Here is a 144179-nt window from a genome sequence, read left to right on the forward strand (position 1 = left end):
TGTGTCTTTTGCATCACCTTTGATCCGATTACGAGCGCAGGATACAAGAATATGACCAGGTGTTTCGGGGGATATGCGTGGTTAGGATATTATAGAGCAAGTTATTGTGGGAATGGTTGGGACGCGTATCAAAATGTTGAACAATTCATTGTTTAATTGCTTTCAGTTTAATGAAACAGTCGTTAACATACATCAATTAGTTGTACATCAATAATATGCCATAAAAGTCATGCTATTCCCGTCTTGATATCAAATGCATATACGTCGCTGTAATAGCTTAATTTTCCCACGATATGATGGGGAGGCTCAAGTTTCTGATATGCAGATTCGTCCGAGTTGTAGCCTAGGACTCCAGTTATTCAGATGTTTCACCTACACTGATGATAGGACGAAGGGCGATATTATTTAGGACAAAGTTATAGAGTCGAAGGTAGGGTCAGTATAGTAGGATTGTTACAGTCTGGGTACGAACAAAATCACAAAATATAGAAGATCTGCATGAAATAGGAAAGGGGGAATAAGACACTAGGTGTCCCAGTAGGGTACGCGTAGTAAGGATGTTATAGACACTTCATTATGTGATAAAATTAACTACATCATCATACGTCCCCGTCCACAGGACTCGTCAGTGAACAAGGGTTCAAAAGTGCGAAATCGAGAAGGAAAGAGAGGAATTTCAAGTTTACCTTACCTACTATCACCATTAAAGATGTAAAGGGAAATATGCTTATCTCAATTTCAAAATCATTTTTGTTTGGAGGGGGATTGGGGTTATTAAATATTTAACAGAATATCAAATACGTATGGACATTCTCCGTTCTTCATAATGACGGGACATGCAGGTTACCAGAAGACCTTGGGGACTGTATAATTCATCGGCAGAGCTAATAAGCCAGCAATTTCATTGGAGTTTAGAAATGAAGTGCACATTGATATCATAATTCAGGAATAGATTACGACTTCCCAATAACAATAAAAGGGTGTTTTTCAGTTGTCTCATCCTGACAAATATTTCGCAACATCAATGTGTAATATAATCCATGCAGCGTTTGCATATCTTCTTTTGGCCTATCACAAGGAGACTTAACACGAGCATACCGCAGCCTCCCAAAACACACATACGCACTCACCACACGCATACATGTCGCACGCACGGGAGGCCGTCTTTAAATGACCTTAGCTGTTAATAGGACGTTAAACAAAATAAACCAAACCAAACCAACTTTTACGCACTACACTGAAGGACATGGGCGTTGACCTTTTAAAGTGTGTTTGATCAAGACAAGAGGTTGTGCTGTTGCGTCAAAAATCTATTTGTAAATTTAACAAAACATTCGAAAAATGCATGTTTCATGGCAAGAAGAGTGCTTTAGCAAAAATGTTCAACCGTTGAGTTTGGGGTAAAATATTCATATTTCTGAAAAAGGCCACAAACTCACCAGTTTAACAATTTATCTTAAAACGTCCTTTTTACTGTGATCAGATGTCTTTAAGTATGATATAGGGGCTTTTTTCTTGATTGAAATGCCTCCCTTTATGCCATTTGCGTGTAAAATTATTCACAGCCGCCATTTGCATCTCAAGGTCAAAACAAAATAAGTGTTTATACGTACATAACGTAAAATCCGGTCAAACGAATGCTCTTACACTATGCGAGAGATACTTGTGGATATAACAGCTTAGCTATTTTCAGGTTTGATAATTTTGTGTGACAGAATTATTCCATGCTACATCTTCCCACAAAGTAATTCTACAGAAAAAACTGTTAGGATCTACAGGAAGTATTGGTAATTTTAAGAAACAACGTGTTCAGACAAACATTTTGGTGAATTACATGACTAGTTTTATGCAAGTTTATAGATATTTATTCGTGTCAGAAATTCAACATTATTCTGCTATATAGATGACCCTTAAGACCGCAGAGTTGAGATCAGTATGCTCATCAGAGCAAATCACAACAAAGAAGAAGCCAACTATCGTCGAACAATAGTGTAAAAGTCGTGGAACTAAGAAGCTGGGAAAGAAGCTAGGTAATACACCTATAGCAACCCTGTACATATCCATTTACCGCAACCAGTGTTAATGTGTACATATCCTGCGACTTTCATAATTTGATCACTTCCCAAATCTTTCACAACTTCAGAGCTTTTCAAACGGCTCTAAGATGAGGTACGAGTCTTGTTTGAACCGATTCAGCTTGTTGACGAATAATGTGTTGTAATTGCCAGTTGTAAGAGTTGCTAGATTAGTTTTTCCTGAAATTTTGTATCTTGGATACTTTTAATTTCTTATTGTCGTTATTGAGCGAGTTCTATGTCGCGGGACTTCGGTTTGTCGAGCAGTGTAGTGTGATGAGAATATATCTAAACTCTAAAGGGGCAGTCCTTCGTTCGGACAGCCGAGACGTACAAAATTTCTTCTGATAAATCTATGCCCGAATGAGGATTATATGAGTTTTTGTGCCTATACAAGTAATGAAAGTAACGCCAACATGTACAGAAAAAAATTGACGTTTCGTACACAAATACCATCTGCCTTTGAGGTAAATAGTGATAGTTCTGGTCGAATTGAGATTTTTTATGATATAATACTTGAAGCACTTTGGTTTCCTTCGAGAGTAAAACTGCCGTATTAATCTAAAGATTATAACTTTTACTACTTGGAATTTCCCATTAAGTTTCATTTTGGCGACGCACTGTTTATTCAAACGAAGGGATGTCCCTTTAATGCAATGTCAAAACGTAAAACAAGGGCGTTTAAGGATTGCAAAGAGAGTATAAAAAGTGTAGTGCAAAGTGTACTAGTTTCACTTACCACATGGACCATTTTTCATTATCCGGTCGCTGTTTTCCGAGGCTTAGTTAGGATTAATTATTACTGCGGCCGTTGATATTGAATTGTATCTGGTATTTTTCACTCGATGAAGTGTATCCCGGAGTGTTTAGATGGTAGTTGCTCCCAGGAACGTTTCAATTATTTGTTTTTGCAAATGCTTCAATTGATGAATTTCTTATGTTGCTTATTGTTTCGGCGACTGTTTCATTTGTTGAATTGTCTACGAGTACTACAGTCGTTGAATTGTTTCTCCGACTTTTCACACGTTGAATGTTCCTGTGGCCGTTTTAATTGTTCAATAGTTTAAAATGTTTAAAATTCCTTTGGAAGGCTTTGGGTTCTGTTCCTGGCTGAGACATACCAGTCTTAATAGCCGTCGTTACTCCTGCTTAGCGCTCAGATTTTTTTGGGAGTGGAACGAATGGTTTGCCCAATGTCAGTATAATGTGACCGGGTTGGGTGTCCTGCTGGGTGTCTTCAGCAGTATGTTTCAGTGAGTTAGCACTATAAATCGGCAGAAGTTCCGGACAATCACAAGGAGACTTAACACGAACATACCGCAGCCACCCAAAACACACATACGCATTCACCACACGCATGTATATTGCACGCATGGTGGGAGGCCGTTCTTCAATTACCTCAGCTGTTGTTAGGACGTTAAACAAATAAAACCAAACCAAACCAAAATCTTCGGTAGCAGTCAACTATATATGTATATAAATATATATTGGTCCGTGTGATAGTTTTTGATATTGTTGAAGAGGCTGGCATTGATGTTTGCATTGGCGAGATGCATCTGAACTTCTCTTTTTTACCTTTCTGTTGAGCAGCATTTCATCGGCACTATTTGCCAGTGACAACACAATCATCCCGAAGTAAATATTTTCGTTTTGGGTTTCTTGGAATTCTTTTCTCATAGGTTTTATATTTCAACTTTCAATAAAGGATATCCAGACAAATTTGAACATTACCATATATTTTGTCCGTAGTAGTCCGGAGTTTGTCTACCCAATGGGTATAGCTGTCTCTGACATGACGATAGGACATCTTGGTGTAGCATTTAACCGGCTTCCAAGACAAGAGGTCGGCTCAATTGATGGGAATGCAAGGGCATATGTCATGGACGTGTTCGTCGTTTAAATTGATATCGTTTACATCAATGACATTTCATCTAAAAGAAAATGTACAGATCTACGAGCATTAGTCATCATTGCACCAATATGGCGGCGTTTGCAAGGTAGAGACTGATTTTTACATCATAATATATACACGCCTCCATTAATATTGACGCGGTAAAATACTATTGACAAGTGTCCGACAATTAATCGTCAGAACAAAATCTAAGCTCTTCTGTTACAGAATATAGATCAACAAGTCTTAATATAGCGGAATTTTAATATGCTGTGCCACTGGTTTTACTAGAATATAGGAAACCACGATTATGGTTAAAGGGAGACAACCAAACAATTGTTTATACTTGTCAATATAGAAGATCGGACTGGATACGCCAGGGTCAGAAAAAAACAGAGACATGGCAATATTACATTTATTTTTTTTATTTTCCTTCTCAGTTGTACAGCTTTCCCTTCCAAAGCCCATGACTTGTCATATAATCTATAACATGAACAACAAGTCGTTTGTCAGGACTACTAATATCGTCCAATGCATCAAAATTATAAGCTGAAAAACATTCAAAAGTACATTTCAAAGCATTTTCAGCTAAAATTAAAAGTGTTCTTCACTGTACAAATATTATGTAAAGTCTTTGTACACATTCGAACACACCAACACATTGAGACTGGCCAAGATAATTGCACTAATTTGTGCATTGCAATCTACTGAAGGAAGTCTCCTTCCAGCTGCTCAACGAGATAGCCTATTTCAATTAAATAAGCAGGAAACGTCTTACTCGGTTAAATCATGTACACAATACACAACCAAGCATGGTTTCACACAAACAGGAACAATTGGTAGCTATATTCTGTGTCATAGTAAAATCCATTGAAGGATTAATACAGAATATCCTGGGAACATATTCTGTACAAATACATCTTGAAAATTGATAAAACAGTCACAATTACTGTTGTTGATCTAGTTTTACATCTTCATAGTGCAAACTAAAATAATTCTTGGAGAAAGGTTTCCAGTTCATAATGAAAATATACTTTACAGGAAAGAATGAACAATTTAAAGGAATATATAAATCAAAGCAAATATGTAACCTGAATTTTTCAGACACCACAAAACACAACATACATATAAAAGGTAGTAGGACCTATATTAATGGTTTAACACTGAGGCTAAGTCAATATCTCATGTACTAGTTAATACAAACCGAATATCGAGCACATGCCAAGCATAAGTGAATCGCTCTATCAGGATGATTTTTGCAACATGTTGAAATAAGTACTTATACTTTGCTATGGAGTCATCCATCCAATTTTTTCTTTTCTTCTTTTGGCAAAGTCCAGTTAAAAGAGGAAATCACTCCTTATTACCACTGTTTTGTTTTGGAGATTTTAATTAACAGGTTCAGCAGAGATAAAGTCACTGATAATTTGAATTTTATTTTTCAGCAAACTAAAAGACTGCAGTCCAGGCATATACTGTCCCTATTATTTTTATTCACTTACATCAATGATGGGTATGATAGGGTGATATGCTCACTTATATTTTGTAAGAGGTTGGTCTAGCAACAGTTTGGGAGTAAATAGGGTAAAGAAGTATGTCCAGCAAGACTTATATGGAAAAAAATTCAGTGTAGCATACTGAATAAGGAAAAGAGAACTGATGTAGTTTTACATTGATGTACAATATCCAGAATAGATTTTAAGGCCATAGTCTTGAGTTGCCATTGTTTATGTCAAATTCCACACCATAGGGTAGAATTTTCATACTTGTAGACTTGAATACCAATGATTTTTCCTGGTACACATACTGCCTGTTAGGCACTTTCACTTAAGAAGTGACACCACATAAATGATAATTACATTATGTCCAATTGTCATTCTGACCCAAAACCTAAAAGGGGAGATAATTCAGTCAAATTGAAGACTGAAACATAAAAGTTTTACAATTTCTACAAAAAAAAGCAACATACTCTGGTACTTTGCCTCAAGGTAGATTATTCTAGTACCATATATTAGCCCTTGATTGAGATAAATTGATCTTGAAGGAAAAAGATTCTAGTTAAAAATGACGGTGGGCTGTGTGTCAGAAACATCTACGTTATGATGAAAACAGGCATGTGTTACTGTTATGTCACACACTACTACATAAATGATGACTAAACGATATCAAAGACAAAAAGTTTTGGAAAACCAAATGCTATCTTTTTCATATTTTAAATTTCTATATTTTGTACCAGTGTTATTGTGATTCCGAGAATCTATTGTTTAAAAAAAAAAAAAAACATAATGTGTTTCATAAAATTTGTATGATTAGAAATAAAATCCCTATTATAGATGGGAAGATTTAGTAGCTTCACCATCAATATTGTTCTGCAGCAATTCAAATAATCTTCTGAGCAAAAGAATATAATTTCAAATTCACATCTTTTCAACAATTGGGAAAAAAGCAAGGCGTATATCAAAGTTCCAATGCTTGTTTGGATAACATAGTTACCGCTGTACAAGTTTCAATAGTTTCTTCAGATAACTATAATATTTCAAACAATGACAACTTAAAACACATTCATTCCAAAAAAAGTAGAATTGTACGAATCAGACCATTTTTTTTTCATTTTTTTCCCCACCAGAAACATTCCTGAACAAAAGGCCCAGATAGCCTGCATCGCTCACCTAGATATTTCAGTAATCATGGCAAAGTACTCTCATTTAAGTTATATTACAAATATTTTCCTACTTTTTGAGCTACCTCCCTCAACTATGGTGAACCAAAACCTGTTGTTCTTAAGAAGAAGGATTTTAAAGAATTTGCTATATTTCTCCTATTGGGCCAACCTCTCCAGCCCCAGTGGAGCCACACTCTTCATTTTACAATACTGTATCTCCTTTGCCCAATATTACCAGACTAATTTTAATCAAAACCATTCAGTTGTACAGGACTAATATTGATTTAAAGTATAAACCTCAATTTACCGTATTTGGCCCCACCCCTTTGGCCCATGGAGAGCCACACCCTTCCTTTTATACAACAATGGATCTCCGACCAATAATTAATGCTCCAGACCAATTTTCATCAAATTCATTCAGGTGTTCAGGACAAGTAGCAATTTAAAGAAAATGTTTATGGACGATTGAAGCTGCGCCATGGCAAAAGGCCATTGGTCCTTTGGACCAGGTGAGCTAAAAATACTTCCAGATTGCCCATACACAGGTTACTAATCATCCAAATGGTTTCAGCCTATCCAGAATGAGGTTACTCTGCTGTTTTGTGCTGTAAGAATCTAGACTGGATGGGAAGTTGCTTATGATAACAGGGCTGATGATTGGCAGTTTATGCTGAGAGTAATACTGCACCACACACAAACAAGCACACATTTTGTCGCATAAATAATAAGCAACAAGAAGCAGTCAGACATCAATGCTTGCCTCTTGCCTAGAAAACATTCAATTACCCTTCTAAAAAGGGTACATGAATTACCAGTAGAACTTCGTCTATTCAACAACACTAATTTCACATAATAATTTTGTTTTCTGATCTGGAGAAAGTAACTAAAATGTTGAGTTACATAGCCTTTTAGATCTGCTTCAAGTTACTGCTAAAATTCTCTATGAGCACTCTGTAAAATTGTTCAGATTCTATGGTATGAAACTGATGTCAATGTACTGCAGTGATCCAAGTATCTTTGAAGGAGATATTGCATTTCACATTTGTATCTAGTTTTACAGTTTGTCAAAAAAATATGAAATAAAAATTTCCAAATTTACTAATGCACATTATTTGTTTATGCAAAATACCAAAATAAGAATTTGACTATCCACGGTATATCCAGAACAAAATGAAAAATAACAGGCATAAAATGATGAAACTGTATATGTTCAAAAACACATCTCCATAAAATGCTTAACAATATATGCTCTAAAACTTACTGATGTGTACAGCCAGTGTTAGTTCACACAAAAAAAAAATATTTGCAAATTCTTTAAAAAAAAACCCTCATTTAACAATTTTTATTTACATGATATACAACTGGTTTTTTCAATCAATTTCAAAATATAAAATCATGATTTTTCAAATCAAATTTAGAATCAAATTTTGGCATCTGAATTGTCATACTAAATCAATTGAACTATCATCAGTCGTATGTAACTATTTGATTTTTTAAACAGACCAGCCAGTTTTAAATACCATCAACACAAACAAGTGTGCATGGCAAAGATATGGTATATAATATGTACAGAGGTTTCTACAGCGATCAATAATGACTTTACACAAAGATGGGTGATAATGACAAAACAAGAGTCACATGACCCACAGACGACCAATAAAAAACTGACTGGCCTTGTCTTATCGTTAGCACTTACATGAGACAAGGAAACATCCCTTTTTATGACAGCATCTGAAATAAAAAAGAAAGTCCAGAATACAAATAGGATCATCAAGGTCTAATGAAGACAGTTTTCACCCTGTCTAGGTCTCAAGCTCTTAATCTTGTGCATGTACTTGCCTTATAAATAACAGTAGGTCAGACCATTGCATTTTTTTTGCATTAGTGGTGATTTTTTTGGACTAGTGACTTTCTTAATTTTTGCACTAGTGGTGATATTTATTTGCATTACTGGTGATTTGATGTCAGAATTTGATAATCACAAAGGGACTAGACAAGGCACAAGTCAAACAAAGTTGTCTTTCTTTGTTATCTGTGTTTTTGTTCATACTGACAGGGATGAAGATTGTCACCTGTAGGCAGTTCAATATTTCTAATGACAACTAATCAGAAAAATATGAGATGCTTCTTGTAGTAACACTTCAGTTCAAACTGTATATACTTATAGACCTAGCCTCCACTTGGACTAACAATTTGTTAATGTCTGGGTGCATATGGCAATATCACAGCATGATCACACAAACAATAAATTCATTTTTATACATCAGATATTTCTAACCAATACTATGATATGTAAAATAAGAAAACCTGACTAATTGATGGACCTATCCTGTAAACTCACCTTTACATATACTATTGGCTCTATGTACACGTGTCAACCTTCCTTACTACATGTTGCTGTTTTCACTTGTGGTTCGCGATCGATTTTCAGTAGTAGTAGGTTCGTCTCTCGCCTTGCCTGTTCCAAAAATGCTTGAATTGCGTGGCGCAACCGCTGTACTTGCTACTGGTTCCTTGACAGTCCGAGGAGCCAACTTGAGCCTGGGCCTAGCTGCTGCTGATTCTATCACATCAAATATTCAAAAATGTTCAGAGGCAATCTCGATTTGATCTAACATGCTCACTACAAAACAATGTTATATCTGTACCATCTGAATATTATATTAGTATTGATGTTATCTAAAATTTAAGGTCACATGAATTAAATGATTTATTTCACATGTGAATATTAGTCTACAGCCTGTCAATTTAAAATTAAAGTATAACAAGAGGCCTAGAGGACCTGCATCTCTAACCTAGATATTTCAGTTATAATGGCAAATTACTCTCATTTAAGTTATATTGCACATATTTTCCTACTTTTTAGCTGCTTCTACTAACAATGGTTTAACCAAATGTGCATCAAATCTGTCATAAGGATTTTAAAGATTTTTTCTTTTATTTAATGAAATATTGATGCATGTCAGACAACTCATCGTGTTGAGCCATAAACAGAATCATTTAAATAGATTTTTACATAACTTCAACTGGCCTGGTCAATAAACCGTAAGCTTGTATTTACCTTAAACTTCGTGATACAGTATCTTACTATATTTTTATATGTATCATAAATTTTTAATTAAAGGAAAACTTTAAATTTGAAATATCCTTTTTATAATCCCCAATTTCTCAACAAATGGTTTCTTGAAATGTAAGGATGATGCACATGTGTCTCTTACCTGGAGAAGGTTCCCTCAACTCTGCCTGGCCTCCACTGTTCTGTCTTCTTCTACCGGGGCCATCTTCATAGCGATTGAATCCCCCTCCCCTTGGACGGTCATTGAAACTCCCACGATCACCATGGTGATCACCTTGGTAACCACCACCACCACCACCTCCTCGATAGCCACGGCCACCTCTATCACCATGACCTCCTCGGAAGCCACCTACAAAAACGTTGAAAGGCTACCTATTACAAACTCTTCATTGAAAATGTATAATTATGCAGATATACACTGTACATGCATACAAAATAGGCTTATTACAGATCTGTGTTCATATTATGGTTTAATTAAAAACAATTTAGGCATTTCTTCAGTAACCAATCAATTAACAAAGGGCCAAATGCCCTGAGAAACGTCAGGGTCCGAGGTCATATAATAAGAAATTTAAAATTGGATTTTATAGTCAGTTACATTTGTATCGGATGAAATGTCTTAATCTGGTTATTCCTATTCTATATATATTAAAGAAAACGTGTATAACATATTTATCTGCTGACAACTTTCCAATAGCTGAGTATAGTTCTTTCCCTATTTCTTTAATGCTTGTGGAAGATTATTGATATACTCCTGAATCAGTTAAGCTGCTTGTAAACTTTGAAAAAAATCAACTGAACGACAAATTGGTCTATTAACAGAATATGTTGTACAACCAAAGATAAAATCCAAGATGTACACAGCCTAAGTTTTCTTAATTTTATTTATACTATAAGATGTTAATTAGGCCTAGCAAACATCTGCTTTATGACCCCTAGTAACATATGTTAACCCCGATAGAAAATTGCGGTCGCGTTGTCCGACGAGACATATCTAGTTTTGACATCAACGCCAGTACATCAGTCACGGATCTTAATCATTAGATTCTATTCAAATAAACAAATAATAACCCCATTTAACAAAATCCTCATGAAAAACGGCAATGTAGTTTGTTACAACTTGCCTTCAATTCCTGGTGATATTTCTTGCGTATTCTAGCTAGCGACATACAAATGAATATGAAACTGCGAACGGTCGTTGGTTTAGTTACATTCGACATAACCGGCATTTTGCCGATTAGTGATGAGTCACGTGACAGCTGAAGTTATCTCGTGGAATGCTGGGGTGCATTTGACTATGCAAATAGGGTTGGTTTTAGGCTTATATGAAATGTTTCTGCATATGAACTCAGGATGAACATATGAGTCTAAGACATGTGGATAGTTTCTCTGTGAATGCATGTAAATTTCCACGACGATCAAACTGATAGTTTTACTTTCGTTTTCAAGGCAGGATCGAGACAGAACTACGTACTCCTACGCCAACAAAATTGCATATACTGACGAGGAAATTTTTTATATTTATACTCTAAATTAGTCTAGAACACTAAACATTCATATTTCATTTTAAATAATTGCAGTAAACACGGTCTACATCAGTTAAATCGTGTCAATAATTGCTATCAAAATTGGAACTATATTAGGCTGCGGATGTATATCATTTGTATGACAGAAACCGGAAGTTGTTAGCCGGAAACAAAAGTGTCACTAACAACATTTTCCTACCACGACTATAACAGCAGGTGCCAAAGGCATCCCGACGTTTAATACAAACAATTTAGGCATTTCTTCAGGAACCAATCAATTAAAAACAATTTAGGCATTTTTTCAGTAACCCACTTGAATAAATTCAAATCACAATGGCAATCAAGACTGTCAGTGTTATGTCAGTCTGTATGTACACATCTGACTGAAAACAAATTTAAATCAATTCTATGTTGACTACAGTCATGGTAAGGGCACTAGATGAAGATTAGTTTTGACATCAATAACATTAACAAATGGCTAGGGAAAAATAGAGCATACAACAGTCTATGAGTACATGAGACATAAATCTTTGTGATGATTTAATATTTACACAAATACTTGTGTAAATACAAAAGAAACTTAATTGCTGAGGTTATAACTGGATTAAGAAAAGTTCTAAATAAACAGGTTTCAGTGTAGGTGGAGGTGAGGGAGTTTTCATAAAAGGACCAATTTACCATCATGTCCACCTCCTCCACGTCCTCCGCCTCCTCTACCACCACGGTAACCTCCACGTCTGTCCCCCTGTCGGGACTCCGCCACATCCACTCGTAAATTTTTATCCTCAAATAGCTGCAACAAAAAAGAACACACTCTCAACATTTATTAAAATATATTGCACACATCATTTAGTCTCTTCATCTGCCAAAATTACCAGTAGACTTTCATCCCTTTCATCAAACAATTAAAGTCATCACATAATGTAATTTCTGAATATGTAACTTTAAACGAAAGATTGAATATAAGTAAAAATTATATCAATACAATTGAGAGGGTTGAGTTTGTGTCATAATACATGGTATCTTTATGAAGCAACATGATGCCCGGAACACAGTTTTGGAGATTACTTACAGCAGAATCGTACGTTAATGCTTCTTCCAGTGACTCGATATCATCAAACTCCACATAGGCAAATCCTATAATATAATTTATCAGTATTTAGTAAATGATCAGAGAGACATCCATTATTTACCTTTACTTTTGTCATGTATACTATATCAGGGTTATTTCAGTAAAATATATACATCCTATGGGTACACTTCAGGAAAAAAATTAATACATAAGGATGCTGGGTAAGTTTTGGCTTTTCATATGGTTCTGTTGGAATTTAATCTCTTCATTTGGTGGTTTCTGTTTGACAAACCTGGAATCCTGTTGTGTATATATTATGGTAATAGCCCTTGAAAAATAATGTAATTCTTAATGAAGTTTGTAGCAATTTTATTTCTTACATCTAGTCACACCAGTAATAACGAAAATTTCTTACATCTAGAGTCACACCAGTAATAACGAAAAGTTTTTAATAGAAAACTTACTTTGATTGGTGAAACTTTTGAGTTTTACTTCAAAAACTTTTTGTATTAACTTAAACGGTGATATTTTGGAGGCACTTATTGATATAACCAGGCAATGTTCAGACAATTATAAATAAAACATGGAATTTTAGAATAGGTTTTTGTGTAATATCAAAATTGGTTGAAATTACCTGTATCAGTGTAGGTACACATTACTTTAGTTAAGAAATAATTACACAATAACAATACCTTTAAATTTGTCTGTTTCTTTATCACGGACAAGGCGTACACTTTTGACCTAAAAAGATGAAAAGACAAGCTACACAACATATAAAGCACATATGCATTTGATAGACACCTTAACAAATTATGAAAATGTGGGTGTTCTATTTATATCATTCTATCCAACAAAATGATTCATTTTCATGTTTTGCACTAATTATATAATATTTACATTTTTGAATGCAGTCTCCCATTGCCTCTTTGTTAATCTTGGCTGCATCTATGAGTGGATAGATGCAGTCAAGATCACATGACCTGGTTTTGAGTCAATCACTGAAACACTATTCTTTTTTGAATGGGTGAAAATAATGGATTTATTCAAGAAAAACACAGTTTAACACATGTAAATATAATAATTAAATGCTTGTTAGATTGTGTTTATTGTCACTATAAATGCAATCTGGGTGACAGATAAATCTTACCAGGAACCATTCTATTTGGTATATGTCACCCAGCTGCAGATAACATTTATATTGACAATAAATACAATCTAACAAGCATATAATTGTTAATCATATATAATCAAGTATGCTAATTAATGCAATTCATCATTTTTTTCTTCGACACTTTTGCACATATATGGTTGAAGTAAAACAAGACAGTGACTTTATATATCCAATACCTTTAGGTCTTGAAATATAATTTCAAGATCTCCCTGTACAATGCCAAATGGGAGGTTTCCTACATAGCATGTGTATGGGGGTTCTGTGGGTAAAGGTTTCCTCCCACGCTCACGTCCTCGATCACGTCCTCCACCATAACTGTTTCCCGGCCGGCCACCACTTCTACAACACATATAAAGATCTGTGTTCAACTTAAGTCAATAAAATAGTGTAACAGGGAACCAGGGTAATCATCTACAGCAAGATTTGCTTCCTGTCAGTTTATTCCAAGATCCACACACTTACATTGTTAATATGAAAAAAGGCTTTACTCTCTGACTACTGGTAGCTATATAGTATGAGAAGGAAATCACTTGACATTTAAAGGAAGAATAGTATTATGGTTGTTGTGCAATAATCAATTTTAAGATAAGGCATTTGTGGCTCACTGAATAACTATACTAGGTTGTTTTGATATTATCATTCAACTTTGTAATGCAATTCAATTTTATTAGCACATTTATATAATTACGGTAGTAATTTGATGGCTAAAACTCACAACAAATATAACTATAAGTACACAGATGATGATCTGTTATCACATAGGGTACATATTTTTTTGTATAATACAGTCAAACTTTATGCCAGTTAGCCCATCTTCCCCACTTCCAATGACTGTTTAATGAAGCTGCTGCAGGTCTGAAGTATATAAAGACCTATACTAGTACTAGCTATATAGGAATCTAATTCAATTTAAAACTACAACTGAGTCGAAATTGATTAATGAAGGAGAAAGCGGAAATATCACCCTTACCAATCAAGCTTCATTTATTTTATATATATATATACGGTGACTTTCTAATAAGTGGGTACATATAACCGTACATTTCTTTATTATTTTTTTTTTACAGAGTACACTTAACAGAGCACAGAGTTTTTTCATAAATGGATCTAAAATCCCTATATGAAAATTATTTGTGCTTCAGTAAATTTGTACACTAGAAGCTTAAGCATCAGAGTCAATACTTGACTATACATCACTTCAGGTTTTTGGTTACATTTTTTTTCAACATGGATTAGCACAAGTCTGTACTATATGGAGTCTGCTGGTATAGGGCTATTTATCATTTCAGATAAAATATCCTGTTCAGTTCCAATAACATTTGAACAGCATTGAATAAAATCATCTAGTTTTAATATTGTTCAGTAAAAACCATTTAAAAGAGTTTTGAATGCCAAAAAGTAAATTCAATGAATGCAAGAATTTACTCATTGCAATTACACACTGATCAAGATATTCAATAGGTACGTACTACTGCCAATAGTTTTTTGTCATGCGTCTAAATAATTACATGTAGTTGTATAATATAACATTTTTAAATCTTAAGATTGTGAATTTAACATGTTGTGTGTGTTTGGCAACTATTGATATAAAACTTCGAGATTCTGGAAAGAACAAAGGTGTAAAAATCTGTCTGATAAAAGTAAACATTCACAATACAAACCTCCGAAATCTTATATTATATTATAGGACTACATATAACTGCTAAATATTTTGGCTCTAATTACAGTACACCCCCACTCAATACTAGCTCTACCAGTAAAAACATTAGTTATTTCCCCACAAATGTTATCTAAAAATCAATACACGGAATTTTGGTTTTATTATATGAATAAAGAGTCAGATATTCCAGCATTCAGTATAATTTACTATTGAACTACATATATCGAATTAAACTTTTAACTTAACCAAGTTAAATTGTGTTCACTGTATGTTCTGCGGTGGCGAGAGGGAGACATTTGTGTTTAAGACTGTATAACTACGATATTGAAAACCCCTGCTATCTGGAACAGTTCAACTTAAGAAACATCACCGAATTATCACGGTGACGTTAGCACATAAAAAACACGTACGTGCAGTGCATCACTGCATGCCATGTGATAAACATCTGCTAACAAACATAGGGCCCGTGAAAATAGTTCGATTGCATCTACGGTTCACCAAGTCCGATCGAATTTGACTTTTGTGCATGCATCAATGAATTTATCGTAACATTAAATGTCAACCTTTGATTGTAGTCATTATCAAATCCTCGATTTCCACCATAGTTTGAATAATTTTCACCACCATAATCAGCCATGTTGCATGTCGGAAAAAGTAAGACGGATGTCTGGTTTCTGACATGCGCAGATTGACGCATCGATATCACCCAAGGGTAAACCAACGTCAAATGTTATGAAGTGTGAAGAGCAGGAAGACACACCTAATAAAGCTTTGAATGGTCAAAATTAGTGACTTTGGGGTTCAAATAAACCACTTTTATAACAAGCAAACACGTTGTGTACTTTGCTATAAATAGAAGTAAAATATAACTATATGGAAGGCCAAGAAATAAGGTATGAAGACTTTAAGGCAAAACTTAATTATACCGGAAGTCACAGTCAAGTCAAATGAGTCCGTCTCTAGGGAGCATGAATCCAGAGACCTATAATAAAAATTTAGTATATAGGTCTCTGATGAATCAGAAATACTACGCTAATTAAGTACTGTAACGCTAATTAAGTAAGTATAACACACATTATAGGAACTATTACCATGCATAACATATCATGTTTGCTTGTTTGTTGTTTATTTGCTGGGTTTAATTCATTAATTGGCCCGTGAACAGCCAGGGTCATTTTGATTCAGGGTTTCCGGTAGTAGTTGGTGGCTACCTCACGGAAAAACATATGAGAGGCCCATCGCATGTCATCCAGAGCAATGAGGGTAAAGTGTCCTGCCCATGGGCACGAACACGACAGCACAGACTGGTCCGTTTCTCAGCTTCCCGAGAAACAGACCAAATCCTTGCAATCTGATTAAGAACATTCAGAGAAGGCACGGTATGTTTACAGCCAGCATAGAAGTAGAGAGCCAGACTGCGTCACCAGCATGATATCATCTCTGAACTGGGAACCTCTAGCCGTTCAAATAACTAAAGCCAGAGTACTCATGCTCTATAAGATTATACATAGGCCTAATCATGTGGCTATTGATCCAACACCATACATGACATAAAGTGATAGGAGAACAAGAGGCGCACACGAACTAAATCAAATCTCTCCAAACAAAAATCATTATAAATTATCTTTCTTTCCCCGAACTTTCATCGATCGGAGCTCTTTACCAGACCCTCTAGCGCAGGATCCAGACCTGAACTGCCCTGGCTAGCTTAGTGTCACCTCCCGAGGGACAATTGTGCTCTGACCTTTGAGTCTTTCCCTAATCCTGGAAGAAGAACAAACCAACGCGGTACAGGAATAGTCGAACCACGCACCTCAGGATCTTCTCCTGAGGTTACGTAACTGGCCGCGGTGCTCTAACCGACTGAGCTATTGCGGCCTCTATGAAATCACACCACGTTTTGTCTGGGCAAAGACTTCCTAATATGTAACATAATCTTCAACCTGTTACAGGGCAGAAGTTGACATAATCGTCACTCATACTGTTTATGTAATGGCTGGCACGTCCCTGATAACGAATAATGTATTTTGTTTAAAATTAATCAAAATTAATATTTGAGTCCAACATCAGGGAGTTAAAAGAACATAATTACATATATATGCTCTATTTATCCATGAATTTGGACTGAAATATTATTTTCATTCACTGATTGATAGAAACGAGCTCCTCACATGTGTTCCGCTATAGTCACGTACACAGTCTACTGTTGTGCGATGTTTACAGCGTGCCGACTGGCTGTCCGGTTGTAAACTACGTAACAATTCTTTTTGGAGTAGGGGGACATTATACTCTTTTTATCTTTTATCTACATTTTGTTTATTGTTATTGACAGTAAAATACCTTTTCATTAATCTTATTGATTAATCTCTCCATTTAAGACAACCATGTCTTATTTTTGTAAGTTTCGTACAAGACGGAGGGGGAAAACCCACCTAAGTATTCACTGAATATAGTTAAATTAATGCTGGTTTGAAGAAGAAACTAATTATTTAGAGAAAGTGACGAAGTAACGCAGGTTGCTACTGATTGAAATAAGAGCGTGTTACGATGTAAATTAAACTTATGAATGATTATGCATTAAAATATATAGTTCAGTAGAGTATAAAAGTACCAATTATCAGAAATGTATCCAGAATTACAGTATTTGAATGGCCTGTTGAATGTTCCTGAAAATGTTTGGATTTTTGGATTGGGTGCCGTAGATCGTGAGTTCGAGGCCCGGTCAGGGCACGAGTCAAAAAGTTGTCTTCCTTCGTCATTTGTGTTTCTAAGCTATATATATATATATATACAGTTTCATACTTCAGGACCGTTTTCGTTTTTGCGGTCCAAGCGGTTAGATTGTTTTCAGACGAGCCTTGACAAAGACTTCCACGGCCTGTATCAATATTTGCAGGTCCGTCAAGATATATGTTTGAAATATTTCATTTAAAAACTGACGAACCGGTTTGTCAGCATTAACGAACAGGCCCTATAATGCCCTATTAATTTTGTAGTCCGGATATTCTGACCTTTTATCCACACACATGGGCTTGACACAAATTCTTATCCCAAGGATCGTATCATTTAAGTATATGACCGAAAACTATAAACACTGGGTTTTTAAAGGATGGGCTGGGATAGACCATAAATATCAACGTGATGGCAGGTTAAAAGAATAGGAAAGTGCGCCAAATTTATACTGCCACTCAATCAAAACGACTCATCATTAATGTTAAGGACTGAGCATTCCATGCTGTGATATACATTCGGAACTTCTAAATTGGTTAATAGCATCAGAGAGGTAGCTAACGGAATCAAGATCGGTTGAGCGTTTGTCGATTAGGCAGGAACCTTTGAAGCTGCAATTTAACACTGTCGAATATACACGTGCTGAAACTCAGCAGTCAAAATGGATGGAAAAGATGCAGATTTAATGAAATATTTCTGGCGATTAGCAGAGCCGGATGAAAATTGCACAGTGAAAAATACAAGACTGCTATTGAAAAAGTTGGAGGCCTCGCAAAAGGATTATGTAAGTGTCAACTCGGTGGCCAACTATCCGTGTGGTGCCTCATCAGCGGATCATTCACTGAACGTTAACTGTTATGCATTGTAATTATAACATGTCGCACAACTGGTAGTGTTAATGTTGAAACTGTTTCAAGTTTGAAGCAATATACGTAAAAGAGAATGACAGACATTCACTTACGCTGATCTTGGATAGTTGGTACATGTGTACGTCAAACTGCACCCGAATCGCCCTTGTTGACCAACAACCCAGGTTCGATGGGTAACTTGTATCTGTCTTTTAGAGAGAGAACAAATACCTTGAACTACAATCAACAATTTATTAATGATGACATAAATATTTACAACATGAAATTACAGACAGAAACAGATAACAGCATAGGCTCAGCAGTATGATAAACACCCAGATTTATGATTTGAATTTTGTCTATTATATATCCTGCATTAATCTTGGAAGGTATCATTTTAATTAACATGGCAGTACAGACAGCGAAGGTCAGTGTCACCTCAACACGTCGTTACTATGCAAGGGCTCACACAACTAAATATTTTACTCCATTACTGATGACTCCATCCCTTCATTTGCTCGTTTGGAGTTCAAATGATGTGAAATTTCTATATATTTATATCAAATTAAAGTTTGAAGTTTTTTTTCTATCTGATAAATGTTGTTATTGTATCGGTTTAATAGTAAATATGAGCACTCAGGTACTCAAAAGACAGTAACCTTGACATTAACCGTGCACCATTTTACGCCTCAAATCTATGTAATTCTATTTTCAGTACGAGTGTATATTTTTCATTTTCCAAATCTCAAAACCCTACTATTTATTCTCGTATATAGAAAGTATACCCATTTCATATGTTATTTATTCAAGAAAACCGCTACAAACCCAAGAAGCAGATTTTCCTCAGGGACTTCCTTCTGGTGAAACACCATCTGATTTGCTGATTTAGTTGTGTGAGTCCTAGTACGGAATTAGTGAGTAAGGGAAAAGCGTTTGACATGCACTTTCGACTAGTTTTTTGGTCGCTTTTGAATCCTTTAGTCAAAATTATCAAATGCAGAAGTCCGAACACAGACAAATTAAATTTGCTAATATTTGTAGTTGGGAAACCCAGGTAATGGAACCGATATCCCTTGCGGGAATGTTGGACCAAGGTTAGACTCTATTTCATCTGGTCCTGACACCAGACTTGACACTCTGACAGATAGATGTCTAGTGTGAGACCAGAGTGCATGCACTTCTAAATGAAAATGTGGAATTGACTAACATCACACCATTTGGTGTCACTAACATTTTGGTGCAGACCAAATAAATCAGGCATGATAGGACACCTACCTTACATATACATATATGGATAAATGAGAATATTTATTTAATAATTCTCCTATTATAGTCTCATATCAATGTTCTGTTCCTATCTGAATTTCCTTTGTCTTTTACCCCAAAATCACTAGATATTAGACATTTTCACACATAATTGTCTGGTTTAGGACATAATAATTTTTGTCAAAAGTCTAAATTTGGTGCTAAGTCCAGAGAAATATTGGTTAATATTTGATGAGCAGATGTTCTTTTTCAAAAATTTATTCCAAAATAAGAAAATTACAAGAAAGAATAGTTTTGAGGAAGGCTATAATTTGTGAATGATATACCTGTGTCAGGATGATGTGTGATCTCATTCAAGATGATGACTGAGGGTGCCAAACTTGGCTTAATGTTGACATTGTCACCAGACGCATTGAGTTAATCAATTCACTAATGTGGTGTGTCCAAGAAACTTGAGAATGTGACATTATCATTAGCTCACCGGTTACGAGTAACAGTGAGCTAATGCTGTACCCTCGGCGTCAGCGTCCCACGTCACCCCACTTTTAAGTTTTTGGAAAGCTGTAAGTTTACACCTCACAACCTTCTAATTTTGTTTTTAAGTTCATTAGAGGTCTAGGAGTGATGTTTTGACAAAATCATGTTGAAAAAATTGTGATTTTTGTGATTTTTTCACATTTTACCATTTTTTGGACTTGGCACCAAAACCTGCTTTAAAAATTTTGAGGCAAGCATGTTTTTGGAAAGCTTGCAAGTCCACACCCTTCTAATTTGGTTTGATACATCCATTAGAGGTCTAGGAGCGATAATATGTGACGTACAATTTCAAAATGACATGCTTATACATACATAATTTAAAAAATGAGTGCATAGTGTGATTGCTGCCTCTGGTGAGCTTCGCTATCATTGATTGCACTTGTTTTATACTACTTCCACGATTCTATCTGACTGATCTCATGTGTTGTTTTATCTCAATGGGGCCCTTTTTTTAATTGAATATTTGGTACACAATAAAAGTAAAAACATTATTGACATACTGTTTTACAGGATTCAGTGGGAAAGGATTTGAAATACACATTGAGAAGACTTATAAAGGGTGTTTCCTCCAACCGAAAGTGTGCACGCCAGGGATTCTCCGTGGCTCTGTGTCAGGTAATATGGAAGACCAACTGAGTTTCAAAAACGTCTTAAAACAGCCTATAGTCATAAAGCATTTGTTAAAACCATAACATGATTTAATGTATTGATATAAAGCTATATGACCTGGCAATCAGAGGAATATATATACATCCATCAGATAGAATAACTAGGGCACGTCCGCATTGTGAGGTATACATAACATTATAAACAAGGAAAATCAGTATTGTCCAAAAGAGAAGTTCTACAATATATATCCACATGGTGTATGTAGCTGCTATGAAAGTTGATGCCTATAACCTTGTAAATGTACATCAGTCTGTGTTTGATATCATGATGATTGAATTTCGATTTACAATTTATCAAATAAAAAATTCTATGATATTACATTAAAATTAACTTTTAAGACCAGCTAGTACATCATATCTTTTTTTATTTCTGTTAATCTTATGAAACTGTGTTTTACTGCAGCTCAGGGGTGTAAACAAAAAAATCCACTTACCCAAATTAAATGCAATTTCTACTTGCTACACACATATGTGTTTCAATAAAAAAGTCCAAATGAAAAGTTATTTATTGAGTATTTCATCATTTGATATTAACTAAGTTAAAAATATTTACAATCCAAATTGCAAATCAATTGCAGTAATGTTTTCTATTATTTTCTGTTTCTTTCTTATTTTTTGTTAATTCTTGAATTCTGGGTCTGGATTTCACTCCGAACACAAATCATACTTCCCATATTGATCAGATCATTTTACAGATATAAAGTATTCTTTCCTTTGTCTAATAAGAACATTTAGTCAAGTATTACAATAAGTAAGCTCTAAGATTATTTCATGCTTCAGCTTCAGCTTCTATTATTTTTATCAGCTTAAGAGTCTTAAAAGTGTTTGCGAAGTGAAGGTCTCAGATTGCCACCGGAGATCTACATATACTTTTCTTATTTTGAAAATTTGATTTACTAGCACAAAAAATAAAGATATTTCAAGTTTTCAACTATGCTTGTTGATTTTAGTAATATTTCAACATACTACCACACTAATCATTCTGGTAAATTTCCTAATCACACATAAATCAGGAAATCAAACATGAAAATCATGTTAAAGATAGCAATATTTACTTACCCCTGGAGAGTATACAGATACCTATTACTCAAATTTTGGTTGCCCGTATGTTGGGCAAAAGGATTTTTACACTGGTTTTAGGATTGATTTTAATCGACACTGAACTCTGAAGTACATGTACTGGTAGTGATAATATATTACTGTGGTAGAATGTTTTAGTTTGTAAAGAAAGCCTGAAGATGGAATGATTTTATAATGATAATTATGGCTATTATCTATGATTAAAGAATTAATGATAAATTCCACTTTATGACTGTTATCTGTGTGGTTGTTGTTCTACAGATCTTGCGGAAGTTTACTGTAATCAGTACCGAGAAGGTACTAGCTTTAGTAACTAAACACCTTCAACTGTCAAAGAAGGATGGCAAAGCTGTAAGTAAACCACAGCATATCTACAGTACCTAATGTTTGGTTAACAATAACATACATGTAAATGCTTATCCAGTATGGCAGTAGAGTAACAGTACAAGGGGAATAACTCTTTTGTGGTGAATTCAGTAATTTTATTAGTATTGTATGTTCATTAATATAATTGGTGTGGTCATTAATTATTGTTTGGATATTAATAAGGATGCCTTTTTTGCAAACATTCAAAGTCTTAAAAAGAAATTTGAATAAATATCTCCATTTTCATAGTAATATGATCATCATTTTGTTTTCAGGAAACTGGGAGTATCTTGCTTGGTAGAACAATGGTGTACCTGGCTCTTATACAGTCAGGGAGACTTGCTCAGGTAAATTTATACTTTGTAGCTGATGAACTAAAATGGGGTTTGTACAGAGGTCTTATGTGTTTTTGTCTTGATTTGAATGTGAAATTCATTCTTAAAATTCAGCTCATCCATTAAATAATTTTTGTACAGTAGATACCAGATAGTATTACATAAGAATATAATATGAAATGTTTATTGTATATAAGCCTTGGTAAAGAACCACACAAATAAATGCAACAAATTTAGTTGAAATGCATACACTACAAAAGGTTATTTTATTTTTGCTTGGCAAGCTTAGCGAAGGAAACTACAAAAGGCTATTTTATTTTAGCTTGGCAAGCTTAGCGAAGGAAACTACAAAAGGCTATTTTATTTTAGCTTGGCAAGCTTAGTGAAGGAAACTGGTGTTTTCAAAAGCTTGCAAACAATCACTGTTTGTTTTAATACAAAGATAAGCATATTTCCTTATGTTAAAATCATACTGATGAATCTAGTCCTGAAAACTCAAAATAATTTGAAACCACAAAAGAAAATAATCACAAATATGTCTTTGTGACCTGTGTTAAAACAAGCCAGCATGTGTATTTCAATTAGATGTTTATAACACAATGAATTTTGCTTTGAAGGATTCTACAGAATGCATTAAGACAGTAGTTAGTAATCTACAGGACATGAAGAGAAAGCGCTCCTATCTCCAACAGATCAGTATTGGTGGAATTGCCCATCTCATACCCCAGGTACATTATTCTCAGTGCTGTTAGTTCTTATGGAAAATTACCATAATTACCCTGTAATAAACCCAGAAGGCCAACACATAAACATCTGTTCTAAGGATTGGCCATATTGGAGGAGACTAGAATAGCATCAGGGATCATTTTGGAGGGGGCCATTGGCCCACAATTTTTCTGAATGACCCACATGATTCAGAAAAATCCTTTAGGTTTCTATACATGGCCCATAAATTGTATTACAGATAGTTTTTTTTTTGAAAATGACCCATCAATTTGGTAACCAAAAATAATCAGTGAGCATTGGTTACTATTTTCACTGCATTGCAATAGACATGGGTGGGCTTATTACCAGACAATGCTTCATACATTTGATACATATTGTATTGTTATAAAGAATTCTATGAAATTCCTCAGGATAAATTAAATTAATGAATTAAAAACTGTGTTATTTCAATCAATGAATTGTTTGAGGGAAAAGGTTGATAAGCTGAACAACCTCTGGTGACAGACATCATGATATCTGTTTAAATGTAGAATTAATTCACAGTGATATAAAATTTCCTGCAGATTGATACGGAGAAGTTCCAGGAAGGAGTGCTGCCATGTATACAGAAAGAGCTGATGCTTGGCTGGGATAAGTGTACTCCAGATGCCTTACTGCTCTTACTAGTGTGTCACAAACATCACAAGGTAGATACTCAACAGTCCTTGTTACAAGTCACTCCACATTTCTGTGTTAGATGGATAAGTATTGTCAGATACCCACTGTAAAATCATCTGTAGGTATCCGACGAAGGATAAGCATTGTCGGATACCCATGGTACAATCAATCGTAAGTATCCGACGATGAAGGATAAGCATTGTCGGATACCCATGGTACAATCAACCGTAGGTATCCGATGATGAAGGATAAGCATTGTCGATACCCATGGTACAATCAACCGTAGGTATCCGATGATGAAGGATAAGCATTGTCGATACCCATGGTACAATCATCCGTAGGTATCCGATGATGAAGGATAAGCATTGTCGGATACCCATGGTACAATCATCCATAGGTATCTGACGGTAAAGGATAAGCATTGTCGGATACCCATGGTACAATCCTTCATAGGTATCCATCGTAGAACTATTAGAAAATTGTACATTTTAGTTTCAGTTGAGAGTGAAATAGGATGCTTTAAGTAGGGAAATCTAAGCAAAATGTATAGATATATCCAACTAGCATATAAATAGATGGATCAGAAAGAAGGCGAGTTGGATTTAATACAACCAGTACATGTCTAGAGTAAAATTTGATGCAGTGAACAACACATCTTTTCTTAATAAATATGACAACTAAGATTTGAATCCTGAATCTGAGGGGGTATCCTGGGAATGTGTCTAAGATACCGTACAGACCTGTAAATCACATAAGATAAGTGTTTGTGTAATGGACTGTTTGTGTGGACAGATCGATAATTTAGGTACTAGCATGAGGCGACCATGAGAACAGGAAAATGTATAGCAAACACAATTATGCTTATTCTTTTTTTCAGAGTTTGATTGGAAAAACATTTCTGAAAGAGCATTGGAGTCGACCCAAAATAATCACAGAAAAAAACTTTGATAACATATGGCAGGTTGTGTTAGTAAGTATGATAAGACACGTTCAATTATTGGTTATGGTCTTACAAGGTAACTGCAATCTATTTTAATTTCATCTTTCATTGTAATTCAGATTTGAGCTGTTGCCATCCTTGTCTTTTTCTGTTATCAATTGTTTTTTGCCCAACATTAAAGTTAATTTAGACTCGGAGTCTAATGAATTGTTATTTTGGTGTCAACTTGAAATTCAATACTGATGAATGATATTCCATGTTAACAAACAATTTCAAGCTAAACTTAAGATTTTACTTAACTGTTCAAGTCAAGCTAAATCTTAGTAAGAATCATTACAATAGTATTATAGTGTTACTATAAATAAAGTAGAAAGTTATTAGATAATGGGATGATTTCTTTCACAGAAATCCTCTGAGACCTACCCTGTGATACATCCAGTGACCTCAGAGGTCCTAGAGCATTTTGTGAAGTCTGATGTGTCCGTAGCAGACTTCTGGTCTTGCAGTGTCAGTAAGTGTCTCCAGGTGAAAACCTCACATTGTACATCTGTTTATTACATGTTAATCACATGTTAATCACATGACAGGGCTGTGTTTCTTTTTAATATGCTCATGTGATTAAATCAATGAATGAGGTCACATGATTGTCTCCAATATGAAAAAGGTGGTGTCCAAGTCAAAATTTGTATGTTTGTTGGATACAGATTACATGAATTCGAGGTTTTGTTATCAATAGAATTATACCACCGTGTCAAGGTAATATGAACTTTATTAAACCAAACTGTGTATGTCTCAACGAATAATCAAAAGCTTTCATATTTGGTCTGGCTTGTTCTGGTAACTTTGAATTATATTCTAGAAGCTTTATGTAATTATCTTGTTTTATATTCCCAGATATGCTATTCTGTAGTAACCACACACGTTCTACTAACCTGGGACTCCATATCCTTGGCCAGATAATTCCACACATAAAAACACCAGGGGAGGTAAGTACTGCCAAAAAGTACGGGTAAATTACCATGTCAGGGAAGGTAAGTACTGCCATAAGTTGGGGGTAAATTACCATGTCAGGGGAGGTAAGTACTGCCATAAGTTGGGGGTACATTACTATGTCAGGGGAGGTAAGTACTGCCACAAGTTGGGGGTAAATTACCATGTCAGGGGAGGTAAGTACTGCCATAAGTTGGGGGTAAATTACCATGTCAGGGGAGGTAAGTACTGCCACAAGTTGGGGGTACATTACTATGTCAGGGGAGGTAAGTACTGCCACAAGTTGGGGGTAAATTACCATGTCAGGGGAGGTAAGTACTGCCATAAGTTGGGGGTAAATTACTATGTCAGGGGAGGTAACTACTGTCATAAGTTGGGGGTAAATTACTATGTCAGGGGAGGTAATACTGACAAGTTGGGGGTATATTACTAAGTCAGGGGAGGTAATACTGACAAGTTGGGGGTACATTACTATGTCAGGGGAGGTAACTACTGCCATAAGTTGGGGGTAAATTACTATGTCAGGGGAGGTAAGTACTGCCACAAGTTGGGGGTAAATTACCATGTCAGGGGAGGTAAGTACTGCCATAAGTTGGGGGTACATTACTATGTCAGGGGAGGTAAGTACTGCCACAAGTTGGGGGTAAATTACCATGTCAGGTGAGGTAAGTACTGCCATAAGTTGGGGGTAAATTACCATGTCAGGGGAGGTAAGTACTGCCACAAGTTGGGGGTACATTACTATGTCAGGGGAGGTAAGTACTGCCACAAGTTGGGGGTAAATTACCATGTCAGGGGAGGTAAGTACTGCCATAAGTTGGGGGTAAATTACTATGTTAGGGGAGGTAACTACTGTCATAAGTTGGGGGTAAATTACTATGTCAGGGGAGGTAATACTGACAAGTTGGGGGTATATTACTAAGTCAGGGGAGGTAATACTGACAAGTTGGGGGTACATTACTATGTCAGGGGAGGTAAGTACTGCCATAAGTTGGGGGTAAATTACTATGTCAGGGGAGGTAAGTACTGCCACAAGTTGGGGGTACATTACTATGTCATGGGAGGTAAGTACTGTCATAAGTTAGTGGTAAATTACCATGTCAGGGGAGGTAAGTACTACCACAAGTTAGTGGTTAATTACCATGTCAGGGGAGGTAAGTACTGCCATAAGTTAGTGGTAAATTACCATGTCAGGGGAGGTAAGTACTGCCACAAGTTGGTGGTACATTACTATGTCAGGGGAGGTAAGTACTGCCAAAAGTTGGGGGTAAATTACCATGTCAGGGGAGGTAAGTACTACCACAAGTTGGGGGTAAATTACTATGTCAGGGGAGGTAAGTACTACCACAAGTTAGTGGTAAATTACCATGTCAGGGGAGGTAAGTACTGCCATAAGTTAGTGGTAAATTACCATGTCAGGGGAGGTAAGTACTGCCATAAGTTAGTGGTAAATTACCATGTCAGGGGAGGTAGGTACTGCCACAAGTTGGGGGTAAATTACTATGTTAGGGGAGGTAAGTACTGCCACAAGTTGGGGGTACATTACTATGTCAGGGGAGGTAAGTACTGCCACAAGTTGGGGGTAAATTACCATGTCAGGGGAGGTAAGTACTACCACAAGTTGGGGGTAAATTACTATGTTAGGGGAGGTAAGTACTGCCATAAGTTGGGGGTAAATTACTATGTCAGGGGAGGTAAGTACTGCCATAAGTTGGGGGTACATTACTATGTCAGGGGAGGTAAGTACTGCCATAAGTTGGGGGTACATTACAATGTCAGGGGAGGTAAGTACTGCCATAAGTTTGGGGTAAATTACTATGTTAGGGGAGGTAAGTACTGCCACTAGTTGGGGGTAAATTACCATGTCAGGGGAGGTAAGTACTGCCATAAGTTGGGGGTACATTACTATGTTAGGGGAAGTAAGTACTGCCATAAGTTTGGGGTACATTACAGTGTCAGGGGAGGTAAGTACTGCCATAAGTTGGGGGTAAATTACTATGTCAGGGGAGGTAAGTACTGCCATAAGTTAGTGGTACATTACTATGTCAGGGGAGGTAACTACTGTCATAAGTTGGGGGTAAATTACTATGTCAGGGGAGGTAAATACTGCCATAAGTTGGGGTAAATTACTATGTCAGGGGAGGTAAATACTGTCATAAGTTGGGGTAAATTACTATGTCAGGGGAGGTAAATACTGCCATAAGTTGGGGGTACATTACTATGTCAGGGGAGGTAAGTACTGCCATAAGTTGGGGGTACATTACTATGTCAGGGGAGGTAAGTACTACCACAAGTTAGTGGTACATTACTATGTCAGGGGAGGTAAGTACTGCCACAAGTTAGTGGTAAATTACTATGTCAGGGGAGGTAAGTACTGCCACAAGTTGGGGGTAAATTATGATGTCAGGGGAGGTAAGTACTGCCATAAGTTGGTGGTACTACATTACAATGTCAGGGGAGGTAAGTACTGCCACAAGTTGGGGGTAAATTACTATATCACGGGAGGTAAGTACTGCCACAAGTTAGGGGTACATTACTATATCACGGGAGGTAAGTACTGCCATAAGTTAGTGGTACATTACTATGTCAGGGGAGGTAAGTACTGCCATAAGTTGGGGGTACATTACAATGTCAGGGGAGGTAAGTACTGTCATAAGTTGGGGGTAAATTACTATGTCAGGGGAGGTAAGTACTGCCATAAGTTAGTGGTACATTACAATGTCAGGGGAGGTAAGTACTGCCACAAGTTAGTGGTACATTACTATGTCAGGGGAGGTAAGTACTGCCATAAGTTGGGGGTACATTACTATATCACAGGAGGTAAGTACTGCCACAAGTTGGGGGTACATTATTATGTCAGGGGAGGTAAGTACTGCCATAAGTTGGGGGTACATTACTATATCACAGGAGGTAAGTACTGCCACAAGTTGGGGGTACATTACTATGTCAGGGGAGGTAAGTACTGCCATAAGTTGGGGGTGCATTACTATATCACAGGAGGTAAGTACCGCCACAAGTTGGGGGTACATTACTATGTCAGGGGAGGTAAGTACTGCCACAAGTTGGGGGTACATTACTATATCACAGGAGGTAAGTACTGCCACAAGTTGGTGGTACATTACTATGTCAGGGGAGGTAAATACTGCCATAAGTTGGGGGTACATTACTATGTCAGGGGAGGTAAGTACTGCCACAAGTTGGGGGTACATTACTATATCACAGGAGGTAAGTACTGCCACAAGTTTGGGGTACATTACTATATCACAGGAGGTAAGTACTGCCACAAGTTGGGGGTACATTACTATATCACAGGAGGTAAGTACTGCCACAAGTTGGTGGTACATTACTATGTCAGGGGAGGTAAATACTGCCATAAGTTGGGGGTACATTACTATGTCAGGGGAGGTAAGTACTGCCACAAGTTGGGGGTACATTACTATATCACAGGAGGTAAGTACTGCCACAAGTTGGGGGTACATTACTATGTCATGGGAGGTAAATACTGCCATAAGTTGGGGGTACATTACTATGTCAGGGGAGGTAAATACTGTCATAAGTTGGGGGTACATTACAGTGTCAGGGGAGGTAAGTACTGCCATAAATTGGGGGTACATTACTATATCACAGGAGGTAAGTACTGCCACAAGTTGGGGGTACATGACTATATCACGGGAGGTAAATACTGCCATAAGTTGGGAGTACATTCGATATCAGGGGAGGTAAGTACTGCCACAAGTTGGGAGTACATTCGATATCAGGGGAGGTAAGTACTGACATGGAAAAAACAAGGAAATATCAACATATAGGTTAATTTTCTAATGATAAAAAATATCAATACTATAAGAATTGCTATCTATATCTATACATTGGCTGTAACAAGTGAAAGAACAAGCAGTAAGTTTGTTTCTGTTTTTTGACAGGCTGAATCTGTTTGGTGTCCGACAGTCCTATCGGTACTGGTGCGACACATAGACAAGAGGCTTAATAAGGATAATCCAATCCATACAATGGCCAGCCAGGTGGTGAGTTGTAACTATGGTAACCCGGGGTTGTTAATACATAATGTACTGTGTTGTGCACTCAGAATTGTAACCTGGCGTTGTTAGGTAATATACTGTGTTGTGTACTCAGAATTGTAACCTGGCGTTGTTAGGTAATGTACTGTGTTGTGCACTCAGAATTGTAACCTGGCGTTGTTAGGTAATATACTGTGTTGTGCACTCAGAATTGTAACCTGGCGTTGTAGCGAATGTACTGTGTTGTGTACTCAGAATTGTAACCTGGCGTTGTTAGGTAAAGTACTGTGTTGTGTACTCAGAATTGTAACCCGGGGTTGTTAGGTAATATACTGTGTTGTGTACTCAGAATTGTAACCCGGGGTTGTTAGGTAAAGTGCTGTGTTGTGTACTCAGAATTGTAACCTGGGGTTGTTAATACTTAATGTACTGTGTTGTGTACTCAGAATTGTAACCTGGCATTGTTAATACTTAATGTACTGTGTTGTGTACTCAGAATTATAACCTGCTGTTTTTAGGTTACTTAATGTACTGTGTTGTGTACTCAGGATTGTAACCTGGCGTTGTTAGGTAATGTACTGTGTTGTGTACTCAGGATTGTAACCCGAGGTTGTTAGGTAATGTACTGCGTTGTGTACTCAGAATTGTAACCTGGCGTTGTTAATACTTAATGTACTGTGTTGTGTACTCAGAATTGTAACCTGGCGTTGTTAGGTAATGTACTGTGTTGTGTACTCAGAATTGTAACCTGGCGTTGTTAGGTAATGTACTGTGTTGTGTACTCAGAATTGTAACCTGGCGTTGTTAATACTTAATGTACTGTGTTGTGTACTCAGAATTGTAACCTGGCGTTGTTAATACTTAATGTACTGTGTTGTGTACTCAGAATTGTAACCTGGCGTTGTTAATACTTAATGTACTGTGTTGTGTACTCAGAATTGTAACCTGGCGTTGTTAATACTTAATGTACTGTGTTGTGTACTCAGAATTGTAACCTGGCGTTGTTAATACTTAATGTACTGTGTTGTGTACTCAGAATTGTAACCTGGCGTTGTTCATACTTAATGTACTGTGTTGTGTACTCAGGATTGTAACCTGGCGTTGTTAATACTTAATGTACTGTGTTGTGTACTCAGGATTGTAACCTGGCGTTGTTAGGTAATGTACTGTGTTGTGTACTCAGAATTGTAACCTGGCGTTGTTAATACTTAATGTACTGTGTTGTGTACTCAGGATTGTAACCTGGCGTTGTTAGGTAATGTACTGTGTTGTGTACTCAGGATTGTAACCTGGCGTTGTTAATACTTAATGTACTGTGTTGTGTACTCAGAATTGTAACCTGGCGTTGTTAGGTAATGTACTGTGTTGTGTACTCAGGATTGTAACCTGGGGTTGTTAGGTAATGTACTGTGTTGTGTACTCAGGATTGTAACCTGGCGTTGTTAATACTTAATGTACTGTGTTGTGTACTCAGAATTGTAACCGGGCGTTGTTAGGTAATGTACTGTGTTGTGTACTCAGGATTGTAACCTGGCGTTGTTAGGTAATGTACTGTGTTGTGTACTCAGAATTGCAACCTGGCGTTATTAGGTAATATACTGTGTTGTGTACTCAGAATTGTAACCTGGCGTTGTTAGGTAATATACTGTGTTGTATACTCAGAATTGTAACCTGGCGTTATTAGGTAATGTACTGTGTTGTATACTCAGGATTGTAACCTGGCGTTGTTAGGTAATGTACTGTGTTGTATACTCAGGATTGTAACCTGGCGTTGTTAATACTTAATGTACTGTGTTGTATACTCAGGATTGTAACCTGGCGTTGTTAGGTAATGTACTGTGTTGTATACTCAGGATTGTAACCTGGCGTTGTTAATACTTAATGTACTGTGTTGTGTACTCAGAATTGTAACCTGGCGTTGTTAGGTAATGTACTGTGTTGTATACTCAGGATTGTAACCTGGCGTTGTTAATACTTAATGTACTGTGTTGTGTACTCAGAATTGTAACCTGGCGTTGTTAGGTAATATACTGTGTTGTATACTCAGAATTGTAACCTGGCGTTATTAGGTAATGTACTGTGTTGTATACTCAGGATTGTAACCTGGCGTTGTTAGGTAATGTACTGTGTTGTATACTCAGGATTGTAACCTGGCGTTGTTAATACTTAATGTACTGTGTTGTATACTCAGGATTGTAACCTGGCGTTGTTAGGTAATGTACTGTGTTGTATACTCAGGATTGTAACCTGGGGTTGTTAATACTTAATGTACTGTGTTGTGTACTCAGAATTGTAACCTGGCGTTGTTAGGTAATGTACTGTGTTGTATACTCAGGATTGTAACCTGGCGTTGTTAGGTAATGTACTGTGTTGTGTACTCGGGATTGTAACCTGGCGTTGTTAGGTAATGTACTGTGTTGTGTACTCGGGATTGTACTCGTGTTTTGTTACTCTGACCTATTACATGTGCTTACTTTGTCCAATAAACTACAACTGTACTTCCACTAATTCCATACACCAAGCTTTTTTTACTTTTGTACTTTTCATCCTGTGATGAAATGTCGTAGGCCAGTTGTGGGCAAAGAGCCCTGGTGAATATTTTGTTGGTATGATTGTATGACTGAGTGTGTGCTGGTGAGATATCCATCAGCTACTACAAGGAAAAATGAGACTGTTTCACAGTGTGATACACTCAGCAAACAAACAAATCAAGTATTGTGTGACTAAATTCCGAGCAATAAATGTAGTCTTTGTTGTTTATCCTTTTATCAATATCATACATTCAGTTTATTTGTTTATCCATTGATTAAGAAAAAAAACCTTGCCATATCTGTGTTAACATTTATTTTGTAGACAAACAGTTTGATAACATATCTCCAGCAATGTGAGGATGGTAAGATACAACATGCAGTGCTGACCAAGCTGTTTGATCTGAAGGGTGAGAGAGTTAGCCAGGAGATGTACAGAGTGATCGACAGGATATCACTTAATGTAAGTCAGCACCATGATATCACAGATGAGAGGTGGTGTATAGGTGAGAGGTGGTGTATAGGTGAGAGGTGATGTATAGGTGAGAGGTGGTGTACAGGTGAGAGGTGGTGTACAGGTGAGAGGTGATGTACGGGTGAGAGGTGGTGTACAGGTGAGCGGTGGTGTACAGGTGAGAGGTGATGTACAGGTGAGGGGTGGTGTACGGGTGAGAGGTGGTGTACAGGTGAGAGGTGGTGTACAGGTGAGAGATGATGTACAGGTGAGAGGTGATGTACAGGTGAGAGATGATGTACAGGTGAGAGGTGATGTACAGGTGAGAGGTGGTGTACAGGTGAGAGATGATATACAGGTGAGAGGTGATGTACAGGTGAGAGGTGGTGTACAGTATAATACTGAAATACATTAAACAGACATATCTTACCACGGGTGAAAGGTCATACCGTATGATACTGAAATCTAGTTCATGCCTTGATGAATAGGCATACCTTATGATACAGAGATCTAGTTCATGCCGTTTTCGTCTTATTTTAGCCCTTTTCGCATTGAAGTCCTTCTGCTAGATTATAATTGTTCTAATTGTGCTAGTTTCTGTAATGTTTTCAATGAATGCGCCAATTCATAATCACAGTAATCTTATCTTATTAGGTACTGCTATATACTCTTAATTTTTGAGTGCACTAAAAAAAATATTAATATTACAATACGTAAGTTGAATATGATGATTTGATAAAACTTCACAGAAACGTTAATCTCAGATGGCTATTCATACCACATCACTTTTTCTTTTGCAAAGAGAAGAAAAACAAAAAAAAATATGGAAATATTTCGGCACAAAAATTGCCAATATTTGATATTGGAATAAATTAATGCATGCTGTTTCTATACAGAAAAATCAAGGTAGAACCTTAGTAAATGCAGCTTAGGAAAACTTATTCGTGCTGCTTACTTTTATGTAACTATGAAAAATACCTCTTTTTTTTTTTTACCTCAGATGAAGTCAAAACAAATAGTTTGCGTAGAATTAGATTTTAATTTTTCTCTTTTTTTCCAGCTGACGTCAGAAGGAGCTGTAAGTTACGGAAATTTCTTAATGAAATATTTTGCGGACAACATTGAAAGAAGGTATTTAACTCTAAAGTGATTTTACATCAGTTCTTGATGTATTGTATTAATATCTATATGTGTGTATAGCTAGTTCAATATTGAATTGAGACACTGCTCACATTTTATAGGGTGATCCTGTTGTTGCTTGGGATTGGACAAATCAATCTCACATGGGATATGGAAAGATGGCTGTCACAATAGCGAAACATCATTTTATGTAGGGTAATCAGGTCGCAAATTGATTAACGTCATCAAATTTGATTTTGATTTCTAGGGACATTGATGATAGCGGGATGAAAAGGTTTCAAAACACTTTAAATCTTTTTATTTTTTTTCTAATTTGTGAGAAAAATAATCAAACCTGGGTCTATACCATGGAAAGGGATATCTCGGCACGTCTCCTACTCGATAGCCAATCTCTTACACTTGGGTTGAAATATCCCTGGCCACCATACAGGCCTATGTAAGATTCTATTAGAAAAATGACAATAAAGCTGAATACAACAGCAAAACAAGTGCAGACAACAGACACTAACTCTTGTTACTCGGAATTGTGATATACATGTATTGTATTGAGCTATGAAGGCATATGGTGTTACCAATGTCCATCTGTCCCATTGTGTCACATCCTGTTCTGAATCAATGATATATCTTTAAAACCCTTCAACAGATTTGGCTCATATTTGTATAGTAGTATCTTTACACCAGGCTCTACATCTGATCATAGTCTGGTTGTCATTGGTCAAGGTTAAAAGGTCAAGGATAACATTGACCTAGGAGCGAAGACATTCATGTCTTACAGATATTTTCTAGTTTTAAGTTTAGACATAATTCTGTGTATGTATACATGCAGGGATAACCTTCAGATATTATTCTGTGTATGTATACATGCAGGGATAACCTTCGGATATTATTCTGTGTATGTATACCTGCAGGGATAACCTTCAGATATTATTCTGTGTATGTATACAGGGATAACCAGGAAGACCAGTGGTCGAGGAAGGTGATAGTTCGTATGAAGGATGTCATTTCTGAAGTGCGTAATCTAGTAACGCTGAAAAGTACCTGTACAGACCACGACCGACAGTTACATCTCCTACAATTCCTGGCAGTTCACTCGTACTGGGTCGTCAGCAAACCTACCAAGATAGTACACGTAAGTCATTTTCTACGTAAGATAGTAGTATACTACCGAAGATAGTGGTACACACATAAGTCATGGTCTACCAAAGATAGTAGTATACATGTAAGTCATGGTCTACCAAAGATAGTAGTATACATGTAAGTCATGGTCTACCAAAGATAGTAGTATACATAAGTCATGGTCTACCAAAGATAGTAGTATACACATAAGTCATGGTCTACCAAAGATAGCAGTATACATGTAAGTCATGGTCTACCAAAGATAGTAGTATACATGTAAGTCATGGTCTACCAAAGATAGTAGTATACACATAAGTCATGGTCTACCAAAGATAGTAGTATACATAAGTCATGGTCTACCAAAGATAGTAGTATACATAAGTCATGGTCTACCAAAGATAGTAGTATACATGTAAGTCATGGTCTACCAAAGATAGTAGTATACACATAAGTCATGGTCTACCAAAGATAGTAGTATACATAAGTCATGGTCTACCAAAGATAGTAGTATACATGTAAGTCATGGTCTACCAAAGATAGTAGTATACATAAGTCATGGTCTACCAAAGATAGTAGTATACCCATAAGTCATGGTCTACCAAAGATAGTAGTATACATGTAAGTCATGGTCTACCAAAGATAGTAGTATACATAAGTCATGGTCTACCAAAGATAGTAGTATACACATAAGTCATGGTCTACCAAAGATAGTAGTATACATAAGTCATGGTCTACCAAAGATAGTAGTATACACATAAGTCATGGTCTACCAAAGATAGAAGTATACACATAAGTCATGGTCTACCAAAGATAGAAGTATACACATAAGTCATGGTCTACCAAAGATAGTAGTATATACATAAGTCACGGTCTACCAAAGATAGTAGTATATATGTAAGTCATGGTCTACCAAAGATAGTAGTATACACATAAGTCATGGTCTACCAAAGATAGTAGTATACATAAGTCATGGTCTACCAAAGATAGTAGTATACACATAAGTCACGGTCTACCAAAGATAGTATTACACACATAAGTCATGGTCTACCAAAGATAGTGGTATATATGTAAGTCACGGTCTACCAAAGATAGTAGTATACACATAAGTCATGGTCTACCAAAGATAGTAGTATACATAAGTCATGGTCTACCAAAGATAGTAGTATACATGTAAGTCATGGATTACCAAAGATAGTAGTATACATGTAAGTCATGGTCTACCAAAGATAGTAGTATACATGTAAGTCATGGTCTACCAAAGATAGTAGTATACATGTAAGTCATGGTCTACCAAAGATAGTAGTATACATGTTAGTCATGGTCTACCAAAGATAGTAGTATACATAAGTCATGGTCTACCAAAGATAGTAGTATACATAAGTCACGGTCTACCAAAGATAGTAGTATACATAAGTCATGGTCTACCAAAGATAGTAGTATACACATAAGTCATGGTCTACCAAAGATAGTATTACACACATAAGTCATGGTCTACCAAAGATAGTAGTATACATGTAAGTTATGGTCTACCAAAGATAGTAGTATACATAAGTCATGGTCTACCAAAGATTGAAGTATACATGTAAGTCATGGTCTACCAAAGATAGTATTACACACATAAGTCATGGTCTACCAAAGATAGTAGTATACATGTAAGTCATGGTCTACCAAATATAGTAGTATACCCATAAGTCATGGTCTACCAAAGATAGTAGTATACATGTAAGTCATGGTCTACCAAATATAGTAGTATACCCATAAGTCATGGTCTACCAAAGATAGTAGTATACCCATAAGTCATGGTCTACCAAAGATAGTAGTATACATGTAAGTCATGGTCTACCAAATATAGTAGTATACACATAAGTCATGGTCTACCAAAGATAGTAGTATACATAAGTCATGGTCTACCAAAGATAGTAGTATACACATAAGTCATGGTCTACCAAAGATAGTAGTATACACATAAGTCATGGTCTACCAAAGATAGTAGTATACACATAAGTCATGGTCTACCAAAGATAGTATTACACACATAAGTCATGGTCTACCAAAGATAGTAGTATACATGTAAGTTATGGTCTACCAAAGATAGTAGTATACATAAGTCATGGTCTACCAAAGATAGTAGTATACATGTAAGTTATGGTCTACCAAAGATTGTAGTATACACATAAGTCATGGTCTACCAAAGATAGTAGTATACACATAAGTCATGGTCTACCAAAGATAGTAGTATACACATAAGTCATGGTCTACCAAAGATAGTAGTATACATAAGTCATGGTCTACCAAAGATAGTAGTATACATGTAAGTCATGGACTACCAAAGATAGTAGTATACACATAAGTCATGGTCTACCAAAGATTGTAGTATACATAAGTCATGGTCTACCAAAGACAGTAGTATACCCATAAGTCATGGTCTACCAAAGATAGTAGTATACATAAGTCATGGTCTACCAAAGATTGTAGTATACATAAGTCATGGTCTACCAAAGATAGTAGTATACACATAAGTCATGGTCTACCAAAGATAGTAGTATACATGTAAGTTATGGTCTACCAAAGATAGTAGTATACACATAAGTCATGGTCTACCAAAGATAGTATTACACACATAAGTCATGGTCTACCAAAGATAGTAGTATACATGTAAGTCATGGTCTACCAAAGATAGTAGTATACATAAGTCATTGTCTACCAAAGATTGTAGTATACACATAAGTCATGTTCTACCAAAGATAGTAGTATACATGTAAGTCATGGTCTACCAAAGATAGTAGTATACATGTAAGTCATGGTCTACCAAAGATAGTAGTATACACATTAGTCATGGTCTACCAAAGATAGTAGTATACATGTAAGTCATGGTCTACCAAAGATAGTAGTATAGACATAAGTCATGGTCTACCAAAGATAGTAGTATACACATAAGTCATGGTCTACCAAAGATAGTAGTATACATGTAAGTCATGGTCTACCAAAGATAGTAGTATACACATTAGTCATGGTCTACCAAAGATAGTAGTATACATGTAAGTCATGGTCTACCAAAGATAGTAGTATACACATAAGTCATGGTCTACCAAAGATTGTAGTATACATAAGTCATGGTCTACCAAAGATAGTAGTATACACATAAGTCATGGTCTACCAAAGATAGTAGTATACACATAAGTCATGGTCTACCAAAGATAGAAGTATACACATAAGTCATGGTCTACCAAAGATAGTAGTATACATGTAAGTCATGGTCTACCAAAGATAGTAGTATACATGTAAGTCATGGTCTACCAAAGATAGTAGTATACACATAAGTCATGGTCTACCAAAGATAGTAGTATACATAAGTCATGGTCTACCAAAGATAGTAGTATACATAAGACATGGTCTACCAAAGATAGTAGTATACATGTAAGTCATGGTCTACCAAAGATAGTAGTATACACATAAGTCATGGTCTACCAAAGATAGTAGTATACATAAGTCATGGTCTACCAAAGATAGTAGTATACATGTAAGTCATGGTCTACCAAAGATAGTAGTATACATAAGTCATGGTCTACCAAAGATAGTAGTATACCCATAAGTCATGGTCTACCAAAGATAGTAGTATACATGTAAGTCATGGTCTACCAAAGATAGTAGTATACATAAGTCATGGTCTACCAAAGATAGTAGTATACACATAAGTCATGGTCTACCAAAGATAGTAGTATACATAAGTCATGGTCTACCAAAGATAGTAGTATACACATAAGTCATGGTCTACCAAAGATAGAAGTATACACATAAGTCATGGTCTACCAAAGTTAGAAGTATACACATAAGTCATGGTCTACCAAAGATAGTAGTATATACATAAGTCACGGTCTACCAAAGATAGTAGTATATATGTAAGTCATGGTCTACCAAAGATAGTAGTATACACATAAGTCATGGTCTACCAAAGATAGTAGTATACATAAGTCATGGTCTACCAAAGATAGTAGTATACACATAAGTCACGGTCTACCAAAGATAGTATTACACACATAAGTCATGGTCTACCAAAGATAGTGGTATATATGTAAGTCACGGTCTACCAAAGATAGTAGTATACACATAAGTCATGGTCTACCAAAGATAGTAGTATACATAAGTCATGGTCTACCAAAGATAGTAGTATACATGTAAGTCATGGATTACCAAAGATAGTAGTATACATGTAAGTCATGGTCTACCAAAGATAGTAGTATACATGTAAGTCATGGTCTACCAAAGATAGTAGTATACATGTAAGTCATGGTCTACCAAAGATAGTAGTATACATAAGTCACGGTCTACCAAAGATAGTAGTATACATAAGTCATGGTCTACCAAAGATAGTAGTATACACATAAGTCATGGTCTACCAAAGATAGTATTACACACATAAGTCATGGTCTACCAAAGATAGTAGTATACATGTAAGTTATGGTCTACCAAAGATAGTAGTATACATAAGTCATGGTCTACCAAAGATTGAAGTATACATGTAAGTCATGGTCTACCAAAGATAGTATTACACACATAAGTCATGGTCTACCAAAGATAGTAGTATACATGTAAGTCATGGTCTACCAAATATAGTAGTATACCCATAAGTCATGGTCTACCAAAGATAGTAGTATACATGTAAGTCATGGTCTACCAAATATAGTAGTATACCCATAAGTCATGGTCTACCAAAGATAGTAGTATGCCCATAAGTCATGGTCTACCAAAGATAGTAGTATACATGTAAGTCATGGTCTACCAAATATAGTAGTATACACATAAGTCATGGTCTACCAAAGATAGTAGTATACATAAGTCATGGTCTACCAAAGATAGTAGTATACACATAAGTCATGGTCTACCAAAGATAGTAGTATACACATAAGTCATGGTCTACCAAAGATAGTAGTATACACATAAGTCATGGTCTACCAAAGATAGTATTACACACATAAGTCATGGTCTACCAAAGATAGTAGTATACATGTAAGTTATGGTCTACCAAAGATAGTAGTATACATAAGTCATGGTCTACCAAAGATAGTAGTATACACATAAGTCATGGTCTACCAAAGATAGTATTACACACATAAGTCATGGTCTACCAAAGATAGTAGTATACATGTAAGTTATGGTCTACCAAAGATAGTAGTATACATAAGTCATGGTCTACCAAAGATAGTAGTATACACATAAGTCATGGTCTACCAAAGATAGTATTACACACATAAGTCATGGTCTACCAAAGATAGTAGTATACATGTAAGTCACGGTCTACCAAAGATAGTAGTATACATGTAAGTTATGGTCTACCAAAGATTGTAGTATACACATAAGTCATGGTCTACCAAAGATAGTAGTATACATAAGTCATGGTCTACCAAAGATAGTAGTATACATGTAAGTTATGGTCTACCAAAGATTGTAGTATACACATAAGTCATGGTCTACCAAAGATAGTAGTATACACATAAGTCATGGTCTACCAAAGATAGTAGTATACACATAAGTCATGGTCTACCAAAGATAGTAGTATACATAAGTCATGGTCTACCAAAGATAGTAGTATACATGTAAGTCATGGACTACCAAAGATAGTAGTATACACATAAGTCATGGTCTACCAAAGATTGTAGTATACATAAGTCATGGTCTACCAAAGACAGTAGTATACCCATAAGTCATGGTCTACCAAAGATAGTAGTATACATAAGTCATGGTCTACCAAAGATTGTAGTATACATAAGTCATGGTCTACCAAAGATAGTAGTATACACATAAGTCATGGTCTACCAAAGATAGTAGTATACATGTAAGTTATGGTCTACCAAAGATAGTAGTATACACATAAGTCATGGTCTACCAAAGATAGTATTACACACATAAGTCATGGTCTACCAAAGATAGTAGTATACATGTAAGTCATGGTCTACCAAAGATAGTAGTATACATAAGTCATTGTCTACCAAAGATTGTAGTATACACATAAGTCATGTTCTACCAAAGATAGTAGTATACATGTAAGTCATGGTCTACCAAAGATAGTAGTATACATGTAAGTCATGGTCTACCAAAGATAGTAGTATACACATTAGTCATGGTCTACCAAAGATAGTAGTATACATGTAAGTCATGGTCTACCAAAGATAGTAGTATACACATAAGTCATGGTCTACCAAAGATAGTAGTATACACATAAGTCATGGTCTACCAAAGATAGTAGTATACATGTAAGTCATGGTCTACCAAAGATAGTAGTATACACATTAGTCATGGTCTACCAAAGATAGTAGTATACATGTAAGTCATGGTCTACCAAAGATAGTAGTATACACATAAGTCATGGTCTACCAAAGATTGTAGTATACATAAGTCATGGTCTACCAAAGATAGTAGTATACACATAAGTCATGGTCTACCAAAGATAGTAGTATACACATAAGTCATGGTCTACCAAAGATAGAAGTATACCCATAAGTCACGGTCTACCAAAGATAGTAGTATATATGTAAGTCATGGTCTACCAAAGATAGTAGTATACATGTTAGTCATGGTCTACCAAAGATAGTAGTATATATGTAAGTCATGGTCTACCAAAGATAGTAGTATACATGTTAGTCATGGTCTACCAAAGATAGTAGTATATATGTAAATCATGGTCTACCAAAGATAGTAGTATACATAAGTCATGGTCTACCAAAGATAGTAGTATACATGTAAGTCATGTTCTACTAAAGATAGTAGTATACATGTTAGTCATGTTCTACTAAAGATAGTATGTCTTGTTTTAACTACTCATATTTTCCCTTAATAATTTATCATTGTTCAAAATTTGGCTATGTATATTTACAAAGCTATAATGAATTAAGAAATGAAAGATTATTTAACTATTTTTTTTGTAATGTTCGAATACCCTTCGCTTACTAAATTGGTTTTGTTGGTTAGTTATATGCACAGGCTGACTAAATTATTACTGTTCCTTAGTGTACTTATTTAATTATCACTATTCAATTGTACATCAAATTTCCACCATAAATTGTAATTGTTTTGTATCTGCTCAAAGGCATTATTGCCTAATGCAAATAAAGACATATACATAATATATTGTTTGATATTCCAGTGTACACGAACCAACAGAAGTATAGACACTGTGATGAGGAAACATATACAGGATAATTTCTTCAAAGCTCTCAACAGTCTCCTCATGTACAAAACAGGTAATGTTTGATATTAACAGTTTCCTCATGAACAAAATAATTAATGATTTATAACTATGCCTTATTTCACTTAACTATAAAGTCTGTACACACTGTATCTCCAACTCAACTGATTTTGTCTGACTTTGTCAGATATTTAACTTATCATCATGACCTGGTCAAATCAGGAAAAAATAATGGAATTACTATTTCACTGTTAATATTTGTTCAAAAGCAAAGTATTCAAAATCATGTATGGAATCTGAAACAATCAAATTAAAGCTTAAATATAGGTTGGAATACCGTTGTAATACAAACAGATGTGATTACTATAAATTGGTTATGAGACCATTTTGATTGATGACTAAAATATTTTTTACCTTGGTTTTGAAGTTGATGACTAGATGTTTGGATACATCAGGTATAAGTAGCAACATGGTATCCAGTTACATACTATTAATTATCATGACCTTGCCATCTGTAATCACCTTGAAACTTTTTTTAATGGAGATAAAGTCAATTGAATTATTATTTTAAGGTGTGTGTATGTTTTATGTTACAGAAAAGTCAAAATCTACCTCGGTTATTGCTTACATAAACACAACACAACGGCTGATGCAGTATATGCAGGTGAGTTCATCAAGGCTTTTGCAGTCAATGTATTTTCAATTTTCAATTTCTTTATTGACTGTAGGCCATATGGCCCAAAAGTACATATTATAAACAAAACAATACATGATAATGGCATAGAACAGCAATGCTACAGTACAAAAACAAAGTGGAGTACGGATTAAAGATATAAAGATTGGATTTTGTTTGCTTCAAATATAAATTTGCCTAAGCGACTTAATTCTTTGATATTTTGTACACTTAATAACTGTATTAATTTGAACATTGAAGGCTTTTGCCAATAGTATTTCTTAATGAGGCGTCTTCTTAAATTGGTATACTTATTACATATTAATACAAAACGGTATTCATCTTCTATCTCAGTCGTTGTTTTACAAATTAAACAATGTAGACAGGTGGTGACTATAGACAGGTGGTCAACAGTCAGTTGTTCACTATAGACAGGTAATCACTAAACAGAAGGTCACACTAAACAAGTGGCCGATCTAGACGTGTGGTCACTTTAGACAGGTGGCCAACATAGACAGATTGTCACACTAAACAGTGAAATAGTTCAATCAGTCAGTCATTAGAAATGCTGTTCCAACCATTGATATACATGTCTTTCATACAGTATTTGTTTTCTATCTCTCTTTTTTTTTTTTGTAGACTTTGATGCAAAGTGACAATGCTGCTATTTGCCTTGTTACAGATCATCATAACAAAGTAAGTATTTTTGTTTGAACTTTTCATTAATTCATAAAATGAAATCAGATACAATGCATAAAATGAAATCAGATCAGATATCAAGATTTTCAGAAATAACACCAGGACGTGTAAAAGTATACAATTGTATGATTATAAAGTTCTTTATCACATACCTATGTAATCTTACAATAGTGATACAACAAATTTCGGTGGATGTTTTCTGTCGGTTTGTATCACACATGTGTGATACAAGATGTTGCATCACCATACTAGCCGGAACTACTTTTAAGGGGAATTCCCTTTTCCATGAAACTAAAAATAGAAAGTTCATTGGAAGAAATAAAGTGAAGCTGTATCTTACAACATTGATTAAAAATTATAAAAACATTTTTTTTTAAATAAATGCATTTAATTACAAATAAAAATCAATTACTTGAATATTTTAAATGTACGTTTATTTCTCTTAAATAAATAGGCCTATTGTCCTCCGACATTTCTGTCGTCTGCTAGAGTCTGTTTGACAGCTCATAGTCTATCATCATAACATGGAACTTTCGGATGTTAACTTTGAAATTCTTCATGATATTATATTTGATGAAGTGGATAACGAGGAAGTGTTTGTAAAAGACGAAGAAAATCACATTGTTCCTTCACAGCAGCCCGTACAAACATCTAACCCCTCATTACCTGCGTCTTCTCTCCAAGTTATGCCTGTCCCCCCACCAACGCCCGTCCCCCAAACAATGACAACACCGTCTGATCATGTATCTACAACTGCTCCCGAGCGTGCATTCACATTAGGGATAACAGACTTGCGTGATTACATAATGAGTAAAAGAAAATCCGCAGTCTCTACTCAACACTGTGTGGTATCATAATACAAAATTGTTGGGGTTCAGGGGGTGCGACGAAAACAGGCAATTAAACTGGGGGGATCTTGAACTGAAAACTGACGAAAACGGCCAAGAATATTTGGAATTTAATGAAAGATCAACAAAATCTCGTGGAGGCGATTCAACTCACCAGAGGTCATTTAATCCAAAACTTTTTGTAAATCCCAAGAATTCATCCAGATGTCCAATCAAATCATTAAAACTTTACGCGAAACACAGGCCACACGAAATGAACACTGCAGAATATCCCTTTTATCTTGCTGTCAATCACAACGAGAACGGTAAACGTTGATTTAAAAATCAGCCAATGGGGAAAAATAAGCTTTTTGATATGATGAAAACCATGGCAAACAATGCCGGCCTTGTTGGAAAAAAGACAAACCAATCCCTCCGAAAAACTCTGTGCACAAAACTTTTGCATTCTGGCGTAGCACCGACAACAACCATGCAGTTGAGTGGTCATAAAAATGTCAACAGTGTGAATAATATTATGCAGTGGCATCCATGCAGCAGCAACGAGAAATGTGCGAACTTCTACAAAATGTCCCCGAAACATCTTTGTCAACAAAGTCTGTCCGATCGACAATGTCTCGTAGTAAAGTGGCAAAGAGAAATATCCAGTTATGAAAACGCGGTCGAACCAGTTAAAAATCCAATGCCAAGGTCATCTGAAGATTGTCAAAATCTTGCCACGGGAATGTTTTCTGGGGCAAATATTACTAGCGGCACATTTAACATTTCCTTTCAAATATCTTCCCAATCTTCCTCTCAAGTTATATCTCCTAGGAAATATCGTAGAATCCTACGAATTACTGACGATGACGATGACTCGGTGTGACATGTCACTTGTTTTTGTGAATGAATTGCACGCGCTGTGACGTAGTCGCTCAACGACAGCCCATCAGCTATATGTCTAGGTATGGAGAATGTGTTTGATGCCATCGATATATAGGTTTAATTTGATTATTTTACTATATCCATGCTTAGCTAATGCTAAATCAAATTAAATTAAACAGTATTTGTAAAGTTTGCTGCTTGAAGTAAACAATGTTGTATTTTAAATCATAATTAAATGCCGAACACTTTCACTGACAGTTGGGAGAATTTATTAAAATATATCTGATTGAAAATAAATGATTTCGCATCAATTAGTGCTGTGATTTTCCTTTACATTTTCAGTTTGAAAACAGAAGGGAGTTAATCAGTACAAAAATATTGATCAAGTGTAAACTGCCTAGATCTGTCAACTAGGCCTACACTTTTAATCAGTTGACGAGCTATAATGATGACGAGTTGACGATATGACGATTTTTTTTCTTCATTGAAAACGAAAATAATACATAGTGATGTGACGCCACTTGAAACCGCAAATGGATTCCATAATAAAGGAAAGTTGTAATTAATAAAGGTATGTGATAAAAGCAAAACCACCCATATCTGTTGATCTGTCGAGTCGGATCGCCTTCGTTTCTTGCGCGGAGGAAAAATATCACTCGTGTGCTCCGCACACTCGTGATATTTTCCTCCGCGCAAGAAACTCGGGCGATCCAACTCGACAGATCAACACATATGGGTGGTTTTGCTTATTTACAGTATTACATAATAAGTAGGGAATGTTTAATTCTGGTGAAGTATACTGATGTATTTCCTTGCTTCTTAGATACCAAAGAATTTGAATGATAATTGGAACAAGGTGCTGGAAACTGTAGAATCTGTTCAAACTAAGGTAAGAGATTTCTTCCATATTTATCTTGTAATGAGCTCAGGGGCCAAGGGGAAGGAGGCCAACTCACAAACTTTACTACACAGTAAAGGAATGGCTTATTACAGTAAAATAAGATACCATTTAATTGTATTTTTGTTTAAATTGTAATAAATATTTTAGACTTATTAATGTCAGACATGGGCTTACATTGCAGATCATTTTGATATATAATTAATTACAACTACATGTACCTCTTAAAATATGGGTGGATGTAACTTCCATGATTATTATGTGGTTGATTGATTCATGGCCATGAACTAAAGAATTCCTTGGGTTTTTTTTGCTTTTAAACCAGCCCTATAGATACCACTTTAGTGTTAACGTTTTGGAGTATTTCATTCAAATTATTGAATTCAATATGACAATTATGGTTTATAACAAAAGTTTAGGGTCTGATATAACACCTAATCAAAAAAAAAAGTTGGGTCCTTCAGCTCAAATTTTCTCCAGGGTAGCCATTTTGAAAATAGGTGAATTTCGCAGTAAAAATTCTCAAAAATCTTAAATTTTTACCTGTTTATTATTATTACGTGAACTTTTGGGAAAAAAATCACTCGGACTTACGAAATTTATATCAGCATTTCCTATTGATACCTATCTATCAGGCTACATATCGATTTTCTCACTTCATAACATACTGGCCAATCAGTGGCTGCCAGACATTTTATCCTTGGCTCAACTTTCTATACACAGGGGCTGTTTCAAAAATATATTTTTTTCAATTGGTTGGTTGTTGCCTATAAAATTTTTCGGCACAAGTTTTCATGGTCAGTTTTATGCATTCATGGTATTTTAATACACATGAACTATTTTCTTGGGTTTTATGTTCAGTTGTGATCTGTGAATGCACATTAACAGGTGTCTGTGATGATAAACTTATCTCAGATTGTCTTTATTGTCAAAATGAATGCAGCCTGAGAACAGGTTAACACAATAACATTTGTTAAAGGCTTTGTTATTTGTATTCAGCACCTCACAGATGATTCTGACAAGATGTCCACCAGCCATGCCTTTCTATTACTACTATTCTACAACTTCACTCAGCTACTGGTCGACCCTGCTTCTGCCTCCAGTCATTTAGAAGTAAGTTACCCGGTCGACCCACTACTACCTCCAGTCATTTAGAGGTAAGTTACCCGGTCAACCCACTACTACCTCCAGTCATTTAGAGGTAAGTCGACCCACTTCTACCTGCAGTCATTTTGAAGTAAGTTTCCTGGTCGACCCGCTGCTGCCTCCAGTCATTTAGAGGTAAGTTACCCGGTCGACCCACTACTACCTCCAGTCATTTAGAGGTAAGTTACCCGGTCGACCCACTACTACCTCCAGTCATTTAGAGGTAAGTTACCCGGTCGACCCACTACTACCTCCAGTCATTTTGAAGTAAGTTTCCTGGTCGACCCCCTGCTGCCTCCAGTCATTTAGAGGTTAATGTCCCGGTGTACCCTGTTTCTACCTCCAGTCATTTAGAAGTATACTGTACTGTTTAAGGTATTAAGTTATTTATGGTGCTCACGGATCATTATCAGTGTTATTTATGTTTACAAAATTAATATAGAATCTGATTTGTTTGTCCTTTAATAAAATTATTTTGTCGTCTCTCATTGTGTGATGTCAGTTATCACTCAGACCAAGTATAAAAAAAAAATATAAAATTTCTTGATAGAGATATTAGGAGGGTTAGATATTTAATATGTGAAGCTTGATATCTCTGGCATATTCTCAAATACGGTACTAAAATGAGATTTATTTTATAGGATGTGTACGGATGTCTGGAGAATGCCTTCAAGTCAAAAAGAAAATCAGTTTCTAAGAAATCTCCTGATGGTAAGATATCTATTTCATTTCTAGTGTGTTTAAGTGTTTAAATGTCCTTATTTTAATAAACGATATTGCTGCAGATTAATAGAATCTTGAGGGTATGATAAAGAAATCTCCTACTTGAGGGGTAATATTCTACGTTATCATATCCTAAGGTCTGCCGAGGGAAAGAGAGAATATCAAAGGGTTAGAGATTTTCGTTCTAAAGGTAGGGGATGATCATTTTTAGCTCACCTGGACCGAAGGTCCGGTGAGCTTATGCCATGGTGCGGCGTCCGTCGTCTGTCGTCCGTCGTCCGGTGTCCGTCGTCCGTCAACATTTGCTTCAAATCGCTACTAGTCAAAAAGTTCTTATTGGATTTTGACCAAATTTGGTTAGAAACATCCTTGGCAGAATGGGATCAGATTTTGCATAAATGGTGACTCTGACCCCCAAGGGGCCTGAGGGGCGGGGCCCAATAGGGGAAATTGAGGCAATTCCTTTAAATCGCTACTAGTCATAAAGTTATGAATGGATTTGAACCCAATTTGGTCAGAAACATCCTTTGGGGAAGGGGAACAGATTTTGCATAAATGGTGACTCTGACCCCTAAAGGGCCAAAGGGGCGGGGCCTAATGGGGAAATAGAGGTAATTCCTTCAAATCGCTACTAGTCATAAAGTTATGAATGGATTTGAACCCAATTTGGTCAGAAACATTCTTGGGGGAAGAGGAACAGATTTTGCATAAATGGTGACTCTGACCCCCAAGGGGCCTGAGGGGCGGGGCCAAATAGGGGAAATTGAGGCAATTCCTTTAAATCGCTACTAGTCATAAAGTTATGAATGGATTTGAACCCAAATTGGTCAGAAACATTCTTATGTAAAGGGGAACAAATTTTGCATAAATGGTGACTTTGACCCCCAAGGGGCCAAAGGGGCGGGGCCCCATATGGGAAATAGAGGCAATTCCTTAAAATTGCTACTAGTCATAAATTTATGAATGGATTTTAACCCAATATAACAAGAAACATCCTTTGGGGAAGGGGAACAGATTTTGCTTAAATGGTGACTCTGACCCCCGAGGGGCCAAAGGGGCGGGGCCCCACATGGAAAATAGATGTAATTCCTTTAAATCGCTACTAATGATCATAAAGTTACGAATGGATTTTAACCCAATTTAATAAGAAACATCCTTTGGCGAAGGGGAACAGATTTTGCATAAATGGTGACTCTGACCCCCAAGGGGCCAAAGGGGCGGGGCCTAATGGGGAAATAGAGGTAATTCCTTCAAATCGCTACTAGTCATAAAGTTATGAATGGATTTGAACCCAATTTGGTAAGAAACATTCTTGGTGGAAGGGGAACAGATTTTGCATAAATGGTGACTCATATGGGAAATAGAGGTAATTCCTTTAAATCACTACTAGTCATAAATTTATGAATGCATCTTCATTATTTCTTTAAAGCAGTTGGGATACACACGCTATAACCATATATAGCATTGTTTGAGGTTAACAAACAAAAGGAATTGAACATGAACATTATTTTGACATTTGGTCAAATCCAACCAGGTGAGCGATACAGGCCCCATGGGCCTCTTGTTCTTGTATCATACTATTTTATAACTCCCCTGCAGATTTACTTATTGTATTTGATTAATTCTATTGTCAATAGATTTGCCTGATTGATCATCCAAAGAGCTTCACTTCCCTTCTGATCAACTCTCATCAGATCAAGGAAGCTGTTTACATGCTTGACCATGTCAGTATCGTTATGTTTACATTACCTTCATCCTGACATTTGTATGTTTAGAGCCAGATTGGATAGAAGTGATGACAGAGCTCCTGGTCAGTATGATGTCACAGGGGTCAGTGTTGGCCAGGACAACTGCCACAGACGTGTACATGGCTTTAGCTGACCACATAACTCCGGCCTCTGTGCAGCTTATTATTGACGTAAGTATATTTCAAGTTGAACGGCCACATAGAAGTTCTGTAGAAATAAAATTCTACACTTGGTTGTTTGCTACCAATTAAGGTGTAATTGGTTTTAGAGAAAATCAGTTTTGAGAAGTTCTATAATTGTTGTTTTTATACACCTGTCAACGACGGGTCAAATTATGGTATACCCTGTGCTGTCCATATGTCAGTCCGTACCTTATCAAATTTAATTCCAAACTGGGAACTTAAACTTCCAACATATTTACCTCATTGCTAATCGCTCCTATTTCCTGTGGTAGCTTTTCCAGTGACGGGCATATCATGCTCCCACTTGCGGAGCTCTTGTTACTGTCTGACTATAAATCTTTCTAAACTCTCAAAAAAAAATCTTTGTTGTTAATGAGATGAAACCTAGCAAAAGGAAGGAGTCACTTTGTTGTAAACTTGAAACCAAGAGGAAATCTACCTTGTTTTTCCTAATTGACACAACTAAAACTTTGTTGGGCAGGTTCTAATGGCAGATGACAAAGAAGGAAATGATGACCTGGTAAGCTTTGAAAATAATGACCAGGATGATGTCAATGATGAGATGGATGGTGTTGAGGAAGGGGATGGTAAGACTAAATTACCTGATTTAAATTTTAAATGCCAGGTTGTCATAGTTTTGCTACATTCTAATTTTCTATAATTCATACTTTGATATTAATAATTGTCATAAATAGTTTTGATACATTAAAATATGTAGCACTAACATAAAAACAGTAAGGATCAGGCGAAATGTCATTAACAATGCTTTGAAAACTTTTACTAAGATATTAGGAAATTATTTAATGTGACATCTTCAACAGAATCCTTATATGGTGTAGGGAAAGATAGCTTGTCTCATATGAGATTTGGAAATACAGTTTGTCTCGTACAAGATTGGACATGGCAATCCGTCCCATATGGGTTGGGAAAGACGGCGTGTCTCACACGGGGTCGGGGAAGACAGCTTGTCTCACACGGGGTCGGGGAAGACAGCTTGTCTCACACGGGGTCGGGGAAGACAGCTTGTCTCACACGGGGTCGGGGAAGACAGCTTGTCTCACACGGGGTCGGGGAAGACAGCTTGTCTCACACGGGGTTGGGGAAGACAGCTTGTCTCACACGGGGTCGGGGAAGACAGCTTGTCTCACACGGGGTCGGGGAAGACAGCTTGTCTCACACGGGGTCGGGGAAGACAGCTGGCACACGCTGTGATGTACTCGTAATGAATGTGAGAAAAATAACCTTCCTGAAGCCTATTGCTGACCAGCCAAACACTAACACTTGGACTCACTCCACAGAACAGAACCATGTAAGAGTCTATTATAAAATAACAACAGGTAAACTTATGATGTTGGGGACAGGACAGGAGTTTGGCTAATCAAAATTTTGGCTAGCTAATTGAAAGTTGCCTGGAAGTTGGCTTATGGAATTTCATGGTATGTGACCTTTGGAATATGTTGCAGGATATAGTATATATTTCTGTAATACATCAGTAACTACAACTTCGTATTGTGTAATATGTGAATAGGAGAGGAAGACGGGGAATCTGAGGAGGAAGAATCAGAGTCAAGTGAGTCGGAGGAGGAAGGATTGGTGGACGAGGTGTTCCGTCTGAAGTTGAGGTCAGCATTGGGACCCGCTGCTGATGTGGAGGAAAGCGACTCTGAGGTCAGTTACAGGAGACTGCTTGATAGATATGGGGTAAACATAAGATATTTGTTGTTTAAGACCTTGTGTCAGAGGAGCTGTCTTGAAGAATTAAGCATAAATCATTTGAACAGAGAACAAATATTTTAACATTTCATGCCAGTCATCCTGCGGCTGGAACATTTGTATACTTTAACTCTGTTTAGGTTAACTTACTGAAGCCTCCTGATAACTTATAGCCATCATGTTTTGTTCGTCATCCACCATGCATAAACTTTTCACATTTCAAACTTCTTAAGTTCTACCAGTGGGATTTAGCTATAAATAGCCATGAATGATCCTGTCAGAGATGGTCCAGACCAAGTGTTCATATTTTTTGTGTCAGTCTGAAATATGATATAATCACCATGACTTCCGTCTTGAAAAGCACATTTTATTGAACATATTCTCCAATTCCATTGGTTCTGTTGAGCTAAAATTTGATGGGGATTTTAAGGAAAGGAAGCTGACAAATTATTATCTTAAACCTGCTAGGAATGATTCTAAGATGGTCCTGCTCAAGTGTTGATGGTCCAAATTCTAACATAGAAGCTAGCATGGCAGTCATTTTATCACATGATTGTCGTTCATAGTTTTCATAAAGAACTATCAATTATAATTGAATCCTAATAGGAATGATTCCAAGATGGTTCTGACCATTGGTTGTTATTTTTTGGGACGTCATACATTATTACTTTACAATATTGTTCCCAGTACCTACCACTAAACCACTACTGAGTAGGCATACTGACCAGTATAGAACCTTATAGTCAGACGACCCTAAAGGCCCATGGACCTCTTGTTATGTTCTGTAAAACATTATTTTGTATATATTTGTTGGAATTGACTCAATTTTGATAGTATGACCTGTAATTTCAATACAGAGAACTTTGCTACAGTTAGACTTTATCCTTTTGAATTGCTAGCTGTTGTGTTCTCGTAAATAAGTTTTATGAGCACAACAGCTGATGACAGATGATGCATATACATATTGTAGGATTGTTTTATGAACTATATACAAAGTATGTTCACTTTTCAGAAATATTTGAAAATATTTTCGTTTAAAGATGACGAAGATATACATTTGAAAACTTTTTATCGTTTAAAGGATGACGAAGATATGAGTGACAGCCAAATGTTTAAACTAGATGGTATGATTGCTGCAGTCTTTAAAAATATGAGGCAAGCAAAAGCTAAAGAATCCAAGGATAACAAGAAACAGATGCTGGCTTTCAAGATACGGTAATGTTACTATGTATCTGTCTTATCCTGTTGGGCTAATCATCATTTCTTGGGAGATCTTGTTAGACTGTATTTACAAGTGTTTCTCAAAAGGATCTAATGCCAACTTAGCTTTCGTTAGATATTCAGAGTCACACAGTCGGGTGAAAAATGACAATAGATATCCTCAAAAAATTACGAAGAGTAATCAATAGCAACAAGTTCAATATAAGTTGGTTCTTATTTTATTATTAGGAAACGTGTACAGGTTTTGCCCGTTCTTATTTATTATTAGGAAACGTGTACGGGTTTTGCCCGTTCTTATTTCATTACTTGGAACGTCTATGGGTTTTGCTCGAACTTGGGCTTCCTGAAGTTCGGGTGATACCATTATCCCGAGCATGTTGTGATTTATACCTGGTTTGTCCCTATTCTTCAATTGCCCTGCATACCGGGTGGTATCCAGGCAATGGATATTCTGAATCAACCAAACTTCCATCAAAGAAACGGCGTTGGCTCAACTCTTTGATCTCTCACCAGAAAGGTTATTTAATTTGACTATTTCTTAACTTCATTGGTGATTAGATAGGGGAAAAAATTACAAGAAATGTTTTAGTCTGAAAATGATTCAGACACAGAAGGAATAATTAGTTAGTCTAGATATTATTGTATCTTAACAGGCTACTGGATTTACTGATAGTGCTAGCCAAGGAGAAGATGTCGGCTGATGTTGTCATGGTAAGCTATTTCTAATGACTAATTTAATACAGGATAAATCATATACAAATGATAGGGACAAGTGATATACAAGTTTTGAGTCCTAGGCCTATACTTAGAACGTGTTCTTCTGATAAAAACCTGAAAAAGGAGTACAAATAATTAGCCTGTCATTGTCGATTATTGTGTTAGGATCAAAACGTAGTCATTTGTTATTAAATCATATTACTTTATTTGATAAAAAAAATGAAGTTTAAGAATAGTATGAAATGTTTCATTTATCAGCAATATTCAATCCATTGTTGAGGATGTTACCCGGTATATAAATGACTTTATCTATTTCCACTGAACTTGTCTGATTACTTGTGTCACTCAGGAACTGAATCTGCCTTTACTTGAACTGATGCTAAATGGAGAGAAGAAGAAAGAAGAACGAGCACTCGGACAGCATGCCCAGAAATTGTCTCAGTTAATGTACAGACAAGGAAAGGTAGGCTGTCTCTAAGTAATGCTTATTATTACTGATACTCGTCCAGAAACAAGACTCCTTGTAGGCTGTCTCTAAGTAATGCTTATTACTGATATTCGTCCAGAAACAAGACTCCTAGTAGACTGGCACTAAGTAATGCTTATTACTGATATTCGTCCAGAAACAAGACTCCTAGTAGACTGGCACTAAGCTTTGCTCGTTACTGATATTCGTCCAGAAACAAGACTCCTAGTAGACTGGCAATGAGCTATGCTCGTTACTGATATTCGTCCAGAAACAAGACTCCTTGTAGGCTGTCTATAAATAATGCTCGTTACTGATATTCGTCCAGAAACAAGACTTGTTTTAGACTGTCAATAAATAATGCTTGTTATTGACATAATCTTTCAGAAACAAGGCTCCTAGTAGACTGGCAATGAGCTATGCTTGTTACTGATATTCGTCCAGAAACAAGACTCCTTGTACGCTGTCTATAAATAATGCTCGTTACTGATATTTGTCCAGAAACAAGACTCCTAGTAGACTGGCACTAAGCTTTGCTTTTTACTGATATTCGTCCAGAAACAAGACTCCTAGTAGACTGGCAATGAGCTATGCTCGTTACTGATATTCGTCCAGAAACAAGACTTGTTTTAGACTGTCAATAAATAATGCTTGTTATTGACATAATCTTTCAGAAACAAGGCTCCTAGTAGACTGGCAATAAGCTATGCACGTTACTGATACTCGTCCAGGAATAAGACTCCTGTTATTGATATAAGACTTTGTTATTCCTAAACAAACAAGTGCATTCAAAATGGCCACCATATCCGCGGTCTTGAAATTTTTGCTAATGCTGTCACCCTAGTATTATATTAGCTGTTTCTTTCTGAGAAGTTTTCTCTTTTAGTTAATTTACAGTTTGATTAACCCTGTATTGTACTTGGTTACATGTGAAGAAGTGAAATAATCTTAAAGTTTATAGGTTACATGTGAAGAAATGAAATGATCTTTATATGTTTGTAGGAGCTACTTCCTGTTAACCTTGACAAAGAGGCCTACACAGACCGTATTATGGACATCATACATTTCTCCACACGACGTAAGCTACATCTTAAGTCTCCGATACATGTTTGTGGTATTTATGATTACCATATAAGGACTGAAAGTGCCAATTAAATTTAGCTTTATTATTTAGATACCAAGAGAAAACATTTTAATGCTAAAAATAAATAAACATCGTTATGAATATTACAATTGTTTTTCCTGTGGATTTTGTATGTGTTATATGGTAATATCCTTCTCACTTGGTTCTGTGTCTTTGTCTGCAGCCATTTTGAGTCAGTCTCTTGTCAACTCGGTTTCGGATGCCTGTCTACTTGTGGTAGGTATTGCTAAACTTACAGTTAAAACTCAGTCTGTATGAACAACACATCATTTAAATGAATATATTTACCATTGTATGGCACTGCCACTATATAACCCTACCAATTCAGTTGCGAGTTCACCAGCTTATGAACTGCCAACTGAAATTTGAATTTGAAAATTTCAAAAAAAAATCGCACGACAAATAAAAAATCGCAGATGGTAAATATAAGCATTGAACGGCTTTCAGTTGGCATTCATAGTCAATATGAATGCCAACTGAAAGCCGTTCAATGCTAAAATAAATCTCACTATATATAATGTATTAAGTGTATCTGTTACTTTACCATACCAGATTTTACTATCAGTATAAGTCTTTGACTGTCTGTGATATCTGTTACTTTACCATACCAGATTTTACTATAAGTATAAGTCTTTGGCTGTCTGTGATATCTGTTACTTTACCATACCAGATTTTACTATCAGTATAAGTCGTTGACTGTCTGTGATATCTGTTACTTTACCATACCAGATTTTACTATCAGTATAAGTCTTTGACTGTCTGTGATATCTGTTACTTTACCATACCAGATTTTACTATCAGTATAAGTCTTTGACTGTCTGTGATATCTGTTACTTTACCATACCAGATTTTACTATCAGTATAAGTCTTTGACTGTCTGTGATGTCTGTTACTTTACCATACCAGATTTTACTATCAGTATAAGTCTTTGACTGTCTGTGATATCTGTTACTTTACCATGACACCAGATTTTACTATCAGTATAAGTCTTTGACTGTCTGTGATATCTGTTACTTTACCATACCAGATTTTACTATCAGTATAAGTCTTAGACTGTCTGTGATATCTGTTACTTTACCATGACACCAGATTTTACTATCAGTATAAGTCTTTGACTGTCTGTGATATTTACTGCTTCTGATGTTTAACATATGATTGTACAGATCCGGTTATTTATGAACATGAGCGCTGCTGATGTGGGACCCTCACCTGTCAGGACTCGCTCACACAAGGGATCCAAGAAAGAAAAGGCCAACGCCACAAAGGTATGATATATGGAAACAGAAGTTAGGTTTGGCTTTGTATTGTTTAACATCCTATCAACAACTATGGCCATTTAAGGATGGCTTCCCTAAAACCTGTGTGTGAGATGCTGGCCATTTAAGGATGGCTTCCCTAAAACCTGTGTGTGAGGTGCTGGCCATTTAAGGATGGCTCCCCTGTGTGTGAGGTGCTGGCCATTTAAGGATGGCTCCCCTGTGTGTGAGATACTGGCCATTTAAGGATGGCTCCCCTGTGTGTGAGATGCTGGCCATTTAAGGATGGCTCCCCTAAGGCCTGTGTGCGAGATACTGGCCATTTAAGGATGGCTCCCCTGTGTGCGAGATGCTGGCCATTTAAGGATGGCTCCCCTGTGTGCGAGATGCTGGCCATTTAAGGATGGCTCCCCTGTGTGCGAGATACTGGCCATTTAAGGATGGCTTCCCTGTGTGCGAGATGCTGGCCATTTAAGGATGGCTCCCCTGTGTGCGAGATACTGGCCATTTAAGGATGGCTCCCCCAAGGCCTGTGTGTGAGATGCTGGCCATTTAAGGATGGCTCCCCTGTGTGCGAGATACTGGCCATTTAAGGATGGCTCCCCTGTGTGCGAGATGCTGGCCATTTAAGGATGGCTCCCCCAAGGCCTGTGTGTGAGATGCTGGCCATTTAAGGATGGCTCCCCTGTGTGCAAGATGCTGGACATTTAAGGATGGCTCCCCTGTGTGCGAGATACTGGCCATTTAAGGATGGCTTCCCTGTGTGCGAGATGCTGGCCATTTAAGGATGGCTCCCCTGTGTGCGAGATACTGGCCATTTAAGGATGGCTCCCCTAAGGCCTGTGTGCGAGATGCTGGCCATTTAGGGATGGCTTCCCTGTGTGCGAGATGCTGGCCATTTAAGGATGGCTCCCCTGTGTGCGAGATACTGGCCATTTAAGGATGGCTCCCCTAAGGCCTGTGTGCGAGATGCTGGCCATTTAGGGATGGCTTCCCTGTGTGCGAGATGCTGGCCATTTAAGGATGGCTCCCCTGTGTGCGAGATGCTGGCCATTTAAGGATGGCTCCCCTGTGTGCGAGATGCTGGCTATTTAAGGATGGCTCCCCTAAGGCCTGTGTGCGAGATGCTGGCCATTTAAGGATGACTCCCCTGTGTGCGAGATACTGGCCATTTAAGGATGGCTCCCCTGTGTGCGAGATGCTGGCCATTTAAGGATGGCTCCCCTAAGGCCTGTGTGCGAGATGCTGGCCATTTAAGGATGGCTCCCCTGTGTGCGAGATGCTGGCCATTTAAGGATGGCTCCCCTGTGTGCGAGATGCTGGCCATTTAAGGATGGCTCCCCTAAGGCCTGTGTGCGAGATGCTGGCCATTTAAGGATGACTCCCCTGTGTGCGAGATACTGGCCATTTAAGGATGGCTCCCCTGTGTGCGAGATGCTGGCCATTTAAGGATGGCTCCCCTGTGTGCGAGATACTGGCCATTTAAGGATGGCTCCCCTGCGTGCGAGATGCTGGCCATTTAAGGATGGCTCCCCTGTGTGTGAGATACTGGCCATTTAAGGATGGCTCCCCTGTGTGCGAGATGCTGGCCATTTAAGGATGGCTCCCCTGTGTGCGAGATGCTGGCCATTTAAGGATGGCTCCCCTATGTGCGAGATGCTGGCCATTTAAGGATGGCTTCCCCTGTGTGCGAGATGCTGGCCATTTAAGGATGGCTCCCCTAAGGCCTGTATGTGAGATGCTGGCCATTTAAGGATGGCTCCCCTGTGTGTGAGATGCTGGCCATTTAAGGATGGCTCCCCTGTGTGTGAGATGTATGCGTGTATGTATGTGTAGGATCAGAAGAGGAGCTGACAGTATCAGTTAGAGGGGATGTGTTTTTGCACATTAATTTGAATTTTCTTATGGATTAATATCACACATTGTATATGGTGTTTCCTTCCTGAAAGTATAGGCTTAATTTCATTTTTCAAATCTGAAGGTCATGGGTCAAAGGTTGCCATTACTGTAAATAGATAATCACCTTTCACATAATAACTGGAGGTCTAACAAGCCAATCATATATTTTCTACATTCTGCAATGTTTTCTTACCTGAAAATTCTTGCTTTTGCTGTTGCCTCTTTACCAAAAATGCATGCTTGGGATTTCCAACTTGTTTGATTTTGAGCCAGATTTTAAAAAGATCACTGTGGCTGCCAGTGGTCATATAGATATACATAGGTATAAAATTTGTTAAAAACTTAATTAAAATTGTAACAACATGAGATATTTCAGGTAAATTTAATATATCTCGGTTTCATATAACTCATGAGTATGTGACATTTACAAATTTATCTGTCACCTTATAGACCAGACACGAGGAAGTATTGGAGATTATCACTGACAACCTCAACAACTGTCTTCATGGACGGTCAATTAAGGACAAAACTGACAGGTGAGTTATTCACATGCTAATTTGCTGACAGGTGAGTTAGTCAAATCCTAATTCACTGGCAGATGAGTTAGTCACATCCTAATTCACTGACAGGTGAGTTAGTCACATGCTAATTTAATGACAGGTGAGTTAGTCACATGCTAATTTACTGACAGGTGAGTTAGTCACATGCTAATTTACTGACAGGTGAGTTAGTCACATGCTAATTTACTGACAGGTGAGTTAGTCACATGCAAATGTACTTACAGGTGAGTTAGTCACATGCTAATTTACTTACAGGTGAGTTAGTCACATGCTAATTTACTGACAGGTGAGTTAGTCACATGCTAATTTACTGACAGGTGAGTTAGTCACATCCTAACTTACTTACAGGTGAGTTAGTCACATGCTAATTTACTGACAGGTGAGTTAGTCACATGCTAATTTACTGACAGGTGAGTTAGTCACATCCTAACTTACTTACAGGTGAGTTAGTCACATGCTAATTTACTTACAGGTGAGTTAGTCACATCCTAATTTACTGACAGGTGAGTTATTCACATGCTCATTAACGGATAGGTGAGTTATCCACATCCTAATTTATTGACAGGTGAGTAAGTCACATCCTAATTTATTGACAGGTGAGTAAGTCACATCCTAATTTACTGACAGGTGAGTAAGTCACATCCTAATTTACTGACAGTTACCAATTTTAAACGACTTATGGATGAGTGATGATTATATTAAATTTTGTAAAAGATTTTCTGATATTGATATCAGTATACATTGTAAATACTAGTTAACTGTTAGATAATTTTTATTGAAAATCTACTGTAATTTATACTGTTTGTATACAATATTTAAAGTTAACATTTCCTTGATCTCTATTGTGTTGTGCTTACAGAGACTTGCACTTGAATCCATCACTGTTCCTGAATATATTCACAAAATATCCCGTAAGTACTTGTTCCTTAAGATTATTATGGAAATAGTTTTCTCTAAACTGAAGTAGATATGTCAAATACATATTGTATCTCAATATTAACAAAAATTGAAAATTTACAATGTTTGATATTTGTTCAATCTTACAATTTGATAGCGATGTCAAATTTTTTCCAGTGTTGCAATCTTATTGTGATGTGACATTGTGTATTTTGTGGAAGCTCAGTAGGTTAGCTATATAGGAATTGTGTATGATATATACAATCTATTGTAGGTCCTATTCTGGGATGTGACAAGTTCTCTGGTGGAGGTGTATGATGACAGCAGTGTCAAAGTTTACAATAAGGTAAGTACAGGTCAAAGGTCATTTAAAACAGAGGTAATCACATGATTATTACAGGTCAAAGGTCATTTAAAACAAAGGTCATCTCCTGATTCTTCCAAATACTAGGATCACTTTGGGGCAGGATTTAGTAATTTTCACCTGTGATTTTACTGAAAATCTTACTAAATTCTCAGATGTGCTTTATTATGTAAGAAAATCTCATCTACTTTGTCCCTAACCCTGATACCCTCCCATATTATTCATGACCCAGAATTATCCCTGCGGGTGTATAAAAATGCTTCAAGTGATGCATAGCACTTAACCTGCAATCAGGATGATGTAGTTACTATGATAAATAACTATTCAGCTCTCAAATGGAATTATTTTGTAGCAATCACAAATACCTTCCTCTTTAAACCCTGGTATGTGAATAGAAATATTAACTGATAGAATTAGCTTTACACTATATTGATCCTTACTCCTTGGTATTTTCAGACACAGGCCAGTGCCATGTTGGTGAACATGCTCAATAAAGATGTGGTAGGTAAACAAGTTCAAAGTTGGGAACATTTTAGACTGTGAACTAGCATGCTGTACTCTGAATTGTTTGAGTTTCCTCACAATAACTGAATCAAAATGAGCACAGCTTTTGATGAAACTTGCTGATTAGGTAACTTGTTGCACTTTTGTTGTTTAGGAAAATCTGCTTGTGATTAATTGGCGATTTGGAATATCTGGTTATACGGGAATAATGATTATCAGTTAAAGGGAGACAATCTGGTATTTTCACATCATCACATGCATGTTTCATCTATTGTGTGAACTATCCTATAAGATGTAGTTCCTTTTAGCCGTTCATTATTTCATACACGTTTTTACAAGAATTCATCCATGCATTCCAAGCTTTTGACACTGTTGTTAAATGAGGTGATACTACATAGCATTAGAACGACATCCTATAGTAGTCTTGTTTCTGATTCAGGTGGAAAAGTTAGGCGAGGAGGTGTGGACAGAGTTTGCCTCATCAACATTTGCCACACTTACAAAGGTAGGAAATGAAGGTTTCAAATTATTATTATATTCTAGATGATTTTCTTAAAGACTGATATAAAAAGTCATTTCGTCCCTGCGAACATCTTGATTTATCAATGGCTACCAAACAGAAGCTCCAAAGAACAACATATACATAATTTAGTAATCCTTCTCTTTGATTGGTAAATTATCATTTTTTTTTAAATATTTTTTTCAAAGTTGTTAATTGGATATTAATAATATAACAACACTCGGTTCAGGTACAAAGTTGAATGAGATCTGTGTATTTCTATCCAATAACTGAGTAATTATGTTGTATTACAATGCATCATTCATCAATTCATTCATTTTCAGGTCATATGTGGTACCACAAAGGACAACTATTTTGAGAAACTGATGCACAACATATTGCAAATCCTCATCAAGATCTCCTCACTGGCAGGTCCAGCTCAGGTCAGTATACAGGGACCAGATCCAGCTTGGGTTGGTATACACAGGCCAGGTCAGGCTTGGGTTGGTATACAGGGGCCAGGTCCATCTCAGTTCGGTGTACACAGGCCAGGTCAGGCTTGGGTTGGTATACGCGGGTCAGGTCCATCTCGGGTTGGTATACAAGGGCCAGGTCCAGCTTGGGTCGGTATACAAGGGCCAGGCTCAGCTTGGGTTGGTATACACGGGCCAGGTCCATCTCGGGTTGGTGTACACAGGCCAGGCTCAGCTTGGGTTGGTATACACAGGCCAGGTCAGGCTCAGGTTGGTATACACAGGCCAGGCTCAGCTTGGGTCGGTATACACGGGCCATGTTCAGCTTGGGTTGGTATACAAGGGCCAGGTCCAGCTTGGGTTGGTATACAAGGGCCATGTTCAGCTTGGGGTTGGTATACAGGAACCAGGTTCAGCTTGGGTTGGTATACACGGGTCAGGTCAGGCTCGGGTTGGTATACACGGGCCAGGTCCAACTTGGGTTGGTATACAGGGGCCAGGTCCATCTCGGGTTGGTATACACAGGCCAGGTCAGGCTTGGGTTGGTATACACAGGCCAGGTCAGGCTTGGGTTGGTATACACAGGCCAGGTCAGGCTTGGGTTGGTATACACAGGCCAGGTCAGGCTCGGGTTGGTATACAGGGGCTAGGTCAGGCTCGGGTTGGTATACAGGGGCCAGGTCAGGCTTGGGGTCGGTATACAGGGGCCAGGTCAGGCTTGGGGTCGGTATACAGGGGCCAGGTCAGGCTCGGGTTGGTATACAAGGGCCAGGTCCATCTCGGGTTGGTATACACAGGCCAGGCTCAACTCGGGTCGGTATACACGGGCCAGGTTCAGCTTGGGTTGGTATACACGTCCGTCGTCCGTCGTCCGTCGTCCGTCCGTCCGTCCGTCCGTCCGTCAACATTTGCTTCAAATCGCTACTAGTCAAAAAGTTCTAATTGGATTTTGACCAAATTTGGCCAGAAACATCCTTGGGGGAAGGGGAACAGATTTTGCATAAATGGTGACTCTGACCCCTGAGGGGCCAAAGGGGCGGGGCCCAATAGGGGAAATAGAGGTAATTCCTTTAAATCGCTACTAGTCATAAAGTTATGAATGGATTTGAACCCAATTTAGTCAGAAACATCCTTGGGGGTAGGGGAACAGATTTTGCATAAATGGTGACTCTGACCCCAAAGGGGCCAAAGGGGCGGGGCCCAATAGGGGAAATAGAGGTAATTCCTTTAAATCACTACTAGTCATAAAGTTATGAATGGATTTGAACCCAATTTGCTCAGAAACATCCTTGGGGGAAGGGGAACAGATTTTGCATAAATGGTAGCTCTGACCCCCAAGGGGCCAAAGGGGCGGGGCCCAATAGGGGAAATAGAGGTAATTCCTTTAAATCACTACTAGTCATAAAGTTATGAATGGATTTGAACCCAATTTGCTCAGAAACATCCTTGGGGGAAGGGGAACAGATTTTGCATAAATGGTAGCTCTGACCCCCAAGGGGCCAAAGGGGCGGGGCCCAATAGGGGAAATAGAGGTAATTCCTTTAAATCACTACTAGTCATAAAGTTATGAATGGATTTGAACCCAATTTGCTCAGAAACATCCTTGGGGGAAGGGGAACAGATTTTGCATAAATGGTGACTCTGACCCCTGAGGGGCCAAAGGGGCGGGGCCCAATAGGGGAAATAGAGGTAATTCCTTTAAATCGCTACTAGTCATAAAGTTATGAATGGATTTGAACCCAATTGAGTCAGAAACATCCTTGGGGGTAGGGGAACAGATTTTGCATAAATGGTGACTCTGACCCCAAAGGGGCCAAAGGGGCGGGGCCCAATAGGGGAAATAGAGGTAATTCCTTTAAATCGCTACTTGTCATAAAGTTATGAATGGATTTGAACCCAATTTAGTCAGAAACATCCTTGGGGGAAGGGGAACATATTTTGCATAAATGGTGGCTCTGACCCCAAAGGGGCCAAAGGGACGGGGCCCAATAGGGGAAATAGAGGTAATTCCTTTAAATCACTACTAGTCATAAAGTTATGAATGGATTTGAACCCAATTTGCTTAGAAACATCCTTGGGGGAAGGGGGACAGATTTTGCATAAATGGTAGCTCTGACCCCGGAGGGGCCAAAGGGGCGGGGCCCAATAGGGGAAATAGAGGTAATTCCTTTAAATCGCTACTAGTTATTAAGTTATGAATGGATTTGAACCCAATTTGATCAGAAACATCCTTGGGGGAAGGGGAGCAGATTTTACATAAATGGTGACTGACCCCAAAGGGGCCAAAGGGGCGGGGCCCAGTAGGGGAAATGGAGGTAATTCCTTTAAATCGCTACTAGTCATAAAGTGATGAATGCATGTTCTAAAAACAATTCTTGAGGTCTTTCAGACCTTAGAGAGTCTGGACTTCATTAATCTTTAAAGCAGTTCGGATTCCCACACTATAACCATATATAGCATTGTTTGAGATTTACAAATAAAACAAATTGAATATGAACAATATTTTGACATTTGGTCTAATCCAACCAGGTGAGCGATACAGGCCCCATGGGCCTCTTGTTAAACCCTGGTATGTGAATAGAAATATTAACTGATAGAAATAGCTATACACTATATTAATCCTTACTCCTTGGTATTTTCAGACACAGGCCAGTGCCATGTTGGTGAACATGCTCAATAAAGATGTGGTAGGTAAACAACTTCAAAGTTGGGAACATTGTAGACTGTGAAATAGCATGCTGTACGCTGAATTGTTTGAGTTTCCTCACAATAACTCAATCAAAATGAGCACAGCTTTTGATGAAACTTGCTGATTAGGTAACTTGTTGCACTTTTGTTGTTTAGGAAAATCTGCTTGTGATTAATTGGTGATTTGGAATATCTGGTTATAAGGGAATAATGATTATCAGTGTAGCGGGACTGGACTGGGACGATCATCGGTGACCAGGTAGCTCAATTGGTAGAGCATCCGGCTAGTGTTCGAAGGGTCCCGGGTTCGAACCCCGGTCTGGCCGCTACATTTTCTCCTCTCCTGTTACAAAATTGGCGCCCAACTAAAATACCCACGGTGGTGGTATAAGGGTCTCACGTTGGGCGCCAATTTTGTAACAGGAGAGGAGAAAAGGTAGCGGCCAGACCGGGGTTCGAACCCGGGACCTCCGAACACTAGCCGGATGCTCTACCAATTGAGCTACCTGGTCACCGATGATCGACCCAGTCCAGTCCCGCTACATCAGTTAAAGGGAGACAATCTGTTATTTTCACCACATCACATGCATGTTTCATCTATTGTGTGAACTATCCTATAAGATGTAGTTCCTTTTAGCCGTTCATTATTTCATACACGTTTTTACAAGAATTCATCCATGCATTCCAAGCTTTTGACACTGTTGTTAAATGAGGTGATACTACATAGCATTAGAACGACATCCTATAGTAGTCTTGTTTCTGATTCAGGTGGAAAAGTTAGGCGAGGAGGTGTGGACAGAGTTTGCCTCATCAACATTTGCCACACTTACAAAGGTAGGAAATGAAGGTTTCAAATAATTATTATATTCTAGATGATTTTCTTAAAGACTGATATAAAAAGTCATTTCGTCCCTGCGAACATCTTGATTTATCAATGGCTACCAAACAGAAGCTCCATAGAACAACTTGTACATAATTTAGTAATCCTTCTCTTTGATTGGTAAATGATCGTTTTTTTTTTAAATATTTTTTTCTAAGTTGTTAATTGGATATTAATAATATATCAACACTCGGTTCAGGTACAAAGTTGAATGGGATCTGTATATTTCTATCCAATAACTGAGTAATTATGTTGTATTACAATGTATCATTCAACAATTCTTTCATTTTCAGGTCATATGTGGTACCACAAAGGACAACTATTTTGAGAAACTGATGCACAACATATTGCAAATCCTCATCAAGATCTCCTCACTGGCAGGTCCAGCTCAGGTCAGTATACAGGGACCAGGTCCAGCTTGGGTCGGTATACAGGAACCAGGGCTAGCTTGGGTTGGTATACACAGGCCAGGCTCAGCTTGGGTTGGTATACACAGGCCAGGTTCAGCTTGGGTTGGTATACACAGGCCAGGTCAGGCTCAGGTCGGTATAAACGGGCCAGGTCAGGCTCGGGTTGGTATACACAGACCAGGTTCAGCTTGGGTTGGTATACATGGGTCAGGTTCAGCTTGGGTCGGTATACACTGGCCAGGTTCAGCTTAGGCCAGTATACAAGGGCTGGGTCAAACTCAGGTTGGTATACATGGGCCAGGTCCAAATTGGGTCGGTATACAGAGGCCAGGTCAGGCTCGGGTCGGTATACAAGGGCTAGGTCCATCTCAAGTCGGTATACAAGGGCTAGGTCCATCAATTTCTTAAATGTAACATATCGGGCATAAATCTTGGCAAACATTCAGATATCAATACAGAACTTTAAAAGTTGTTGTCAAGGCTCATAGAAAGTAAGTAATATCACTAGGTCTGTCCTTATTCTTAAATGAACAACTGTTAAAAATTGTTACATGATAATGGACCCTGTTCTACGATACCCTGGTTTAAATGTTTTCTGTATCATATTTCAAAACAAAAACGTCTAGGTGTTGTACATTATATTCCATTGTATTTGAGGGTGTGTACTGAAATAAAACAGGGTAGATAGGTTCGTGTACTAAATATATTGTTATTTTCAGGGGTGTGTGTTATCTACAGACAGCCAGACTCATTTGATAGATCTGCTTCCACGATGCAGCAAAGAGAATCGTCGCTTGGCTCGCATGTTATTGAGGAAAGCAAACCCAGATTTTGAGAAAGAGCCAAGGTATAATTTTATAAGATTTCTGTCTTGAACTTGTTCATACACTGTTACATTCCATGTTAAAATGGGGAAACAAATTAAAACTTAAGTTTGAAAAGAAGATTCCAGATAATCAGAATATATTTTTAGCTCCCCTGCCTGAAGGGTAAGTGAATCAAAGGTACAACATCCGTTGTCTGTCCAGCATCATCTTTTTCATTCAAGCTGGTTTAAAAAATTTTGATTTTGATCAACTTCAAATATAAAAAAGTTTTGAATTCCAGGTAAGTGATGCAGACCCATTGGGCCTCTTTTTCAATTTTTTAAAAGTCGTTATAATGGGAATTGATCAAAAGCTTGAATCTAGTTTCTAGCAAATGTGTAATCAATGAGAGAGTGTGTTTTAAGGAATTGATGAAAACTATTCTTAACACATAATTTGTTATTTGTACAGTGGAAAGAAGAATGAGGGGACGAAAAAGAAGAAAAGAAAAATAAAGGAAGATCATGCAAACTCATCAGAAAAAGTGGAAGTTTCAACAGATATTAAAGTAAACGGTGAGGTGGGAGGTTCACCAGCTAAAGTAAAGAAAATCCAGGGAAAGGATGAAAATGTTCCTGTTAAAGTGAAGAAAGCAAAGAAAAAGAAAGACGTGAAATCTGCACAGAAACAGTCCAACATGATGGATGTAACAACTTGATGGGAGGTCTTTTGATAGTTGACATTAAAACTGATATCTGATAGGCAGAGGTCATGACCTTGGCAGTTTGTTCTAGAAAACAAACAAGTGTTAAGGGCTCAGGTCTGTAACTTGTGTAAAATTTGCTTCAGAAAGCATTTATTTGATGTATCAGGCTGTAATCTTGTGCAGACTCAGGTCTGTAACTTGTGTAAAATTTGCTTCAGAAAGCATTTATTTGATGTATCGGGCTGTAATCTTGTGCAAGTTCACAGTGCATCATGAAGTTTGATAGGATGTGTGTTTGTTGAGGGGTCATGGTTGCTTTGTAGTAGATTATTTAGGTTGAGAGGATGTGTGAGAGTCTGTATGGTTACAGAAACAGATTCATCTTATTGTAGACCTGGGCTGTTTTCGTTTATCGCGGTCCAAATGGTTGGACCAATTGGACCCCGAGTTGTTCTTTTATGAAATACGAACCTAGTGACATTTTGTTGTTTTCAGACAAGCTTTGTCAAGGCATGCATTAACATCTGCAGGTCCGTCAAGATATACACCTGAAATATTACATTTAAAAACAGATGAACCGGTTTGTCCACATAAACAAACAGGCCCCTGTTGCTCTCCGAATTTCTGGGGTAGTCTCCCTATATTTTAACTCGTAGAACCTTCTACATTTTCATGACTTTGCTTCATTTGTATCGACATGTATTCATATGTGGTTTAATACATTGCATCGAGAAGCTTGAGCATTAATATTGTACCATTATTGTTACACAAGATATGATTTTAAAGACATTCTATCAATTGTATGCTCCCCCGGTAGATATTATGATTTTAAAGACATTCTATCAATTGTATGCTCCCCCAGTAGATAGTCCAGACATTGGCAGCTATGCCATATTTAGAGACTGCTGTACAATATAATATCTTATTAATATTTGTTAAATTGATTACATTGAAATTGTGTATATTTTGTACATAATGCTGTAACAGTAAATAAATTTTATATGTGAAGAGTATGTTACAGTTTCAATGATCTTTATATGTGTTGTGGGTACATCAATAATCTGTGCTTTCAATTCTGTCACGAAGATTTTATAAAAGACAGTAAAACCCTCACAAGGGCTTTTCCAGTATATATATATCCAACGGAAGTCAGACATAGAGCAATTTTAGGAATGGCGGGTGCTTGAGAATGCAGCCTATTATACAAATGTAGTTCTGTCTGGATTGAATCACTTCTAATACTAGGTGGTCCCTGTCTGACACACCTGAAGTCTTCCCATTGGGAAGATATATTCACTGGAATATGGAGTCTTCCCATTAGGTAGATATATTCACTGGAATATGGAGTCCTCCCATTGGGTAGATATTTCACTGGAATATGGAGTCTTCCCATTGGGTAGATATTTCACTGGAATATGGAGTCTTCCCATTGGGTAGATATTTCACTGGAATATGGAGTCCTCCCATTGGGTAGATATTTCACTGGAATATCGAGTCTTCCCATTGGGTAGATATTTTACTGGAATATGGAGTCCTCCCATTGGGTAGATATTTCACTGGAATATGGAGTCTTCCCATTGGGTAGATATTTCACTGGAATATGGAGTCCTCCCATTGGGTAGATATTTTACTGGAATATGGAGTCCTCCCATTGGGTAGATATTTCACTGGAATAGCCCTGCCTAAGTAAAAATTCAGTACCATCAGAAAAAATTGTATAAATTATATATGTGTACTTGGTTATCTCGAAAAAATTTTCATGGCTCCATTGAATTCAAGATAACAAGGTACAGCTGTAGTACAAGCATCAGGCCCAATGGGCCTGAATCAGTTGTTTCTGTGATGTTTTTTTTACTGATGACAATAACAATAACAATGCAGACTTACTTTTATTTCAAACTCGTTCTGATTACGACACGCCTTAGTGTCGAAACTAGTAAACATTTGGATTTCAGTTTTGAAACCCAGCTAGAGGTTGTCATGGTCATTTTTTACCTCTGAATGCAGAATTACTGGTAAACAGAAAACAATGACAATACATTGTATTAAAAAATGTGATTTTTATTATTCAAAATAAGAATATGAAATTCTACTCCCCATAGAATATATAGGGTAAAAATATGAAATCTGTGGCTTTTTCTGAGACAAGCATATACACAATAATAATTATAATTTACATGAAAAAAAAACCCTAATGACTATCGATATTAAGTCAATACAAAAAGAATGATTGAATTGGATTTTTTAAAAATATAGTTAACCGGTAAAATTGTAAACGATTTGATTTCAAAATACAATAACTTTGTGTAATTATGAAGCACAACACTCCTTTAACATACAGTAAAGAATCATCAGGAAGGATCATGAAATTGAATGATAGATCGAGTCATGATATTTAAAGAAAGATTTACAATTCAAAGCAGGTTTTTTTTTCCCAAACTTACATGATCTCTAGATGTGATACAATTCATAGCAGGTCTTTTTCAGAACTTCAGTGATCTCTTGGATCAAAGATAGAAAACAATTCATAGCAGGCCTTTTTCAGAACTTCCATGATTTCAAGACAAATTATTTTCATTCTTATTCTTATTTTAAAGAACATGTACCAAATTGAATGAAAAACACTCCGTAGTCTAGGAGACAAGACTACTTTAATTAGTACACCTCATCTATCTGATGTTTTAAGAGACGAGCACATTTCACCAACCCTACCAGTAAATACAGCTATATCAATTTGTAAGAATGTCAAATATCACAGAGGATCTTGATATCTTGTATTAATTATAGAGACTGGTAATTTTATCAACTAATAATGATGACGACAAAATGTGTATTATTTTCAACATTTCCTAGTTATAATAGTCTCATAAATAATGTGTCATGCATTTAGTAAGATACATTCAACAATTAAATCTACGAGGGAAAGTACTGGAAATGTCAACCATCCACAGAACTCTGTTAATATTTCTGATCAGTTTGAATTAGTATCACTTTAATTATTTAACTGTGGCAAGATATACTATTTGTGTTTCAAAATGAATGATTTTAAACATTATTTTTTAAGAAAAAGAAACAAATTTGATAATAATTGACACAATGTTACCTATAACTAGTCAGAGTTATATACATATACACTCTTAACAGACATTCACTCAAAATATTTCAAAACTAAACTTGTACCTTATGGACAGGTGATTGTAGAGTTTACTTATATATAATTCTAAATGACTTCACATCTTAATGTTTCTCAATTAGAGCTTACACTTCATAACCTGACCAAAACAGAAGCTATCCATTACAGGTTTTGAATGAAGCCATGAGAAAAAACAAATGACTGCAAAATATCGAAACAACAATAAATTTGTTCATATTGAAACAAATACAATTAAATTGTTCATTTGATAAAAAAAAAAAAAAAAAAATTGAAAAGCACACACACACTACTATTAGATTTACTGCCATAGACTTGATGGAAGTAAATTCCAATGATCAACACAAATGATTTGTGTAGAACAGTCACAACCGTAGAATGAGTGATATATAAATCTTGTTTAGGCGTATCTATTCATAGCTGAAGCTACTCTAGCACACATAGGCAGTGTCAGCATTAGGAATGATAATGGAATACTGATGTGATTGTTATCGTGATTTCTAGTTCCATGCTCGACTTCTGATGTGGTTATATAGTCCGAGTTTCCTCTGGCCTCCACGCAAATGTATGACTTCATTTACCATGGTCTAAATGATTTGACCAATTAAACCTAACATTGTTTATGAAATGAGGTTGACCTAGTGAGTTTATGTTGCTTTTAGATGAGCCTTGACAAAATCTTTCAAATATCAACAATTCAGTTTAACAGGCCCCAGATAGGTTACAGGAGGGAATAATTAAAAATATCCTGCCCATGCTGGCGCTCGAACTAATGACTTCTCCCTCTCAAGGCAAACATTCTACCACTAGGCTAAAGGGAAATTCCCGCTAGTCTGAGATAGTAAGGTGACCTTATACTCTCCACATCCTACCACTAGGCTAAAGGGAAATTCCCGCTAGTCTGAGAAAGTAAGGTGACCTTATATTCTCTACTTTTATTTGCACATGCAATTTGTTGGACAGAGTCCACATCAGAATCAGACATGTTGGGCCAGAGGTTTGGTTTGTTTTTGTTTAACGTCCTATTAACAGCCAGAGTCATTTAAGGACGTGCCAGGTTTTGGAGGTGGAGGAAAGCCGGAGTACCCGGAGAAAAACCACCGGTCGACGGTCAGTACCTGGCAACTGCCCCACGTAGGTTTCGAACTCGCAACCCAGAGGTGGAGGGCTAGTGTTAGTGGGCCAGAGGAAACTTTGGCTATTGAATTATTGATTATATAGATATGACGGACATGACATAACTTCACACTCTTTATTACACTTATACATTGTGGTCGATATGCTTCATACAAGGGTTGATAAAATCCTATTTCCTCACACCATAATGACTAGGTCGTGATTCCAGCTGGAATGAGCAGCAAGCAAAATATTTCATTCTTGGAATATGATTTTAAGAAAATATATATAATATAACTTTTAATATTTATCCTTTATTAAAGATGTAATTATCTGTCATGGAATTTTAATATATGCGTAGTACACAGTGATACACTCCAATTCTTCATCCATAATGCAGAGCACTTTTTTTCACATATCTATATATATATATACAAAATCTTTAGTCTATAGAAATAAATCACTATAATCAAACTTTCAACCCTTCAGACCAATTTAGACTTGTCCAAAAGAAAAGACAAATTATTCCACCTTTATTACAAAGGGAGAGAAGGGTTGTACATATAATACAGTTTCTATCGTTATCTATGGATGACTCTATCGTAACACCTAGGATGTGATGGTTATTTGGATTGAATATGAAACATTTTATTCACTAGAAAACCAATACTGCCGCAGATTCCTTAAACTTAATGCTCTTTGGTTTTAAATACCACAACTACATCCCCATAAAGTCAATGTGGAGAACCAAGCATGTCTAAAATAAAGACCCTATCCTCTGTTACGTACCTTCATCCAAACAGTCGCACGACAATAGTCATGATTTACATTGGAAATTTACAAAGGAGAATACACATCCTCATGAAGCGTTGAGTAAAACCTGAGCCCTCCTGATGATGTAGAAGTCAAACATATCTGTTTGTTTGTTTACACCCAGTATGAGCTGTGTTACCTATAATCTACAGGTATGTTACTTCATACCTGGCTACCTATATTGGCTGTATACTACAGGTAAAAATGTAACTATTTATAGCCTAGAACTTGTATAATCTACACTTGAGAAAACACGAACACAAACCAAGTCTCAGTCTGAGTTAACCTGCTTAATTACCACTAAATATAAACCGTTCCATCGTCAATATATATACATGTATATGTATATCGTTTGTAGTTATGACACATTGGCAATTACTGGTAGTAATGAATACTGAGATATTGAATATCACAGGAATGGCTATGATTCTCTCAGCGGACTATATTACCAGGCATGATCTATGATGTTTGGCATTTTAGAGGTGTTTGACCTTTTCACCTTATCGTGGGATGTGAACATGTATATGATGGAGCTTGTTAGCTGCTGGTGTAGTCCACTAAATCATACTCATTAGACAAACCATATAACGTTAATTAACAATGCATAAACTGCACAGGGACTTGGTGAATGTTCCCAACTCACATAAATATTTATTTATGGACTGTGGGTTGGGAATTTGCAAAGTCCCTGTGTATAACCATTGGCAATAATCTTCAGGAATGAAATGGAATATAGATGAAATGCGACATGTATATCATCAAAAATAATTCATCTCTTTTCATTTTGCATAATATATGATTTCTTATTCAAATGATATATTTGAATTGTGTTACAACTGTCTATGTAACAAATATATAGTTCCTGATACACCAAACACCGTTATTCTGCATATTTATTATTACATCAGATTTGAACCAAATCGCTGATGACGTCAAAAACCTGTAGAGAAATATAATTACATCCCTATAGGAGGACAATAAACATCATCTAATACCACGGATCCCTTTCTGAGGGGATAAACTCTCAGGGCACTTGCCACTGTCTCTCGCAGAAAGAGTCACAGGTAAAAATGATAAAGGCGAAACTAATCACACAATGCTGTCTGATTGACATCCTAGCGGAAATGAGACTTTTAACACATGTGTGAGCTGGATGAATAACTGGCGTGGATTCTGTCCTGGAATCCGTGAATTACACATTGAATTAGTCATCGTAACGGGTAACTGTGAAATGGATAATGGAATTCTTCACGTTACTTCATAGGCCTTTAACAAATGTTTGTTTTTTTCAGTTGCTTTTGGCACAACAGATGAGAAATATCGCAGCTCATAAAGTCTCGTAATCTTATCATCCATCTTCTGCCTTGAAAAGCGATGTGTAATCCTCCATGATTTTTGGTTTAATCCGAGTCCTCATACTGGTTGTACATGTCAGCCAATTTGGCAAACTTAGGTCCCCAGTTGTTGAGGTAGTCATAATCCTGGTCTCCGCCGCTGGACGATGTATTGAGAGAACTTAAAGAACCGGCAGAGCTGCCGCCTCCCTCATAGTTTAGTTCCATAAGTGTGTCATAAGGAGGTGCTACTGGGTCTTCGTCAGCGTCGCCCAGACGATCACCAATAAACTCTCCAATACCAGGGCCTTGGGGAGGACCAGCTGTAAGGGACAAAATATTAATCAACTTACTACATAATTCTTACTTGTTTTTGAAATATGTATATACAAATGTACCGGTCCCTGCTTTGATGAAATATGAGCTAAACACAAAATTTCACTTATTTTTTTAGTCGAAAATATTTTCGAAAAAAAAAGAGAAAAGTTTCCCCTATTTGACTGCATGCATGGCATTGATGTTTGCTCCTAAAGGAGCTCATGCCCAATATCAGTATCTGTTACTATCAATGGTCACAATCGCAAGCTTCTTAACTTTGTGAAAGATACATTGTAGCAGAGACATATACAGACTCTCTGATTGTAGACAGATGAATGGGAACACTTCTCATAGAGTTAAGACCCATTGCATAACAAACTGTTGAAAATTGAACAAAAAAGAAACGGTTTTGTTACACATGGGTCACTTCTCTCTGCCGTTCGTTCTATTCTTAACTGATCTGAACACATAATGCCAATGATCAATGGAAACATTCGAGTAATTTTGTACTGCACACTTTGTGTGTTTAATTTGCCTACAATATTTCTGAAGTCCCGTAATATTTTAAGTCCAAATTTTGATGGATATTTCAAAATAAAATGCAGCATATATCCCTTAACTGTTTTGATTGTTTTATAATGTTGTAGATTATTGCAGACAACTTCATCAGTACTGTGGAGTATCTTGTATTTATTTAATGATGCCTCCTCCACTTTATTGGAGAAGAAGAATTGATTTGTTGTTTATGTGATAAGGAAGAATTGACTGGTGTTGATTAACTTGTTTTTAAATGATGATGATGATGATGAAAATTTGACTGATGTTGTTAAGATAATGATAAAAAATTAACTTGTTGTTTTTAAATGATGATGATGAAGAATTGACTTGTTTTAGATGATGATGAAAAATTGACTGATGATGATGATGATGATGACGACCTACATTTGACAGGTCTCTCATTTTCCATGTTCATGAGAGGTTTATCAACTCTGGTCATGTCCATGGGTTTACGGAGTCTGTTGAGGTCGTATCCCTCATGGTCTTCCTCGCCTAGTAAAAAAAAAACAAAAAAACATGCAGTCACTGTTGAAACATATAGCTTAGAATTATGAATGATTTCTGTATTGTTAGGTAGATCTAACGCTTTCAAAATGGCAAGAAATTCTGCTGTGTTTTTGAATATGACAACCCCCCCCCTCCCCCCCTCCCCAAAAAAAAATACACACAACTCTTACCTGTGCTCTCCTCATCATAAGCTACAATGTCCTCATCCATCCCCAGCCCAACCCCAGGACATCATTTATACTTACCTCTGGCTTCCCCGTCATAGGTCACGATGTCCCCACCCACCCATCACTGACATCATTTATACTTACCTCTGGCTTCCCCACCAAAAGGTCACGATGTCCCCATCCACCCATCACCGACATAATTCATACTTAACTCTGGCTTCCCCATCATAAGTCACGATGTCCCCACCCACCCATCACTGACATAATTTATACTTACCTCTGGCTTCCCCATCAAAGGTCACGATGTCCCCACCACCCATCACTGACATCATTTATACTTACCTCTGGCTTCCCCATCATAAGTCACAATGTCCCCACCCACCCATCACCGACATAATTTTATACTTACTTGCACCTTCCTCATCATAAGCTACGTAAACATAGCTCCCCCTACCCCACCAGGACATTATTGACTTACCCTACCTTCTTCATCATAACCCTTTAAGGGCATCATTTAGACTTACCTGCACCTTTCTCATCATAGGTTGCAAAGTCTCTACCCACCCCAAACCCAGGATATTATTTACTTACCTGTGCCTTCCTCATCATAGGTCACAAAGTCTCTACCCAAACCCAGGACATCATTTAGACTTACCTGCACCTTCCTCATCATAAGCTACAATGTTCTCCCTGATATCATAATCCTCCTTCTCATCCTCTACTAGATTAGCCATGTCGTCATTGCCAGCACACCGTCTATACAGCAGTACCACCAGAAACGCAATGATCAGAACTGAAAAAGAAAATATCTTTTTTTTTAGTATCATCCATGAAACCTTCATCTTACACAACCATTGACTGGTCATTTGATAGTAGGTCAATATACTTGGTACAGCACCTCAAACCATACCTAACAGCATTCCACATGACCATGGATATTTTGGTAATTTGAAGTTTTTTAACAAGACCTTTAGGTGTACAAATCAGGCCATGGCCCTGTTTGTTTGAACAGTCTTGTTAACCAGCATACATACACGTAACAGGATCAATATCTGTATGGTAGAGTCATTTCAAATTCTAACACATTTGACAAGATGTTAACCTTGAGTTGAGGGAGTTATCTGGACATAATAGATAGTTCTTTACCATAGATTTGCTATCTAGTCCACAGGCCCTTAAAGGCTGTTAACTATTAATGGTATTGGAAGGACTATGTGGCCACACTTGGCTAGTTAGGCGATATGCCTGAGAGAAGAAAAACTTCTGTAATACAGTTTTCTCTTGTTATGAAAGGATCATGTGGAAACATTAGGCTAGGAAGGCAACAGGAGAAGAAAAACATATTTTCATTAGAAAACACCTGCTTAATACTCCTGGGATTAAGGCTTCTGACCCAGAGGTTATTCCCTGGAGTATCGAGGATGTTTAATAAACAGCGACCCCCCCCTTTTTTTTTTTTTATCTTTTTATACTACTGTAAAGGTTACCATTTTTATAAAAGAGTTTCTATATTTTGTAAGCGGAATAAAACAACAAAAATACAAATTCCTTGAAAATGAAACATGGGAAATATGATTTGCATCTGACAAATTTTGTGAAAAAAATACATCTGTTTTACCTTTAAGTTTTGGTAAATAAAAATTTCTTTACAGGAAGTCTTACCAAGAACCACAGCTACAATGATACCAACGATGAGTCCAACATTAACACCAGCTTCCGGGACAACCTCAACGATAGCTAGCTGGTTGCATCTCTTTCCCTTCCAGCCTTGGGGACATTCACAAATAAAGGTGCCGTTTCCATTACTGCATGTAGCCGAGCCCATACACGGACTGTCCAGACAATAGTTGATGTCCACACAGGTGTTATCCACCTCCACTTTGCCACTGGGACACCTGTAGTATATGTGGAGAGATTTTACAATACTGGTATGTTGATATATATCCGTATCTGTCAGAGGGGTTTAGGATGATGCATTGGTGTATAAAGACCTATTAAGAGGGGTCGAAGGGTCAATTAATTAATGTATAAACAAGAGGCCTAGATGGCCTGTATCGCTCACCTGGTTTCATGAGATATGAAACAAGAATGATGCTCAAGTATATTTGTTGCTGGTATTGCTATATCAATATATCATAGATATTTTATATGGGTACATATAATTCTAAAAATGTGAGGATTTTATGCCAAAAAGTGCATTAATCCATGAAATGAACTTGACATTTGGCGCAACCCCATAGGGATGCTACCACACAAATATGAGCTATATCCATTGCTAAGTTTCAGAGAAGAAGTTGTTTATATCAATTTAGCCAAATTGACCCCTTTTGGCCCCATGCCCTCAGCCCTCTGGGGGTCAACCCCAACATTTGTACAATTTTAAATCCCCACTCCATAACCATGCTACCATACAAATGTGAGTGATATCCACTGCTTAGTTTGAGAGAAGAAGTTGTTTAAACAAATTGACTACTTTTGGCCCTGCCCCTCAGGACCCCGGGGATCAGCCCCACTAATTGTACAATTTTTAATCCCCACCCATAGGGATGCTACCAGGCAAATATGAGCAATATCCATTGCTTAGTTTCAGAGGAGAAGTTGTTTATGTCAGTTTTAGCCAAATTGACCCCTTTTGGCCCAGCCCCTCAGTCCCAAGGGGGTCCAGCCCTGTCATTTGTACAATTTTGAATCCCTACCCCAAGGGGATGCTACCAGGCAAATATGAGCGATATTTATTGCTCTATTTCAGAGAAGTCGTTTATATCAATATAGCCCAATTGACCCCTTTTTGCCCTGCCCCTGAGACCCCCAGGGGGTCAGCCCCATCATTTGTACAATTTTGAGTCCCCTACCTAAGGGATGCTTCTGACCAAATTTGTTTAAATTCCGATCAGCGGTTATGAAGAGTGGTCAAATAGTCCATTGATACAGACCTATTAGAGCACCAAAGGGTCAATCGATGTATAAAGAACTATGAGAGCTAGGGTCAAAGGGTCAATTGATGTATACAGACCTATTAGAGCACCAAAGGGTCAATTGATGTATAAAGAACTATGAGAGCGGTCAAAGGGTCAATTGATGTATACAGACCTATTAGAGCGGTCAAAGGGTCAATTAATATATACAGGCCTATTTGAGGGGTCAAAGGGTCAATTGATGTACACAGACCTATTAGAGCTGTCAAAGGGTCAACTGTTGTATAGACATATTAGAATGGTCAAGGGTCCATAGATGTATAGACCTATGAAAGGGGTCAAAAGATGTATGAACTCCTATGAGAGAAGTAAGATGATGTATGAACACCTATGAGAGAAGTAAGATGATGTATGAACACCTATGAGTGGGGTCAAATGATGTTTCTGTAACCCTGGTAACTGTTATCCTACTGTTAGTTGTTAGACTCTGAGCTGTATACTTACACACAGCTGTAAGCCTCCCAGAGGCCTTTACAGACGAAGGTAGACGGACAGGTGATTCCAACACAGTCGTTCCGGACACAATTATTTTGAATAGATGTGCGCTTGAGAAGGTTGATATTTTGGTTGTTGCCAGATTCCTGTGTAGTCATTGGGAACCAAGCTGTCTCCAGCCTGATGTCATTGTAACAAGCTACAACATAATTTTAACACAAAGTTTTTAAACAGGGTTTGACATTATTATGTAAATTGTTTTGAAAAAGTTCCCAAACAATATGCTTGAAGGTGAAGTTTATATTGAAAGTACTATGTCTATCAAGACTTTGACAGTACTATATGTCTATCAAGACTTTGACAGTACTATGTCTATCAAGACTTTGACAGTACTATATGTCTATCAAGACTTTGACAGTACTATGTCTATCAAGACTTTGACAGTACTATATGTCTATCAAGACTTTGACAGTACTATGTCTATCAAGACTTTGACAGTACTATATGTCTATCAAGACTTTGACAGTACTATATGTCTATCAAGACTTTGACAGTACTATGTCTATCAAGACTTTGACAGAACTATATGTCTATCAAGACTTTGACAGTACTATGTCTATCAAGACTTTGACAGAACTATGTCTATCAAGACTTTGACAGTACTATATGTCTATCAAGACTTTGACAGTAATATATGTCTATCAAGACTTTGCCAGAACTATATGTCTATCAAGACTTTGACAGTACTATATGTCTATCAAGACTTTGACAGTACTATATGGCTATCAAGACTTTGACAGTACAATATGTCTATCAAGACTTTGACAGTACTATATGTCTATCAAGACTTTGACAGTACTATATGTCTATCAAGACTTTGACAGTACTATATGTCTATCAAGACTTTGACAGTACTATGTCTATCAAGACTTTGACAGTACTATATGTCTATCAAGACTTTGACAGTACTATATGTCTATCAAGACTTTGACAGTACTATATGTCTATCAAGACTTAAATTGACAGGACTATATGCCTATCAAGACTTTGACAGTACTATATGTCTATCAAGACTTTGACAGTACTATATGTCTATAAAGACTTTGACAGTACTATATGCCTATCAAGACTTTGACAGTACTATGTCTATCAAGACTTTGACAGTACTATGCCTATCAAGACTTTGACAGTAGTATATGCCTATAAAGACTTTTTCAATTTTTTAGTTCAATCATTTTTGTTGCTAAAACACCGGTTGTACAGTATTCAAGTTACTTAAGGATAAAACTAATTTGTAGTCACAGGTAAGTAAAAAATAACAATGTCATTTTCAAATATATCCAGTTTCAGACAAAACAATTTTTTACTGGAGATTGCCAAGTTTACTGAAATAAACTGGATGCTCAATTCAAAAACTGGAGCCTTGAAAATATACATTACATTGACACTTAATTAGACGTTTAAAACTGTTAAGTGCAGGAATCTAAACGTCTACTCACAGCTGTTGAAGTCCTTGCCCTCAAATGTTCCAGTTGTGTCCGAGTTGTCTGCATATCTCAATTCTGCTCCAGCATATATCTGTTGTGGTAAGAGAGTTATCTCCCCCTGACCATTTGCTGGCCCGTGGGTGGTGACATAGAACGGTCCCTCTCCACCATCCATCGACATTATAATGGTCTTACTAACACGCTTGATGTTGACAGTGTGCCATTGACCATCACTGGCCGCTACTCCAGGCATGGCGAGGAGCCCTTCATCTCCACCAAGATTATACAATAACATCAGCACATTATCCATAATCTGTGGACAAAAACAAAATAGATCAGCCAAGCAACCACAAAAAAGTCAAATTTTATACTATATATTATTAGTCCCCTACCGGTGACACTCAGGGTACTGTAATAGGTTTCCTCCACGTCCATATGTCTGTCTGTCTTTCCGTCTATCAGTCCACTCAAGTTTTCTGCACTTTTATTAGCCATGCTCCACCATATGTTGTTGAAGGTTGGTATGTAACTTGAGTATAAGTAGCTACAGATCAAGTTCAAGTTTTTTAAGTCAAGGTCAAGGTCACTGATACTAATTTTAGTGTAGGCCAGTAGGGGACATGTATATATTGCTTTAACAATTCCCAGCCTGTTTATTGTTGCATAAATTACATCCTTGTACGAGCCCTGGGATGAACGCTGTGTTGTATCCTTGAAAAAGATGCTTTACTCCGGATCCGTTGTGTTCCAGTCGACTTAGTTTTTAATGAGTATGTGGTAGGACAGTGCAAGAAATGATGTGTGTAAGCCGTTAGCTGTTCGGCACTGAAATGGCAGCTCCGACTGTTTGTTCCCCAGAAAATTGAGAAAGTCATTGGCTGGTTGCTTAAGACCTAATAACCAAGGATAATAAATTGTGGACCGCTTTCTCTAATATAGTGGTATATAAAACTAATATTTCAGAGCATGTGTCAACTTGACAGTGACCAAACCACTTCATTTTGAGACAGGTGTGTTTCAGAGCATGTGAACTTGACAATGACCAAACCACCAAGCTAGTACATTATGATACATGTAACCATTATAAAAAATTTAATCAAAATCATTTGTCATGTCAAACAACTTATGGTATCAATGTGACTTACACAACACGGGTGCGACTATAGAAATTAGAACAGAGCTCAAAGTGGCGCCTATTTTAGTGGCCATGGCGCCTTAAATTCACCATTGGGGACCAGTTATTGACCTATAAGGCGCCTGCATGGCCCCTAAAAAAACTGTGTAAATTTGCGATTTGGTTAATCTTTCAAAGGTTGCAGTCAATGCTAAAATGATGTTCACAATACAAAAAATTACAGAGAGGTGTACTACTGATCTAAAGAATTCAGATTTTTTTTTTTAATTTAAGACAACTATAGGCCTAGATTTTATGACTTGGTAGCCAAATAGGCCACCTGGTAAAAATATCCACTTTGAGCCCTGCAGAATGGTAATATAATTACCAGACTTGTTAGTTACAGATTCTTCATGATTTGAATCACTTTTCTATAGTGTTCAGGGAAATCTTCTCTCACCTCTAATCGCATGAACTTATCAGCATCAGGAGAAGACAGATGGAAGAGCACACCTTGTTGATCTCTTGACCGATACATGAGTTGTAGTTCTGTTTCCTTGACCGTCAGCTGGTTTGCAAATGAGTTAACTAGTGACCATTCCATGAAACTATTGACACCAAAATCCACTGTGGTTGTGACTGAAACACAAACAAATATTCATATTTAACCCAGGTGATCAATGTATGCTGTACAAAATACCAACTCGTATGTCAAACCTATAACCATCAGCATAGGGTAGAATAGCAGAGATTTATTTTTAAATTAATAGTTTAGTCATCAGTGAACTGCAAGGCAGAAAGTTTTGGATGCAAACTTTCTGCCCTACATTGTCTACTGAAGCAGATTAGTAAGAAAAATTAAAACCAGATCAAGAATTTGATCGGCCCAAGAGAACTAAGAGTTATTGTATGGAAACCTCTGTGCCGACGCTGACACCAAACAGCTATATATGTCACCTGCTTTTTGCAGGAGATACAAAAACCAAAATTACTGTATAATCATTTTCACCTAATATTGTATAAATCATGTTTATATTTCATTACATGATATTGTATAAAAGATTAGGTAACATAATTTTTATAGTAATAAATACAGTAGGAGAAAATCACATGTAATAAACCAGGTAGTAAATGACCCTGAGAACTTTGTAGCTAGAATATCTAAACTACTGATACTATCACTAAAACATTTATTTAGTTTAACATCCTATTAACAGGGTCATTTAAGGATGTGCCTGGTTTTGGAGGTAGAGGAAAGCTGGAGTATCCGAAAAGAAAAACCCAGCAACCCCACATGGGTTTCAAACTCACTTTCATTATCTATAACATATCTTCATCAAATTTAATTCTAATGTCAAAAATGAAAGAAATAAGTCCCGATGAGTAGGGCTTAAGGACAGGGAGAATTACCTGTATCACAGTTGCTGCCACGGTAACCAGCATCACAGATACATTCAGTGGTTTTTTGTGTAACAGCAATATCAGTGACACGACATTCTCCATGGTCACCACACTTGTTTTGACAGGCTTGATCTTCCTCAGAACAACTGTCTTTGACTCCATCATACACATCCCCAGTGTGAAGGTCATAGAGCTGTTCAAGGTCACAAAACAATGATCATATAAAAACAGTCAAAAGACATTGTAGTATTAACTGTTATGTTAACAGAGGATTAATATCAACATTTTAACATGAGTATTACAAGATAGACTGGCACAATTAAATAAGGCCTCCGAAAAACTTTTTGTATATAAACCTGGCTTTAACTCTACATATTTATCTTGTAATTAGCCAAGTGGGGTCAACTCGTGAACTTTGAAACAAAACAGGAAATTACTTTGATATAAACAAGAGCCATAACTCTGCACATATTTATCTTGTAATAAGCCAAATAACTTTCAAACAAAACGGGGATAAATGGGCATATTGCAAGACAATGAAATAGCATTTATGATGAACTGCAATATAAATGAGTGATGACTTATTAATTAAAAGAAATAGGCTGGTTTATTGTCCGATAAATATAAATTATACACATACATGCATGTATATAATTCTATAATTGTAACTCTCATTTTCCACCTTTGGGTTACTCTGATACAAACAGACATTATCTTTTCTGATAAACATGTATCAAATGTAAGATGTTTAACTTAACAAGAGGCCCATGGGGCCTGTATCGCTCACCTGGTTGAATTGGACCAAATGTCAAAATAATGTTCATATTGAATTTGTTTTATTTGTAAATCTCTAACAATGCTATATATGGTTATAGTGTGGGAATCCGAACTGCTTAAAAGATTAATGAAGTCCAGACTCTCTAAAGGTCTGAAAGATCTCAAGAATAGTTTTTAGAACATGCATGCATTCATCACTTTATAACTAGTAGCACTTTAAAGGAATTACATCTATTTCCCCTATTGGGCCCCACCCTTTTGGCCCCTCGGGGGGTCAGAGTCACCATTTATGCAAAATGTGTTCCCCTTTCCCCCCAAGGATGTTTCTGACCAAATTGGGTTCAAATCCATTCATAACTTTATGACTAGTAGCGATTTAAAGGAATTACATCTATTTCCCCTATTGGTCCCCACCCTTTTGGCCCCTCGGGGGGTCAGAGTCACCATTTATGCAAAATGTGTTCCCCTTTCCCCCAAGGATGTTTCTGACCAAATTGGGTTCAAATCCATTCATAACTTTATGACTAGTAGCGATTTAAAGGAATTACCTCTATTTCCCCTATTGGGCCCCGCCCCTTTGGTCCCTTTGAGGTCAGAGCCACCATTTATGCAAAATCTGTTCCCCTTCCCCCAAGGATGTTTCTGACCAAATTGGGTTCAAATCCATTCATAACTTTATGACAAGTAGCGATTTAAAGGAATTACCTCTATTTCCCCTATTGGGCCCCGCCCTTTTGGCCCCTTTGGGGTCAGAGTCACCATTTATGCAAAATCTGTTCCCCTTCCCCCAAGGATGTCTCTGACCAAATTGGGTTAAAATCCATTCATAACTTAATGACTAGTAGAGATTTAAAGGAATTACCTCTATTTCCCCTTTTGGGCCCCGCCCCTTTGGCCCTTCGGGGGTCAGAGTCACCATTTATGCAAAATCTGTTCCCCTTCCCCCAAGGATGTTTCTGACCAAATTGGATTAAAATCCATTCATAACTTTATAACTAGTAGCGATTTAAATGAATTAACTCTATTTCCCCTATTGGGCCCCGCCCCTTTGGCCCCTTTAGGGTTAGAGTCACCATTTATGCAAAATCTGTTTCCATTCCCCCAAGGATGTCTCTGACCAAATTGGGTTCAAGTCCATTCATAACTTTATGACAAGTAGCGATTTAAAGGAATTACATCTATTTCCCCTATTGGGCCCCGCCCCTTTGGCCCCTCGGGGGTCAGAGTCACCATTTATGCAAAATCTGTTTCCCTTCCCCAAAGGATGTTTCTGACCAAGTTGGGTTCAAATCCATTCATAACTTTATGACTAGTAGCGATTTAAAGGAATTACCTCTATTTCCCCTATTGGGGCCCCATCCCTTTGGCCCCTCAGGGGTCAGAGCCACCATTTATGCAAAATCTGTTCCCTTTCCCCCAAGGATGTCTCTGACCAAGTTGGGTTCAAATCCATTCATAACTTTATGACTAGTAACGATTTAAAAGAATGACCTCTATTTCCCCTATTGGGCCCCGCCCCTTTGGCCCCTCGGAGGTCAGAGTCACCATTTATGCAAAATCTGTTCCCCTTCTGCCAAGGATGTTTCTGGCCAAATTTGGTCAAAATCCAATAAGAACTTCTTGACTAGTAGCGATTTGAAGTAAATGTTGACGGACGACGGACGGACGGACGACGGACGGACGACGGACGCTGCGCCATGACATAAGCTCACCGGACCTTTGGTCCAGGTGAGCTAAAAATGACTTCAAATTGTACACTAGTGCATCCTAGTAGGGTTTATGTAACTAAACAATGATATAGATAATCAGTAAGTATAAATGTCAATGAAATGTCATACTAATAAACTGACATCTTACCTATACCTATAACAATTACAGTACTTATATTACCTATATGATACAATAAGTACAATCAACATCATCATCCTGGCACATTAATATCATACCTCTCCCTTGTGTCGTAGGTTTCTCATACAGCCAGCAAATCGGGCGTCAGTTACACCAGTGGGGGTTTTTAAGGTTGATGGCGACAACCCACCCATCTGAAGCGGGGTGTTTATATTGAGATACATGTGTGTACTCTTGGTATAGCCAGAAACTTCACAATTACTTCTGTTTGTACCCGAGGCTGTCCGACAATAGTCAACTGTCAGGGTGATCATCTACAAACATTAATATTTACATATAACTGGTCTGTTCTATAATGTAATACAGCTAGCTATGTTATAAATATTGTAGGATATATGCTTTAAACAACACTATTGTGACATATCACAAATACTTCATGACAATAGAATACTTTATAGTGTCACAATAAAATACCATATGGTGTCAAAAATAGTAACTTTAAGAAATCACAATATATGACGTCACACGTTTTCACTTACATTCTCAAAGATATAAAAAATTATGTGATAACCAGAATTTTACACTCAAGTCTGTCAAATGGAATTTTAACTCATTATAAAGATGATAACAGGCAGCATATTATTTTGCAGATAAAATTTACCCATGTCTTGAATCATATTTTGTGGGTCAAATTTTCATGACTATATATCAATTGCACATGAAAGTGTGAAAATATCCCACCGACAATAACCGGCTATATGTTACCAGGGAAAGGCATAAAACAATTCATATATTGTACCTAAGTAAATAAAACATAAACATGATGTACCTTGCCATTCTTAATGATGTTGATATGATGCCACTTGCCGTCGCTGAGCTTATTGGTAGTGAGGTACAAGGTCAGTGCCCCAGTGCCAAGGTCAACTGAGAGCTCGGGATAGCCATTGCGGAGCTGTAGGACCAGGTAGTCAGTAGGGTCTGTGTATGTTGATGGGTTTGTAAAATTTAGAGGTCCGTTGTAGAAGATTAACCCGTTCTCACTCACTGTGATGAACTCAATACTGGTCTCCCACTTAAGGCACTGCTCCAGGGGTTTAAACAGAGCATAACCAGTTCCTGTAAATCCTTTCTTGGTGTTCTGGCATCGAGGACCATCAAATGCTGCTGTACATAGACATCTAGCAAACAAAGAAGGGTATATTTTATAAATAAATTGATTAATTACCATAATCATTTGAATAAATGAATAAATATATTGGAATAAATGAATTAATTTATTGAATGAATTTACTGAATAAAAAATGAATATATTAAATGAATAAATTTATTGGATAAATGTGTTGAATAAAAAAAAATTGAATAAGAAAATAAATTTACTGAATAAATACAATATATTTGAATTATTTTGCTTTGAGAAATATATTCTTAAAAAAAAAAAAGCTGCATAAAGGACTTCTATAAGATATAACAAACTTGAATATGAAAACAATGCGATCTCCATAAATGGTTTCAGATTCATAATTCATTACAGACACTTTAACTGATAGAGATAATAACGTACGAGAGTAGTCCATAGTCGTCTTTGACACATTGACCATCATTGAAGCAGTAGTCGGGTGTGCACTCCCTCTGGCTGACTGGTACGCGACACCCACACTGTGCTACCACACCCGACACCACACCCACTTTAGTGTCTGTACCAGCGTTCACAACATTAGGGGCGTTCTCCACAACTAGTTTATCCCAACAGCCACCTTCACAAGACTCCTTGAGACATTCCGACACTCCTATTGTCTCAATCTTACCACCGAGAGCCGTTTGGAACTGTGTCGGATGAAAAGTATTTTATACAAATTAGGAATAAATCTTCATATCAAGTTACAAAGTCATCTGTGAACCACTTTTAACTTTATTTTAAAACTGATGATCTGCAAAAATGAAGGGGGCTCATTTGTGGAGAGGGGCTTATTTGTTGACAAAGGGCTTATTGGTTGACAAAGGGCTTATTTGTGGACAAGGACTTATTTGTTGACAAAGGGCTTATTGGTTGACAGGGGCTTATTTGTTGACAAAGGGCTTATTGATGTAAACTTTATTTCGTTTCTTTTGGTAGAGTATATGACAGCATTTTAGTAACAACAACAAACAGAAACAGGATATGGAAACAAGCTTGAAAGCTTATATTAGTCCACTTCCTTCAAAGGGCTTATTGGTTGGCAAAGGGCTTATTTGTGGACAAGGGCTTATTTGTTAACAAGGGTTTATTTGTTGACAAGGGCTTATTTGTTGACAAGGGGCTTATTTGTTGACAAAAGGCTTATTTGTGGATAAATAAGGTAATCACAATAAACCCTTACTCAATTTGATTCTAAACATTGATAAAGTAGATTGGTGATCAGCATACCTCATTTTTATTTCCAGTAACGATCCCATTCAGGCGAGCACTTGTATAGTATGGGGATCCATGGGCTGCGAACCGTACTTCCAAGAGTTTGTTCTTATCATCACCTTTGTCAAGTACGGTCACTATCTGTACATAGTCAACAGGTTTACCCAGTTTATCAGCCATCTTTTCGCGTAAATTGTCGTAATGGCTCTTACCATTAGACGAAGTCTTGATGAACTCTGCTGCAGTGATTCCTGATGATGAGAACATACAAACAAAAATATAGCTTTATGTTAACTTTCAGAAATTTGTAAGGATACAAAATAATACATTTGATATACACAAACACTATAGATTTTAATGTAGATTTTAAAAGTTAGTCCCAACAAGTTCAATTTTCATGTCCAACACAGTTGAATCCAAACAATTGTGAAATACAAAAAAGTTCCAAATAATTTTAATATTTTTAACACTAAATTTGTAAGGATACAAAATAATCCATTTGATATACACAAACACTATAGATTTTAATGTAGATTTTAAAAGTTAGTCCCAACAAGTTCAATTTTCATGTCCAAAACAGTTGAATCCAAACAATTGTGAAATACAAAAAAGTTCCAAATAATTTTAATATTTTTAACACTAAATTGTCATTATTTATCATACCGATACCTCTAATGAATGAAGATACCAAATAGAAAGGGTGAAGGATGTATACTTATGGAATATCGTAAATTTCTCCTCAAACTAAAATATTTGTTTTGGGCTGATGCTGGCATGGATGCAGATGCTTGCATGCCGAATAGCATTGGCACTTGGTTACTCCTGATTTAAACTGAGCTTAAACTGAGGATATTCCAAGCTTCTTGAACCAGTTAACCTACCACTGATTCTGACAGAGCCAGCCTTGTAGGGAGCCTCTTCATCCAGTTCTTCCAGAGTAACTGTTACAGTAGTTGTGGACGTGACAGACCTTATGCTTCCTCCGATTTTTACTGCTGAGTCTACCACTTTTACTTTGAAATCGAACGAACCATACGGAACATTTCGTAATATCTCAATACTGCCATTGGTTTTCACACTGTAACAGAGAGGTTTGATCAACTAACTGATAAATTTAGTTTATACACTCATACATGTACAGCTTATAGAAAATGTGCAGTTACAGAAACGATATGAGGTTAGTAATCAAGAAAGGTAATTTATTTCTCAAGGTCAACATGGGCAACAAAGAACATATAGAGACATGTACCAGTATGATGGGTTGTTCATAGATTTTCCACCTGATTTCTTATTGATTCTAAGTATTGATATAATTATTCTTTTCAGTCATGAATAACATTGAATCAAGACAGTCTAAAATGGGCAGATATATAGCTGTTTTCAGTGAACTATATTTGCTTAGGTGTAATAATCGTGTAAGAGGTGTAGGTAAAAAGGCAAATTAAAGATATTCCCCTTGCCACTCATGGTTTGAAATGTATAATTGATGCATGATGAAGATGGTCAAACATGACATGGTTTGGAATGAGAAAAAAAAGGATATACATGTACACGTCTGAAAGGTCAAATACAACTTTTAAAAATGGCTGCTGAATTGGTAATTTATTAAAATTCTTGTGAAAAAAGTTCTATAAACAACAGACGTCAAGATTTTTGAAACATTTTTAAGATTTGCCATATTTTGGTAAATATTACAAAAATACCTCACACAAGATAAAAACGAGACTTGAACGTGATTGAAACCAGATAGGAGTACATCATTAGTGTCATAGTTACACCGTCACCCTTCGGACTGGATTCTATAATCCAGCACTTGGTGGATCTTTGGTGGAGTCATCAGCTGGACATTAAAGAATCCTTCTGGAGGGTTAAAACTAGATTGTCTTGCTCCAAACAAATCAAATCTAAATAGGTCAGACTGTTAGCATTTAGTTTTGTATTGCATTTTCTCTCCTCTGTGCGAGATGCCCGGTCAGACTCGGTCACTATATAGGTAAACACGTTTCTTTCTCTAATCTGTTACATACTTACTTGACATAAGAATCTGTATAGTCCGATATTTTCTCGAATGTCTTGGTAGCCCTGTCTTCATCTCCGTCCAGATCATTGAAACCTACTCGGCCAATCACCACGTTCTCCAAGATGCCTACATATATGGAATACTTTGATTTAACGTGCATACATCGTAAAATAATCAAAAAAGAACTCTATACAATATATTGCCGATATTCAATAAAGAGATATTCAATTACTACCACCATAACATAACAATGTGTATACTATGTAATATATAAAGAAATACCTACAACATTATGTAATACAAAGAAATACCTACAACATTATGTAATATAAAGAAATACCTACAACATCATGTAATATAAAGAAATACCTACAACATCATGTAATATAAAGAAATACCTACAACATTGTAGAGGAGTGGAAATTACAAGTCTAATTTTAATCAGAATGGGTTTATCTATATATGGTACACAGAAGAAAAGAATTAAAATAAAACTATAATTAACATTTTTTAAATTAAACCAACCATTATAGTCGTAGGCAAATAGGGATTGGTCAGCATCTGTATTGATGTTGTCGTTTTCACCCTCGATGAGGATCGTAAGGGTGCTGGTGGCGGAGACGCTAGCCTTATCCTTTATCACCACATCAACAAGGTATTGGCTAACTTCCTCACGGTCCAGCGACTTCGTAGAGCTCACTGATAGGGCCTGACCACCTAAAGTGGAGTCTGAAACATACAGATACTGGATCTAAATACAGACGCATAATATTTGGATCTTATTGCATGATAATTAATAAACATGACTAACAAAGGGCCTAACGATGCTCCATGATATCAGATATTATATACATTTGTTTTCATTGATACATGTATCACAATATATTTTGTATGATAACTTATACCAAACAAGCCAGAACATCTCTTCAAAGAGTTAAAAAACAGAAAGCATAAAAATATGTTGATACAACATGATGCCCCTCATGGTCTCTGCTTAATTTTAAACCACACAAATGACCTCAAAAGACATGCTAAGAAAGCTTCAACCTATATATTGACAGTAGATGGACAGATGGCTGGATGGATTAAGGGGTAAAATAGTATGCCTGACTAAGTCGTAAAGGGACAAAAATACAGTAGATAATGGAAGGTTATGTAGAGTATCACCTGACCATGTCAGCTATTATTGAATAAGTAATGATTTCTTCTCACCAACAGATCTGATGCCGAAATCAAATTTGCCGCACACTGTTGGAAAGTTTGAGTCACATACAACGTTGTTGAAACTAAATGGTGGGCCATTCTCAGGACTGTCCGGATCAAACGCATACAGTGACACAAAGTTGGCCTGAGGTGGAAGGTTTTCCTTTATAGACACTTGTGTTACCAGTAGTCTGGGTCCATTGTCATTTACATCTCCCAGGACAATACTGATGGTGGTGCTCCCAGTCTGAGGAGGGGAACCTACAAAAGTAGTGATACATAATCATCAAGATCACAGCCAATACTTTCATACTGATCAATTGAAATATAAAGTTGAACATTAAATACATGCTGAAAAAAAACCAGTTGAAAGCAAGTGATTTGAAGTGTTTTGCCACAAAGAGAGATTTAATGAGGACACTTAGTCTAGAATAAATCCTTAAGTCTCCCTGTCACAGAAAGGTAGCATGCATCCTTAAGTCTCCCTGTCACAAAAAGGTAGCATGCATCCTTAAGTCTTTATGTCAGAGGAAGGTAGCATACATCCTTAAGTCTTCATGTCAAAGGAAGGTAGCATACATCCTTAAGTCTTCCTGTCACAGGAAGGTAGCATGTATCCTAAGTTTCTTTAAGACTCCCTGTCAAAGGAAGGTAGCATACATCCTTAAGTCTTCCTGTCAGAGGAAGGTAGCATACATCCTTAAGTCTTTATGTCAAAGGAAGGTAGCTACATCCTTAAGTCTTCATGTCAAAGGAAGGTAGCATACATCCTTAAGTCTTCCTGTCAGAGGAAGGTAGCATACATCCTTAAGTCTTCATGTCAAAGGAAGGTAGCTACATCCTTAAGTCTTCCTGTCACAGGAAGGTAGCATGTATCCTAAGTTTCTTTAAGACTCCTTGTCAGAGGAAGGAGCATACATCCTTAAGACTCCCTGTCAGAGGAAGGTAGCATGCATCCTTAAGCCTCAAAGTCAGAGGAAGGTAGCATACATCCTTAAGTCTTCATGTCAGAGGAAGGTAGCATACATCCTTAAGTTGCCATGTCAGACTAAGGTAGCATGCATCCTTAAGTTGCCATGTCAGAGGAAGGTAGCATACATCCTTAAGTCTTCATGTCATAGGAAGGAAGCATACATCCTTAAGTCGGCCATGTCAGAGGAAGGTAGCATACATCCTTAAGTCGCCTTGTCGAGGTATATTTGACATTAAAGTTAATCCTACCATTTACAACAATATTATGTAGGACATGAACAATTTATTCATATCACACATTAAAGTTTTAAATAGAATGACTGCCAGTATCTTACCTGAATCTATAGCCAGAAGTGTAAGATTGAACTGTGGTACAGTTTCACGGTCCAATTCCTTCTGTATTTTGATTTGTCCTTGATCCTGTGCCGTATTTTCTATTTTGAAGTACTTGTTTGGATCAGAATCCAGCAAAATAAAGAATCTGAAAAAGAAGTACAAATTTGATCAAATATTTATTAATAATAAAACACTAAGATTTATATCTTCCAAAGTCTGCAAGGAGGATGTTTTCTGTAAGGGGGTCGCAATAGCTCAGTCAGAGCGCTGGCCACATAACATTAGGTAAATATATGAGGTACACGATTCGATGCTCACTATCTGTGTCGGTTTGTGTTTCTCCGGAAGCTGAGAAACAGGCCCGTTTTTGCTATTGTGGTTGTGTCCATAGGCAAGACACTTTACCCTAATTGCTGCGGAATGGCATGTGACAGGCCTCCTGTATGTTGTTCAGTGAGGAAGTCACCAACTACTACAATGGGGCTTCACCTCAAAATGACCCTGGCTGTTCACGGGGTGATAAACCCAGCAAACAAATACATCAACAATAAGTTTCTGTCAAGGATTGCTGCCACTTACTCAAATATCTTGTTGTCACCAGAATCAATATCAGATGCTGTAAAGTTAGCGACCACTGTGTTGACAGCAGTGTCTTCAGAGAAATTGCCTCCTTGAAGAACGTTGATGTCGGAGAAGACAGGAGCGTTGTCATTGACATCTTCTACTGTGACTTGGACATAACAAACATCAGAGTTGACCCCGTCTGTGACCGTTACCGAGACATTGAAAAAAGTCTCACCCACATCATAATCTGGCTTCTGGAAAAGTAAAGCCAAGAAAAACATGAGAAATTGTGAAAACATTGACAGAATGTAAATAATAATAATAAAAAAAAACATTTAAATTTTACCATTTGAACGTTCCTTCTGCAGGTAACAAAGAGGTTAAAAGTTTATATCAAAGCAGCTCCTTCATGAGGAAATGCTTGTCAAGTTACTTATATAACCAAATCTTACCATAGCATAGTAATTTAAATCTGTTGAGAGTATTTTGAGGGAGCTGCAGGTATATATAAGTATAATGGACATGCATGTTTGGATTGAATTTAAATAATTTCAATAAATATTTTGTATTTTCAAGTGTGACAGAATATGTTTAATATAGATGAGAGTAGGACGAGAAAAAAACCCAGGGCCAGAAAGATTTGGTCTGTGGGCAGGTAAAAAATGGTGACCACTTGCTGATTGGATAGTGCAAAATTTCTCCTAATTTTCACTTTTTCTTTAGAGTAACTTACAATACTACCAATTCAATTTAACTGGGTCACTACCATCAATATTTGTGTATAGTGCACACACATGTATACTGCACAGGTATGTTTTTGAGGTTCATTTCCAAAAAAAAAAAAAAACAAAGAAAAAAAATGAAAAAAAAAATATACATGTACAACTGTATATATTTTATATAATTGTTCAATGTTTAACTGCTGAATTCTACAGCATAACACCTGGATAGGAATCTGTAAGTTATCAAAGCTACATTACAACATTTTAAAATTGGATTCACCGGTCAGATTTGACACATTGAATCAACAGGTTTGTTTCACCTTTGGGCAAGTACTTTTTAACTTAAACTTGCCCAAATAATCAGTAATGCAGTTGTTTTTTTCTTCTGCCCTTTGACATTCAATGAATATATAGATACACTCTTAGGAATAATTATACACATACAATTTGTACGACTTTAAGGGACAATACTAAAAATGCAGGGACATATTCGTACAGTAATCTTATTTTTGCTATTATTATATCTTTGTGCCATTTCTATACAAGTAATGTGGATGGGCCGATTCATGGCAGTGTTAATCTACTTAATCATGATATTGTGCTAAAATATGAATACACCAAAGTACATTATGTAGGTACATTTACATATGTAGGTACATTAACTTACATATGTAGGTACATTTACATATGTAGGTACATTTACATATGTAGGTACATTAACTTACATATGTAGGTACATTAACTTACATATGTAGGTACATTTACATATGTAGGTACATTTACATATGTAGGTACATTAACTTACATATGTAGGTACATTAACTTACATATGTAGGTACATTTACATATGTAGGTACATTTACATATGTAGGTACATTAACTTACATATGTAGGTACATTAACTTACATATGTAGGTACATTAACTTACATATGTAGGTACATTAACTTACATATGTAGGTACACTTACTTATGTAGGTATGTTTACTGTATCTATATAGGGTAGAGATCTGACGTATATTGACATCAGTCATACTTACATTATGGACTCGTAGATAAGCAATGCTATCTTCTTGTTCTGTTGCAAAATGTACAAAATCGGTAGTTGAAACACTATAGGACAAAACATCTGAGAAATCCGGGTCGTATGCGTGAACTGCGATGATTGCACCGCCCTTGGTCTCCGGAATCGATACAGAGAGTAAACTGTCGTTACAATGAGGATTGTTGTCATTGATGTCTATCACATAGATGGTGGCGGTGGCGGTTGTGGTTTTAGCAGTGGCACCAGTGGCGCCATCTTGAGCAGTAAGAACAACAGTAAAATGGTCGTTTTTCTCACGGTCAATAACTGTATTGGTTTGAATCTGCCCAGAGTTACTATTAAGGATTCTGAAATCAGGGTTGATGGTAGGAACTAAGCTATAGGAAACCTCGCCATTGGGACCCTGGTCGATATCATCAGCATGGACAGTCATCACACTAGTACCTGTAACACAAAATTCTCCTTAAACACTTACATCAAACAATTTCAAAATAAGAAATTTAATCAAGCTTTCAGGTTATATTTTTTGCCGCTACTTACAAAGTAATAAACAATTGATAAGGACTGGATTGACAGCTTACCAACAGCAAGTTCTTCTTTCACACTGCCTTCTAGGGTGCTGTTATCAAATATTGGGCTGTTGTCGTTCATATCTCGCGGACGAATTTCGACGGTGGCGTAACTTGTCTGCTGGAGGCTAGATGATGGTTCATCAATCGCTCTCACAATAAATTTTATGACGGGTTGACTGTCTCTATCCAGCAATCCCTTTACTGTCAGATTTCCTGACGTTGCTCCGAGTTCAAATATACTACTGATGGAGGTATCCCCCGGCTCTGTTAGAATGCTATACATAATGTTTGTCTGTGATACTCTGCCGGTATCCCCATCAGTGGCCGATACCTAGAAAGACCAACAGCAGTCGTTTTCTTTTAAAACTAAATTCAGTATATACAACTACATGAATTCCTTACTATATTTCCAAGTACTTTGGACAAAAACAATGCGTTGTCTTTGATAATTTACCTAAAAACCGTCAGTCTATAGCATGAACTGGACAGTCACACTATGCTATAAACTCAGGCATTTTTGTGTGGGAGACACTTATCAATTTTATTATATTTTATCAAAATCGTGAAAAAAGATTTACCAACTTATACTAATCACTCTAAGACTTGTTGGCCTGGATGGAAGTGTACGAGGGGTCTTACTGTGGGAGGGTCTTACTGTGTGAGGGTCTTACTGTGGGAGGGACTTACTGTGGGAGGGTCTTACTATGGGAGGGTCTTACTGTGGGAGGGTCTTACTGTGGTGGGGTCTTACTGTGGGAGGGTCTTACTATGGGAGGGTCTTACTGTGGGAGGGTCTTACTGTGTGAGGGTCTTACTGTGGGAGGGACTTACTGTGGGAGGGTCTTACTATGGGAGGGTCTTACTGTGGGAGGGTCTTACTGTGGGAGGGTCTTACTATGGGAGGGTCTTACTATGGGAGGGTCTTACTGTGGTGGGGTCTTACTGTGGTGGGGTCTTACTGTGGGAGGGACTTACTGTGGGAGGGTCTTACTGTGGGAGGGTCTTACTGTGGTGGGGTCTTACTATGGGAGGGTCTTACTGTGGGAGGGACTTACTGTGGGAGGGTCTTACTGTGGGAGGGTCTTACTGTGGAAGGGACTTACTGTGGGAGGGTCTTACTGTGGTGGGGAATTAATGTGGGAGGGTCTTACTGTGGTGGGGAATTAATGTGGGAGGGTCTTACTGTGGGAGGGTCTTACTGTGGGAGGGGTCTTACTGTGGGAGGGTCTTACTATGGGAGGGTCTTACTGTGGGAGGGTCTTACTGTGGGAGGGTCTTACTGTGGTGGGGTCTTACTGTGGTGGGGTCTTACTGTGGGAGGGTCTTACTGTGGGAGGGTCTTACTGTGGGAGGGTCTTACTGTGGGAGGGTCTTACTGTGGGAGGGTCTTACTGTGGTGGGGTCTTACTATGGGAGGGTCTTACTGTGGGAGGGACTTACTGTGGGAGGGTCTTACTGTGGGAGGGTCTTACTGTGGAAGGGACTTACTGTGGGAGGGTCTTACTGTGGTGGGGAATTAATGTGGGAGGGTCTTACTGTGGGAGGGTCTTACTGTGGGAGGGGTCTTACTGTGGGAGGGACTTACTGTGGGAGGGTCTTACTGTGGGAGGGTCTTACTGTGGGAGGGTCTTACTGTGGAAGGGACTTACTGTGGGAGGGTCTTACTGTGGGAGGAAACCATGCAGAGTACCTGGAGAAAACATGTTCAATCGAGGAATTGTTGGAGATTACAAAATGCAGATTCTCACCTGACCAATCCAGAATGGGTTGTTGAGATAGTCTCCCTCGTTGACATCATTAAAGTTGTATGTCGACTGCGAAAACGTGGGAGGGTTGTCGTTCACATCCAGCACAGTAATATTTACATTCGTTTGTGCTGTGAATTTCCCATCAAAAACTTTTGCAATGCAATTATACTGCGAAAAAACAACAGCACCATAGATTATTAGAAAGGAAATGATGAATTGGTTGTAAACTATATACAATTACTAAAACCATGATCTGTAAAATAGAATCACAATCATATACATAACTCACCAATACACTGTATCTATAAGTACCACATCACATATGGAAGGATCTCTATAATAGTAGCAGTGTCCTTGACCTTGAGTCTAAAACTCCCAAACTCAAACTTGTCGAGAGATTTTATTGTTCTTTGTGTGAAGTTTGATCAAAATCCCTTAAGGAATACATCAGTTGCATTAAATATGTACACATATATATCCGTGAATTGTAATTACTTACTCTATTTTTTGTTTCGTAGTCAAGGTTACCGGAGACATAGATCACTCCACTTGTCCAGTTAACAGCAAATGGTATTACCGCTCCTGTAGCTATGTTACAATCCATTGTAAATCGGAACACGTGGCCTGTTAAAAAACAGCTAAAGTTTTACGATAACTCACCACACTTAATACCATTAACAAACAAACCTGTGATTTTATTTCAGCCCTTTTCGTACTGAAGGCTTTCAGCTGAATTATCATTAGATTAAGCAACTTGATTGAATCATAGAGTGATTTAATGTCACTTTCTGTCTTAGTAACATTTAATTGTTTGTCGTGACCAGTATTGATTTCCTCAACATCAATTCTGGTTTCCAGAATTTCAGTTTGTCATAAAATGATGGAACAGCCGTGAAACACTTTTATTCACCATTGTCTACTGTGATGGTGCCTGTCACCTATGTGTTGTTAATAATGTTTAATATACATGTATAAATGAGTTTGAACTCCTGAATGACCAGGACAAGATTCACAAACCTGAATCTGGGTCAGATGCATGGAGGTCTAAAACAGATGTCAGAATCAGTGCGTCCTCGGGAATACTTGCGGCATACTGTTGTAAATCAAATGTTGGGGCATTGTCGTTGGCATCGCTGATCTGTATCTGTACTGTTGCAGTAGCTAAAAGAAATCATGCATAAAACAAGTTATATATATGTACATGTATGTCTACCACGGAAATAAAAGGTGTGGTGAGTGCATACAATGTTGTGGTACAAGTGTCAGCTCACTATCACTGTGTCCCTGTCTACACAGGGGCTCGACACATTCCTAAAACCCAAAATGAAATAATTAACCCCAGGGTCCCCTTGAACATGCCAAGCCCCTGTGCCTGTATATAGTAGGCTGGTATATACACTCAAATAGGGACACCAAGTAAACTTGTTTTACTTGGATGCAACATTTTATATACTATTACCATGCATGTACAATAACTAAATGTCAATATCGATGTGCGCATTGAACATAACCTGTTTTGACGAAGTGGGAACCAATGATTAGATAACGTTGTACATCGTGTCAAATCAATATGCAAGTTCAAACACTTTTCATAAAACTTTAATTACGGGAAAATCACAAAAATACCCTAAAATCAATTAAAAAATTTCGATTTTTGGGAATTTTTATATGCATATAAGCGGGAGTCGGTGTTTTAGTCGATGCAAATACAAGGGATTAAAATACAAAGATAAAGAAGAAGAAAATCGGGACATGATAATTTTATGCAAATAAGCAGGATATGCAAATAAGCGATATGCAAATAAGTAGGCTCCTCTGTATATGAGTTATATAACAGCTAAATATTTTGTTTTAATCAATGGCTATTCCAATCTATATATAATTTAAGTTGGTTAAACTTGATGACTACAGTACAAGTTTGCTTATATCTGACTGGATACATATTTTAGTACCATGAATTCTTGTATCATTCAATTTAGCAATAAATATGTATAAAATGAATATTTCATTGTTAATACACTGTAGTAATTTGTTGTATTTATTTAACAAAAGATTAATTACTAATGATGTCTTTTGTTTCTTTTATCAATTAATAATAATTATGATAATTTGGAGTTTTACATACCGCTAATTATCACAGCAACAGAGCCGTCTTAAAGTGCTTCACAAACAATTAATGATGTGACTACTCATTAGATTATCACTGTAAATTAGGGGCAGCGAAATAACAAGGATGTGACTACTCATTAAATTACCACTGTAAATTAGGGGCAGCGAAATAACAAGGATGTGACTACTCATTGAATTACCACTGTAAATTAGGGGCAGCGAAATAACAAGGTTGTGACTACTCATTAAATTACCACCGTAAATTAGGGGCAGCGAAATAACAAGGCTGTGACTACTCATTAAATTACCACCGTAAATTAGGGGCAGCGAAATAACAAGGCTGTGACTACTCATTAAATTACCACCGTAAATTAGGGGCAGCGAAATAACAAGGTTGTGAGACTGCTAACAGAGTAAAGCTGAGGATTAGAAAGACACTTTGAGCCAACAGTACACAGACTGAAAGCTGATGGACCACTGACTGACCACTGACAGTCCTTTATAATGACTAACCGTCAATACCATCAGACCACTGACTGCCCGCTTACTGTCCTTTGACTGGTGACCGTCAACGCCATCTGACCACTGACTGAACACTGACTGTCCTCTGATTGACCTTCAACACTGACTGACCGCTGACTGGCCACTGACTGACCACTGACTGACCACTGATTGAACACTGACTGTCCTCTGACTGACCTTCAACACTGACTGACCGCTGACTGGCCACTGACTGACCACTGACTGACCACTGACTGACTACTGACTGTCCTCTGACTGTCCTTCAACACTGACTGACCGCTGACTGAACACTGACTGTCCTCTGACTGACCTTCAACACTGACTGACCACTGACTGACCGCTGACTGAACACTGACTGTCCTCTGACTGACCTTCAACACTGACTGACCACTGGCTGACTGCTGACTGACCATGTAATGACTGACCGCTGGGGATTACTTACCACTGTTTGGTGTTCCTTCAGGTTGGTGATTTGGTCTAGCTGACGGCGCTCCATCCTTTGCGATAATACTGAAGTAATAAATCTGTTCCTGCTCTGCATCAAAAACCTGTTTGGTGGTGATTTCTCCAGTCACACTGTTGATGCTGAAGAACTGACTGGAGGTTGAACTTTGTTCGTAATATGTTACCTGTAACAAACCCAAATACATCCTATCATGGAGTGTATCTATCAACATAGAAAGAATTGAAATGGCAAACAGAGGCAATGGAGCAGTCAACCATCATAGTCATAGCCCCGTTTATACACAACACTCAACAGCACAGCCTCAAGAGCTAGCTATTGGACTATCTGAGAGCCAGGACACAACCATGATACTGATGCTGTGTTACTTTCATGTCCAAATCCCAGTGTCTTGTTACTGGGGAGGAGAAACTCATGGTAACAAGTTATTTACAAACATGTATGAAAAAATTCTTAAAACTTTGAAGTATACTATATGCAGCTGAAATGCCCATATCCATTGGACCATCACAGAATTTATTTCTAAGTTTTAAAACTTTCTAGCAAATTAATGAAACACTGAACAGGACATTCCAAAGAAATTTAGTGTCCATCTTTGTTACAAGGTTTAAGTACAATCTTTTTTCCTCTTTTCAATTACCTGTAAAATGTCATGAGTGTCGATAGAAAACAAATCCAAAATCTAATCAAATGTGCTGAAATTCTGCATAAGTTCCTTTAAGCTAGAATTTAGAATTGATAAGGTTTAAACAATGGTCCCTGAAAGTATAATCAAAGTAAATATTATAATTTTTTTATGTATACACATACATATGTACTTACATTTCTAAATGCTGGAGTGAAATCTTCATCTATAGCCACCACGGAACCCACAAGCTCTGGAAAGGGCAGGCCTTCCAACACGTCCAGTTTGATATTATAATTGTCTGCACTGACATACGGTTCACCAAGGTATAACGGAATCTGCATGTTTGCATCCTGGTTTTGGAGGTCCACCCAGATATATGTATTTTGTGGCTCCTGTTGCTCGTTCTGTTACGGAGAAATCAAAGGATTCTAGTGAATGCTTCCTGGTGATATCCAATTTTGGTTTATGTATATATCATCTGTGCATTTAAGGGAGACAGAATGTTTTAACAAAGAGTTCCTCAAAAAGAGAGTTCCTATACTTTCTCTATATATCCAGGCCTTGAACTGATCAGATTTAATACAATATCATCTCTATATCATGGTTTGTGATATTCTGGTACTGTAAAAGTGGATATTTTCGCGTGTGAAAATTTTCGCTTAGCCAGCTTCCAAAGTGTTCGCGGTGTGGATATTTTCGCGCTGTCAAGATATTTTTGTGCTAACTTGTATCTTTTATATTTAGTATTTTTATGTGTTAATATATTCGCGTGTGAAAATTTTCGCGGAGATTTACTGATAGCGAAATAAGCGAAAATTTCCACACCGCGAATATTCCCACTTTTACAGTATATGTTCTTTATCATACAGCTTATAATCTAAATGTGCGAGCTAGGTTCAAATTTTACATAGGAACAAAATGTACAGATATTTTTCACCTAAAATTTTTGACTATTGACAATAAACTTACAGATGCTCGGAGTACTAGCTGTAACATTGGATAAATTTCGTATTTTATCCTTTCTCTGCCGACCACAAGATCAAATATGCCATTATTCGTGTTGGGATCAGATTCTCGGATTGCGATCAGAGTGTCAATATTGTTAACAATCTGAAGACTGACAGCAGGCTGGTCGACATTGGACGTGACAGTTATTTGTCCTACAACTGTTCCAATGTCATCAACTTCAGACATAGAGAAGGCGTACTGTGACTGTGTTGTACTTGGGGGTGGGTAGTCGGACTGTAACGTCATGGTGATAGTAACGGAGCTAGACTTCTGTGTGGTACCTCCATCACGAGCTATCACCACCAGCTCTATGGGAGAAGTCTGTAATTCAAAGGATATCTGATATACTGTCAATGCTCTCATGTCATGTCACCATTCTGGACATGAGCTTAGTTTATAAAATCTTTTGTTTTCACTAATATATTAACATAATGTGTATTATAGCTCTTAAAAAAACTGAATTCATGATTACAGTACAGAAAGTTATCAATTTTTAAGAAACAAAATTATTATTAAAATTAAAATAGCAAACTAATTATCTCCGGTTTTGAAAAAAATTTCCAAATTAAAGATCTCCAGCTTCATACATTTTACCCTTAAAGCTTCAAAACATACATGTGTATGTTGCTGCTGTGAAAATTAAAACACAGAAAATGTTGCCGATGGAAATGAAGCTGATAGAATTTAGGCCAGTGTTAACAATAATAACAGTACATATGAAGCAGCTTAAATACTTACAGCAGTGGTAAGACTCTGAGCGATGCTTATAATGCCCTTGGTATTGTCGTCTATGGAGAAATATCCATCTGGATTCTGAGTCAACTGATATGTTACATCTGCATTGACACCAGTGTCCGCATCAGTCGCCAAGACAACAATACCAGGAGTACCCACAGCGGACCCTGTATAAAGAGTCTGCGAGTATGATGAGGATGTAAACCTGGGCTCGTGATCATTAATATCTATAAGGTCCACGACAAACGTACATAGATCACTCAGGGGAGGGTCTCCGCGGTCAGTAGCCATGACCGTGATGGATATAGGTTCGTTAAATTCTTCCCTGTCAAGCACCCTAGTTGTGGTGATGTTACCAGTCTTCTTGTCAATAGTGAAATACTTTGAAGAGTTGAAGTTTCTATCTGGCCGTAGACTGTAGACTATTTCACTCTTATCGCCACGACTGGTGTCATTTGCAATTGTCTGAGGTAGAAAATGATAAGTTTAGATAACATCGTTAAAACTTAACATACTCGTCATGTACACAGCCAATGTTTCTTCACGTGAATTTCACGTGAAAAAATTCACATGAATTTCACGTGAAAAAATTCACATGAATTTCACGTGAATTTCATGTGAATTTCACGTGAAAAAAACAGCATATAAAAATCAAATGGACAAAAATTTCACGTGAAATTCACTTTTTTACCGCTTTTCACATGAAATTCACGTGAAGACATATTGCCTGGGTAACTCAAGATTCCATATTGTCACCTCGCTGTCCCTCATAAAAACAGATTAGATAACAAAAATAAAATGGAAAACACATTCCAAATTGCACTGGCATATGAATGAAGGAACAGAACTTGGCAGGAAATCCCAATTACCTTTCAGTTCATATATATGTATTATAACAGATATCAACAATATGTACATGATATATATGATTTATGATGAGAATAAGTGCCAAATTCCTGTTAATGAAGGGAAATAACTGTGTATTATAATGCAGAATTCAAATCTGTAATGTTAAATTTTGTATGTACAATGTATTATTTTTTTCTATCCTTTCCCTTTCAGACTCCAAGTTAAAAAAGGACGTTATAACATCTGTATTTGATATGCTTCACTTCATATATGTATTACAAACCCATACATTTAAACAAGAAACTAAATTTCATCAGAAAATGCACTATTTTTTAATTTTCTACATTTCTAGGCTTGACATAAATTACACATAATTTCTACTAACCACAAATTGTATATTTGAATTTTTTTAACATTTTTGGAGAAAGCAATAGACAAGAAACTAAATTTCATCAGAAAATGCACTATTTTTTTTAATTTTCTACATTTCTAGGCTTGGCATAAATTTCACATAATTTTTACTAACTACAAATTGTATATTTGAATTTTTTTTATCATTTTTGGAGAAAGTAATAGACTCAACCTACGGTAACAACATGTGTTCCTACTGGCTCCTGCTCCTTCAACTGAGGCTTGTAGTTACAATTGAAGCGTGGTTTACGATTCACAGCATCTACGATATAGACAGTCACAGAGGCTGTGCTGGTGTGAAGTGGAACTGACTTTTCATTACAGCAGCCGTTGTCATCCACAGCCAGAACCTCAAAGTTGTACTCGTTGACATTATCAGGAATAATGTCGGCCGCTGTTTTGAGCCTTATAATACCGGTGTGCGAATTTATGTCAAAAATGTTGTGGTTGCCACCTAAAACATATTAAATTATTTAATATTTATTCTCTAATTTTTTTAAACACTATGTATCATGATTAGGATTTACATAAACATATGTCAAATAGGTGAACAGCAACAACTGAAATAAATGGTAAAATATTTTACTTAGAAACACAAGTGATTAGTCTATATCTAATATCACATGGCTTGCTTGAGCTGCACATACAAATTGATATAAAATAATAATTAATTAATAATTGAAACCTAAAATGTGTTACAAAACCATCAAGTAAGAAAGTAAGAACTAATGCTAGGTTGCCTATATACCAACTAGAAAGGATTACAGTTTGAGTCCCCCCCTCCCTCCCTCCGACTACATCCAAAGTGAATCCACTTCAAGTGCTTTGAGCTTGTCTGGTGACCTTTGAAAGGTAAAGGTCATGTAAGGACACAAATGGAAATACAGAGGACAGAGACAGGAGAAAGTAGAGAAGAAAACAATTAATACAGAAAGGAAGAGATAATGATTCTTATTTAAAAGGATTTTCTAAAAATAGTAACAATAACCTAGATCTTGACCTATCAACCCTTAAACACCAGATACCATGGTCCTTTTGAGTGAAAGGAAGCCACCAAAGTGACGTACATACAAGATGGATGGAGAGGAAAATCATAGTTTCCCCACTCCACCTCGGTGTCACCAGTAGGGAATCCCTCACTCCACCTCGGTGTCACCAGTAGGGAATCCCCCACTCCACCTCGGTGTCACCAGTAGGGAATCCCCCACTCCACCTCGGTGTCACCAGTAGGGAATCCCCCACTCCACCTCGGTGTCACCAGAAGGGGATTCCCCCACTCCACCTCGGTGTCACCAGTAGGGAATCCCCCACTCCACCTCGGTGTCACCAGTAGGGAATCCCCCACTCCACCTCGGTGTCACCAGTAGGGAATCCCCCACTCCACCTCGGTGTCACCAGTAGGGAATCCCCCCACTCCACCTCGGTGTCACCAGTAGGGAATCCCCCACTCCACCTCGGTGTCACCAGTAGGGAAAGTGACTAATAAATTCTAAGGTTCTACGATATCTACATCAAAAATACATGTCAATGCAGTTTTCAGGGAAACAATTCTCAAGTTGAACAAACAATTTTAAAAATAATTTAGATTGTTTTGTTTTCAATGTCATAATCGTAATAAAGAAGATATTGAAAATTGTTTTTTTGCCAACTTGTTATTATCATACCAATAACAATTATCAGGTATCTATACTGTTTTTCAACATACAAAAATCAAATTTTTCATATAGTAAAAGAAAATTTCAAACATAGTTTTCTTAAGACATTACATTGTATATCGTTAAAACAGACAAAGTTAATCCTTTTAACTAGAAAAACAACTTATACTGGCGAGATAACAAAAAAATTGTTTCTACATAAGCATACCTCCAAATTGGTATGTGATACCATCCCCGTCAGGGTCATAAGCCGTCATATCCAGGACAAGCTTTCGATCCACAGTGGAATCTGGGGCATCTGCATCATCCAGAACTTTCATTGATATGGAAGAGTCGACAAACTCAGGTGGCCATGTATTGACGTTCTCAATTTCAACAATGACGGAGACAGAACTCGTCCTTTTTAAGTTCTGTACGCCACCGTCATCCACAGCAATCAAGGTAAAGGTATGCATGTGGTTCGGAGTACTCTCATAGTCAAGGAGTCTGGAAATACAGAAGTTATCACAAAATTTAGTACAGGGTCAGACATGTCTCTTAATAACATAATGAAGAAATTTCGACAATTTTTACACAAGGTCATAATTTTCAGAATCACTAGAAATGGTTCCAAACTTATCCTCTCTGAAAAAAAGAACTTGCATAATGAATAATGAATAAAACTGGGTTTTTTTCGTTACATTTCCAAAATATCGGCATTTTATTTTGATTCACTTTACATTACTGGTATGTGAAACTAATTATTGAAACAAATAGACAAATGTAATTATATTTTGTAACTGCTACATTAAGCCAAAGACTCTCAAGAAACATGACAACAGCTTGCAATATCTTTGTACTACTGGATCACATACAATTCACCAGTTGGATATATTTAAGATTAATATTTTTATTTATAATATTATTAATATTATAATCCCCTCACCACAAAAAAGTCCCTACCTATGTTTACAAATATGCCCTCTTCTTCGTTTTTGCAGAATCATCAATTTTAACTAAAAGTGGTTAAAAAATAACCCCTCCTTTAACTTTGCTCCTAAAAGTTATAATAGAGGGCTAATTTGAGGATAAACACATCATTTTTTTTTTTTTTTATGATGCAGAAAGCGAAACAATTACGTCTACTTTGGTAAAATGTTAACAGCTATATATTTATTTCTAAAAGGAAATGAGATTTTAAGCAAATTTGTATAGACTAACTAGATTTAAAAGCAACAGGTAAGACATCAGATTTTAATATTTAAATCAGTTGAACTTCAGAAAAAAATCAAACAAAAACTGTAGCAGGCATTAATTCAGTATCCTATCTATAGTTGTATGGACAGATGGATGATGGATGGACAGATGGACGGCCGGACGGACAGATGGACGGATGGACAAACCTACCTTAGTAGACCCTGAAAACTTAGTTTTTGAAGGTTTGATACCTTATTTTAAAACACTATGCATGATACTTACTTTTTTATTTGGATATTTCCAACATTATTTACTGTGACAACATCAAACCATTCATCGACCAGAGAGTAAGTGATAGTTGAACTTGTGTCCTTGTCCGTAGCAGTTACTGAAAAAAAGTAGAGGATTTCAACAATGAAAATGCTGAATGAAACCCTATAAATAATATTTCTTGTCATACAATGTGAACTTTGTGATGGAGAGATGTACCTACCATATTAAAGGTTGATATACATGACTATCCATATAATATATATCAAACGTTTCTCAATTGCTGATTATGAAAATCTGGATTGATCCAGATCGATGTATATATTTTGTAGGTTACTCCGATGAATATTTAGGGCTATTCCACTAAAATATCTACCTGACCCTAGGACTCACCGCTAAATCACTTCTATAAATGGTTGGATTGCCTTCCTATTACTTCTGTGTAATTTATCAACTAAATTCTGTAGGTGGTACCCCTTAACCAAACCTGGAGTCCTGGGGTGGGGTAGATGTTTTACTGGAGATACTTCAACAGCTATCAGATAATTGTAATTATTTGTCAAAGACTGATGGGAAAAGAACCTTATTACTAAGACAGAAGTTAAATAATTAAATAATACTTGAACAGACACAAGGGGGGTAACTCAGCTATGATGAAAGATTTTCCTCTGTGATATTAATTGTTGCCATCAATTAAAAGTAATATGTTAATGATTTTAAGACTGTGAACAACATGTATTATAGTCATATCACAAATGATAATGTCACCTTTAAAGTGTATTTCATACCTGTGATAACACCTAGCATTTCAATCACCTCAGGTCAATTGTATGATAAGATTACCTGACATAGCTGTTCTCCCAACTGGCAGAGACTCCTTCACAACATAGAAGGCTGGGGACACAGGGAAGACCGGGATCGTACTCATTGATATCAGTGATTTTTACTGTCAACTGTCAAACAAATACATATATTATTATACATATACATCCAATTTACAGACTTAATTGTTTGAATACACTATACGTATAATTGTTTGTTTGCTGGGTTTATCATCCCATGAACTGTCATTTTAATGCAGATCTCCTTGTAGTAGTTGGTGACTACCTCACTGAACATCATAAGGGATGCCAGCATGCCATCCAGAGCGTCTTGCCCAAGGACACTGGTATGTTTTTCAACTTTCTGAGACACACCACCAATCACCAGGGGTAGGGAATGTCAAACTTGATATCTCTGATCTTCAACCTGAAGTTACTGGCTAAGGTTCTAACTGACTGACCACTGTGGCCCCTCTATAAGTACACACCTATCTGCCTAACTTTACCACCTAATAAATATCTGCATACAATTGTTACAGTATCTTATTGAATTTACTGCTTATATGTATACTTATCTCTGTATCTATCTGCCTAACTTTGACACCTGTTTTAAGCATGATCTGCCTAACTTCCACAGCTGTAAATATCTATCTGCCTAACTTTGACACCTGTTTTAAGCATGATCTGCCTAACTTCCACAACTGTAAATATCTATCTGCCTAACTGGTGAGTTCTGACATACTCCCTAATCAGTAGACTTACGCTGACTGTACTGGTGAGCTGTGATGCGCTGTCTCTGGCCTGTAGTAGTAGATTATACTGTGGTGTCTTCTCATGGTCATACTCCTGCAGAGTTAACAGCTTCCCATCTTGAGTAATGTCAAACTGTGCACTAGGTCCCAGTGTCCTCGGATTGATAATGGAATAAGATGTGGCTCCATTTTGAAAGTTGACAGTCCGAAGATCTACATTATTTGAATCAGAGTTCTGTAGACTGAAGCTGCAAAATAACAAAGAGAGGAATGAATGGTACTGTAGGCTCTGTATATTGTATATTATATAATACCTGTATATAATAAAACACCTGTAAATTATATAATACCTGTATATAATAAAACACCTGTATGTTATATAACACCTGTATTTTATATAACCATGTATATTATATAATACCTGTATATTATATAATACCTGTATATCATATAATACCTGTATATCATATATAACACCTGTATATTATATAATACCTGTATATCATATAACCATGTATATTATATAACACCTGTATATTATATAACACCTGTATATTATATAATACCTGTATATTATATAATACCTGTATATTATATAATACCTATATATTATATAACACCTGTATATTATATAACACCTGTATATTATATAATACCTGTATATCATATAACACCTGTATATTATATAACCATGTATATTATATAACCATGTATATTATATAATACCTGTATATCATATAACACCTGTATATTATATAACACCTGTATATTATATAACCATGTATATTATATAATACCTGTATATCATATAATACCTTATATACCTGTATATCATATAATACCTGTATATTATATAACCATGTATATTATATAATACCTGTATATTATATAACACCTGTATATTATATAACACCTGTATATTATATAATACCTGTATATTATATAACACCTGTATATTATATAATACCTGTATATTATATAACACCTGTATATTATATAACACCTGTATATAATATAAATACCTGTATATTAATACTTTATTTACGATATTTATACATTGGTAACACTTGGCAGATACACTGTACTACCATTCCAGTAAATGAGAAACCTACGTTTGTCCTGTTCGTGCATTCTCGGGAATATGTCCAAAGTACTCAGAGAGATAAAACTGCGGAGGCCGATATTTTGTTGTGATGGACACTTTTTGCGTACTGCTGATTTGCTCTGTAGGAGCACTGGTATCCTTACAGTACACAGTGATGTCCTCATCATAATTCTGTGTCAGGGTGGCCTTTGTTTTAATTTCTCCTGTCAGCTCCACAACCTCAAATTTAGTACTTGTTCCTGTAAAATCAATAATTATACATGTAGACCGTTTTATTATGTCATTTATTTAAGTTGATATAAAGACCAGTTTCAAAAAATCTCAAATAACAAGAAAAATAGTTGAGCTATTTAAATCATTTTGACAGATGTTTAATTCATAATGCGGAAGACAAAATCATATGGACGCAGCCACTATCATTTAAAGTAACCTCATTGTCCGTTTTATGACATCACATTTTTATTTTATTTTTTACGACTGACGCAGGCAGTGAAAATTACGCTCCTGGGTGTGATATATAAGTGACATTCACGGAAAAAAACAGGCCGATTACATGATGACACCTTACCTTCCATGTAAAATCCCAGTACACTGCCGGGGTCCTGGTCCAGGGCCGTCAGGGTGTAAAAAGTGGTCCCCACGGGGGCCCAGGCGTCCACCGTGGCTAACATTGGCGTTGGAATGTTGGTGAAATTCGGGATTTCGTCATTGACATTCTCAATTGTCAAAGTTAAGGTGTGCTCATATTCCGCTGAAAAAAAGTAAACGATAGCTAGCATCAATTATATGTATAAAAAAATCCGTGAATGCAAGGAAGGCCACCCTCTTAAACACAACTGTATGCTCCTGAACAAGCATCTCATAGCCTTTTCATGAGAACTTGTGTGTATACCGGTTCTTAGGATTTTTGGTTCGAATTTTCCCGCTCTAGTATGAAGGCGGAGCAGGGATTTATGTTATGTAAAATATGTATATTACAATGTATGTATGTATATGATACTGATGAGTCGGCAGACTCAAAGTCAATAAAGAACTTGAACTTGAACGTACACTACGCGTCCAACACCAAAATGGCCTTCAGGAGCGGTTATTATACACAACAGGTAGCTACTCTAACGAAGTCTCAGGCCCCTGTGTGAATCACACTGAGCGCCCCGTTTTGTAATGATCAATGTTCATATATAGAAAGAAGAAATACGATATATATGTTAACTATCAATACAGAATATCATGTATAAGTTTAATCAACAAAACGTATGCTATAGCAAATTATTTGTAAAGATCTTGTAACAGTTACGGCGGCTGTTGCATTAATTATTCAAGTGTTAAACCACAGGGACACGGAAAGTGTTATATGATAAAATTAGTCAGAAATACCTATAGCATGCATGACTACATCTTCCGGTTTGTCGGACATGTCATTTCAGCTCTCTTGTTTAGCACGGAGTCACGGATGACGTCCAGTTTCAATTTATTATTGATAGCCACATCACTGCATGATCGATCATATTAATCAAGCGGTTTTGACTTAGTCGTTAGCTTATACAGTACGTCACAGCAGTTTGAAAATCACAGCTTCGATGATTGTGGTACCAACCAAGGGTTGCACTACGCTAAGCAAAAAGCAAAATGGAGCTGATATAATTAGCTTAGTGTAACCCTGGTTAGCTAAAATGCGGTGCCCCCAATGATTAAATTATACAGTCCCTCTTTGTCAGCTTCATGTTTAAAGTAAACTCCAAAACCCCACTTAACATTTTTCTACCCCCCCCCCCCCCCCCCCCCCCCCAAAAAAAAAATTGAAACAATCCAACAAACCTCATCGTTATTAAAATGATGGTATATGCGTTTTAGACATATGGAAATATTGAGGCATTGCAATCAAATTTCGCCTAGACATGGGATTTTACCCAAGAACAATTAATATATTCCCGAGAAGTTTAATAAGAGAAAAGATCATTGATTATTATTGTTCGCTTAAACTTATATCACTCTCGATCGCCATCGGCTGCTTATACATCCAAAGTAAAAATTCGACTCCAGTCGGACAGATCTACATACATACCTACTCGGACAGATCTACATGTAGGTATGATTTAGTTTAAATTTGATATCGTTTCGCGAAATGTCCACGCGGAAATAAAACAAAAGATCACAGGAATACGTATTATATGACATTTATCAAACAAATCTAAGTTTAAATTTTACCCTCTAATTACCCGAGTTTCCCCTGGGTCTGACACCAGACTTGGACATTGTGACATATATCTGTCAGAAGATCCAAGTCTGGTGTACATGTTAGGGCCTTAGGAAAATCGGCATACCCCCTAATAAATGCCAACTTCGCTAGCCAAGGGTGTTCAATACGATACTCTCTTTTTCATGCAGACCAAATTTAGTAAAGGTCGTTAAAAAGGGAAGTTACACTTGGTGGCTGACTTTTACAATCGTACACCTGTAATCTCCCGTCGCCTGGTGTGGAGTCCACTTCATACAATATTTATAGTTTTACAATCGTATTATATTTGTATGGCAAGCTGAAGACTCGTGCCAAAGTGAACGAGCACCACTCCCAGAGAATGTAAATTCAATCCCGTTTGAACTTTCAACCATGTCTCTATGTATTTGATTTTCCCAGAGTGACTTTATTTCTGGGGGTCATTTAAAAACGGTTCATAAATGTACATTCAATACCGACAAAGTAAAACCAACGATATTATGTAATAGGTCTCCGGGCGGAATGCATGGAATGTCCTGCGGGGTAACATGACGTCATCATTGATAACAGACGAACGTGACTTCAGTTGTAGCCGCTACTAATCTATCAAGTTTTTTTTTTAGAAACACAAAACAAAACGGTCCGACGAACGGTTGTGACATAATGATTCAATTTCAAATTGAGTTGACAAACTAAACCGACATGTTGTCGATTGATTCAAGATGTCATTCTCATGTAAAACCAACTTATGATATTGAGAATACAAAATATATACATAATGATAAGTATGAATCAATATTTATTATTAGAATGGCTATATATAGCTATAAGTTCATTATTTACATTCGGCAACCAAAGCGAGGACGCAAACAGTATACACTGTACTTTGTTTATTCGTGAAACAATTGATAATCTAAAACAAAAGCATATGCTTATCTTATACGTATATAATTTGTAAACCTGATTAGTGCTATGTACTATACATTTGTGTTTATAGATACATGTACAAAAACCCCACGTGACAAGTACCAAACACCACAAAACGGAATGATATAAGGAATGTGATTCTTTAGTCCTGGGAATTGTGGACAATGATCGCCTACATATAACAACATTCCGCAACAACACTGATCCTATTATAGGTCTTTTGTAAGTCAATTATACCAAGTACGGTCCGGTATGTGTACAACCCGGTCACATGGTCATATATATATAAGTACACGTACGTTTAACTTTTGTATATATCTTTACAGTGATTATTGAATTAAACAGTTGATATCACTAGACTAATTACATGTTATAAGTCTGTGTTCATCTAATAAACAAACCCAACGAATAAATACATATTATTCATTGCTACTAGAGACACGTTTAGATTTTTTTTTCTGAAACCTCCTGAACTATTTTCCTAGAATGAAAATCTACACCATTTCCCCAATTTCTGTACAAATATGAGAATATATATTTCCCCATTGAATGCTAAATTCACTTCTTATCGTGGCATTAGTGTTAACTTACTAGGTTATATTGTATATACATTCAGATGTCGTCTGGCAGGTTAATTGTATAAATCTACGTGTAGGCATTCAAACTGCAGGTATATATTTCCTCCAATCCATTGTAAACACTCGTTACAAAACACCGGAAATAAGAGGTTTTTTTTATTTTTTTTTTTTCAATGTCGTGTCCAAATGTTCTCAATTCTATACACATACAGGTAACGTTTTATGGACGCCGGATTCTGATCCATATGGACAACGGTTAACCTTGAAGGGATACCGTGGTTGACCTTTCAGGTATGAATTAGTCACCTGTCGATCCGTTATCGTGTCAACAAAAGGGACTCGAGATGGAAACCTGTGCTACCTCGTAGGGCCCCGGGTACTCTCGCCAGTTGTATAATGAATGTATAATATAACTTGTACGAGTATACTGTCAAGGTCCAACCCAACAAAAACGTTTACCTGTAGTACATGTTTATGTCCTTTTGTGATTTAAAAAAAAAACCGGCGCGGTCGTTAAATAACATTCACACTTGATAGGAATTGCTCTGATCCCACGGTTTCATGCTTTGCATCTATATATTAAGGCATTATAAACGTATGACCCCGCATGACGTAGTGAACTCGCGGTTAACGGATAAAACACGTGACACTGTGACGTAATCCTGCCAGTTACCGAACAACTAGTAACGTTGTGACGTGATCCTGGCCGTTATATGATTACTACAGTATTCATTTTGAGTCTAAAATTATTGATGGCGGAAGCCAATTTATTAAAAACATGATTTTAAACTAAGCATGCAGCTGTCTGCAGATATTAATTATTTATTGTCAGAATGTTACTCAAGTTACACAATAGATCATTGTTTATACCGACTGTCAGTTAATGGAATGAAAATATTATATTTCCGGATCAGATGTTTACACCATATTATCACACGGTACCACAGTGACTTGTCACGAATTCCTAACCTACTGTCTGAAATGTATTATAGATATTGTAACGCATACATATATATTGGTAATTCGTACCAAGTCCCTGTGCACGGTTCTACTGTGCTATACATTTCTGTGTGAAACATGACAACTAAATGTACCAAATACCCCTTCCGACATATGATCCTAAACATTAGATACCTCTTATCCCGGACATATCTCTACCCCCCCCCCCCCCCCCCCCCCCCCGGCCCTCCCCCTCCCCATCATAATCCTGCCTTACATGCAATAGTTACACGGTGTACATGTACACAATACCCAAGATTCCAACAACTTCCGATAAATTGTAGTATATCCCCTATCACGTACAGGTATGTTGTGAGCCCTTGGCAGTACTACCGTGTAAACAGACAGGTGATCCTAATGTTTAGATGTTTGGTACCTGTGTAATTGGCACTAGTCCTATCAAGTACACCAAGTATTAATACAATGTAATACTACAATCGATGTACGCTTTTGGGTATTAACTTTGATGTAGCTATTTTTAATAAACACGAAGGAAGAACAAAGTAAAAGAGAAACACCTATGTTTACAGGTGCCTTATAATTGCGGCAATCAAAAATAGGGGAAAACGGTTCTCCTTTTCAAAAATAAATATGATTCGAAATTTTCCTACCTTAGTATTTGAGTCTGATTGTAGGCCTCATTCCGATGTGTACCTGTATAAGTTACCTTTATGTACCTGTATAATTTACCAATGTGTACCTGTATAAGTTATCCATGTGTATCTGTATAAGTTACCAATGTGTACCTGTATAAGTTATCCATGTGTACCTGTATAAGGTATCCATGTGTACCTGTATAAGTTACCTTTATGTACCTGTATAAGTTACCAATGTGTACCTGTATAAGTTATCCATGTGTACCTGTATAAGTTACCCATGTGTACCTGTATAAGTTACCAATGTGTACCTGTATAAGTTACCCATGTGTACCTGTATAAGTTATCCATGTGTACCTGTATAAGTTACCAATGAGTACCTGTATAAGTTATCCATGTGTACCTGTATAAGTTACCAATGTGTACTTGTATAAGTTACCCATGTGTACCTGTATAAGTTACCCATGCGTACCTGTATAAGTTACCAATGTGTACCTGTATAAGTTACCAATGTTTACCTGTATAAGTTACCTTTATGTACCTGTATAAGTTACCAATGTGTACCTGTATAAGTTATCCATGTGTACCTGTATAAGTTACCCATGTGTACCTGTATAAGTTACCCATGTTTACCTGTATACGTTACCAACGTGTACCTGTATAAGTTACCAATGTTTACCTGTATAAGTTACCAATGTGTACCTGTATAAGTTACCAATGTGTACCTGTATAAGGTACCCGTGTGTACCTGTATAAGTTATCCATGTGTACCTGTATAAGTTACCAATGTGTACCTGTATAAGTTATCCATGTTTACCTGTATAAGTTATCCATGTGTACCTGTATAAGTTACCCATGAGTACCTGTATAAGTTATCCATGTGTACCTGTATAAGTTACCAATGTGTACCTGTATAAGTTACCAATGTGTACTTGTATAAGTTACCCATGTGTACCTGTATAAGTTACCCATGCGTACCTGTATAAGTTACCCATGCGTACCTGTATAAGTTACCCATGTGTACCTGTATAAGTTACCCATGTGTACCTGTATAAGTTACCCATGTGTACCTGTATAAGTTACCCATGTGTACCTGTATAAGTTATCCATGTGTACCTGTATAAGTTACCAATGTGTACATATATAAGTTACCAATGTGTACCTGTATAGGTTACCTTTATGTACCTGTATAAGTTACCAATGTGTACCTGTATAAGTTACCCATGTGTACCTGTATAAGTTATCCATGTGTACCTGTATAAATTACCAATGTGTACCTGTATAAGTTACCCATGTGTACCTGTATAAGTTACCATTATGTACTTGTATAAGTTACCCATGTGTACCTGTATAAGTTATCCATGTGTACCTGTATAAGTTACCTTTATGTACCTGTATAAGTTACCAATGTGTACCTGTATAAGTTATCCATGTGTACCTGTATAAGTTACCAATGTGTACCTGTATAAGTTACCCATGTGAACCTGTATAAGTTACCCATGTGTACCTGTATGTTTCCCATGTGTACCTGTATAAGTTACATTAATGTACCTGTATAAGTTACCTTTATGTACCTGTATAAGTTACCAATGTGTATCTTTATAAGTTACATTTATGTAGCTGTATAAGTTACATTTATGTATCTGTATTAAGTTACCTTTATGTACCTGTATAAGTTATCCGTGTGTACCTGTATAAGTTACCATGTGTACCTGTATAAGCTACCAATGTGTACCTGTATACGTTACCCATGTGTACCTGTATAAGCTACCCATGTGTACCTGTATAAGTTACCAATGTTTACCTGTATAAGTTACCTTTATGTACCTGTATAAGTTACCAATGTGTACCTGTATAAGTTAGCCATGTGTACCTGTATAAGTTACCCATGTGTACCTGTATAAGTTACCCATGTTTACCTGTATACGTTACCAACGTGTACCTGTATAAGTTACCAATGTTTACCTGTATAAGTTACCAATGTGTACCTGTATAAGGTACCCGTGTGTACCTGTATAAGTTATCCATGTGTACCTGTATAAGTTACCAATGTGTACCTGTATAAGTTACCCATGTTTACCTGTATAAGTTATCCATGTGTACCTGTATAAGTTACCCATGAGTACCTGTATAAGTTATCCATGTGTACCTGTATAAGTTACCAATGTGTACCTGTATAAGTTACCCATGTGTACCTGTATAAGTTATCCATGTGTACCTGTATAAGTTACCAATGTGTACATATATAAGTTACCAATGTGTACCTGTATAGGTTACCTTTATGTACCTGTATAAGTTACCAATGTGTACCTGTATAAGTTACCCATGTGTACCTGTATAAGTTATCCATGTGTACCTGTATAAATTACCAATGTGTACCTGTATAAGTTACCCATGTGTACCTGTATAAGTTACCATTATGTACTTGTATAAGTTACCCATGTGTACCTGTATAAGTTATCCATGTGTACCTGTATAAGTTACCTTTATGTACCTGTATAAGTTACCAATGTGTACCTGTATAAGTTATCCATGTGTACCTGTATAAGTTACCAATGTGTACCTGTATAAGTTACCCATGTGAACCTGTATAAGTTACCCATGTGTACCTGTATGTTTCCCATGTGTACCTGTATAAGTTACATTAATGTACCTGTATAAGTTACCTTTATGTACCTGTATAAGTTACCAATGTGTATCTTTATAAGTTACATTTATGTAGCTGTATAAGTTACATTTATGTATCTGTATTAAGTTACCTTTATGTACCTGTATAAGTTATCCGTGTGTACCTGTATAAGTTACCATGTGTACCTGTATAAGCTACCAATGTGTACCTGTATACGTTACCCATGTGTACCTGTATAAGCTACCCATGTGTACCTGTATAAGTTATCCATGTGTACCTGTATATATGCTATCCCCGTGTACCCGAATAGCACATTAATTATATAACAGGTATTGACCTTTTAATCGATTAACAAACATACCTCATGGAAATCTTACCTACTTTTATCTTCGTGTTATAAACCACACGGGATGCACTTTAGTAACATCAACTAGCTAACACCACAAGTGGTTCCTGTGATTATAGGATAATTACCTGTTCCACTATTTCCGGTTGTCTCGAACACCTCCACCTGGATCGATTGCGGGCCGTTGTCGAAATCTAACACCTGACCCGGCTTGAGAAATACTTGACCGTTTTGGTTCACAGTAACCATATCCGGTACCGCCTGTTTTAGCTGGAATGTGGTTCCGGTACCTTGTCTAGTGAAGTTGTAGAGAATTCCTGTGGTGCCCTCGCTGATGGTTTTAGTGACCGCGGCGGTTTGTACCTGGCGCCTGTGTCTATGATGAAAGTTTGTCCGTCTTGCGGTCAATTCACCGGTCATTGTCTTGTACTGGTCAAAGATGACCGTTAAATCATGGCCTTGTGTCTGAAGGTCATGATTAGGAGTAATGGCTACTGATGGTTCGCGCGCGCCGTAGTTGTCGTGATTGACGGCTGACATCATGTTGTGCTCGTTAATCATTTCCACACGGAGGTCAGTAAACAAGACACGATTGTCCGCAGTGACCATTTTACAGATGAGACGGTAAATCCGACAGGCGGGGACATTGGAGATGGACATGTGTAAATGCAAGTTACCAGTTGTGTCTTTTCGAAATTCAAACAGATCTGCTGCTTTCATACTTCCAATGAGCGAATAAGTGGGGGATAGGAAATCAAAAGTCCTGAACAGGATATCGATGTCCTTTCCCTGTACCTGGGAGGATCCGGTCAGGTCTAAATAACCCCGGAGTTCTCTTTTGTCCTCTGGAAAACTTATAAAATGTGATGGAGGTTTAACCGAAACGAGGAGACTGGAAATTTGGGGTATATCTGTACACTGTACACAACCTGCTGTAGATGTTAATCTAGTTATGTACACCGTCAGTTGTTGGTTTTCATAGTTATTTACAGTTTGTTTTAAAACCAATTCACCAGTTTCCGTTATGGAAAACAGTTGGACTTCATTTCCTGGAACGTCAAATATGATGTCCTTTCCGGTACAACCGACTTTTGTTATTTTGAAACCTTCTGGTGCATTACTGGGGATCTCAATCTCTACCACAAGGGCAGACACTCCAGTAAACGGATAAAGAATCCCGAAAATACAAACGTTAAATATTATACACAAAGTTACCTGTATGGCGGTCGCCATCTTGGAATTCTTTAAAGGTGAACCAATCAAATTTTAAAAATTGTATACAAACTCACACCTTGAATCTCCAGTTATATAATCCACACAACGAAAACTCAATAACACAATTAACATTGAATCTCTACATTTTGTAATTTAGATCCACCGAAACACGTATAATGTAGAAAGGCACGTCTATGCCATATTGCCAGCCCACGCCTAGAGTTGATAACGTACTGTTGTTGACTTCAGGGCTTATGGCGGAAATGTGTGCTGTATTGATATATTCCAGGTATGCACTACAGCGCGTCACCGCTCAGGTGGTAGAAATCAGCCCTAGTGTTCGATGACTAATCACTCGATCATATATCTAATTTTTTCACCTTTTCCTTAGGTCTAATCCGGGTATTAAGATTGTTAAAGTTTAAACTTCCGATCCGGCGCACACTAGCGGTATGACAGTCGCTCATACATGTATATGTGTACCATTAAAGGTGTGTGAGGGTAGCGGACGTATTCTATTTATAGAAATGCCATGAATACTAAAAAGCCCGAGGACGCATGTCTAACAAATCGATCCGGGTGAACTGTTTCCCAAATTCTTGATGACTAATTCAGGTGAATCAAAGGAAGGAGCGTACCTGTAGTTTTACCTGTGTAGGCTACCTGAGGGACTTGTTACACGCGTGTTATACCAAGCAGAGCGTATGTTATTGTTTATAAAGTCTTTACCTGAGATACTAGACGATAAGGACTAATATACAGGTATATTACACAGCGGGAAAACCTGGTCGCCTCCATTACCTACATTGAGTGTATGTAATGGTTCACTGTTATCAATACACACGTCGATCATATCCTAATTATTGTAGGTTTGGTAATAAAATCGTAATGGCAGAGGTAATCAAGTAATCTAGTTTATTACCTCTTTAAAGCGAGGGTTGATACAGGCTGTAGATACAAGGGTCATCATTCCCGGGTCAATCTGCTGTATAAAGGACAAGAAGTTTTATAAAGGACAGGAATATATTCAGGTGACAATAACAGACTACACTATCTTTGGAATCACCAGTTCATATATTTCTTCCGTCATTACCTAGTGGGACACACGTTATGACATTGAAAATATGTAAACATCACTATTTTAGTGTCAAAGAACTGGGAACAACACATTCCTGTCGAGTGCCTCGACAGAATCGAACCCGGATCTCCGGCGTGATAAGCCACGACTCTACCGGCTGAGCCAAAGAAGCATGCTTCGTCAGCTGTCTGTCAGAGAACCACGGTGACTGTTCCTTTTACATTTAGAATACAAATCAGCAACCGAAATGATGCAAATCGTCTTATACAGCACAGGTCCCTGATTACAATACACGACCCTGATTACAATACACGTCCCTGATTATAACACACGTCCCTGATTACAACACACGTCCCTGATTACAACACAGACCCCTAATTACAACTCACGTCCCTGATTACAACACACGTCCCTGATTACAACACACGCCCCTGATTACAACACACGTCCCTGATTACAACACACGTCCCTGATTACAATACACGTCCCTGATTACAACACACGTCCCTGATTACAACACATGTCCCTGATTATAACACACGTCCCTGATTACAACACACGCCCCTGATTACAACACAGATCCCTGATTACAACACACGTCCCTGATTACAACACGCCCCTAATTACAACAAACGTCCCTGATTACAACACACGCCCCTAATCACAACACACGTCCCTGATTACAACACACGCCCCTAATCTCAGCACACGTCCCTGATTACAACACACGTCCCTGATTACAACACACGCCCCTGATTACAACACGCCCCTAATTACAACAAACGTCCCTGATTACAACACACGCCCCTAATCACAGCACACGTCCCTGATTACAACACACGTCCCTGATTACAATACACGCCCCTGATTACAACACACGTCCCCGATTACAATACACGTCCCTGATTACAACACACGTCCCTGATTACAGCACAGGTCCCTGATTACAACACAGATCCCTAATTACAATACACGTCCCTGATTACAACACACGTCCCCGATTACAACACACGCCCCTGATTACAACACACGTCCCCGATTACAACACACGTCCCTGATTACAACACAGACCCCTAATTACAACACACGCCCCTAATCACAGCACACGTCCCTGATTACAACAGAAACCGCCTCTGATAACAATGAAAACGTTTGCAATTTTTCGAAATATTTTTCTCAACGAAACGATATAAAGATTAGTCTGCCATGTTTGTTTGCTGGGTTTATCGCCCCGCGAACAGTCAGGGTAACTTTGAGACAGTGTCTCCTTGTAGTAGTGTGTGGCTACCTCAACTGAACAACATACCAGAGACCCGTCACATATCATCCAAAGCAATTGGAGTAAAGTGGATTGCACAAGGACACAATGACGACATCACAGACCAGTCTGTTTCTCAGCTTCCCGAGAAACAGACACCGACACAGGTAGGGAGCGCCGAACCACGCACCTCGAATCTTCATCTGAGATAATGTTGTCAACGGGGTCCATATCCCACGGGTCGGAGTGAGGAATGCGCTGATGGTTCAATTTTCAACGGCATTCAGGGACATCATTGGTCAATTTTCAACGATGGTCTATTTTCACCGTCGTTACGTAGCAATGCCCAACTAAATGTCTGTAACGTTGTAACAATGCTAAACTAAATGTCTGTAAAGTTGTAACAATGCTCAACTAAATGTCTGTAACGTTGTAACAATGCTCAACTAAATGTCTGTAAAGTTGTTACAATACTAAACTAAATGTCTGTTACGTTGTAACAATGCTCAACAAAATGTCTGTTACGTTGTAACAATGCTCAACTAAATGTCTGTAAAGTTGTTACAATACTAAACTAAATGTCCGTTACGTTGTAGCAATGCTCAACAAAATGTCCGTTACGTTGTAACAATGCTCAACTAAATGTCTGTTACGTTGTAACAATACTCAACTAAATGTCTGTAAAGTTGTAACAATTCTCAACTAAATGTCTGTAACGTTGTAACAATACTCAACTAAATGTCTGTTACGTTGTAACAATGCTCAACTAAATGTCTGTAACGTTGTAACAATGCTCAACTAAATGTCTGTTACGTTGTCATAATGCTAAACTAAATGTCTGTTATGTTGTAACAATACTAAACTAAATGTCTGTTACGTTGTAACAATGCTCAATTAAATGTCTGTTACGTTGTAACAATGCTCAACTAAATGTTTGTTACGTTGTAACAATACTAAACTAAATGTCTGTTACGTTGTAACAATGCTAAACTAGATGTCTGTTACGTTGTAAAAATACTAAACTAAATGTCTGTAAAGTTGTTACAATGCTAAACTAAATGTTTGTTACGTGTTAACATCGGTAAGCTAAGAATAGGTTAAAACACATTCCGAATCCAGGTCTCCGACTTTATAATTCGTGTGTATCCGACAATGGAGGCTGGAAACTGGGACTATCGGGTCCGATTCTCATCACGGGGATGCCAAGTTGATTTGACCCAGATTGAAAACTTACCCCAGGGCCCGACCCCTAGGTCACTTGTTTTATTTTTAACCCCAGGGTCCGACCCTTAGATTACTTATTATTCAATAACAAGCGATCTAGGGATGCAGACCCTGATGTTATTTTTTATTATGGATCATAGGTACGTGTCAAGCCCCTATGTTTCTAATGGGAGTACTGTTACTGTTTGTCTTGTACTGATGGTCCGTGATTCCTCTGACCCCAACACCAGACGTAAGACACTTTGACAGACTATATAGTTATCTGTCCGTCAAAATATTTGACCTCTGGTGTTTGGGTCAGAAGAAACCCGGGCTAGGATACTTGTAGACAGTAAATTAAATATATCTTGCTCCTGTTCAAGTGTTTAACATTCTCCGACGTCAGGTAAGAACAGGTAAGGAGGTGGCTTATCAGTGCCCCAAAGAACATATCTTACATACCTACTTGTCAGTATTTAACGCGTGTAAGTTATGATACAGGATATACAAATATAAATACAAAACCTAACCTTAAACAGAGACTACTTGTATAAAACACAGTCACTAATCTTAATATATCTGTGTACGTCTTCCTAAACAAAGCAGCTAACCTTTCCTGTTAAAAAAAAAACCCCAAAAAATCCGCACATGGTCTGTTTTAGCGTAGATTGCAAGCTATAACGAACAGATCAGGAAGCATTATTGTTTGATAAGATAGCATTTGATTTTTTTTAAATTTCATTTTTATTGTTGTAAAACGTGACCGAATTAAATGTACATTAATAACTAGCCTTCTGCTTGTTTCACAACTGTTTTTCATGCATACATGTATTTGATATATAATCATAAAGTACTACCATCTTCGCTAGCCAAGGCTTCTGATTACGTTCGTGGAGTGTAACGTAATCAGAAGCCTTGGCTAGCGAAGATGAAAGTACTACATGCAGCGATATGGAATTCTACAACTTCTTAAAAATGAAATTAACAAAAACAAAACAAAACATATTACCCCCCCCCCCCCCCCCCCCCCCAAAAAAAAACAACCCTCCTTTGATGAAGAGCACGAATATCAGCGAGAAAAATCCACCTAACGTTGTAATTAGATATACACGAACATGTATTCAAATAGTTACATACATTCATAAGATCATACGTAACTACCATCTCCTAATGGGCCTTTATGATTTGTCATTTGATACGTAATTTATTGCAGGCATTGTTACAAAAACCGCAGGTTGTGTCCGCATGAATCATTTGTAGTTGTTAAACAAGATCTTTTCATGTAAACTTTAACCGGAAATGACGTAGACCTTTGAGATGCTGCCCTTATGAGTGAAAGTAAAACCCGTCGTCTGCTGACTCACTAGTAAACCACCAGTGATTGATAACAAAACAAGCACCTGTCTACAGTATGAGATAAGACTTCTCCCAAATATACAATGTTATCTAGTATAGCAGTAGCGTTCTGCTGCGCAGGTGCGTGAATGTTCGTTGATATGATTTATCCTGTATCTGAGATTCATAGATAGCAAAGCTTATAATCAAACTTAAGAAGCTTAACAAGCTAAGCAAAATTTTAAATTTTGACAAAGCGACAACTGTCATCATTGTGTCAAGTAAAACTATGTCTGGAAAAATAGTCCTCTCAAACGCAATACAGGACGAGTTGTCGCCCTTACACTAGAAACGCTTTTATAACAAGAACGATAACTCTTACTACGTCTGTGTTTAAAAAAGTGAACATGAAGAATACAAAAGAAATGAATTAATATTTTAACCATAACGCATGCATATAAAACCTAAATAGCCGATAATGTAGTTATTTGACAAATTATACAAGTTCTAGGTATAAGCTAGGATTGACCTAACACGTAGCCGTTCATACCACAAGCACTTGCTAAATATATGACATGACTTGACATTAAATTTGGTTTATTGGTTTATTTTGTTGAAAGTCCTATTAACATATGTTCATTTAATGACGTTCCAGGTTTTTGAGGTAAAGGAAAGTACGTACCACGAGGAAAACCACCGGCCTACGGTCAGTCCCAGGCAACTGCTTCACGTGGGTTTCGAACTCGCACCCCAGAGGTGGAGGGCTAATGATAACGTGTTGGGACACCTTAACCATTCGGCCACTGCGGCTCAACATGACATGACATGACAGACATAACGTACTCATGTAATTATAAATTTGGTTTATTACATACGTGTGCCTGTGGCCTGGTACATGTATATATTGATATACGTTGTACCGAAAGTCATTTTAGTGTTTTGAATATAAGAAATAATTATACCACATAAAAGCGTAAGGATAATTAAACAAAAAGAGTGACGGCCCGGTAGGTTTGAACCTCTTATCGCTGCAGATCATGGTATAACCCAATCTGCAACCTTCAATGGTGTAAATAGGATCTTAAATGACCTTTCATCTAATATGAGACTTTATGAAAAGACTTTTATAGGTTTGTATTTTTGCAAGCTTTGACGAGCAAAAATTATTTCGAGATAAGTTTCATTAAATCTCATGTGAAATGATGAAAACAAAATTAACTTTATTTTTTCTATTAATCTATGAATATATTGTATATACTTAATATTAATTGGTTAAGAAAAAAAATACAAATACATTGATTTTTGAACAAACCTAAAGTCAAAACAAAGTTACAGCCTCAGAGTCTCCATTAAATTAAACTGTTGATATTAATAGTTCTGAACATTTTCTTCAGGTTAGAAAGCATAGTTTATGTAGGGATGTTCGTAACACAACCAATGAACGTTTATACCTGACGTTTCGATGACTAGTATGTGCATTGTCACCTTCATTAGACAAAACCCTGATGTTGATATCAATGTATTTTTCTTGTCGACGAAGGATAACGACTTTGTACTGTAAGATCTGTATTATGTAAAGCAAACATTAGCAATAGAAATCTGACAAACAGTGAAACTCTAACGTCGAATCAATGATCCCGATCTACAACTCAATCATGTACTTCTAGAGACCATTTACAAAGGACCTTCATATGACGAGAAATATCCTTCAAGATTATCCCCAGGAAGATCGCTGATAATAATTGTTTAAACTCTTTAGAAATATTAACAGATACATAAAACTGAAATCGTCAATGGTCCCTCGATCATTGATAAAAACACTGATTGTATCAGTACTTTCTCATTGCATAAATTTTCTTAAAGATTTCTTAGAAAACTCTAGTAAGCTAAAAATTGATGTATCGCTCACACACCGGTACAATTTCCGTATTTGATAATAAAAACTACCAGAAAATCCAGGAAAGGACATGGAGCATGATGACCTCACTGACCCCGGCTCACAATGACCTCACTGACCCCGGTTCACACACAAGGAAGATTTAGGATGTAGACGAGGAAGCCGTCAGTGCTAATTTGTGTAGAGCGCTATGTGCCAGTACTGTCTAAAAGTCCATTGTTGGTACGAGGAGTTACGGTGATATACTAGGTATGTTAAATTATATTTTGTTACATTGTTGTGATCTTAAAAACTGCTCAGGTTTACACACAACACGTATTAATGAATAAACAGCTTAAACAGTTTCCGTAGGTAAACCTTCTTCAGTTACAAGACTACTTTCACACATTGGATAGCAGTTTTTGACTCTTGTCATTCCCCAGTCTTACACTGGAAACATGTCTCATAAAATGTATATTCTGTGTCTATTTTGAATGATGATGTACACAGTGATTGATGATTTCATGAAAAGTATTACATTGTAGTGAACACGTAGATGTTGCTATGCGCATAATCTTAAACAGTAACTCGTGTACATTCTCCAACTCGCAATGTATTGCTTACCATTAAATGTGAGTCTGAGGCCTAACCGTTCCCATACTCAAGCATAAAATATGTGCTCAACCCAAATTCCTTTAAACTCGATTATATCCTGAAATAACTATTTAAAACAAAACAAGAGGCCCATGGGCCTTAACAGTCATCTGACTCTGAAAACCCTCCTTGTACTATTGTAGTATACATACTCAATAGCAAGTATAGTGGCAATGTTTGCCATGGCGGCCATCTTTGATTTTGGACCGACCCGGAAAAAATAACAACACTTAGTCAGGACCATCTCAGGATCATAAGAGTTAAGTTGGAGCTGAATGCCACTGGTTGAACTTGAGAAGTTTGAAATAGGTGTTGTTCAGGAAAACCATGATTGCGCAGTCATGTTACAAAATGGCCACTGTCGCGGCCATGTCAAAGTTTTTACGAGACTGCAAAATAATAGTAGTCACGTGGACAACGCAAACAGCTTATGTTGTGCTATTACGTCATACTGTGACGTAATAGCACCCGCTTCAGTTCTCTGCTGTACAGTTTTCTATAATATGGTATGTAAGTGGTATGTATATGGGTGTATATGGTGGAGTGTGATGTATAAGAGAATAGGCATTTTGTGAATTATTTTTTGTTATTTTGTTAATAAACAAAAATTTAATTATATACAACTGTGTTGTTGTCCACTGTGGCGTATGTTTAACAAAACAACACATTGTTGGCTCTCGTTCCTTAACATCCTAACCAATTTCCAGCTCAATGGCACCAGTGGAACTGGATAAGTAGTTTAAAATATGTTTTTTTAAGATGGCTGCCATGGAGACCATCTTTAATTTTGGACCGACCCAAAAAATAACAGCACTTGGTCATGATCATCTCAGGATCATTTCAGATAACTTAGAGCTAAATACCAATAGTAGAATTTGAGGGGAAGTTTAAAATGTACGGACGACGGACGACGACGGATGAAGCACGATGACTATATGTCAACATGACCCTTCCGGTCAGATGACCTAAACACATATTAACATTGAAAATAATATCTTACTAGAAGTCTTTCCGAAATTCCTTCAAATCACTGAAAAAATAATAATTATGATATTACATTGACCCCCAGAATTATTTGAGACTGCGCACATATATATTTTGAGCATGAGCATGGCTTTATGATTTCGTTCCCTGATCTTGGTATACTGAGTTACAGACTGTATAAATAACACACACGTAAAAAGTATCATTATAAAATAAACTTATTAATAGATATAGAATACACTGTAGAATACAGAATATAAAACTACGCCATGCCATGTACATGTTTTGTCCTTCAAGAATCCCTCACACTAAAGTGTATAAAATTGGGAAATGGAAAGAAAGGAATTGATATCATTCGTGGGCTTTCGATTAATTAACGAGCTTGTGCAGGTAAATGAATAACATTCAAAACACTCGTACACAATCAAACTGCATGTACAGTATATCATTCGTCAAGCTTGTATAATATAAATGCAACGCTATAGCAATGAAACCTGTCAATGCAGAGAATGATACACGATAGTGTATAATAAGAGACATTTAACAAGACCAATTATAAAATCTCAACGAACGTACAACTACAAATGACTAACAGTCTAGACGCGCTTTATACATCCATCACGATGGATTTCAACGTTAAAGCGTTAGTCTCCAAAACAGTTATTCAAATGCTTAAATAATGCCTTTCAGGTAATGTAGATGCCCTTCTATATATGATGTACCTATTAGTTTACGTCTAACATCACTGAAGAGTTCCAGCAGAACGAGACACTGCCAATAGTTGCGAATTCTTGCTTTCATCTCGCAAATGACTCTCAGACATCTTGAATTCACAATGACATAAAACTTCAACACAAACACACGTCATGATAGTTTTTATCAGTGGGTTGATAATATTATTCTCTGCTCTTCAGGTCCCGTCAAAACAACAGCATAACTCAACAGCAGCAAAAGCAGCAACAACAAAACAAGATGGCGTGGACAGATGTATTACAAGCAATTCTCGTGCTGCCGTTCACTGCAGGAAATTCGAGGACCGTTCGGAACCGACCATTGGATTTAGACGGAACTTCATCTACTGTTGTTGTTAGAATGTTCTTTTTCTCCTTAATCTTTCTGCTGGTGACGACCATGACGGACCCAGAACACACCTTGATTAAGTTCGTTTGGGTACAAATCTTTTTGTCCATTGTCGTCTCCCTTGGTTTGCTGTCCTGTATAATTGCTGTCGTTGTCATCAAGATCAAAGGTTTTCACTCCATCATGGTGCCACGAAGAGATGTCTCGACTTCTCGTTTTCAAATGACTGTTCTATGGGTGTTTGGGGTCTTGTCTGTCACTTTTAGCTTCCTGAAGAGCGGCCATATAGTAGAGTGTATCCATATTCAAGGACCAAATTTCACCGATGACGTCCATGTCATGGAGTGTGTATACTACGGAATCATCTTCGTGTTGTTGCCTGTTCAGATGTTAACTCTTACCTATCTGACGCCGTACCGATTCAAAAGGTCCTTACGGATTCAGTATATGATACTTTTAGTTCTAGCTTCTAACCTGACGATGTGGGTTTACGCTTTAATGGACCATAATACTAACTCAAAGGAAAAACTTGGAAACGACACGTGGCATACCAATTGTACAAACTTAACATTTACACGTATGCTCCATGTTTCAGATCAAATTCTTCCACCGATATTCTTGGAATACTCCATGTTAGCAATTACGATGACACAAAATCTGTCCATGAAATGGGAAACGTACAATGACGAAAGGGAACACGAAGATATAGAAATCCACAGTTTAACAGAAACAAATGAGGTGATAACTTCAGAGGAATCTCGGGATTCCACTGTTCAAAATGACGCTGAAACTCCATTATTATCCGGGAGTGGTACTACAGTTAAGAGAAAACAAAGACAATCTGTTTTGTTTTATATAAGTTTCATGTTGTCCTGTTTAGTTGGCGTCAGTATTTTTATTGGATATATTGTCCGAGTTACCGGTCATACACAAATAACAAAAGGATGGCTTCTTTGTTTGGAATTCGTAGTTGCTATTATGATGACTGTATGTACATTTACTGGGTATTTTTTAGTGACAAGAGACACTCGTCCTCCACTCAAGTCCAAGTCTATTTCCGGAGGTGAATACGTCTTCATTATCTCCGCAATTGGAGCACTGACTGGAAGTTTACTGCGAATACTAGCTTCAATCAAAATGGAATATCCGAGCTCTCTTTTCCTGCCTTCACGGGTAATGTTTTGTATACTTTGCTACCTACAGACTGTGCTGATCCTGCATGCTAGCCGCTGTAACCCAAAGCGTCACCACCGGACCACTTCGTTGAAGGGTGTTTTACTTTTACTGTCTTTGTACAATTGCGGAATTTGGATCGTCGATAGTTTTATAATCGGCAGTCATCCTGATTTAGATAAGGCCGAAAACGAGATACTAGGTCCAGCCATGTTGAAAATGAGTCACAATGTTTGTCATCCTTTGGATGTCTTCTTTAGATTTGCCTCGGCACTAGAACTGTATGAATTGTATAAGAAATTTGGGACCTAAACAAGTATTTGGTTCCTTCAGACAACATCTATAAATGAGGACCAAATAGGGATTGAATGGTGTTTTTATTGCGTTTATGGTGGTAGGAACGCAATGGGATACAGACATATTCTATATCGCGCGTTTATACTATATACTTAATATGTCTGTATCCTATTTCTTTCATACCAATGTAGACGCAATAAAAACACCGTTCCATGCATATATTTGCATTAAACACATCGTTGAAATACTGTACGAAGAAAATAAAAGTCGTGATGTGTTGCGAGGTTGGTGACTATGGCAGCCGTGGTTGCTAAGATAATATAGTTCCAATGAATCTACGTAAAGGAACCAGTATTGTTAACAAAATGAAAAGAAACAACTCAACATTTTTGTTTAATATATTTTACGTTTTCAACGGCTTGATATATTCAAAATCCGCAATTTCCGTTTCGGATTAACGACTAAAGTATGTTGTCAAGCACTGCGGTTATTGACACAGATTTAGTGGTGACGTGGTTGAAAGTTCTATAGGAACTGTACGCTTCAGCGATTTGTTGTAAGCTTACCTCGTGGAGAAGTTAAATATTCACTCATTTCCGCAATCTTCAGTTTATTTTTTGGCAAAATACTCACTTGACATTAGCTTTTTCACACAGATCATTGGGTAACAGGAGAAAACGCTAAATTGCATTGATCAGTCCTTTGAAAATGGCGCCGTCTAGTTGACGTTCAGGTAACGCCACAAAGAGACAACGTCAAGACGATTATGTTACTGATTGCCGCGCTTATTAATCCATTGAGGCTTTTTATCATTGCGTTTACGCTAATTTTAACGCAGTCAGAGTTTACTACACTTAAGAAGGAGAGATGTAAATATAGTGATCTGGTCACTTGTGCATGAGGGATAAATTCACAAGTAGACAAATTAAATAAGACTAAAATTACGAAATATACCGTCGTTAAGGTACATGTCCACACATCTGATATAAAATCTCCATTCAGGTTTATTTTACCTGTAAACCCAGGGCTTCTTACGAAGCGACTACGGTAATCACACCTGGCCGTATATGCCCAGGGCTACTGAGACAACACTCTCATTGAATCCTATTGTAACACCTTCATGCTTGACCGCAGACACCTTACTGGCTTCCAAACAGGGTTTGCTGGTGAGGTACTGCATTGGGTATTTAACGAAACTGAAACATGTTGTTATGCAAGATTCCATTGAAAATATATACTGTACCCGCAGTGGACCCCAGGTTACCTTGCACTTTTACAATCCAAGGACATAACCATTTGTATATTTCACCTATACATTGCCCAATATTAGCAAATACAATAGCATGAATTATTTCCTTTCAAAAAAATCCAGAGCCATTTCTGGAACTAGCATCATTATAAAAATAAATCAAGTTGTTGATCCATTTGTCTGAAAGGTACTGCTATCAATATTTTATCTGAGTATTGATTATAAATACCAAAAAATAATTGACATGTCTTTTTAATGATAGTAACCGTGTAAATGGTAATAAGTTGCGTACCTATCGCCTATATAAAAATGAAATTAGTACAAGTTTTTATGTTAAAAATATTAGAAATAGATCACACAGAAGAATTTTATCTAATTTTAGAAGTGGTGATCTGCCATTAGCTATAGAAACGGGTAGATACGCCAGGCCAATAATTCCTTTACAAGAAAGGAAATGTATATATTGTACATCAAATCATGTTGAGGATGAAACTCACTTTTTTATTGATTGCGATTTTTACTCTGACTTGAGACTTTTAGTTTTTAATAAAGCAGAAGCTAATTTACAGAATTTTAATGCTTTAAACAGCAGATAAATTAATATTTCTTATAAAAGAAGATAATTTGCAAAAGGATGTCGCCAGGTTAATGTTTGATATGTACCAAAGAAGACAAAACTTTTTATCAATAAGTCTTAATGTTAATTGACTCTCAAGATTTTACTGTAGTAGTGTCTCATAAGCCAAATATGGCTGGGTTTTGATGCATTTTAACGTTTTTAATGAAATGATGCTTGTATTTTATGTATATTTTATGTATCAATACGCGACACTCTAATAAACATATCTGAATCTGAAAATCTGAATCTGTACCAACCCCCTCTGAAGTGGTCTGTTGTTACATAGGGTAGGTGAGCTTGCAACACTGAAAGTAAAAATCTAAATTATATTTTTAGAATTCAAGCATAGGAGTACCTTTGTAAATGTCATATGGTTATCCTTGGAAAAGTATAATTTCGTACCTGTTTCCTGTTTTGAGATGGATTTTTTTTTAAAGTTTCTACTTATTCTCGCTGTAAACGAACCAACAATTTGGTTTATTAGGAAGAATTGGTAAGCCTTTGTGAATACAAAGTGTTCCATTTTCAAAAGAAACACAGGTAAAACCATAGCTAATCTCGCAAACACCCTGGTGTTTGTACAAACGATTTCAATAGCAAATATTTTTTACTTGAAGTCTGGTCATGAACCTTAACATCGCTGTTCATTCGTAATTTCCACCATATGATATCTTTTCATTTTGATTTTGCTTTAATATTGCATATAATATATTCATTGAAATTGCTGAAGTAAAAATGCATTAAAATGTATATGAAAATAGCCATTGGAACGATATATACGTACATTGTATATATCATGTGTACAGCAAAAATACACGAATGAAACAATAAACACATTCATGTACTGCAAGTAAACACATTTCACAACATTCCAGGAAAAAATGATCTTATTTGTAACATTCATTTTCATTGGATTGATATATCAGCCTGTAATGCAAAAATGACCTCACTGCTGTTTGTAACGCCACTTTTGATTGGTTGATACAGCGGAGTAATAATTTCTGTGATTGTGTACAGTAAGGATTAACGTGAAATAGTTTTTTTTTAATGTTAGAGGGCTATACCACAAAAATCTGGAGTGTACTGTCACCAAAACTGATTCGTGATTTATTGAGAGTATACTCTTCTTTTTGTGTTATAGCAAAAAGTATTAACTGTTGGGTTGGGTACTGCCCACGGTATCTTAAGTGACAGATCGATAATTACAGATATATCAATAAGTCATTCTGAACAAACCTACTACCAAACCAAACATAATCAAACGTCATTTTCTTCAGTTAGTCTTTAGGGTTGATATCGATATATTTTTCCTGTCGCGAAAGATGTGTTCAAGTGCCCTAATCCCAATGAATAGATCTCTTACTATTAGTTTAGAAAATATTAACAATCAAATTCTCGAAGAAGAAAAAAAATGTAAGAAATGAATGGACCTGCTTGATGAAAAAGAAATAATAATGAAAACAAAATAAATAAATAAATACAAATAACGTGTCAATCAAATAACTTGTCCTGGGTGTCTACATTTCTTCGCACCTACTGATTACATATTTGTACATGATAATGTGTTGTTAATAACAATCGTAAAAAAAAATGAAAAACTGAGAGTTTTGCAACATGAAACAAATATATAACTGTGTGATTACATGTAAATATAGCAGTCATTTTTACATTGGAATTTTGTAATAAAATCTTTCATGGTTTTTCATTGTATTATGCCATTTGTATGTAATTTGGTCACAGTCCACCAGGAAACTCTAATGGAGACTACAGTGAAATTAGATCCAATCCAGCTATCGCCCTCCCCAAATTTGTATATGGTTTGACGTATTGAAGCATTTTATATCTTAGTGTACAGCCCGTCCAGTGTCAAAGGGAAATGCATTATTGTAACGAAATGAATTCAAGATATGTAGAAATGAACATTGGCTGATCAAAATGTCATGGAGAAGCAAAATGTACAAATCTTCAAAGAAATAACATGAAGTCTGAAAACTGCGGGAACGTACAATAACTGCATATCAGGATCATAAAACCGACGAAGTTTCATAGAGATCGTTTAAAAACTGCTGGAGAAGATCTCCGGACCGAAATCAAATACTGAAACATACAAAGGTAGTCTCTTTAGAAAAATTAGCTGAAACAAATTGCCGCCCAGGAAACCTCAACTTCATATGATGATGAAGCCTACCAGGTTTCAAGGAAATCGGTTGAAAAAATGCAGACAAGGATATTCCCGGAAAAAAATATGCCGGACGGACGGACGGACACCGCCATACAATGATACTCCTGTCAAAATTTGACAGATGTATGAAAAGTGGTCAAATGTAACCTTGAAACTTACTTGGCCGATAATGATTGATAATATGGTACATGTACTACGGTTTTTATATAAACCATATCTAGAGAGGATTTCATAAAATCCTGACATCTTATACACCATCTTTTCAGTCCTAGCTAATAAACGGTGATTACAATTATTTGGACGGACAGAGGATCATGGACGAGAGTCGATTACTTAACACCATGTAAAATGAAGACTTAGGCTGTATACATACATGTTCATCGATAAATAGTTAGGGACAGGAATTACCGCCATAGTCTCACGGTGATAGGATCTGTATCTGATAACAGTTCACTATTATTGTATACCTCAGTGGCCAATACACACTTAGATTAAAACAAAACAAAACAAAAGGAATATATCACGATTTCCTAGAAAACAATTGACTTCTTTCAACAACCTGTATTATTTCCTTATAGTTTACGAACAGACGTTTATGTAAAAAAAATAATACACAATACTTACAATGACGTTTGCTCACACACAAGGGAACTTGAATTTGGAAATAAGGACTCAGTTAGTGGTAGTTATCTGCTCCAGAGCTGTCTACATGTATATGGTTGCTTCGAGGAGTTACACTGTCACACTAGGTATGCTACACACAATCATTTATTTTAGTATACTTTTCTTCTTTATAACCAAAAAACAAACAATGAATTTGGATTTAAATGACCGCAGCCTCATTTAATATGAAACGTATACAACCTCAGAATATGGCGAGCAGGCTTATCAATTTATGAATTTAGCATGACAATGGCCGCAGCCAAAACTTATTATTACAAGTGCATGCAAAGGCAAGGACACATGCTAAATGTCTACCCGCAGGTACCCGGACATAAAGCCCCTTGCCCTCTGACCTAGCAGATTTTGCCTGCACTTGTAAAAAACCGAAACCACCTCTCGCAAGAGGAACCAACATCTCCAGCCTGGAGAAAACCATAATCCTGCCTTTAGCTCCCAGGATATCACGTGGCAAGCATTACAAGATCAGGATTATTATATTTAGACTTAGCACTGGCCTGCCAGAAACTCCTAGGATACCTCCGTAGCAAGATTTAGTCCCCCAGGGTAAACCAAATCTTTTTGTCCATTGTCGTCTCCCTTGGTTTGCTGTCCTGTATAATTGCTGTCGTTGTCATCATGATCGAATGTTTTCACTCCATCATGGTGCCACGAAGAGATGTATCGACTTCTCGTTTTCAAATGACTGTTCTGTGGGTGTTTGGGGTCTTGTCTGTCACTTTTAGCTTCCTGAAGATGCTAGGTCCAGCCATGTTGGAAATGAGTTACCATGTTTGTCATCCTTTGAATGTCTTCTTCAGATTGGCCTCGGCACTAGAACTATATGGATTGTATAAGAAATTTGGGACCTAAACACGTTTTTAGTTCGATCAGATTTTATATGAATTCCTCATTGCCTTTAAATGGAAGTGATGACCTGATAGTATACATTTTTTGTGAAGTTATTCATTTGAATAGTTGCACAGTTCAGAATATACAAATGTACTTACAGGTTTTTGAAATCCAATATGGAATTTTATGAAATATTTATTGAATTTTGTTTTTTTGCACCTCCCAAGTCAGGTTGTGGCATTTCTTTGACCTATTTCTATTTTTAGTCGCCTCCTCGACATACGAACTTGAGGCCTTGGTATCACTGACGAAACTGTATGATACAGTCTGATTCCTTTTGTCTGTACTTTTTATGAATATCAATTTATTTTGAAAGTAGCCAATATCTTGTGTGCCTTTTGTTTACTATATTAAATGATATTAAATGTATATAAAATTTGTAAATCTTCTCCAAATTATGTTTTGTATATGACGTTTGTTATAGTTTATTGAGATTCGGTGTTTTGGAAATAGACATGGCAATATCAAAACTGGTGTTTAGGTGGACTCAAACAGAACACACATACATAGCACAGGAAGAAAGAGCAGAAAGGAAAACAAAATATAATATGCAGTGAGTCAAAAATTATTATGCGATTTCGCAGAAACACAGCTTTACTGGTTTAAACATAATGATTTTATCCCTTTTCCTATCTTCTTCCCTGATGCATTGTTTAACGAATATACAATGTATATATATAAACAATGAACTGGGTTCGTTGCTAACACTTAGGACAATTTTTCTTTCTCTTGACAGAAACATGTTAGTTAATTCGCAGGTAAATGGCTGTTATAAATGCGGAAGCTTTGTGTTCGTCATTATGCATTTGTTTTTGTGATATGATCTTTGACGTTTTGCTCTTAAATATGTCTAATGATATTGTTGTCACTAAACCGGTTTAAAGATTTTGTATAAAGTTTCCGTTTATCATCCATTGCTATTTACCTATTAGTAGACTTATCAACGTGATCGGAATATTACTTATTTCTAATTCTAACGCATATTTTTATATATTCCTTTTGATTCATACATAATCAGTCGTATCATACATCTTAAAATTTAACACCATATTAATATATTTCACAGTATCGTTAATATTTATCGCTATACACATCAAATTTGGTTGTATCGATACCTATTAGTATTCGAGTTAATGCATGTAGAATGTAATTTTATATCATTATGACGTTTTAAATAGAGTAGTAGAAACACCTGTACATTTATATCCAGCACCTTGATATAAAATATAAAATATCATAATCTGATAACAAGAACAAGTGTAACCTACAAGTTTGAGGAATATCCCTCAAGTACTTTCAAGAAATAGCGATAAAACTTTCATTTCTCAAAATCCAAGATGGCTGCCTTTCATTTTCTGGCTAAAACTCTAAATTTAATTGGCATAACTAGGGACCGAGGGAAACCTACTCATCACTTTTGAGAAACATACCCTCAGTTCCTTTAAAAAATAAAGCGATATCAAACGTCAATTCTCAAAACCCAAGATGGCCCCCTGTCGACCATGTTGTTTTTCTGATAAAAAATGAAAATTGACTTGGCATATAAGGTACCAACGGGAATCTATACATGGAGTTTGAGAATTTTCTCTCCAGTTCTTTTCAAGTAATAGCGATAACAAACTTCAATTCTTAAAATCCAACATGGCCGACTGTCGGACATTTAGTTTTTTGTTTAAACATCAAAATTGAATTGGCACAACTAGGGACCAAGAGAAATTTACTCATCACGTTTGAGAAACATCCCTTCAGTTCTTTTCAAGAACAAGAGGTCCAGAGGGGCTATATCTCTCAACTGGCAAGGTTTGACCAAACATCAAAATAATGTCATGTTCAATTCGTTGATGTCTAACATGGCTATATATGGTTATGGCGTAGGGATCGCAACTGCTTTAAAGACATAACCCTGAAACGAAGTCCAGACTCCCTTGGGGTGTGGAAAGACCCCAGGGGTTGTTTTTATAACATGATTATATCTAAAGAAAGTAAGTCCCCTGGGTGGGGAAAGACCCCAGGGTCCATTTTTACATCAGAATTGTGTTTATCTCTAGATACACAAAAATAGTATATTTGGTTATGGGATGGGGATCGCAACAATTTCAAATACCGGTATATAACCAAGAAACTAAGTCCCTTGGCGTGGGGAAAGACCCCAGGGCCTAATTTTACATCAGGATTGTGTTTATCTCTTGATGCCCCTCTGCCCCAGGGGATGAGAATCACCGTTTATGCAAAATCTGTTCAACTTCCCACAAGGATGGTTCTGACCAAATTGGGTTCAAAAACATTCATAACGTTACGATAAGTAACGATATCAAGAAAAACCTCTTACAATAACTTACAATACAAGTGATGAAAATATCTCTACTTAATCGATCTCTAGAGCTAGTTAAAGTCACAGAAACGGAAGTAGTTTTAGTCAGGCATCACAGGAATTTGTTTCACCAAAGAATCACAAATACATGTATTCGAATATTTGATACTGGTACAAAGAATATTTAAGTCTAAGAGTCCCTCGGGCCTTAACGGTCACCTGAAAAGGTTATTGGTTATTAAGAGGATATTATTTAAAGATGTAAATACATTTGACCTTTGATACCTTAATAGTACGTTTCATTTACCTCATTTAAGTCAACTTTTTCCCATTCATCCCAGCATGCTACTGACTTACGATCATGATCCTGGGCCTCTTGACTATTGAGAAGTCGTTTTAATATTTCAGCACATTTGACCCCTGTGACCTTGATATCAGGTGAAAGTGATTCATTTCACCTAACTTGACCAATATCATGGCCCTTGTCCTGTTGGGTATTGAGTAGAAATCGAAAACGTAAATTGTTTATGACGCACGACGGACGATACACGACACCAGGCAAAAGGTGATCGCAATAGCTCACCTGGGACTTTGACCTAACAATAAGGTCATTTAAGGACGGTTTCAACTATTGATTGGGACAGTTTTATATTGTCATTTTGCTGAAATTTCACGTCGGTACACGGTAGCACCATACTTACACTTAGATAATGTTAAGCAAGCAGATAACATCAAATACATTTTATAGACCTTGAAACATCCAGGGGAAATAATCCATAAGCACAACCGCCCAGACAATGGCGAACATTTAGTAAAAGACCAAACGTGAGTCGATGTCAAGGGAGATTCTAGAAAGACGACGACCTAAGCTTTTTTTTCTCTTTCTCTCAATTCAATTCATTTATTACCTTAAACCTTACGGTTTATCAGTACAAATTCATATGTATACAGTACACACATGACAGATAACTACATACGATATAGAAAAAGGTAGCTAATAAACACACAGACCACACATGCACACACATATCTCACTTACTCTCAATTCAAGATAATTATCTTTTCCTAGAGTCCCCGGTTTCATCAACGTACCTAAATAAAGGAAATTCTTTAACTCGAAATTAGCATTGGATACTAAAGCATTATATAATTTAAATGGAATATCTGCCTTAAATTATGTAATGCTTTAAAAACGACCCAAGCTTTAGTAACATTTTATGGATCAAGCAATGGAGGAGGGAAAGAGCGGCAGTTGTGTAAAGGAAGTTAAGCCTCTAGAATAATGAAATTAATACGTGTATTTAAAGAACGAAGCGCAGGTAAATTCATAATACCGTAATATTGCCGTATTGATGGGTTTGATTAATAATCTTACATGGCTTTCTATCCCATGTGCGATTTATTATCGAGTAAGAATATCATTAAACAAACTAACGCCACAAGTTATAATCGTTTAACGACACATGACACAGTTCACTTCTTACACACGTGTTTTCAGTGACAGAATGTGTCTGCCCCTGTTATATTCACCATTAGGTCCTTTTAGCTGCAACATCAAAAGCCAAATCACATAATCAGTGAAGACAGATACAATAATATATCAAACGCCTAAATACCCACAGTATCTCACAGTAATCACACAACCTGACACTTGTAAAAGAAAAAAGTCCTGTATTCAAGATAGGTTGTAGTTTATGAAACAAGGAAGATTTTACCCAGACAGTGTCAATTCATGCATACAATTAACGTTTTTAATAAGGAAGGAATCCTGACAATCCTTCAGTGGTTTATGCACCGTAAACGTTGAACGAATCCTCGACAAAATTGTAAGTATAGCACATAGTACAACACATATTATATAACATAGACAAATTTTATACCATAAATAAGATCGATGAAGATAAATGATTTAGTTTTAATATCTTATACAAGAGCAAAATATATCCATAGAACAGTTTTGTACCTTTAAATACTTAAATATTAGCGTAGTTATATTAAATTTTAAAAACTCTCGTCCTTCTACGACCTCCAGCGTCGTCAAAGCTGTATTATCAATCCAAATAAAAATTCAGGGTATATTAGAATACCTATCACATATTGTTTGACGATATATGATTTTTGTTTATGCCAGAAAAGCCGTCAACATGACCTGGTCGGATGTATTACGATCTGTATTTGTGCTCCCGCTGACGGCAGGAAATCCCAAGGGAAATCAAATACGCCTTTCTGATGGAAGAACCTCTTCATTAGTCTTCAATACATTCCTTCTTTCGTTCATTCTTCTCATGGCGAAAACGATTACAGGCCCCAACGAAACCCACACCAAGTTTTTTGGATTCCATGTGATTATGTCCATATTTGCCTTTATAGGATTACTCTCCTATATGGCTATGATGATTGTCCTCAAGTGGAAGGGCTTCAACAAATTACTGGAACCAAGGTCTGAACGTAAAACCTCTAATATCCACATCGGTTTCCTTTGGTTCTCTGGCATTGCATCAGTCGTTTTTTGTTCAATAAAAACCGGTCGACTGGCAGAGTGTGAGATTCCGTTTCTGGACCCTAGTGTCGCTTTAAATATTTCACTGGTGGAATGTATTTACTATATCATCATGGGATTATTTCTAATAATACAGATGATTTTTCTAACATATCTAAAAACTTATCAGTTCAATAACCCCTTGAGACTTCAATACTGGATTCTGATAATTATATCGACAAATTTGACAATGTGCGCTTATGGTTTTAGAGACAGTGGCGATGAATATGTGCAAATTGGAAATAATACTTGGATTGCTCTCAATTGTACAAACCAAACATTCACACATCTGCTTGGTGTTTCTGACAAAATCCTTTCTCCAACGTTTTTGGAATGCTCTTTCCTAGCTATAACACTTGTTCAGAATTTGTTGCCCAATCGGGAGACAACCAACAAAGGAGACAGTGACGAGTTAACCGCCGTGACTGTCGATAGCGACTCTGAGAGAGAAAACGATACTACCTCATCAGAATTGAATCAACGGACTCAACTTTTAGATAATTCCCATGTATCCGTAGGCTTCAAACCGTCTTTTTTGTTCTATGTCAATGCGCTCTGCTCTTGCACAGTCGGCGTCGCTGTTTTGATAATGTACTTAGTAAAAGTTACTAAGGGTGACGACCAAAGTATGACGAATGCACGTACCGTGTGCGAGACACTTGCTACGTCTATGATGGCCATATATATACATACAGGCTATTATCTCCTCTCAAAACACACGGAGCCGAACACTATTCGCGTTCCAGTATCCGGAAGTGAATATATATTCATAATATCCTCGATCGGCGCACTATTTTCATGTACCTTTAGTGTTTTGATTTTTTCTCATTTTGCAAGTCCGTATAATAATGTACATGTAGCTTCACGTGTTATCATAGGGCTAATATCCTACACACAAACAGTATTCATTCTTCATGCTAAACGCTGCAAAAGGAAACACGCCAACGAGAACATGTCTTCCCTACGGTCAGTAATGCTGTTGCTTGCTATGTACAACTTCGTGTTCTGGATCATAGAAAGTTTTGTATATGGGAGATTTTACGAAGTGAAAGCTATAGAAAGAAACTACCTCGGTCCTGATTTGTGGAATATTCGAGTTAGCGTAAGTCACCCCCTCTATATGTACTTTAGTTTCACTTCAGCTCTCGAAATGTACAATCTATTTAAGAAATTCGGATGATACCATTGATGAGAAAGTGACTAGCGCTTGATGCCAATTTTATTTCTATTTCCATTGAAATGAATTAAAATGACGACAGAGATCACGTGGTCCAAGTATCATTATTGCCAATGACACATATAACGTTTAACGTTTAGACTAAAGTGTTTCCTGATTCCATTTTGATACTGCTATTACAATAACAACATTTTGCTTACTTTCATTTTTCTCCCATCAATAGCCCATTGGTGCCTTGATCAGGAACATTATATACCTTGCTTAATAAGACTTGAAAAATAAACACAAATACCTTACAGTGTTTACTTAATTCTGAGAGTAACTCTGTCAGACACATGCACAGATCATGGGAAAATCAGACGACAGCGTACTTCGGTTTCATGATAAGCGACCCAAGACCAATCTGACAATCGTTACCTATTCTTGTCTATCACGTACTTAGTAAAATTACAAAATACCTGTTATCTGATGTGCCTTTATTTATTTTCAAAACGACTTTTAAACATGAAGGAAACTGTTAAAAGGAAAAAATAATTCACGATAGATGAATCTTATTCTGTATAACGTTGTAATAAAGAAGATAAAACAGCCGGTGGATAGCATGTATATTCACAGAATTCATTTAGTATATTTACATCTGTTAGACATGTAACAAAGCTACTTTACTGTAGATATATTTTGATTGATGGATTAAAGGATTCTAGGAATTTTCAATGGCATAAGTTTCTTAATTTGAATTGTCAACATGATTAATAAATACATTTTATTGTCCTGTTATAATACTAACACTTTCGTTAACAGTAACACGCAGGGTATTAACTATGGAGGATAACAAGAAGAAGAAGAATAAACAGTAAAACCAACACTGAAAACAGAAATAAGGACAAATCTAGATTTTACTACACAGAAACTATTTATGTTTTACGTTAAATCAAAAGCTGAACACTGGCATGCCACTCGAATATAAATTGAGACTAGGCACTCACAACATAGAGAAAAATTACCACTGTTTAATATTAACAAAAAAATAATACTAAATACGACTATGAATTACGTCCAGACCGGGCACCTATGGAACAAGAAATTTCCAAAAGGTTACTATAGGAAATGTGAAATGCTTATTGAATGTATCAGCTGTAGTATTGCAACACCTAGTGCACTTAGATGGGACCAATAAGGATGTTTGAGATATAAAATCATATTGGAAAGATTTTTATTTGGAAAATAAATGTATGAGAAAAAAAAAAAAAAAAATCGTGATATATTTTGGATATATTTTCTTCAATAGAGAAGAAAAATAATTTTCCAAGTAAGAGTGCTTAAAAGCTTTTTTCCTCCATGATAAATAACGACTTCAACAATGAAGTGTTGGTTGTACAATTCGAATATTTGATACTGGTACACAGAATATTTAAAGATGTAAATACATTCGACCTTTGATACCTTGCGAGTATGTTTCATTTACCTCATTAAAACCAACTTCTTTCCATTCATCCCAGCATGCTACTGGCTTACTATCATGATCCTGGACCTCTTGACTATTGAGAAGTCGTTTTAATAATTCAGCACATTTGACCCCTGTGACCGTGGTAGCAGGTGAAAGTGATTATTTTCACCAAACTTGTTAGCCCTTAATCCCAGTATGCTACCTGACCAATATCATGGCCCTTGTCCTGTTGGGTATTGAGCAGAAATCGAAAACGTAAATTGTTTACGACGGACGACACACGGCATGGGTCTCTGACCTAACAATAAGGTCATTTACTGTCGACGCGGGATTACCTCGAAAGGCAAACGTGCATTACTACATCGATATGTGGATGGCCTAGTTACCGGTACATCTAATACACATGAGAGCGAGTCATGAAGCAGTTAAATTATTCATGTGGAGTGTCGCCTGTTTTCATTGGTTGACCCATTTGTAAGCACGCCCATTTCCGCCATCATCTGAGTGTCAGTTTTCCCGCGCATGTAACTTGACAGATCTACATCTATGATCGTCTATGCGGCTAGAAATGGATGATTTTATAGAAAGTATCGACCCTGGACTCCTTACTTACAAAGATGAGCTGTTCATGCGGTCAGTCACAAGTTTGGCAACTCTCAAATACCTGAGACCGAGGGAGATATCTGAAATGAAAATCCCGGATGTGTTCAAACGACTACTTACCGATAAAGTTATCGGTCTGCAATCACCTGAAACAAGAGCGGCCATGAAAAAAGATACCAGTCCTTTCACTTCGATGGTCAGGACAAGTGACAATAAGAACAGAAAACGTTTATTCACCCCTGCTAACTTGATTGATGACCTCAAC

General features: G+C 37.0%; 6 protein-coding genes across 6 annotated transcripts; 3 read left to right on the forward strand and 3 right to left on the reverse strand.

Annotated features, from left to right (window-relative positions):
* Positions 1-4375: 4375 nt before the first annotated feature.
* Positions 4376-15806, reverse strand: LOC117332506 (eukaryotic translation initiation factor 4H-like). Its single transcript, XM_033891438.1, has 8 exons — positions 15697-15806; positions 13650-13812; positions 12995-13043; positions 12303-12367; positions 11909-12023; positions 9847-10053; positions 8970-9191; positions 4376-8359 (listed from the first exon to the last, which is right to left on the reverse strand). Exons 1-7 carry the CDS (start codon positions 15768-15770, stop codon positions 9016-9018), a joined length of 849 nt encoding a protein of 282 aa, XP_033747329.1. The 5' UTR covers positions 15771-15806; the 3' UTR covers positions 4376-8359; positions 8970-9015.
* A 2668-nt stretch (positions 15807-18474) lies between these two features.
* LOC117332131 (myb-binding protein 1A-like protein) lies at positions 18475-64807 on the forward strand. The gene is made up of 35 exons (XM_033891014.1): positions 18475-18647; positions 21025-21129; positions 22524-22613; positions 22904-22975; positions 23581-23691; positions 24253-24375; positions 25224-25316; positions 25692-25797; positions 26181-26272; positions 30197-30298; positions 33146-33283; positions 34335-34405; positions 35360-35543; positions 42672-42768; positions 43310-43377; positions 44026-44082; positions 46618-46683; positions 47692-47805; positions 48480-48549; positions 50337-50479; positions 50973-51078; positions 52020-52159; positions 53286-53419; positions 54079-54136; positions 54492-54605; positions 55611-55686; positions 55916-55968; positions 56916-57017; positions 59358-59443; positions 60327-60378; positions 60639-60710; positions 61185-61229; positions 61672-61737; positions 62076-62474; positions 64802-64807. Exons 1-35 carry the CDS (start codon positions 18525-18527, stop codon positions 64805-64807), a joined length of 3534 nt encoding a protein of 1177 aa, XP_033746905.1. The 5' UTR covers positions 18475-18524.
* Positions 64808-64847: 40 nt separating this feature from the next.
* LOC117332508 lies at positions 64848-71118 on the forward strand. The gene is made up of 5 exons (XM_033891440.1): positions 64848-64891; positions 65661-65726; positions 66066-66164; positions 66902-67029; positions 67460-71118. The coding sequence occupies exons 1-5, from the start codon at positions 64862-64864 to the stop codon at positions 67704-67706; spliced, it is 570 nt and encodes a 189-aa protein (XP_033747331.1). The 5' UTR covers positions 64848-64861; the 3' UTR covers positions 67707-71118.
* A 916-nt stretch (positions 71119-72034) lies between these two features.
* LOC117332507 (neural-cadherin-like) lies at positions 72035-108788 on the reverse strand. The gene is made up of 32 exons (XM_033891439.1): positions 108675-108788; positions 107935-108044; positions 107104-107209; positions 105854-106131; positions 104167-104444; positions 102734-103195; positions 101957-102316; positions 101182-101391; positions 100339-100525; positions 98283-98426; positions 97765-97889; positions 97266-97433; positions 95527-95848; positions 94941-95389; positions 93195-93433; positions 92615-92760; positions 91317-91568; positions 90630-90833; positions 90116-90230; positions 88966-89162; positions 88100-88335; positions 87257-87519; positions 86525-86873; positions 85794-86009; positions 83080-83263; positions 82130-82308; positions 80568-80868; positions 79078-79267; positions 77321-77553; positions 76314-76451; positions 75369-75476; positions 72035-74431 (listed from the first exon to the last, which is right to left on the reverse strand). The coding sequence occupies exons 2-32, from the start codon at positions 108017-108019 to the stop codon at positions 74175-74177; spliced, it is 6981 nt and encodes a 2326-aa protein (XP_033747330.1). The 5' UTR covers positions 108020-108044; positions 108675-108788; the 3' UTR covers positions 72035-74174.
* Positions 108294-119295, reverse strand: LOC117332132 (neural-cadherin-like). The gene is made up of 5 exons (XM_033891015.1): positions 118191-119295; positions 110338-110520; positions 109777-110008; positions 108675-108912; positions 108294-108386 (listed from the first exon to the last, which is right to left on the reverse strand). The coding sequence occupies exons 1-5, from the start codon at positions 119293-119295 to the stop codon at positions 108294-108296; spliced, it is 1851 nt and encodes a 616-aa protein (XP_033746906.1).
* A 9308-nt stretch (positions 119296-128603) lies between these two features.
* On the forward strand, positions 128604-132807 carry LOC117332509. The gene has a single exon (XM_033891441.1). The coding sequence runs from the start codon at positions 128638-128640 to the stop codon at positions 130228-130230; it is 1593 nt and encodes a 530-aa protein (XP_033747332.1). The 5' UTR covers positions 128604-128637; the 3' UTR covers positions 130231-132807.
* The last annotated feature ends 11372 nt before the right edge of the window (positions 132808-144179 follow it).

The sequence above is a fragment of the Pecten maximus genome, chromosome 8, assembly GCF_902652985.1.
Source record: "Pecten maximus chromosome 8, xPecMax1.1, whole genome shotgun sequence".
NCBI classification, from domain to species: domain Eukaryota; kingdom Metazoa; phylum Mollusca; class Bivalvia; order Pectinida; family Pectinidae; genus Pecten; species Pecten maximus.

What these genes read in the sequence shown, in the direction of transcription:
- LOC117332506 (XM_033891438.1), bottom strand. Translation starts at nt 15,770, where the DNA reads ATGGCTGATTATGGTGGTGAAAATTATTCAAACTATGGTGGAAATCGA. An exon ending in GATAATGACTACAATCAAAG is followed by an intron (nt 13,813 to 15,696) that starts GTTGACATTTAA and finishes TATGTGTTGTAG; the next exon opens with AAGTGGTGGCCGGCCGGGAA. An exon ending in GTTGAGGGAACCTTCTCCAG is followed by an intron (nt 9,192 to 9,846) that starts GTAAGAGACACA and finishes TTGATGTGATAG; the next exon opens with AATCAGCAGCAGCTAGGCCC.
- LOC117332131 (XM_033891014.1), top strand. Translation starts at nt 18,525, where the DNA reads ATGGATGGAAAAGATGCAGATTTAATGAAATATTTCTGGCGATTAGCA. An exon ending in TGTGTCACAAACATCACAAG is followed by an intron (nt 24,376 to 25,223) that starts GTAGATACTCAA and finishes TCTTTTTTTCAG; the next exon opens with AGTTTGATTGGAAAAACATT. An exon ending in TAGAATCTGTTCAAACTAAG is followed by an intron (nt 46,684 to 47,691) that starts GTAAGAGATTTC and finishes ATTTGTATTCAG; the next exon opens with CACCTCACAGATGATTCTGA.
- LOC117332508 (XM_033891440.1), top strand. Translation starts at nt 64,862, where the DNA reads ATGTTGGTGAACATGCTCAATAAAGATGTG. An exon ending in ACATGCTCAATAAAGATGTG is followed by an intron (nt 64,892 to 65,660) that starts GTAGGTAAACAA and finishes TTTCTGATTCAG; the next exon opens with GTGGAAAAGTTAGGCGAGGA. An exon ending in GATTTTGAGAAAGAGCCAAG is followed by an intron (nt 67,030 to 67,459) that starts GTATAATTTTAT and finishes TTATTTGTACAG; the next exon opens with TGGAAAGAAGAATGAGGGGA.
- LOC117332507 (XM_033891439.1), bottom strand. Translation starts at nt 108,019, where the DNA reads ATGAGTACGATCCCGGTCTTCCCTGTGTCCCCAGCCTTCTATGTTGTG. An exon ending in TATACAGATTCTTATGTCAA is followed by an intron (nt 89,163 to 90,115) that starts GTAAGTATGTAA and finishes TCTCTGTTACAG; the next exon opens with TGTGAAAACCAATGGCAGTA. An exon ending in ATAAGTTCATGCGATTAGAG is followed by an intron (nt 80,869 to 82,129) that starts GTGAGAGAAGAT and finishes TTTTGTCCACAG; the next exon opens with ATTATGGATAATGTGCTGAT.
- LOC117332132 (XM_033891015.1), bottom strand. Translation starts at nt 119,295, where the DNA reads ATGGCGACCGCCATACAGGTAACTTTGTGTATAATATTTAACGTTTGT. An exon ending in AACCGGAAATAGTGGAACAG is followed by an intron (nt 110,521 to 118,190) that starts GTAATTATCCTA and finishes ACTTTTTTTCAG; the next exon opens with CGGAATATGAGCACACCTTA. An exon ending in ACTGGGATTTTACATGGAAG is followed by an intron (nt 110,009 to 110,337) that starts GTAAGGTGTCAT and finishes TTGATTTTACAG; the next exon opens with GAACAAGTACTAAATTTGAG.
- LOC117332509 (XM_033891441.1), top strand. Translation starts at nt 128,638, where the DNA reads ATGGCGTGGACAGATGTATTACAAGCAATTCTCGTGCTGCCGTTCACT.